Source organism: Mesoplodon mirus (assembly GCF_964341445.2).
Source record: "Mesoplodon mirus genome assembly, chromosome: 15".
Classification (NCBI taxonomy): Eukaryota; Metazoa; Chordata; class Mammalia; order Artiodactyla; family Ziphiidae; genus Mesoplodon; species Mesoplodon mirus.
Genome location: NC_138991.1, coordinates 26584210 through 26694250, shown reverse-complemented (window position 1 = coordinate 26694250; position 110041 = coordinate 26584210). Strand labels below are relative to the sequence as shown.

Here is a 110041-nt window from a genome sequence, read left to right as displayed (position 1 = left end):
AAAAGTAGCCCCCACTCGCTGCAACTAGAGAAAGCCCATATGCAGCAAAGAAGACCCAACGCAGCCAAAAATAAAATAAATAAATTTAGGGCTTCCCTGGTGGCGCAGTGGTTGAGAGTCTGCCTGCCAGTGCAGGGGACATGGGTTCGTGCCCCGGTCCAGGAAGATCCCACATGCCGCAGAGCGGCTAGGCCCGTGAGCCATGGCTGCTGAGCCTGCGTGTCCGGAGCCTGTGCTCTGCAACGGGAGAGGCCACAACAGTGAGAGGCCCGCGTACCGCTAAATAAATAAATAAATAACATATATTTTTAAAAAACCATTATCCACTTTTTTTTTTTTTTTTTTGGCTGCATTGGGTCTTTGTTGCTGCGCACCGGCTTTCTCTAGTTGTGGTGAGCAGGGGCTACTCTTGTTTGCGGTGCGCAGGCTTCTCACTGTGGCGCACGGGCTTCAGTAGTTGTGGTGCCGGGGCTTATCCGTGGCATGTTGGACCTTCCTGGACCAGGGATTGAACCTGTGTCCCCTGCACTGGCAGGCGGATTCTTAATCACTGCACCACCAGGGAAGTCCCCCGTTTTCTACTTTTTAAAAGTGCATACATGTATTTAAGTACATAAACAAAACACATAAGAGCAGAGTCATTATCTTTCTCATCCATGGTCTGTCCCCCTCTTCTGCCCCCCTCCCCCCCAGGACGTTTGGTCATGTCTGGAAACATTTTGGCTGTCACAACTGGGGAAGGGGGTTGCTACTGGCATTCCTGGATGAAATCCAGGAATGCTGTTCAACATTCTACTATGCACAAAACAGACCCCACAACAAAGAATTTCAGGACCTAAATGTCAGTAGTGCTGAGGCCAAGAAGCCAGCCCTGTGTAGTCCAGCACCCAGCACAATCTTGCTGAATGAATGAATGGAGAGATGATGGTGGCCTGAACTGGCTGGTAGCAGTGGGACTACAGAGACACAGTAGGATTCCCGTACATTTTGGAGGTGTGTTCAGCAGAATTTAAGGTGATAGTCCCTCTCTTTCCAGGAGGAGATGTGCCCTGGGCACATCTCACTCATCTGCGGCCTCCAGCCCCACTTGCCGCCCCCTCAATTTTCGAACTCCTCTGAGCTGCCAAGAAACCTGCAAGGAGTAAGCCAGTCTGGTTCCTGCAGGCAAGGAACTTTGCTTGGCGTTTGAATCGCCAGAGGCCTGCGGAGTGGAAACCACAGACCACAGAAGGTCCGGGAAGGCTTGGGACGCGGTGTGGGGAGGGGCCCGGGCTAGGAGGTGGCGATTGGAAGGGTGGGGAATGCTTGGGGGAGGAGGAGTGGATTTAGAATCCTGTGAGAATGACGAGGGTAGGGTTAGGATCCTCCCGAAAAGGTTTAGAATCCTTTGATAGGTGTCATCAGAAACCCTGGAAGGCAGGGATGGAATATTTGGATGGGCCGGGTTAGAATCCTGGGGGGTGGATTAAAATCCTATGGGAACAGGTTGGGATCGCTCAGGAGAGAGATTAGAATCCCTAGGATTAGGGTAATAAATCCTGAGGGCTGGATTAGAATCTTTTCAAGAAAAGGGTTAGGATCCTTCGGTTGGCGAGATTAAAATCCTGGGGGCAGAATTAGAAATCTCGGGTAGGCGAGGTTAAAATTCCTTCAGATGTGAGATTCAAAATCCCTTGGGGCAGAATTAAGATCTCAGGAGGAGGAGATGAGGTGTTGGGGTTCTCGGAAGGGTGGGGTTTAGAATCCTTTAGGGCGATGGGAGGCAGCGTTAGAATACATTGGGGGAGGTGTTAGGTTATTTGGGGGTTAGGACCTTTGAAGGACCGGTTAAAATTCTTGGGGGCGGGGTTATTATCCCTCAGGGACAAGGTTAGGATTCTTGGGGGCAGGGTTAGAAACCTTGGATGGGCGGTGTTTAAAAAACTCTTTAGGAGTCGGGATTAGGATTTTAGGAGGTGGGGACAGAGATTAGAGTCCCTGGGGTGGGGTTAGAATCTTCGGGGGCGGGTTTAAGACACTTGGGGGCGGGGTTAGCATCACTCCGGGCGCGGCTAAGGAGCCCAGATGGCCTGTGGGCGACACCACGTCCCTGGTTCCAGCCCGGGCGCACCGCCGGGGACTAGAAGCAAGTGGGAGGGGACGCGGACAGTCCAGCAAGAGAGGGGCCCCTTAAGACGCGCGGCCCCGAAGCCCCTCGGAGCGCAGCCCCAGCCTCTTCTCGAAAGTCAGTCCATTTTCCCTAGGGCACGAGCGCCCGGGACGCCGGGGCTGCCGAGCTGGGGGGGCGCTCGAGTTGCGAGAATCCGGGCTGCCCACGGGACGAGGAGCGGGCGCCCAGGTGAGCGCAGCGCACACGGGATCGGGGACAGCGGCCCGTAACCCTCGGCCTGAGGGTCTTCGGGCTGCGGAGGGAACCCGGGGTGGTGAGCTTCGTAGGTTGGGCTGCCCGGGAAAGGGACCGTCGTGGGAGCGGCGGACAGGAGGTGGGATGCGGGGGCCGACCCGCGGGGGAGGGTGCCCAGATGAACAGCGGAATTGCCTGGCGGCGAGCCTGGGAAAGCTGTAGGGTGACTTTGGGCCTGAGCCGCCACTTCTCTGGGCAGTCCAGGTTCCCCTTTTGCAAAAGGGGGGGAAAAAAAAAAGGCTTCACGGAGCCCGGGAGGGGAAGGCCCTTACGGTTCCTGGTGGGGGTGGGTGACCGTCACGGTCACGGCGGGTTGGCAGCCATAGTGGGGAAGGGGACAGCTGGCCGTAGGCGTGACGGTGCGAGCCCAGGCAGGGCTGCAGCTGGGTCTGCTCGCTGAGATCCCTCCTCCTCCCAGCTAGGCCCTGATCCCCAGGGGGTCTAGGTCAAACCCCAAAACCTCCTGGACAGACAACAGGATGTGTGGCCCCTCACTTTCCTCCTTGTGAGACCTTGGACAAGTCACTCTCCCTCCCTAAATTCCGATTTCCTCATCTGTCAAAGAGGGCTACTAAGTCTTTCTTCCAAGGCTGCAGTGAGCTAGAGTATGTTAGAGGTCATGTAAGTGACAGTTTAGTGTTGTGGTTAGGTAAAGGGTTTCAGGGAGCAACCTGCCTGTTGGACCTTGGGCAGCGGATTTAGCCTTTCTGTGCCTCCATTTCCGCAACTGTAAGATGCGGATAATTAAAATATGGCTCCTTCATGGGGTTGTTTTGAAGATTAGACTGAGTTACTGAAGAAACGCTCTTAGAGCACTGACAGGTCTAATTGCTTAATATGGGTTAAGTATTGTCATAGCTATTACAGTCTAGCCCGGTGGTTCTCATATTTTAGCGGAACACCAGAATCACCTGGAAGGCTTGTTAAAACACAGACTTCTGGGTCTTGACCCCAGAGTTCATGACTCAGTAAGTCTGGCACAGGACCCCAAGAATTTGCATCCCCAGGTGATGCTGATGCTGCTTGTCCAGAGGACACACTTTGAGGACCACTTTGGCCATCACAGAGAAAGCCCTCAATAGATATTGTTTCTCTTCACTGCTTTATTTTCACTATCCTTTTTTTTTTTTGCGGGGGGTGAGGTTAAAATACAGAAAAATGAAGAGAATAATATACTAAATATCCTAGGAACCCACCACCCAGAACTAACAAATGTTCACATTTTGTCATGTTTGCTTCAGTTTTTTTAAAAATAAAATTACTAAAAGTAACAGTTAAAATTGAAGCCTCCCCACCTTGTATCCCTCTCAGTTCTGTTTCTCTTCCTCCCCAGCGGCAATCTCTGTCATGAATTACAGTGCTTCCTGTCTGTGTCTTTAAAAAATTTATTACATATATATGGGTATATAAACAATACATAAAATTGTTTTTCGTGTTTTAAGGATCTACATAAATGCTATCTAACTGTGCGATTCTTCTGCAATTTCATTTTCCCCTGCCTTCTTATCATTAAGTTGTCAGGGTCTAGCCAGGATAAGAAACAGAGCTCTAGTTTATTCCTTCTAAGTAGAAGATCCCAGCAGGGGACCATCCTGCCTTACTTCTCATTCCCCTCGTGATGAACATACAGGTTATTCCATGGGTTCACGACAACAAACAATACTGCTGGGGCCAGCCTGGATGTGTGGTCTTGGGTGCACGTACAGGTGTTTCTAGGGGAAAACACCAAGAGGCTGGATGGCTCTCCCGAGGGGCAGCTTTTGCGTATGAGGAGGACTGATGCGTGAAAGGGTCACCCAGGGAGTCTGGGGCAGAGAAGAGAGAAGAAAGAATCTGGCTCTGCTGACCTGCCAGCTCTTTCTAGACCCAGGGCCACTGTCGCCTGTTCTCTGCTGCAGGAGGGCAAAGATCTTCATTTGTCTCGTTCACTATGACTGATACTTAGTAGTTGCTGAAGCAGTGGAAGCATGAATCTTTTGTTGTTGTTTGTTTTTTGTTTTTTTGACCACACTTTGCAGCTTGTGGGATCTCAGTTCTCTGACCAGGGATTGAACCCTGGCCACAGCAGTGAAAGCGCTGAGTCAGGGAATTCAGGGAGTCAGGGGCTGTCCACTGGACAGTCAGGGAATTCCTGGAAGCATGAATCTTTTAAAAAAATTTTGGATAACAAACATTTTAGCTTATTTTTATAGTCTTTTTTGTGCACATTTTATTTAACATAATTAGTAAAATGCTGCATATACAATTTTTATCCCACTTGTTTACTTAATATTACATTGTAAGCATTTTTCCATGTCATTAAAACATCCTCGAATTTTGAATGGCTGAATAATATTCCACTGTTTGGAGGCACCATAATTTGTTTAACCATCCTAGCAAAGCACTTTTATGTAGTTTGTAATTTTTTTTTTTTTTTTTTTGTGATACGCGGGCCTCTCACTGTTGTGGCCTCTCTCATTGTAGAGCACAGGCTCCGGACGCGCAGGCTCAGCGGCCAGGGCTCACGGGCCCAGCCGCTCCGCGGCATGTGGGATCCTCCCGGACCGGGGCATGAATCTGTGTCCCTTGCATCGGCAGGCGGACTCTCAACCACTGCGCCACCAGGGAAGCCCTGTAGTTTGTAATTTTTTAAACTATTTTTAGATGAACTTCACATAACTTTATAAAATTAACCATTTTAAAGTGAATGATGCAGTGGCATTTAGCACATTCACAGTGTTGTGCAATCAGCACCTCTGTGTAGTTCCAAAACATTTCATCATCCCAGAAGGAAACGCCGTACACATTAAGCAGTTACTCTGTTCCTCCCTCCTCTCAGCCCTTGGCAACCACCAACCTGCTTTTTTGTATCGCTGGATTAATTTATTCTGGATATTTCATGTAAATGGAATCACACAAAGCCACACCTTTTGTGACTGGCTTCTTTCACTTAACGTGATGTTTTCAAGGTTCATCCAGTTAAATACTAACACATTTAATTCCTTTTATGGCTGAATAGTATTTCATTGTATGTATACGTTACAATTTGTTTATCCATTCATCTGTAGATGGAAATTCAGGTTGTTTCCACATTTTGACTATTGTGAATGGTGCTGCTATGAGCATGCATGTACATATATTTGAGCACCTGTTTTCAATTCCCTTGGGTATATACTTAGGAGTTGAATATCTGGATCATATGGTAATTCCACGTTTAACTTTTGAGGAATCGCCAGACTGTATTCCACTACTTTACATTCCCATCAGCAATGTACAAGAGTTCCAATTTCTCCACATTGTGGCCAACACTTGCTATTTTCCTTTTAAAAAAAATATTAGGGCTTCCCTGGTGGCGCAGTGGTTGAGAGTCTGCCTGCCGATGCAGGGAACACGGGTTCGTGCCCCGGTCCGGGAAGATCCCACATGCCGCAGAGCGGCTGGGCCCGTGAGCCATGGCCACTGAGCCTGCGTGTCCGGAGCCTGTGCTCCGCAACGGGAGAGGCCACAACAGTGAGAGGCCCGCGTACCGCAAAAAAAAAAAAAATTATTATTAGAGCCATCCTAATGGGTGTGGGAAGCATGAATCTTAATCTCATCCCAACCAGGATGTTCTGTGGGGCCCCTTACCCCGGAGGGTGAGGAGAAAGTTGTCTGCATTGAGAGGACTGGTCAGGGCTTGGACTTTAAACTACTTTAGAAGTTAAGTCCCATGAGGGCACAGACATGTTTGTCTCCTAAACTACTGTATCTCTAACACCTGGCACCTGGCACATAGTAGGGCCTCTCAAAAATACGGAATTGAGGGATGTTGAACAGTCCCTCCCTCCCTTGCTTAGGAGGTATTTCAGCAAGTAGGTGTATTTCAATTGACCCCACAAAGTGATTCTTTTTAAATTAGTTGCTAACATTTAAAGTCAAGAAAGCTCACATAAATCTGGATTTCTGTCTTCTCTTGAAAAACTGGAAGAGCTGACAGTCCTGGGACTAGAACCTTGGTCTCCTGTACTCCCCTGCTATTGACTCATGGCAGCGTTGGTGATGCTGAATGGGGCTGCCCTGTAGACAGCCCCTGAGCTGTCTGGTTTGCAGCACCCTTGCCTGGACCACCTTCCTCATGTGGATGGCCCTGTGGGCCCCTATAGCCACTTGACTTTTCAAGCCCAGCCCTCCAATCATGACAAGGCCTCCCTTTAAATAGAAAAGAAATGTCAGGCACAGAGAGGGTAAGTAACTTTCCCAAAGTTACACAGAAAGTTAGTAGTACAATCTCTCTTAGCCTCTGTCTTTCTAAGCAAACCCTCACAGCACTTTTTTTTTAAGTCTTTATTGAATTTGTTACAATCTTTGCTTCTGTTTTATGTTTCCGATTTTTGGCTGCGAGGCATGTGGGGGCTTAGCTCCCCGCAGGGATAGAACCCGCACCCCCTGCATTGGAAGGCGAAGTCTTAACCACTGGACCGTCAGGGAAGTCCCCCCTCACAGCACTTTGATCCCCATCCCATTTCTCCAGTTTCCTCCACCCCAGGACTGGGAGTTTTAGTGTACTTTCAGAGGCATGGGTAATGATACAGAAGAAACGCTTGCTTGAATGTAAAATGTGCCCTGTTCTTGGCAGTGGCTGTGGCCACACATGCTGCACCCTCTGGATGGCACTGCACTAATCCTAATCCTGCCCTATGACACCTGCCCCAGCTCCCACCATCACCATGAAATCCTTTGGTCCAGGAGACTTAGGTGCAACCAAGAGAATAGGAGACCCTCCCTCAACTCTGTCAGAGAAATGAAGCACAGTAGACAGAGCACAGGAGACCTGAGTTTGAGTGCTGACATTGCCTCATACAAGTTGTGATGCATCAGGCAAATTCCTTCACTCTCTGAGTCTCAATTTCCTCATCTAAAAAATGGGAATAAGAATACTGCCTCATGATGCACGCAGAACAGTATTCCTTTGATGTTAACACGCCAAAAAAATGATACTCCATATTTTCTATGGGTATATATGTCTCAGATTGAGTTGCCCCAGAAGCAGACCATAGAAAAGATTTCAAATGCATTTACTATTTAGTTTATTTGGGAGCAGATCCTAGAAAACCCTGGTAGGAGAGTGGGGAAGCAAAACAGAGGAGAGAAGGCAGCCAATCAAGGTGTGTTATCAAGCCAGTCCCACTGTGGGCACCTGGAGCTCATTTCCACTGGGAGCTGATGACTGCGCTTGAGAGGCAAAGGAACTGGGGTATTTATCCACCTGCTCCTGTCAGCCACTGGTCGAGGGCTGCTCCTGAGGGATGGTGATTTTCTAGCACTTCCACTTGCCAAGCTCAAGGGCAGAGCAGGCACCAAGGGCCACAGAGAAATCTCTTAGGCAAAGAGATGCAGGTGCTAGCAGTTGGACGTCCAGCGAGTGTTCGGAAATGGTGAAGTGCTGAGCTATGAGGCAGAACGCCGACAGCATCTTCTTTGATATAGTACATGTATGCAAACGCACGTGCAGAGGCTACCTGGAGCGGGGAGAGGTGGCCGTGGAGAGCCTGTAAAGGGTACCTTACAAGCCTTACTCCTAGGGTGCCTTAGATTTAGCTGTATTGTTTTCAATTTTTCTTTTTAAAAAATTTTTGGCCACCCCGCGAAGGCATGCAGGATCTCAGTTCCCTACTAGGGATCAAACCTGGGTCCCCTGCAGTGGAAGTGTGAAGTCTTAACCATTGGACCACCAGGGAAGTCCTTGTTTTCATTTTTAACACGGACGATGTATTGTTTTACTAGGTGATGAAAGGTAATTTTAAAAACAAAAACACATACCCACCAAAACAGAAGAGAATAGGCTCTGTCAACTATAAAAAAATAAGTGTAAAAGGGTCAGAGGATGTGTTTTTTGGCTTTGAAGTTTCCATTTGCTGAGGACAGATTTGGGGGCAGCTGACCTTGGAGCATGTTGGGAGGTTGAAGTGAAAAGTTGTCCCTGGGGTGAACTAGCCACCATGTCCTTTCTGAAGGGGGCCACCTCCACTCAGCTTCAGTCGAGGAAAGACTTTGTTCCTCTCCAAGCAGAGATAAACAAACATGGAGAGTCCTTCTCAGTTTAAACACACATTTGTAACTATTGTTTAAATGGGGAAATCTAGGGCACCCTGGCAGCTAAAGGACGCTTCATTCAATTAGTCAAGAATTTATTGAGCACATACTGTGTCCTAGTTTTGCACACTAGTATATAGCCATGTACCAAACAATCATTACCCTCATGTATCTTACTTTCTATGGGAAGACAGATGATACATCCACAGGTAACAATAGGTGTGTTAGTTCAGGTCCTTTGAGAAGCAGACTCTCAGAGAGATTAAGTGTGCAAGAAATTGATTAGAGGGAATGCCTGTGGGAGAAGCTAGGAGAGGCTAGGAGAGCCATCGGATAGCAGGCACGTCTGACCCCAAATGAAGGAAGGAGGGAGGAAGGAAGAGAAGAAGCAAGGAAGGGAAGGTGGAAGTGTCTTAGACTGCAGGGCAGTTCTAAGGAAGGTTGGCAAGGCTGTCAAAGAGCCCTTAGCCAAAGTCTCCCGTCAGAGGTCCCCCTGGCACGGGCCTGCCTCAGTCTCCCCGCCACACTCAGTCCCTGGCTGGGAGCAGCCCATGACAACAGTGATGGTCTTCAAAGCACAGCAGCTGGGGCCATTTGTCAATTCTGCTCTCAATAGTTGGAGATCTGAGAGGCCCCTCCTCTTGGCTGCCACATTAGGTGGTGGTTAAAGCCATGAAGAATAGAGCTGGGAAGGGGCCAGAAAGTGATGGGAGTTGGGGGTGGAGTTCCTATCTTAGTCAGGGTGATGAGGGAAGACCCCGCTGAGAAAGTGAGATCTGCAAAGAGACCTGCATGAAGAGAAAGAGGCTTTCTGGGTGACGAACATTCCAGAAAGCAGCATGTGCAATGGTCCTGAGGTGGACACATGGTTGGTGAGTTGAAGAGTAGCAAGAGGCTAGTGTGGCTGAAATGGAAAATTCAAGGGAGGGCTGGAGGAGACAGGACTGTGAGGGTGAGGGGACTCCAGGTCATGGAGCATTGCCAGCCATAGAGGGGAGTTGGGCTTTTACTCCAAGGGAGATGGCAGCCCCAGGAGGTTCTGAGCAGAGGAGTGACATGACTTGACTTATATTTTTATTTATTTTTATTTATTTATTATTATTATTATTATTGCGGTATGAAGGCCTCTCACTGCCGTGGCCTCTCCCGTTGCGGAGCACAGGTTCTGGACACGCAGGCTCGGCGGCCATGGCTCACGGGCCCAGCCGCTCCACGGCATGTGGGATCTTCCCAGACTGGGGCACGAACCCGTGTCCCCTGCATCAGCAGGCAGACTCCCAACCACTGCACCACCAGGGAAGCCCCTTGACTTACATTTTTAAAAGGCTCACGTCTGTAAGAGGCAGAATGGGGATTCAAACCCAGCTCTTTCTGGCTTCAAATACCATCCTATGTTCTCCAAACTTCCCTGCCTCTTGCCTACCTTAAACATAGTATTATTCTAAGGAGGCTCACAAGTGCCCTTGAGTTCTGGAGTTGACCAGGTGACCCAGAGGTAACACTGAACATGCTAAAAACTTACTACATAGTATTATTAAACATAGTATTATTCTAAGTATTAAACATAGTATTAAACATAAACATAGTATTATTAAACATAATATTAAACATAGTATTATTCTAAGGAGGCTCGCAAGTGCCCTTGAGTTCTGGAGTTGACCAGGTGACCCAGAGGTAACATTGAACATGCTAAAAACTTACTACATGTTTGGAACAAGTGGTTGGAACACATACATCTCAGAGCCAACCCTCTGGCCAAGTGAGGCAAATGACCAAAGGCCCAAGTTCCTCTTCAGTGTGTTGCTCTGTCACTTGCTTTTGTGTAAACCAGGGCATGACACCCGCCCTCTCTGGGGCTGCTGCTCCCATCTGTAAAACAAAGGTCTCTCCAGTCCCTTATTGTTTGCAAAGTCAAAGTTTTGAGCTCTTGATCAGAAAGAAGCTGAGGGTCAGAAAAGGGAAGAGATGGGGAGATAGGGGTGACCCCTAAATGTCCATTATGGATAACAGTCACTTGGAGGTTTGGCTGGTTCATTCAGAAGACAGTCAGGGAACTCGAGAAGAGGGAGCTGTAGGGCTCTGCACTCCTGAAAACTCTTCAGGGACTTGGTCCCTCATAGTGGAAGGCTTTCTCCCCCACCCCCATGGCTGAGCTATTCCGAGAAGGGAAGTTTCCTCTAACTGGACAGTCTTGAGCCCTGGGCCTCTGGCGGTCTGCCTTCCTAAGCTTCCTGTTTGTGTTACTCATCCCCCCTCCCCTTTCCCCACTGCAGCTTCTGACCCAGTGGAGGATGAGAGGCAGGAGAGCTGAGTTCTTGTTCTACTTGCCACTGATCACCTGGGGATGCTCTCTGCCATGGGCCTCCATTTCCCCATCTGACAGATGGGTTCATAATTCTGGTCCTGCTGACTTCAGCCAAGTATCGTCAGGCCTAGAGAGGGTTGAACACAATATATTCATTCCACAAATATATATGGAGGGCCTAATACACGCCAGCCCCTTTCTAGGCATGGCTTCAGTGCCGTCATCTTCATGGGGTCCATGCTTCACACACCCTCACCTACTCTAATGGGTCTAGTACTCTCTTTACTTTCTTCTATCAAAACTTCCTATCAAAGCAGTCTTTCCCGTAAGCCATTAACACTTGAGTATGAATTGCAATCCCTTGAGGTTTGAGGTTTAAGGGAGCAGAAATTCAACTCAAACTGGCTCAAAGAGAAGAAGGGGGTTATTGGAAAGTCCACGAGCACATCAACTTCAGGCAGGGCTGAAGAATCTGTATTTCTTCATTTCTTGGCTCTGCTTTGCAACTGCAAGCCTCTTTTCCAGCCAGACGGATGATTCTCACGGGCCAGGATTGAGTCACATGCCCATCTCTGCTTCTATTACTGCAAGTCTGATTGGCCAGACTTGGTCACAGACCCACCCCTACAGCCAGAGGTTGAAGTCAGCTTTACCGCAATCCATGGTTTGAGAATGGGGGAGGGGTGGTTCCCAAAGAAAACAGGGGAGCTGTTGTCAAAAGAAGGAGGAGTAGATGCTACACAGGAAAGAACTATAGCTGTTCCCTTCAGAGAACTTATCATCCAACATCTCAATTCATATTTGGGGAAACTGAGGCCCAGAGAGAGGCTGGGACTTGCCTGAGGTCACACAGTGAGTCTGTGGCAGAGGTGGGACCAAACTCCAGGGCTCCTCACCCCCAGCCCTCACAAGCCTCTGCTTGAGCCTAAAAGCTTCTAGAAAACCATCTCCTGCCCGCTCCACAGGATGCACAGGCAGGACCTGGGCTTGGCTCTGAGAGTTCAGGAGGCGTCTCTGAGGCCTCCATAGCCAGCACGGTGACCATGGGAAGCAGCCAGGCCAAGCAAGCTGAACTTTCTCTTTTCCTTTCCATGCAGCACCTGCATGGATGATGATCCACATAATAAATTCTCTTTTGAGAATGAGAATTCTCTTTTGAAAATTCTCTTTTGAATTTAGTGCTCAAAAAATATTTGTTTCTCTCAGTAAATTGCCATGCTTCCTGGGATTTTATGTTAACAGTGTACAAATTCCCATTTTTATCTTGGCTGCTAGGAAACTCAGAGATAAATCTAGTCCTCAATGGCAGTAGCAGTAGCACCCTAGGCTTCTGGTTCCATAATCTTTCCTTTCTAAATGGTGTAGCATAACCCTTTTTGAGTCTTGAAGTGCTCTGTATATGGTTTAATATTATAAGCTCCCTCAAATCCTTTTTGAAAGTCAGTGCTTCTTTGGAACATTCTTGAGTTTCCCCAAATCTTTATTGAAATCCTTCCCATTCTTCAAAACCCAACTCATTATCCTGCTGCTCAATTATTATAAACAGGTTGTTTTTCCTATGAACAAACTAACATACACATGTTAGTGGCAGAACCCGGATATATATGGGGGAAGAGATGGGGAGTGGCTTGATATTATATATGTTTTGGCTTGATATTATATATGTTTTGCAGTTTGCTTTTCTCACTCAGTAAGGATTTTAGCAGTCTTTGCATGGCTCTGACTGTCCTTGCCAATCCCTAACAGCTTCTTGGGAATGTAGTTCTGTAGTCCAGTCTTCCCATCCCAACTGGAGCAGGAACCAGGTCCTGATGTTTTTACTTTGGCCTGACCACATAAAGCGTGGGCTCTGGGCATGTATTTACTCACTAACGGTGCATTATGCTCCTACTGTGTGCCAGGGAGGCACTGAGCTAAGCGCTGAGGGACACAGACATGAACAAGACCAGCCTCTGCTGTGCTGCAGAGATGGAAACGTTCTGTATCTGCACTGCTGAGTACAGTAGCTTGAGCCACAGACAGCTCTTGAGCACGTGAAACACGGCGAGTCCTATCTGAGATGTACTCTACGTGTAAAACACACCCTGGGATGTGAAGACTCAGCATGAAAAAAATATATATATATATAAAGTATCTCAATGATAATTTTATATTGATTACATGTTAATAATTTTGACATATTGGGAAAAATAAATACATCTTAAAGTTAATTCCCTTATTTCTTTTTACCTTCAAAAAATATGGCTGTAGAAAATTTTTAATTATATACGTGGCTCAGGTTACATTGCTAGGTCTAGTGGTCATGAAAATAAGCATTTCTGAGGCCACTCCAGACCAGGCAGTAGAATGGTTCTCTTGGCTTAGGGAGAAATCACATTTTATGCAAATTTGACTCCTGCCAGTACATCACTTAAAAAAAAAAAAAAAGACTTTATTGTGCAAAAATTGAACTAATGGGAATTCCCTATTTTAAAAAGTTAACTTCTAGAGTACTGTGGTATCTCTACACTTGTAGGCCAAAGGACTTGCAAACAGTGCTTGCCTTATGCTTCAGGGCAGTGCCACATCTGCTAGGGAACGGAAATGGTTATGGTTAACATTTCTGTCGCACTTATTGTGTGGCAGACACCTTTACACTTCTCAACTCATCTGTGATTGCAGCCACCCCAGGAGGTAGAACCCCACCATCCATGGATCATGCATATTCATGCCTTGGGAGACCCGTCCCTCAAGACCCTGTGGCCATGCTGAATATGTAAATTGATGATGTAAGGCATACCAAATAGGTGCTCAGAGAGGTGGAGGGAGCTGCTGTACCTCACACAGCCATGCTCTTCCCAGAACATCCTTAAGTTAATCAAAATACATGAAATGTAATATAATTTTATGTCATACAAAACCACACAATATGCTGTTTTATTTCCCACAACTGTAAACCATATTTATCACAAGTCAGAGAGGTATTGGTTTTTGTTTTCAATGCATACAAGTACATTATAAAGCACTGATTAATTGCAATAATTTTTCAAAGTAATGATCTAGCACTCCAGGAGTCTGGATTAGTTCCTTACTTTATTCGCAAAAGGCAAATGAAGCAAAAACCACTTAAGTCTTGATGTGGTAAACTGTTCCCAGTTCCCACCAGGACAGACAGAAAACATCCTTGTAAATAAAAAGAATCCTTAAAAAAAAAACAAAACTCTCGTAAACCTAGGAATTTGGGGTTATTTCTTAAGCCATAAACACATGTTTATTTTAACAAGATTAAGTATAACTGAGTTCTAACTGCTTTAGAAGAAAATTGTGATTGTGTAGAGATGAGGAAGACAATTACTTCCTTATGCGGCTGCTCACAGCCTATCTTCTCAGCAAATACATGTGCACATTTTGAGAAAAGAAAGAAAAAGTTTCTGCCACTTTAACAATTAAGTTTTGACTCTGATCAGGTAAAAGTGTTTTCTTTAAGTGTCTTTACATTTGATTAACCCACCAGCAAAGTCTGTCAGCTCTACCTCCAAAATGTCCCCCCAATCTGTCCACTTCTTACCCCCTCAATATCCACCACCCCAGGCCAGGCGACCATCATCTCAAGCCTGGACTCCTGCAGTGGACAGGGCTCCCTGCCCTGCTCACTAAAGTCCACACTCCACCGAGCAGCCAGTGGGATTATTTAAAGTACACACTGAACCCCGTCCTTCTGCTTGAAACTTTCCATGGTTTCCCATCATCCTTAGAATCAAATCCAAACTCCTCACAAGATGGGTCATCCTTGTCACATGCTATCCTCTCTCTCTGCCTGTGATCTCCTGTCACACTGGCCTCCTTTCAGTGTCTTCAAGCACATTCCTTTGCACTTGCTGTTCCCTCTGCCTAGAACCCTCAGAGTGTTACATAACTGTTTCCTTTGTGTCAGTCAGGCCCCAGGTCCAATATCACCTTCTGAGAGAAGCCTTCCCCAACCGCCCTGTGTAAAGAGGCCCCGCATAGTTGTTCCTGATCACATCCTCTTTTATCATCCTCACACTTTTCACTAATTGAATTTATCTTGTTATGTATTCGTTACCTGTTTATCGTCTGTGTCCCCCATCTATCTCCAGAGTGAACTTGCTTGTCTTTTTTTTTTTTTTTTTTGCGGTACACGGGCCTCTCACTGCTGTGGCCTCTCCCGTTGTGGAGCACAGGCTACGGACGCGCAGGCCCAGCGGCCATGGCTCACGGGCCCAGCCGCTCCGCGGCATGTGGTATCTTCCCGGACCGGGGCACAAACCCGTGTCCCCTGAATCGGCAGGCGGACTCTCAACCACTGCGCCACCAGGGAAGCCCGAACTTGCTTGTCTTAATCATGGTTTAGAAGAGCGCTCAGTAAATGTTTGCTGAGTAAATGAATGGTTGAATGACCAAATAAATCCATGAAAGAAAGAAGGGAAGGAAGAAAAAAAGAAAAAGGGGTGGGGGGGGAAGGAGGGAAGAAGGAAGGAAGTTGTTAGAAGTCAATTATAAAATGATATGAGGAGGGCTTCCCTTCCCTGGTGGCGCAGTGGTTGAGAGTCCGCTTGCCGATGCAGGGCACACGGGTTCGTGCCCCGGTCCGGGAAGATCCCACATGCCGCGGAGCGGCTGGGCCCGTGAGCCATGGCCGCTGAGCCTGCGCGTCCGGAACCTGTGCTCCGCAACGGGAGAGGCCACAACAGGGAGAGGCCCGCGTACCGCAAAAAAAAAAAAAAAAAAGATATGAGGAATATGGTGGCCTTGATTGTTTGAGCCACATTATGTGACCTGATCTTTATCATTTTATATAAAATCTTCACGTTATATAATGAGAGTATAGTTTTACTTCACCATTTGCTCTGAGCCTGACTCTCTGTTGAGTATTTCCCCACCCACGTGCTTTCTCGTCCTCCCAACGCCCGGCGAGTAGGTCGTATTATTATCCCCACTTCGCTGATGAGGAACTGAGACTGGGGAGCAGGGGGCGTGGTAAGTGAGCTGCTAGTCGGGGAGGGAGGGGTCAAGCGTCAGCTCAGGCTTTCTGACCCCAGAGCTGGCAGCTCCCACGCGCCCCCGACTCTGCTCCGAGCCTCCACCTGTTGAATTTCAATGATCATCACGATTTATTCTCTGAATAAACTCCCCATCGCAGGGGTCCTTGGTAGCATGACTACGACAGCTTGTCTGCTCTGTGTGGGTGCGGGCCAGACGTGGTGTGGGGAAGCCCAGAGATGACAAGGGCAGAGTGAGCTCCACGTAGCCAGGGTGGGGTGAGGGGGGCAGAGAGGGGGAGGGGAGACAGGGAAGATGACGGGGTGCCAGCCTGGGAACACGGGGTCTAGAGCCCAGCATCAAAGACTCCCCGGTGTGGGGCTCAGAGCAAGCGGGGCTCATCTCCCTTCTCTCTACCACAGGATGGGGTGCGTGAAGTCCAGGTTCCTCCGGGATGGAGGCAAGGTCTCAAAAACGGAGCCCAGCACCAGCCCACACAACCCTTTGTATGTGCCGGATCCCACGTCCTCGGGCAAGCGGGTGAGTGGGGGAAGAAAGGGGAGACCGGCGGCAGCCCGGGGGCTGCCCCAAAGTGCCCTCACCTCTTCCTGTTTTCCCAAGGGCGAGCAGGGTGAGTCTGGGGTGAAATGGAGCTTACCGGTCGCCAGCAGCTCCCCGACTCCCCAGGATACACCTGCACCAAGCACCCAGGGCGGGGATGTCACTGCTCCTGGTCCCACTGCCCAGGCCTTGGCCCATCAGCCTGGGTGACCAGGTCCCAGGGGGCATGGCCAGCCTCACACCTAGGAAGTACCATAAGCGGTACTGAGAGTAATGAGTGAGCAGGTTAGTGACAACAGCAGCTGAAGTAATGACAGGAATGATGACAGTATCAGCGTCGCGGCAGTAACTGTAATAACAATGGTGGCAATAACAGAAACAACAATACCAGCGGGAATGTCACAGCAATAGCAGTGGGAACAAAAGCAGGAAGCGTAGGTGAGAGAAGTGGTAAAACCAGCAGAGGTTATTTGCTTACTTCTCTCACACTTCTACAGAGCTTACGATGAACCAAGCCGTACCTTAAGTGCATTACTGTTATTAACACCCTCGGGCTTCCCTGGTGGCGCAGTGGTTAGGAATCTGCCTGCCAATGCAGGGGACATGGGTTCGTGACCCGGTCCGGGAAGATCCCACATGCCGCGGAGCAACTAAGCCCGTGCGCCACAACTACTGAGCCTGCGCTCTAGAGCCCGCGAGCCACAACTACTGAGCCCACGTGCTGCAACTACTGAAGCCCGCATACCCTAGAGCCCGTGCTCTGCAACAAGAGAAGCCACTGCAACGAGAAGCCCGCCCGCCGCAACGAAGAGTAGCCCCTGCTCGCCACAACCAGAGAAAGCCCACGCGCAGCAACAAAGACCCAACGCAGCCTAAATAAATACATTTATTTTAAAAAAACAAAACACCTTTAATCCTCACAGTAGTGCTCTTGTGGGTCACAATTTGTATTATACCCATTTTACAGATGAGACAGAGAGAGATTAAATAACTTGCTGAAGACCACCTGGCTGTAAGGATTCAAACTTGGGCAGTGCAGGTTCCAATGTCCCAGGGGTAGGAGCAAGAGTAACAGAGCCAAATGCTAGTGACAGGAGCAGTAGTCATGGTGGCAGTAGTGGGGGTCCTGGGAGCAGTAGGTGCCATAGAAGTAGCCCCACTCGTAACGGTGGTGGTGACAGTCAGAAGAGCCATGGCGGCAGTAACAGTAGTGATCACAGTCATCGTACTAGTAAAGGGACAACAGTGCTAAGAGCAGCAAGAACGGTTGTAATCATCATTACGTTCTTTGAAAGCCTACTCTGTTCCGGGCACTGGAGCGAGGCATTTCTGTTCATTAATCCGCACCAAAAACTGAGGCTGGAGCTACGCTACTTTACAGCCAGGCTGACTGAGGCTCAGAGAGGTTAAATGGCTCCCTGAGCTCATACCACTGGGAAGCAGCAGAGCTGGGTCTTCCTAAACTCAAGGCTGGGTTCTCTCTCCTATAGGATCCTTTCATCCATCCCCTTACCTGAGGCTGTCCGGGAAGGACAGCCTCTGCTCACTGCCTGCAGAGGCAGGGGTGCACTCCTTTCTGGTGCCCCTTAGAAGGTTCTTCCTTGTATTGAAGGGAGGCGTATTACCCCATAACCCTTACTCCTGGATCACATACCTGCCCCTTAGTCCTGCCCCAAACACTTGGAAATGGGAGAAGAGTGGAATATTCACCTCCCTCCTTCTGACACTTGACATCTATTAATACAGCCTGAGGTTACACGAGATCCTGAGCTGACATCTTAAACCCTAAGTCAAGGTCTGCTTCTCACCTGGCCTGCATGGCCCTGGGCCCTTTCTGTGGCCAGGGCTCCAGGTCCTCAGGTTCTCTGAGGCCTTCTGGCTTGTCAGCAGTGGGAAGCGGAGGATTTTCTCCCACCAGTTTTTGGCTGTCCTCTCTGAGCCTCAGACTTAAGGGACACTATTATCAGCCATTCGTTGTTCCCCTCATGCAGAGCACTGGTTCAGCAGTAAGTTAGTAACTGAGAAAAGGTTCCCAGGTCAAATCAGTTTGCAAAACACTGGGCCAAACACTCCTTCCCTGTAGGACTCAGAGCCCTTATAAATCTTTGTAATGGGCTTTGTGAATCGCCCCCAAAAGGATATACTTCTTAGTGTTTCCCAAACCTATTTCTTTAAATTAATGTTTACTTATGTGTGTAACACACAAATTCATTCTCCTTGAAAATAAAAATCACAGATTTCAGTGAAAGCTACAGTCTCTGCTGACCAATGCCCCCCTCCCTAGAAATACCACACCCTACCTCAGAGGTATCAGCTGTTGTCAGTTTGGTGTGGAACCTTGCAAACCTTTTTCCATGAAGTTACACTCACATGTGTACAGTATGTGTCCACAGAAAGTGTTTAGGATGTTTGAGTATGTGTTTTATACCAATGTATCATATTTACCATTCTGAAGAACTAGCTTTGTTTACTCAACAATATATCTTTGAGGTCTCGTTGTTTCAGGAATGAAGCGGCCTCCCTCTTATAAGGGCTGCTTAGAGCACCACAGTGTAGGCACCAATTCCCCTTTGGACAGACACTTAGGTTGTTTCACATACATAGTGGAGCCTTTATTCATGGGCCACGTTGGTAGACCTAGGGTTTCTTCAAGCATAGCTTGGAAAACACTGATCTGGACCAAGCCCCTCACTGTATGTCGAGGGGAAGGCACAAGTACGTCCCCCAGTACGTCCAAGGCTGAAGGCAGAGCCTACAACCCAAGAGATTTGCATCCTTGTGCTGGCTGTGCCCCTAATGTGCTGTGTTACCTTGGGCACTTCCCAGACCTCTCTGGGCCTCCTCCCATGACTCACGGGGCTGGGATATCCTTTTTGACACAGACCTTCCATGGCTACACACACACTATTGGATTCATCCCCTTCTCCCATTTCTTCCCCACAGTGGCCTGACAGTAGCAACGGCAACCCACCAGGGTCCACAGAGGGTAAGTAGCTGGCAAGCACATGTAGTGGAGTCGTGTTATGTAGCGGATTAGGTTAGGTTCTCAGTCAGAGCTTGAGGCAAAAATCCCAAACAGTCAAAACCACTCTTGAAAATCCCATAAATTGCCCCCAAAGTACTTAGTACAAGCTATTGTTTTTCTATAATGTTGTTTCATAACATGAACAAAACTCCGTTAGCTTTAAACTCAAGAATCGCAGCCGGCATGGCAAGATGCTTACTTATATCACGAGACAGACACATCAAGGGGTCCACGGCTGGGTGCCAGGTGTTGGGGTGGGAAACAGCCAGGACCGTGGGTATGCCCAGATAAAGCCTCACCATCCCACGTCTCTCTTCCCAGCAGGTTCTGAGGAGATCACTGTGGTTGCCTTGTATGATTATGAGGCCATTCACCATGAAGACCTCAGTTTCCAGAAGGGGGACCAGATGGTGGTCCTGGAAGAGTGAGTCCCCATTCCACGCCCCTCTAAGACACACCTATCTTCAATACTCAGTTATGCTCTCTTGTGCTTCAGTAAAGGACCTGATAAACTATATTACACTAGGGTGTAAATGACTGATGAGAACCTGCTCGTAATAAAGGAAGAAGAGTTTGCTGTTAACCTGGCTTACAGCCACAGTAAAGGGGCTTGCATACTTGCTAATGGCACATCCAGGCAAGGATGGACAGTAGAAAGTGCTTTCTCAGGGAAGCCTTCCTTGGGCTCCTATGATTAAGCTGCAGGCTTACCTATGGACCAGACCCTGCTGAGGTGACTTTGCATTCAGAAATCCATGGATCTCTGAGCTTGCTACCTCCGATCTCCTACCATCTTCACCATCCGTGGATGTAGTGTCTAGTATGTCCTGGGGCCCAAGGATGGGAGTGGTTATGCTTGGTCAGACTCCTGAGCCCACTCCTTCTGTCTCTCAGCCCCGACGAGCCACTGTGAGTCTGCCATGGGCATAGGCCCCCACCTTACATATGGCTAATAAGGCCAAGGCCACAAGTCCAGGGAATAAGAGTGAGGCCAAAGACCTAGGACTCTGAATGCAGGGACAGGGCTTGATTCCAGCCCTGGGCGGACCCTCAGAGGCACAGTGGGGATTGTTGTAAAGGTATTTACCTTAACGGGGTGAAGACTGGGAGCTGAGACAGTAGTGGCCCTGCCCTTCACCCTACAAGCTTCCTGGTGTTAGGGGTATTCCAGGCCAAGGCTGGGGGGCCCAAGAGGACCAGGAGTGGTCCTCCTGCCCTCCAACCCCTTTGCTTCCTCCTGTCCCTCAGATCTGGGGAGTGGTGGAGAGCACGATCCCTGGCTACCCGGAAAGAGGGCTACATCCCAAGCAACTACGTTGCCCGAGTCAACTCTCTGGAGACAGAGGAGTGAGTATTCTATTTCCCTGCCCTCCAGAAGGAAGCATGAACAGAGCCAGCCTTGCTCCTGCCTCAGGGCCTTTGCACTCACTGTCTCCCCTGCCTGGCACACTCTTCCTAGGGCTCTTTGCCTGGCTGGCTCCTTCTCATCTTTCCAGTCTCAGAGAGGCCTTCCCGGTCTCAAGCAGGTCCCCTCTGAGACTCTCTCCCTCTCATGGAAACCCGTTTTACTCCTTTCTAGACACTTCTCACTAGCAAAAATGATCTTGTTTCCTTGGTTGTTCACGGGTTCACTGTCTGCCTCCCGCACTAGAATGAGAGTACGTGAGGGCAGGGACCTTTTCTGTCTGCTGCTGCATCCTCGGCACAGGCTGACATGCAGTAGGTGCTCAATGAATATTTGTTGGATGAAGTATACCGCTGTGCCGAGGAGCATCCTCTGAGAGGCAAGCCAGCCCACACCCGGCCGGTCACCCCTCACGTGACTCATCAGCACACATGTGCCTGTGCCTCACCAAGCCCTGTGCCAGGAGGGGGCTGAAGAGTCCATGCGACATCCCCCACTCTCAGGGAGATCCCCGACACCCATCATTCTTGACTGCAGGCTCTTTGTGTCCTACTTGACTCTGAAAACATAGACAGTTAGACTTCATCCATCCATCCGTCCACCCAATCATCCCACAGACACTTGTTGAGCACCTACTGTACCCCCAGCCCTATTCCAGGGATACTGGGTGACTCAGGCAGGCTTCCTCCCTGGAGATGTTCACAGTGTGGGCGGTGAGATCGACAAGTAAAAAGATGGCTACACTACAGGGTGGCGATAGATCCAATTCAGAGTCAGCCAGTCAAAAAGTTGAAACCTGACAGTCCCCATGGTTTTATCTCCTTTGCCTCCTCCCTCTGGCTCGATGGTATTGAGGGTTTGGGATACTTGTCTGTTAAACATTAAAATGTTTGGGCTTTCCCCATCTTAAAGTCACCCCTTTCTTAGTGCCCATGAAACCTCTTTGCCCTTTGAAATCTCCCCTGTGGCCGTAAGGGAGCCCCCACTCCCACTGCTGACCTTCTGTCCTGGAACTCCCCCAGCACACCCACCACGTGCTGCAGGGGGTCTTGGCTGCTTCTCTCTCCTTCTCGGCTTTCTGCTGGGACGTCCGTGCGCCCTCCCCACTCGGGGCTCTGAAAACTTACAGAGCCCCTGCGCCACCCCTCACCTCGCAGCAGCCTTGGAAGAGGCATGGCTGGTATTACTCCTTGAAGGCAACATAATTGCTAAGCAGAAAAGGCTGGGTGCAGAGGACATCTATGGGGTTATCGTTTAGGTGATAACCTAAATGGCTGGTTCTCAAACTTGAATGCATCAGCAGCACCTAGAGGGCTGGTGAAAACCCTGGTTTCTGGGCCCCACTCCCCAGTTATCTGATTCATAACTTGCATTTCTAACAAGTTCTCAGGTGAGACGGATACTGTTGGTCCAGGGTCCCACCTTGAGAACCACTGACCTAAATACCTATGTGAGTCTTACACTCCTGGGTTCTTGTGTCTGCATCAAGAAACTGCTCACAGAGGCTGCCTCTGGGGGTGGGGGGGCAGCTGGGGCACTGGGATCAGCGTGGGATGAGATCTTATTTATTTCCTCATCTGCCTTGAAATAGGCAATATTTTCAAATGTTTCAAAATGCAAATGGTGCAGAAGGACCTAGGATAAAGAGTGAAAAGTGTTCCTCCCACCCTATCCCCACCCAGCTACTTCCCTTCCAGAAGCAACCAGTTTCTTGTACGTCCTCCCAAATGCTTTATACTTGATTAAGAAAATAGATATATCTCCCTCCATTTTACACAAGTGGTAGATTGAACACACACTGTTCTGCTCCTCTTGTTCAGCCCTTCTGTGCAGCAGCTACAGTATACTCCTTTTCACAGCTGCAGTGTCTGTCACGTAGATGCCCCACTATCCCCTGCCAGTGGTCACTTAAGCTGCTTCCAGTCTTGTGCTGCAGAGAATCTCCTTGCGTATATGTCACTTCTTCCTGTGCAAGGTCGGTGGGATAACTTCCTAGGGATGGAATTGCCAGGGAGATAGCTCTTACTCTGTACCCTTTAACATTGCTTGAACATTTTACCATGGCATGAATTACTTTACCAAAGGAGAGCAAAGAAGGCAAGTGGGAGGTGTAGAATGGTGACTAAGACCTTGGGCTCTGGAGTTAGACTGCCTGGCTTTGAATCCTGCCCCCACCCCTTCCTAGCTATATGACGCCAGGCAAGTTACTTGCTTTCTCTGTTCCTCAGTTTCCTCATCTATAAAGTGGGGATAATAAAGGCAATGATTCCACAGAGTTGTTGGGTGGGTAACAAGAACTTGATGAATGTCAGCTGTCTGTCTCCCCAGTTGATAGCAGAGGAAACAGAAGTCCAGAGAGGGAAAGCGACGTGCTCAAAGTCACGCATCAGATTTGTGGCAGGGTCGAGGCCAGCTGACCTCTGGTCTGGGGTTTTTCCATCACAGCACATGAGCTACTCCTCAGGGAATGGATTTGGTTGCTGCTGCTTGAATTGTTCCACCCAAGATCCCAAACATCCAGGGAGTATGAAGAAAAGGTCCGAGGATACGGTCCCAAGTATAAAATCATTTGAAATCTCACATTTTAGCTTAGAAATGCAGGCCGACTTTATATTCACTCTGTGTCCACAGAGGGGGATGAACTGTGGCAGTAACAAGGCTCAGCCCTCACTCACATGGGCCTCCAAGACCCTGACAAGATGGTCAAATGTTCTTGTGAAATTTGCAAAAGTAAGATTTTTGACCATAGTTGGTTAAGACTGCTGTATTTTTCCACCCAATCTTTCTGTTCATCACCTTATCCCTCACATTGGGTGGTGCTGGAATGACCACGAGCATTTTGTATTTGTAACGCTGTGTTACTTTTCTTGAAGAAAGCTCCCCGAATTGCATAAGTTTCAGCCTCAGCAAACTGGATTCACCAGTTTGGTAAAATGTCTGTTTTAATGTTAAAATATTAAAAGAATGGTTGTTTTCCCCGAGAGAATCTGAGTAAAATTGATCCCGCAGGAAGCCAGGCCCTCAGAATCCTGGTGCCGGGCAAGAGCGCTGAGAGCTGGCCAGGATTGTCCACCATGGGTTCACACGCTGCACCCCCCTCCCCTCCAGGTGGTTCTTCAAGGGCATCAGCCGGAAGGATGCAGAGCGCCAACTCCTGGCCCCTGGCAATGTGCTGGGCTCCTTCATGATGCGGGACAGCGAGACCACCAAAGGTGATGCAGACCCTCCCAGCCCTGTGACCCTGCCCACCCCCCCTACCCCACGGGGAATGCCCTGGGGGACGGGGGCCTGAACAACTCACCAGCCCACTGTGGCTTCCAAGCTTCCCCCTGCCCTTTGCCCAAGCCTAGTTTGGGCTTTCTCAGCCCCCAGAGCTGCCGGCTTAGGCCAATGGAAGTAGGAGGCAGTGACCACCCCTAAAAACAACATCCTGCTTGTATTCCTTTAAATATCCATCAAAATATATCTTGTCCCTAGACCTGACTCTTCCCTCTCTCCATACGAAAATGGGTGGCCTCCTCCCAAAGGAGGGCCTTCGCTGGGACCCTGCTTAAAATAGCTCCTTTGAGGTATTTGGAAGTTTTGATGTTGGTGGCCTGCTTCTTGAAATTTCTGTGCTGTGAGGGTGGGTGGCTTTGTGCCGGGTCATTGCACAGGAGGCAAGAGCAGTGCCCCAAAACAGTGCGTAACTCAAACTGACATCAACTGAGGCCAGTTTTCCCAAAGGAATGAATGTAAGTAGGAATGTAAGTAGGAGTGATTTCGGATTTCACACACAGAGTGGACCTTTACTACGGTGTTTAGACTCAAGGCTGCTTGGTTCAAAGAAATCAGTAAATTGCGTAAAGTGTGACCTCACAGTACCCTGGGCAAACAGTTTTGGGGCCATCAATCGAAGGCATCTGTGTGACCTTCTGCTCACTCCCTAGGTATCTGAACTGGGGAAGCCTGAATGTGGCTAGAACACCACTCAAAATCAGTGTTTTGGGTCAGTGAATATTTAGGCTTTATTTCCTCCCACCCAACAAGCCCTTTTTCAGCCCCCAGAGGAAAAGAAATGGACAAAAAGGTAAAGCCGTACACAGCCCTCAGCTTCTCTTCTCCCGCTGGGCCATCCTGCACACAGGGGCAGACCTACGGGGCAGGAAGGTGAGCTTGGGCCGCTGTCACAGCACCCAGAGGTGGGGGCATAGGCGGATTCGCCGAGTTAATAAAACTTGCAGCACAAGTGCCCCAAATCCTATCCTGATGCTTCTTGGATTCTGCTTCTCCCCACCCAGCATCAGCCAAACCAGCCTCACCTTGACTGGGCAGAGTGGCTAAGAGTGGGGTCCCAGAGCCTGCTGCCTGGGTTTGACTCCCAGCTCTGCTACTTACAAGCTGTGTGACTGTGGGTGAGTTACTTCACCTCCCTGGACCTCAGTCTCCTCATCTATAAAACTGTGGTGATATAAAACCTCTACCTTGTGGGGTTATTCATTCACTATAATAAATAATATAATTTATCATAATACATATAACTATATTTCATTATAATGAATATTATTCCTATTCATTCATTTTTTCTTTCATTCACTTTTTATTCAGACAAGGTTCTTAGTGGCTAGCATGTATGATCAACTGTTATTCATGCCACAGTTTAAACCTCCCCCAAATCCTATGACATGGTGCTACTGTGGTAAAGAAAACTGAGAGACAGAGAGGCTAATAACTTGCCCAAGGACACTCAGCTCACAAATGGCAGAACCGTGGCTGTGGACTGAAAGACATATGTGTTTCTGGTCTATGTGATGCCATGTGTATTAGGTTCCTATTGCTGTTGTAACAAATTACCACAAGCTTAGTGGCTTAAAGCAAGATAAATTTATGATGTTACAGTTCTGGGGGTCAAAAGTCTGAAATCAGTCTCACTGGGCTCAAGTTAAAGTGTCCGCAGGACTGGTCCCTTCTGGAGGCTTCCCAAAAGAATCTGTTTCTTTGCCTTTTTCAGCTTCTAGAGGTCACCAGCATTCCTCGGGTCATAGCCCCTTTCTCACATCTTTCCAACCTCAACTTTCCATCTTCATATATCCTACTTTGATCTTCTTACTTCCTCTTATAAGGACCCTTGTGATTACACTGGGCCTACCTGGATAATCCAGGATGATTTCCCTATCTCCAGATCCTTAACTGAATCACATCTGCAAAACCCCTTTTACCATGTAAGGTAATATATGCACAGGTGTCAGGGATTAGAACACGGACATCTTGGGGGCTGTTACTCAGGCTGCCACAGCATTTAATGTTTACACTTACATTTCAATGTTTATACTGTAATAATTGAACTGTGTATAATTGATATTTTTGTGTTTGTTTTATCTTTTTGCTTGTTTGTTTCTAAATAGCGTTTCTACCAAACTGGTGTGATATCTTGGCTTTTTTGATTGATAGATAGATAGATAGATAGATAGATGATAGGAAGAAAAAGAGATAATAATGAAGATGATGACAGCCAACATTTAATGAGCGTTTACATCCTGAGTACAAGCATTACTTCTTTTAACCATCAGGCAATGTGATGGGGTGAGGAGGTATGACCAATCCCATTTTACAGATGAGGAAACTGAGGCACAGAGAAGTGACGTGGTCACTTGTCCAAGGTCTCACAGCTGGTCATGGAGCAGCCTGACAAGCACCCAGGAAGCCTGACTCCACAGCCCACTCCTACCCTGTACTCCACTGAGCAGGTGCCAGGACGGTGCCAGTAGTGGCCTTACAGAGTGTCAGGTTGCTGACACAAGGTGGCAGGCCTCTGAGAGTCCACTCCTGAGGGGTTTCTCTCTGGCCCATGCAGGGAGCTACTCTTTGTCCGTGCGAGACTACGACCCCCAGCACGGGGACACAGTGAAACATTATAAGATCCGGACCCTGGACAACGGGGGCTTCTACATCTCCCCCCGGAGCACCTTCAGCAGCCTGCAGGAGCTGGTGGCCCACTACAAGAGTGAGTACTGGGAGTTCCCTGGCGATCCAGTGGTTAAGACTCTGCGCTTTTAATGCAGGGGGTGCAGGTTCGATCCCTGATCAGGAAACTAAGATCCCACATGCAGTGGGACACAGTCAAACAAACAAACAAAAAAAGAGTAAGTCCTACTGGGGCTGCCTTTCAACTGGGGTCCCAAGTGGGTGGGCCTGTCTCCCAGGAATCCTAGTCAAGTGTGCACTGCAGCCTCTGAGGCCTGCTGATGTTTCCTCCCCAGACAAATAATTGCTTTGGATTCTCCTGAAGGCCTTTTGAGCAGGAGGGCAGAGGTGACATCTCATCATGCTCTGTTCTCTTGGGGATGTCCCTGATAGGGGAGACCCTTTGGAACATGGGCCAGATACAGTGGACCAGGTGGGGCAGCCCCCGAGGGGAAGCCTGTGGCTGGCCTGGAGCTGGCTGCCCTCAGCTGATCAGGGGCTCTGTTCCAGAGGGGAGCGACGGACTCTGCCAGAAGCTGACAGTGCCCTGCATGTCCTCCAAACCCCAGAAGCCTTGGGAGAAAGATGCCTGGGAGATCCCCCGGGAGTCCCTCAGGCTGGAGAAGAAACTTGGAGCTGGGCAGTTTGGGGAAGTCTGGATGGGTAAGGACCCAGGGCCAGAGTGGGGAGGGGAAGGAGGGGAGAGGGAGGTCCTTGCTTTCAGGAACAGCCTGAGGCAAAGTGGGAATGCCACCCAGGGCAGAGGGGAGATTTGAATAATAACCATAAAGGAGAAATTCTTCAGTTCCTCTCTGATAGCAAACCAAATTGTCCTGCCATGCAAACACTGATTTGCCTTTGAGGCCAGGCCTGTTGGGGTCAAACAATTTCTCCTGGGAAGCAGGAGTCCTAGATGAGGAATCTGCTCCCTCATATGTAGCTGGGACAGTCTACCAGTTGGGTGTTGAGATAACCAGAGCATCTCTTAGGATGATGAAAATTAAGAACGGGAAAGAAGGGCTTCCCTGGTGGCGCAGTGGTTGAGAGTCCGCCTGCTGATGCAGGGGACACGGGTTCGTGCCCTGGTCCGGGAAGATCCCACATGTCGCGGAGCGGCTGGGCCCGTGAGCCATGGCCGCTGAGCCTGCACGTCCGGAGCCTGTGCTCCACAATGGGAGAGGTCACAACAGTGAGAGGCCCGCGTACCGCAAAAAAAAAAAAAAAAAAAAAAGAATGGGAAAGAATATAGGACTTCCCTGGTGGTCCAGTGGTTAAGACTCTGTGCTTCCAATGCAGGGGGTATGGGTTTTGATCCCCGGTTGGGGAACTAAGATCCCACATGCCAAGAAGCGTGGCAAAAAAAAAAAAAAAAGAAAGAATGGGAAGGTATAACTGGAGATTTCCAGGTGAGTTCAGTGTTGGCAGCTGATGAACAAGCTGTTCTGAGCACCTGCCGTGTGCCCAGCGCCATGCTAGGGCATTGTGGGGCACCAAAAAGTCATATTCCACCCCTGCTGTCCTGCCTCTAATAACCTAAGAATAGCAAAGCCTGCTTTGCAGAACTGTGGGTTAGACACGATGCCTGGCCCAGTGCCTGGCGCCCCCCATTGTGTTTATACTCCACCACGTTCCAAATGGGAGTGAAGACAACTTACAGATATGCAAACAATTCAGCCAGAAAAAAATAAGTTTAAAATCCACGTATTTTAACTATATTTATTGAGAGCCTACTATGTGCCAGGCACTGAATAAGAGAATGTGGCAGAGAAAGTATGGAGAGGATGGTAAGGCAGATTGGGCTGATGAGGTTGGAAAACAAAATATATTATATGAGGCCTTAGACTCTTACTACAGGAAGACTTCAACTCTGGATTAGAGCTTCCTGGCAGCCAAGGCAAATATGGAAACACAAGCAACAACGAGATTTACAAGATCAACAAGATGAAGCAGGGAAGGAGTAGGGTGAGGTGAGGGAACGGCATGTGCAAAGTCCCTGTGGTGGGAAGGCGAGTTGGCTGCTTGGGGGACTGAATGATACGCAGGCTGACTGGTGCACAAAAGGTAAGGGGGGTGTTGGTGGATGACGAGGCAAGGTGGGCAAGGCCAGATCATGCAGGGCCTTATGGACCATGATGAAACTGGCATTTATTTGGAGAGCAGTGTTAAGACTAAATAAACCATTTTAAGCAAAGATAGTATGTGTATGAACGTCTGACAAAACAAAGGTAGGTGTGTGAGTGAGTGACATAATCTGAGTGATGTTTTAAGGTTATTCTTTAATCCCTGAAAGAGCCTTTGCAGGTGAGGAAACCACAGTTCAGAGAGGTTAAGTGACTTGCCCAAGGGCACACAGCTAGGAAGTGGTAAACCGGCCCTCCAACCCACATCTGTCTGAGGCCAAAGTCCAGGTCTCCCCTTCTCTCTCTAAGGGCTGAGATGGGCAGGGAAGGCGTCCTGGAGGAGGCAGGTCTGCACCCAGGTGTTCCAGAACTGTGGGGAAAGAGCAGTGGGTCCTGACCACCTTTCCTGCTCCCTGTTCCACTCCAGCCACCTACAACAAGCACACCAAGGTGGCCGTGAAGACGATGAAGCCCGGGAGCACGTCTGTGGAGGCATTCCTGGCAGAAGCCAACCTGATGAAAACTCTGCAACACGACAAGCTGGTGAAGCTGTATGCCGTGGTCACGGAGGAGCCCATCTACATCATCACAGAGTTCATGGCCAAAGGTGCCACATGCTGGGAGCTGGGGGTGCAGGCTGTGGCTCCTCCTGGTCAATTGCAGAGTCAAAGGTGACTCTGTCAAGGTTCTTGCCTTCAAGATTTCCCCAGTCTGGCCAGGAGCTCTTCTGACACGAGCTCACTGATCATCTTCATATCCACCCACCCCACCCTCCTGTTTGAGGGGGTGAAATCATGTTAGGGGGATGCCAGGAGAAGGAGAGTACATGGGCCCCTGGGAGAGCGGGTGGGGCCAGAATCCCTCTGGGTGATAGGAGAAGAGGCTTCTAGGGGTTCACTGTGAGCCCTAGAGCCTGGGGTGACTCCCTAAACCACCCCCCACCCCCCACCATCAGCCACCTTCCCTAGCTGGACCAGTGCTCCAGAAAAGAGAGTCAAAGCATTAAGACCTTTGTCGACCTTAAGAGTTAACAAAGGCTCCGTTCCAGGCTGCCCCCACCCTGCCCACACACAATCCAGGACGTCTCAGGGATTGTTTTTTTAGACTACCATTTCCCAATCATTTTCAATCCCTGCCCATTTCTCTATATACAGAAACATCTCACATGACCTCCATTTAGAGTGATTCAAAATCTCAAAGCTTTTATCATTTTTCTAAACACACAATTATGCCAGCCTTATAAAACCATGCCCCCAATCATCCAGGCTCAGAAAGCTGTCTCAGTCAAGGAACCAGTCTGGCAATCACAAAGGCGTTTTCCAAACGCCCAAATTCTGTTTCTCAAACACTAGGAGCGGTAAATACTTTTATTTAAATTCATTACTATGAACGATCTTAACCACACACTAAGGTCCTGAGAGTAGTAAATGTTGCTTCACCCTTCCCGACACAGGCAGCCTGCTGGACTTCCTGAAAAGTGAAGAAGGCAGCAAGCAGCCATTGCCAAAACTCATCGACTTCTCAGCCCAGGTGAGAGTCTAATGGGGAAGTCGGGGGAGGGGGACAGGAAGTCAATTATCTCTTCAACAAATGTTTATTGATCACATACTATAGTAATAACAATAATAATAGCTAACATTTATTGAGTGCTCGGGATTAAAGTATGCTTTTTATATGTGCCTTCTATGTACTAACTCATGTAGTCCTCACATCAACCTTCTAGGGTGAGATTTTTGTTATCTATTCCTTTGTAATCAACCACTCCAAAGCTTAGTAGCTTGAAACAACAACGTATTATTTCCCATGATTCTGTGTGGTTGATGGGGGTTGGCTGGGTGGTTTTTCTGCTCCACGTGGTGAAACTGAGGTTCCTCTTGTGGATGCATTCTGCTGAGAGCTTGCCTGGGGCTAGAATGTCCAAGATGGTGGCTCATCCTCCAAGTCTCTCTCCAGCGGCCCCACGTCACTCAATAGGCCAACCAGAGCTCCTTTACATCCTGGCGGTGAGGTTCCAAGAGGGAATCTTCTAAGGGACCAAGCCATAAGTGAGCAAGCTCTGCTTGCATCATGCTTACTAATGTCCCCTTGGCCAAAGCATGCCCAGCCCTCGGTCAGTGTGGGAGGGACTGCACCATGAGTCCCAGGAGGCATGGTTCACTGGAAGCCACTGATGTAATAGTCCAGCCACAGATAGGTAATTGTCACTCCATTTTACAGAACAGGAAATTGAGGCATAGAGATGAAGTGAAGTACAGATGAGGAAACTAAGGCCCAGTGAGGTGGAGTAGCTTGCCTAAATTACCATGTTACTTTTAGGGGATACAGCAGTGAACAAAATGGAAAGTATTGCTGCCCTCCCAGGGTTTACACTTACTAAACAACTGAATCTCTTAGAGAGCCAGGACCCAAGTGGTCCTGGCTCAGTGCCAAAAGAACGCAGTATCCAGCAAAATTAATAATGTCCATAAATCACAGAAACACTTCTTAAAACCCCATTTTCTTTCTCATCTTCCCTTCACTTTCTACAGCTCTTCTCACCCCCAGCCTGAGTGCTTTTTACTTCTAGCCTCTCATTCTCTCCTATCTGTGGGAAAACAGGGGAGGAAAAGTCTGCTATGGGAGTACACGGCTGGAGCACTTAGCCCAGTCCAGGAGCAATCTGAGAAGGCTTCTCAGAGGAAGCAGTCTCTAGGCTGAGCCCTGAAGGATGAGTAGAAGTTAGGCAGATGAAGAGGAGAGGGAAGGGTATTCTAGGCAGAAGAAGCAGCCTGTGCCAAAGCCCAAAGGGCAAAACAAGAGCTCAACCTGGTCAGTTGGAGCCTGGGCCTGGCAAAAATGAAGGGGATGTGGCTTGCAGCCTGGAAGGTGTTAAGGGAAACGGGCACCTGGGCCTAGGGCTGGGCCTTCTGGAGATGCCTGAGGCAGAGTTCATTTGAGTATGCAAATCCTGGGGGGCTGGGCAGAGGTATAATAAAAGACTTTACCTTTCAGAGCCTGGAATGCCAGAGGCCTATGGAAATCAAGACCTGGCATTTTCCCTTCAGTGGGCGCTGCCCTGGGGAAACAATAGTCTGGCCTGTTGCTAAATTATAACCATCAAACTGGCAGAAACCTTGCTGGGTGGAGGTTCACGGACTGGGGCAAGAACCACTCTCCTCATGGCACAGACAGGAAAACAGAAACCACAGGAGGGAAAGAGGTTCCAGGCCCTTGTGCATCAAGGAGCAGAGGTACGCTCAGAGCCCAGGGACAGGAAGGAGTCAACCTGGTGGCCTGATCTTCACTTCCAGTCTAGAGAGGCAGGTGGGCGCAGTCAGTGGAGGCTGCCAGCCTTGTCACCAACTGGCTGTGGAGCCTCGGATCCACTCTGGGTCTTGGTCTCTCTATTTGTCAAATGAGGGAATTGGACCATCTCTGTGGTTTTCAAGTTTGAAAGCTTTTTCTTTTTTTTTTTAAGCCATAACTCGGTTGGTCTAATGAATCTTATAGAGCAGCTGAATACTTTAAAATAGATCAAAACAGAGCTGCTCTGATTGAAGCAGGTGGCCTTTATTTTGTCCCTCCAACCCCAAGATGACCTTGAGGTATCAACTGAATTCAGTTTGAAGAGCCCTGAGCTGGGATATCCCTACAGGCCCTTCCAGCTGGTTCTGTGATTTCCTGATACTCTGAGAAGCAAACCCAGTAATAATGCCTGACATCATGGCAACCCACTTGGTGGGCATGAAATCTCACCACCTCATTAACCCCCAATTCATAGACCAACCCTGAACCCAGTCAACCTATCCACTATTTGTTCAGTTGACAAACCCTTGAGAAGAAACACTATATACACATGGGCTTAGGAATCACGTAGAGTTTTGCTATTGACCCCAGCTCTGCCTGTGTAGCTTTGAGCAAATTGCTTAACCTTTCTGAGGGCCACTTTCCTCAACAGGGACCATTATAGCCACTGTTGAAGTGAATAATTATATGCCAGACTCTGTTCTAAGCCCTGATGTAGACTTAGAATATTAATCCTCACATGACCCCTTGGAAGAAGGTTCTATTGTCCCCATTTTACAGAGAAGAAAAGTGAGGCACAGAGGGTTAAAGTAGTTTGCTTGGAGATCACAGAGATGTGGGGCTCAAATTGAGCTGGTCCAACCCCAGAGTCACCTAAGCATTCTCATCTGCTGTCTCCTGAGTGGGGTTAGTCCCACCTGCCCCACTGAGCTCATGTGCTCATGTGCAAATCCATAACATGACAGTCTGTCCCTGGGTACTGAAAAATGGTAACAACCAGCATTAGTGCCTGCTCTGTGCCAAACATTCAGGTAGAGTAATGGACACAGACCCTGAGCAGGGCTGTCAGATTTCCAGTCCTGGTCTCCACTTGGGCCAGTTAATTATTTCTCTGGGATTCAGTTTCCTCACCTGTGAAATAGTGCTGATATCAATAGTACCTCCCCCAAAGCAGAGAGTAAATGCTATTTGAGTTTGTTAAATATTATCTTATGATTAATGAATAAGCTACAACGTCCGCCGTTAATGTTACAGCTCTTGTTAACTGTTTGGTCGAGGAACTCCTTATAAATTTTCCACACCCCCAGGTCAGGACTCTGCCTTACCACAAACAAAATCAGAAAGTCTCACGTCTTTGTTGGAAAGCCTGGAGCCTCAGACCTCAGTTCCAATGGCCACAGGTGCTCCCTGCTGGCCACTTTCCACAAGTGCACCATCCACTTGCCTCAGACTTTGAACAGGCTTGTGTCTCGGTTGGGTCTGGTCAGAAGTCCCACCTCCCCAGATAATCTCACCAGATTGCACCCAGCTGCAGTTCTCCAGAGCACTGGAGTTCCAGGTAACTAGAGGCAGCTTGGGGTATGGGGAGTGGAAATCCACAGAAAGGTTTGAGTCAGAATCTCCCTGGTGGTGTGATCTAGAAAATGTGTCCCTCCCCTGTACAACAGAAATGGTGATAACGCCTGCCTCAAGGACATTGAAGGCCAGTTTATGGACTATAAATGCTATGTTCTGAGTTTCTGAGGGTTAGTCATAAGCCTGTTTCTGAGGGTTAATGCACAAACCCTTGTAAGTGGAAAACGTCTCTAAGGAAAAATCCCACATCTTTCTGTCAGGCTTCCAAGGTCCCACTGTGAATAAGAATCCTCCACACGAGGTTGGGATTGACATATATACCTTAATATGTATAAAATGGATAACTAATAAGAACCTGCTGTATAAAAAAAATAAATAAAATAAAATTCAATAATTCAATAAGAGACAAAAAAAGAATCCTCCACACAGTCCATTATGCATTCAGCAGCCATGATGACATTAAAATATATATGAGACCATGTCACTCTCCTGCTCTAAGACTTCTCTCTTCCCTTTATGCTTAGAATACAACCCAACTGCCTCTCCTAACCTACAAGGTTCTTCCCAATCAGCAGCCTCCCTAAGAACCTCAACTCCCCCAACTTTCCCTCTGGCAACTTCTGCTCAGCCACCTGTTCTATGAGTACCCAAGCTCACTCCTACTTCCGGACCTTTGTGCATGATGATGCTCTTATTTGACACGCTTTTATCATCACTCAGATCTTTCCTAAAAGTTCACCTCATCAAAGCAGCCTTCCCTGACCATCCAACCCAAAACAGCCCTCTACACTTCGTGTCCTATTACCTGCTTTATCATTTCTTTATGGTACTTATTACCACCTGCAGGGACTTTGCCTGGCTCCCCACCTGTTCAAGCAATATGTCTGGCACCCATGAGACACTCAGTAGATATTTGTTGAATGAATAAAGGAATTTTCCCTACCCAGGCTTAGGGGTGAAGGAGGCATAAGAGATACAGCAGAATGTTATGTGAGCCTAGGTTGTTCCCAGAAGTGGGGTTGGGGATGAAAGCCCGTCGAAGTATACCGGTTTGTGTGTGTGTATGTCCTTGGAGAAATAACACTTTTTCCTCAAAGTGTTCTTGGGAGGTCTTGGAGCCCTAGAGAAGCCCCAAACTGGCCCAGGCCCTGAGGATCCCCCCAGTCTGGCTGGGGAGACAGAGAAATGCCAACCTGAGCCCAGCACCCTCCCACAAAAAAAGAGGGAGCTGGCGCACATATTTTCCAGCTTTCTCACACTTGGACATTTCTCTTCTGCTTTTGGATGAGACCCACCTTGGGCTGGGCCAGATCTCAGGGTAAGGGTGTCTCTGTTTTGGGTGGAGATTGCAGAAGGCATGGCCTTCATCGAGCACAGGAACTACATCCACCGAGACCTCCGAGCCGCCAACATCTTGGTGTCTGCGTCCCTGGCGTGCAAGATTGCTGACTTCGGCCTGGCGCGGATCATAGAGGACAATGAGTACACAGCTCGGGAAGGTAGGGGATGCTGCCGAGGGCCCCGTGGAGCCCACTTGGGTGGGTTGTGACTGCTGAGGGTTAAGTCCCGTGAAAGTGATTGGTAAAAATGCAAAGGTCTGTCCCAGTATCAGCCGTGAGTTATTAAGCTGGACAGACTCTGTCTGGACATAGTGTCTTGGTCTGCAGAGTCTCCCCCAGTGACTGTGATCAGTTGTAGATTGGGTTAGTCAAATCATGTTGAAATTAAGGCTAAGAGCAATGTTATGTGTAGTCGACAAAGACTGGGAAGAATCTAAATGTCCACAAATAGTAGAATGATATTTAAATTGGGGTATATCCACAGAATATAATATTATGTAACGATGAGAACTTATGAACCAGTGACATATGCAAAAAAATAGATGACTCATGGCATAATATCGAAATAAAAGAAATCAGACAAAAAAGTAGATGCTGGATAGTTCCATTTATATAAAATTCAGAAACAGGCAAACACATATGTGAAGGTTGACAGCGGCATTATTCTTAAAAGCCCAAAGTGGAAGCAACCCAACTGTCCATCAACTGATACACAAAATGGGATACAGACATACAGTGGAATATCATTTGGCCATAAAAAAAGGAATGAAGTACTAATGTACCCTAAACATGGATAAACTTTGAAAACATCGTGTTAAGTGAAAGAAGCCAGACACGAAGACCATATATTATATGATTCCATTTATATGAAATGCCCAGAACAAGCAAATCTACAGACAGAAAGTAGATTAACTCCAGCCTAGGGCTGGAGTGGGGACCTGGCAAGAAATGGGTAGTGACTGCTATGGTTTTGGGGAGTATGATGAAAATATTTTAAAACACAACTTTGTGAATATACTAAGAACCATTGTACTGTATACTTTAGGTGGGTGAATTATATGGTCTGTGAATGTATCTCAAACAAAAAAAAACAGGCAAAACTCATTTATGATGCTAGAGATCAGAATAATAGCTACCTGGATTGGGGGTGGTATTGACAGAGAGGGGGCCGGAGGGAACACTTCTGAGAAAGTGTTCTATATCTTGATCTGAGTGGTGATTACAAAGGGATATACATATATAAAATGCATCGAGTTGTGTATGAAAGATCTGTACATTTTATTTCATGTTTATTATGACACAATAAAAAAAATCTAAACTTAGGGCAACCACTATAAGAATAGAGTGTAGGGCTTCCCTGGTGGCGCAGTGGTTGAGAGTCCGCCTGCCTATGCAGGGGACATGGGTTCGTGCCCCAGTCTGGGAAGATCCCACATGCCGCAGAGCGGCTGGGCCCATGAGCCATGGCCGCTGAGCCTGCGCGTCCGGAGCCTGTGCTCCGCAACGGGAGAGGCCACAACAGTGAGAGGTCTGCGTACCGCAAAAAAAAAAAAAAAAAAGGAATAGAGTGTATAATTTCTAAACCAAGAGAGGATAAGCAGGAATAAAAAAAAACTCTCTCAATCCCAAGGAAGGAAGGGATGGGGGAAGAAAAGAAAAAACATAGAGCATTTTCAAACTTGACTATGTACTAAATCATAAAGCAGTTCTCAACAAACTCCGAAGAACATGTATCCTTTACACCACATTCCCCAACCACAGTGGAATTATGATAGAAATCACTCACCAAAGGTTAACTAAACCCATCCGAGACCAGAGGCAAGGAGGGGAGGACTAGAAGGGGAGACACCCAGTGACGGGGGAAACCTCCAAGGTCAAGAGCCGAAATCTTCCCTTTCCCCATTGCAGGGGGTTAGGGGGCGGAGGCATCAGATGTGACCTGGTCTCAAAGTCCCTTGAAGTTCTTCTGTCCCCAAAGATCCTGTGACCTCTAGGACTCCACTCTTCAGGAGTTGTAGTTCACCAGGACATCAACTGAATCAATGAGGTGGCCCCAGAGAGTGAGTTCCCAGACACACCCCAGGCGCCTCGGCCCACTCCTCCCCACTTTAGCCATCTGTCCTCAGGATGGATATTCCTTGCTTCCATGGAGGCCAGATTGAGGGAAGTCACAGTTCTGCAGGGGGCAGACATTGGCAGCTGTACCGCTGTCCTGTTCCCTTGCACTAGCAGAGACCCAGCCCTGACTGCTCCCCAGACTCAGCCTGACTCTGCTGTGTCCAAACCACAGGGGCCAAGTTCCCCATCAAGTGGACGGCTCCTGAAGCCATCAACTTTGGCTCCTTCACCATCAAGTCAGACGTCTGGTCCTTTGGTATCCTGCTGACGGAGATCGTCACCTACGGCCGGATCCCTTACCCAGGTAGGAGAGGGAACATCAGCTTGGGGCTGCTTCCGGGGCCCAGCCTGGCTCTCTCCTCTTATCAATGCGGCCATTCGGACCGAGTTTCTGTTTGTTATTTTGTTTATTTATTGTTATCAATTTTTTTTTTTTTTGGCTCTTTGAGGCACACGGGATCATTCGTTGCAGAGTGCAAGCCCTTCGTTGTGGTGCGCGGGCTTCTCTCTAATTGTAGCTTGTGGGTTTTCCCTCTCTAGTTGTGGCATGCGGCCTCCAGAGCACGTGGGCTCTGTAGTTTGTGGCACGGGGGCTCTCTGGTTGAGGCACACGAGCTCAGTAGTTGTGGCACACAGGCTTAGTTGCCCCACTGCATGTGAGATCTTAGTTCCCTGACCAGGTATCAAACCCACGTCCCCTGCATTGTAAGGTGGATTCTTTACCACTGGACCACCAGGGAAGTCCTGATTTTTATCAATATTTTTATTGAAGTATAGTTGATTTACAGTGTGTTAATTTCTGCTGTACAGCAAAGTGATTCAGTTACACACATTCTTTTTTTTAATATTCTTTTCCATTATGTTTTATCATAGGATACTGAATATAGTTCTCTGTGCTGTACAGTAGGACCTTGTTGTTTATCCATTCTATATATAAAAGCGTCCATCTGCTAATCCCAACCTCCCACTCCATCCCTCCCCCAACCCCTTCCCCCTTGGCAACCACTAGTCTGTTCTCTATGTCAGACTGAGTTCTTGGCCCTCACCCCCAACTTCCCCTCGCCTGCCCCATCTCAGTTAAAGCCTCCATTATCCATCCAGTTTCTTAAGCCTGATATCTGGGAGCCTGCTTGGCCCTTCCTCTTCTCTCATCCATTACCACATCCAAGAAGTCACAGGGTTCCGGCCATCTGACTCCAAAACATCCCAAGTCGGCCCACTTCTAACTCCACAGCCTCCACCAACACCAGGCCAACATCCTCCCTCACCTCGCTGGTGCAGTAGCCTCCGAATCAGTCTCCCACCTCTCTAACAGGGCTTTCTCCACCTGAGACCAGAGGGATTTTTTTTTCTAAAACTGTGAACCAGATCTTTTCCCTTCTCCACCTCTAACTTTTTAATGGCCTCCCAGCATAATTAGGACAAAATCCCAACTCCTAATTGTGGCCTGCAGGTCCTTCGTGATCCAGCCCCTGCCTACTTCTCCTGCTTCATTTCATGCTGTACCCCACAGCCCAGTCGTCTAAAGCAGCAACCTTTCTGGCACCAGGGACTGGTTTCCCGGAAGACAGTTCTCCCACGGATGGAGGTGGGAGGGTGTTTCAGGTGGTAATGCGAGGAATGGGGAGCGATGGGGGTCCCCAGATGAAGCTTCGCTCGCTCCCCCGCCGCTCACCTCCTGCTGTGTGGCCCAGTTCCTGTACTGGTCCATGCCAGTCCCTGTGATTCTCATTCACAATACCCTATACTGTTTCATTCACAGCATTCATCACCACTGATAACTATATACTCATTTGATATCTTCTCCATCAGACTCTGAGCTCTGTGAGGCCAGAAATCGTTTCTGTATTCCTCACTGGTGCATCTGCACTGCCTACATTTGTGCTTGGATCATAGTGGGTGTCTAGTAACTATTCGTCAAATGGATGAATTTATCCCCATGCCTATGGGCAGCACCCTACACTGAGTAGGCCATAGGGTATACAAAGATATACCCGACCTGTAGATTGCCTGAGACTCAGTAAATAAAGTTGTTCTCTGTTCCTTTTCAGTTGGGATGTATCCTAGGGTATCTGTAGCCAGAACACTGGGGAGAGGAGGCAAGGTGGATATAAAGAGTCCCTGACTTTTTAAGTAAATAGTCCTGAGTTTTAATCATGTCCCCATCAACTATTACACTTTGGGAAATCCACTCGACTTCCACCTTAGTTCTTCATCTGTAAAAATTATAGGTAGTGATGTCAACTACCTTGCAGAAGTGGTTTTGAAGATTAGAAATAAAAGGTGTAGACACTTGGTTCACTCATCAGTATTTATCAGATTCCTACTGTGTGTTAGGCATGAAGGGTACAGTAAGAGACAAGGTCCCTGCTCAGCAGGAGCTCACGTTCTAGCCTCGAGGAACACACACTAAACAGACACACACTCTCAGTGGAGATCACTGCAGAGAAGAAAATGAAGCAGGGGCTTGGGAGAGGGAGTGACATGGGCCTCCTGTGGACAGGGAGCACTGTCAGAGCAGGTCATATTTGAGCGGAAAGCCAGCTGAGTGAAGACCTGGGGAAAGGATTCCAGGTAGAAGGTACTGCCAGCTCTTAGGGCCTGCTGTGTGCCTGAAGAATAGCAAGGAAGCCAGGTAGCTGGAGACAGGAATGAGAGCAGATGGTACATGAGGGGGTTGGCAGGGGCCCAGTCAGGCAGGATCCATTGTCATGGTGAAGCCTATAGGTGTTAGTCTAAGTGTACAGAAGCTATTGGAGGATTCTAGGCAGGGAAGTGGCATCATCTGTTTTCCACATTTAAGTGATGCTTTGGTTTAGTGTGGAGAGTGCATCGGGGCTGGGGAGATGGTGGGAGCTGCAACAATGGCCCAGGCAGTGGTGACAGTCATAACAGATATAAGTTGATGAGTTGGTGCTGTGTTTTATAAGAAGAAAGGATGTGACTTACTGATGTGGAAGGTGAGGGAGAGAGAAGAATCAAGGATGAGTCTCCTTGTTTTGATTGAGCAACTGGGTGCATGACGGTCTGGGAATAGAAATTCAAGAATTCTATTTCAGCCCTGTTAAATTTGAGGTGACTTGTAGACATCCAAGTAAAGATGTTCAAGGAAGCACTTGGATCTATGAATATGTTTGGTGTTCAAGACTGGTAATATAAAATTGGGGATCATAGATGTTTAAAGGGTTGTTCTTGAGGATAACTAACATAAACTTTAATTGCACAAAGAAATGTTCCCGGGGCTTCCCTGGTGGCGCAGTGGTTGAGAATCTGCCTGCTAATGCAGGGGACACGGGTTTGAGCCCTGGTCTGGGAGGATCCCACATGTCGTGGAGCAACTAGGCCCGTGAGCCACAACTACTGAGCCTGCGCGTCTGGAGCCCGTGCTCCACAACAAGAGAGGCCGCGATAGTGAGAGGCCTGCGCACCGCAATGAAGAGTGGCCCCCACTTGCCACGACTAGAGAAAGCCCTCTCACAGAAACGAAGACCCAACATGGCAAAAATAAATAAATAAAGTAATAAATTCCTACCCCCAACATCTTCTAAAAAAAAAAAAGAAAAAAAGAAACGTTCCCACACATAGGGTGACAGAGTCTAGCTACCTGACTGTTTTATCTTGAGGGTACACCAATAAAAACCAGGCAATGGGTGATGGAATGCTGTATCCATTAGGATGCATTAGGCTGCAAGTAACAAATTATCAGACTAAGAGTGGCAGAAACAATAGGTAAGTTATTATTCCCCAGAGCAAGGAGTCTGGCACTGGTGACTGGTCAGTTCAGCTGCTCAAAGGCTCTCAGGACTCTGGGTTGGTTCCTCTGTGACTGTCTTCCCCATGTGGTCAGATGGCTGCTGCAGCTCCAAAGATCATATTGTGTCAGTGTCCAAAGGAAGGAGGAAGGGTGTGTCCTCCAAAGCCTCTTTTCTCATAAGGGAGAAAAACCTTGCCTGAAAGTTTCCTGGGAGTCTCCCCATCAGCTCCATTGGCCAAAACCGGGCACCAGGCCCCTGCCCTCGCTGCAGGGGTGGCTGGGGGAGGGATACCTGGCTTTCACAGTGGGAGGAGCTCAGCTCCCATGGGGAGGTGGGGAGTGATGGTTGTTAGGGAGGCAATGGTGTCTGCCACCCCAACCCCAATCCCTCCCTTTTCAATTCCATGGCTCCTTCTCAGGGATGTCAAACCCCGAGGTGATCCGGGCACTGGAGCGGGGGTACCGGATGCCTCGACCAGAGCACTGCCCCGAGGAGCTCTACAACATCATGACTCGTTGCTGGAAGAACCACCCCGAGGAACGGCCCACCTTCGAATACATCCAGAGTGTGCTGGATGACTTCTACACGGCCACTGAGAGCCAGTACCAACAGCAGCCATGACGAGGGGTGGCCAGGCAGGGCCAGGCACTGAGGCCATGCCTGCGCAGTGGCTCCAGTGCCATCTGCCCAGCACCCGCTCACCTTTCCCACTCCCAGACACCCACCCTCTCTCTAGCCACAATTCCTCATCTGTCAAGTGGGTGGGTTGGACCGGACAATCTCTTTTTGACTCTAGCAACCCACAATCTGCCAATCTCAGGACACCCCTGGTTGATATTTCTATTGCCTGGGACAGCTGGATTCCAGTTACAGCTGTGGTTTGGATGGAGAACTTTAAAAATAATGAAATAAATATTTAAATAAAAGATCTGAATGCTAAAGGTTTTACTAACAGGTTGACTTGTCTTGTCCTGCCAATTTCTGAATATTTGCCTTTTGCTGGATATCAAGTCAAAGGGGGAAGGACTGGCAAAGAGAAGTGGGGTTCAGTGCTCACAGTTTTCTAACTGCCCCCAAAGACTTGCTGGCTGTACTAGTTTCCTATGGCTTCTGTAAAAAATTAGCACAAACTTGATGGCTTAAAACAAAACAAATTCATTGTCTTACAGTTCCATAGGTCAGAGTCTGAGATGCGTTGGCAGGGCTCTGGGGGACAATTGTGTACTTGCCTTTTCCAGCTTCTAGAAGCTGTCCACATTCCTGGTTCCCTTCTGTTCATCACTCCAAATTCTGCTTCTGTCATCACATCTCCTTCTCTGACTCTGAGGCTCCCGCCTCCCTCTGTTACTTGTAAGAACCCCTGTAATTACATTGGACCCACCTGGATAATCCAGACTAATTTTTCCATCTTCAGTTCCTTAATCACATTTGTCACATAAGGTAACATCTTCACAAGCTCCAGGAATTAGGACGTGGACATCTTTTTTTGTTTTTTGTTTTTTGTTTTTGAGGGGGAGCATTATTCACCTATCACAGTGGATGGTTTTTTGTCTCCCAGAAGCTGGGTCGGCCAGGATGACAGGAATGATTTTTCACGATCTGGGACACTGACTCTCCTGTCAAGCCACTTTGCTATGCACGTTGGTTGGTCTGGATCTCCCACAGGGTTGGGGGTTGCCTGTAGCCCCTGCCTTTCCCATGGCCAAGCAGCCATCATGGTTGTTAAGATGGTATCCACCATTGCAGGAGCCCTAGCATCTGGAGCTATGGCTGCTGAGAGGTATCTGGTACCCTGCATTGGAAGCGCTCAGTGGAGGGTGGGGGCTGGGGGCAGATGTGGGAAGGAGGCAGAGAAGATGAGGCAGTGGGGCCTTCCTGCATGTTGTCTCAGTTGAAAGTCACTGGTGGTTAGCTTTGTTGTCGAAGGAGCGATGAAAAGAGGTGGACAGTGGGGTGGGGAGCAAATAACACCTTTCTGTATTATTGTATCTCCTGAAGGATCTATATCCTTCTGTGAAGCACCCGCCAGAGTCCCATGGAATGCTATACTGACTTGATTCTGTAGCCCTGAGTAGCACAGAGTCTAACCTTAGGCACTGGGTATAAGAACAGTGGAAAATAAAGCTAGCAGTGTTTCAACTTACTTAGTTTATAACTGAATTTCTCTCTTGCTTTCTTGTTTGGGAATGTGTCTTTGGATATCTGAAAGCAGAGCCCAGGGTCCTGTGATAGGAATTTGCATATATAATTTGTGGCATATTAGATTGCTGTTCAGTAATCCATAGGAGGAGTATACTTCCCTGCCCCATTGATGTTGAGCTTGGCCATGGACTTGCTTTCACCAGTGGGATGTTAGCAGATATGATGTAAGCAAAGACTAGAAATGTGCTTGTGTGGCTGGGCTTGCCCTCCAGTCTTTTGACCTGAAAAGAACAAGGTCCAAGGAAGATAAGTGACATGTGGAACTGATCTGGACCCAACACGCAGCTTGGATTTAAACCCAGCTGAGCACAGCCTTGATCAACTGAAATCCAGCCAACCCATGGACATGTGAGAGAGAAGTAAATGCTTATTATTATAAGCCCTTGAGTTCTGGGGTTGTTTTGTTATGTAGCATTATTATAGACTTAGATGACTGAGAAATTATCTCAAAAGGTGGAGCCTATATGGACAAGAGCAAAGCGTCAATTCCTGCCCTCCTGCTCTTTCAGTTTACACTGCCCTCTAAACCCCATTAGCCTACACCCTGATTTATCCCTTTGGTCACAGGAAAGACTGATGAAAACTGGGGACAGGTACAACATCAAAAGCATGATCTGTGAAAGAAAAAATTGATAAATTGGAGTTTATTAAAATTAAAACTCTGCTCTAAGACATTTAAGAAAATGAAAAAACAAGCTCCAATCTGGGAGAAAATATTTGCAAAACATGTATCTGACAAAGGACTGATATCCCAAATACACAAAGAAGTCTTAAAACTCAACAATAAGAAAACAATTCACTTTAAAAAATGGGCAAAACACATGGACACCTCAAGAAGAAAATATGCAGATGGAAAATAAGTATATGGAAAGATGCTCAACATCATATGTCATTAGAAAAATGCAAATTAAAATAACAATGCAATACCACCACACTCCTATCAGAATGGTTAAAATTCAGAACACTGATACAACCAAAAGCTGACAAGGATGTGGAGCAACAGGGACTCTCACTCATTGCTGGTGGGAATGCAAAATAGTGCAGGCACTTTAGATGACATTTGGCTGTTTCTTACGAAACAAGCATACTCTTATCATACAGTCCAGCAATTGCACTCCTTGGTATTTACCTGAATGAGCTGAAAACTTATGTCCATACAAAAATCTGCACAGATGTTTGTAGCAGCTTTATTTATAATTGTCAAAACTTGGAAGAAACCAAATTATCCTTCAATAGGTGAACGATGAACAAACTGTGATATACCCATATAATGGAATATTGTTCAGTGATAAAAAGAAATGAGCTATCAAGACATGAAAGAACCTTAAATGCACTAAATGAAAGAAGCCAATCTAAAAAGGCTACATACTGTATGATTCCAACTATATGACACTGTAGAAAAGGTAAAACTATAGAGACAGTGAAAAGCTCAGTGGTTGCCAGGGGTTTGTTGGGGAGGGAGGGAGGGATGAAGAGGTGGAGCATAGGGGACTTTTAGGGCAGTGAACCTATTCCATATGATTCCCTTAATGGTGGATACATATCACTATAAATATGTCAAAACTCATAGAATGTACAACACAAAGAGTGAACCCTAATGTAAAATATGGACTTTGGTTAATAATAGTGTATCACTATTGGCTCATCAATGGTAACATATGTACCACACTGAGGCAAGATACTAATAATAGGGGAAACTGGGGGCTGGATGAGGGAGTATACGGGAACTCTGTACTTCACACTCATTTTTCTGTAAACATGAAACTGCTTTAAAAAATAAAGTCTATAAAATAAATATGGGGATAGATTTGTGCCATCCATTTTATGGGAAAATGGCATGCACTCCTCCCTGGAAGATGGCAAAGAAGGTATGGGTAAAGTGCCCATTCTAAGATGTTAATGACTTGCTCCAATCTTTTCTCTAGTTATAGCTTTGAGTTTAAATATAGGGAAAGCACTTGTTTCATTCTCTTCCCTGTGACTTGTAAAACTGCCTCCTTTTTAACCCCCTGGGCCCTCAATTTTGTCACGTGTCTGTCCTTGTCACAATATGTTCTGACATAAGGCTATAACAGTTTGCATTCTGTTTGCATCCTTCCCTTTGGGGGGTTGGCAGTGACTGCTGGTTGTCCCCATATCTATGTTCCCCCTTCTTCTAGAAGTAGAATTCTGAGAAATGGAATTTTTATTAGGGACACATAACTCCCTGGAATGAAGACTACATTTCCCACTCTTGCAGCAAAGTGTGGCCGTGTGATTAAGTTCTGATCAATGGGTTGTAAGTGGAAGTGTGGTGTAGCATCTTCCAAATTCCTTTCGTAAAAGACAACTGATGTGGTCTCTTCGCCTCTTATTTTTCATCTCTTCCTCTATCTTTCTGCCTAGAATGTGCATGTGAAGGCTAGAGCTTTAGCTGGCAGCTTGGACCCTGAGGAAAATAAATTAATTCTAGGGATGACAAAGCTGGATGAAGCTTGATTCCCTGAAGATATTTGAGGCACAGCTGCCATATCAGCTAGGACAGTCCTCCCCAGACTTTTTACTTTACAGGGTGTGACATGCACTGTTGGTATCCCTTAAAGTGGACTGGATTTTTAGCTGTCATCTGCATCACTGTGCCTGAGAGCTCTTTTTCTAAAACTGCAAAAAGCTTCAGCTACCAGTGTTCCCAGAAGGCCAAAAGTTCTAAGGAATTAACACCCTGTGGGATCAGTCCTCAACTAATGACTTTTGGGAGGTGGTGTATAAATACCCCAGCTCCCTTGCCCCTTGGGTAGGATAACTCTGAGGTGTGTGTTTTGCATTGTTTCCCAGAGTTTCCCCACAGAATTAAGCTTCAGTTAACCATGATGGTAACTTGCTTGACAACATATGCTTCCCAAGTATAGTTCCAACATGAATGTGGGTTGATAGTTTCATGTATATTCACGAATCAGATGAAAATGAAATAAAGAAGGCGTACATCAGAACTTCACTTGTTATTCAATGATATGAGCAACTTCTTTGCTGAATAAAGTAAGAGTTTCAAATACTATCACATTTTTGTGCTAATCACAATATAACAGCTACAGACATGATATTCTTAAAGTTTAGTCTGCATAACTGACACTTTCTCCATCACTTTAAGTCTAGGCTAGGGTTTGGCAAACTACATTTTATTGGAACACAGCCATGCTCATTATTTACTGTTTGTAGCAGCTTTTGTACTACAAGGCGGAGTTGAGTAGTTGTGACACAATCACATGGTCTGCAAAGCCTAAAATATCTACCATCTGTCTCTTTACAGAAAATTTTTGCTAACAAAGCAAAAATTCAAGTCCTGATTTGTAGCATTTGCTGATTTTTGTGGTGTAAATATCCCCACCATGGCCAATTTTAAGCTACCATCCAGAAATGCACTGTGGCTTTCATGGGGCTTAGGCAGTTTTGCCTTTGTAGGACCCTTCCTTCATAAAATATACATTTTATAAATATCAATATAAATATTTTTATTTATAAATATAAATTGTATTAAATATAAATTGCAGCCAACAGCTGCATTGATATAAAAATGAATACACTGGGAATTCCCTGGCAGTCCAGTGATTAGGACTCGGCGCTCTCACTGCTGGGGCCTGGGTTCAATCCCTGGTCAGGGAACTAAGATCCCATAAACTGCGCAGAGTGGCCAATAAATAAATAAATACATACATAAATAAGTAAGTAAGCTCTTTTTTTTAAAAAAATGAATATGCTATTACATATGAAAACTTTTACTTCAACACCAAAGTTCATTTTTGCCTTCTGATTTTAAAAGGCATTAATTTCTTTTAAACATTTCGTGGACCCTAAAAGTATGTTGGGCCTTGGGCACTGTACCTACTGTGTTAATGGATAAACTGGCTCTGCTACCAACCCAAAGTCACTGAATACAGAGCTGGGAAGAGATGTGTAGCAGCACATGAAATAACAGTATCTCTGTCCTACACATAACATAGATGTAAATAAAATCAAGAGCTTAGCAAATAATAAAATCTAGTAAAATTATTAGGAAATGAGTTTTGAATATTTCACACTTTTGTTTTTAATACCATTTATTTAATTTTAAATTTATATAATTTAATTTTCAATAATGCCCATATTCAACAACTGGCTCACAAAATTTCTGAGAATTTAACTATCAGCTCTTGCAAACAGTAGAAGCTGGCTTCTGCAAACCATTGCCTTCTGGCATCCCTTTACCTCCCAGATAAAGTACTTTTGCTTGAATCCTTGTCTCAGAGTCAGCTTCTAGAGAAAACCAAACTAAGACAGAGAAAAGTAAGTGTTCATCTTGTTAAGCCACTGTTATTTTGCAGGGCGGGGGGTCTTCCTTGCAGCCGGATCTATTCCCAGCTGACAGAGTGAGGCCTAAGATTAATTCATGATGCAAGCATTCAGCAAATATTTGAGCACATACTTAATAGGGACACAGTTGGGAACACCATAGACCCAGTGTAGGCTTTCATGGAAGAAGGACAATAAGAAATAACCAAAGTATCTCTCTCTCTCTATGTGTGTGTGTGTGTTCCCAACTGTGTTGGGGGCAGGGAACATCTCTCTGAGGTGACAGTTGAGCTGAGACCTAATCATGAGGAGCTAATCACACAAAATGTTGAGAGAAGAATATTCCAGAGAGAACGAATTGCAAGTACAAAGGCCCTGAGGTAGAGATGAGCTTGGCAAGTTCCAAGTAGGTCTGTGTGGCTGGAGCCTGGTGAGTAAAGGGGACAGTGTAGGAGTCAAGGCCAGATCATGAAGGCCCTTGCAGGCCATGGTGAGGACTTGGGATTTTATGTTACCGCAGTAGGAATCATACGAGAGGTTTTTTTTTTTTTTTTTTTAATTTTTTTGCGGTACACGGGCCTCTCACTGTTGTGGCCTCTCCCGTTGCGGAGCACAGGCTCCGGACGCGCAGGCTCAGCGGCCATGGCTCACGGGCCCAGCCGCTCCGCGGCATGTGGGATCTTCCCAGACCAGGGCACGAACCCGTGTCCCCTGCATCGGCAGGCAGACTCTCAACCACTGCACCACCAGGGAAGCCCCATTTGAGAGTTTTAAACAGGGAAGAACCATTTGATTCTTGTTTTTTAAAAGATGACTTTGACGGTTAAATAGATATTAGAGGTGACAAGAGTGGGTGTAGAAAAACCAGGTAGAAGGCCACCCCAGATGCCCAGAGGAGAGAGGGGAGGGTGGCCTAGGCAAGGATTGCACCCTGGATTGTGACAAAATGACCCCCAATGAATCATGCCTCCTTGAACTCGTGCCTGTGTGTGATCCCCTCCCACTTTGACTCTGGACTGATCTTGTAACTTGTTTTGACCAACAGATTGTGACAGAGCTGATGCTATGGGATTTCTGAAGCTTAGGCCTTAGGAAGAGGCTAGCAGCTTTTGCTCTCACCCTCAGGGACCCCTGAGACCACACTGTGAAGAAGCCTAGGCTGCCCTTGTTGAGGATGAAAGACCATGTGGAGAGAGAGGCCCTTCTGATAGCACCAACCTCCCAAACATATGAGGCCACCTTGGACCCTCCAGCCCCAGTTGAGCTGTCACATGAGAGCATATGAAAGATCCCAGTTGAAACCATCAGAATTTCCCAGATGGCCAACTTACACAATCAAGAGAAATAATAAATCATTGTTGTTTTGAGCCACTAAGTTTTAGGGTAGTGCGATATGTAGCAATAGATAACTGACACCAGTGTGAGAAGGACATAGATTAATACATCCTACCCTTCTCCTTGGAGATATCTAAGGATCGGATTTGCTTCCTCTAAGCCCAGCCCCACCCTCCGATTTTCCTTGGAGAAGCACTTTTGCAGGTGTCTGGAACTACATGCCTCCATGCTCCTATAAGACCCCTCTAGTTTGGGTTTGGTTTTGTCTGTCTGTCTGGATGTACAACGGAGGCATGGACTCGACTCAATGGATTTGAGTCAAGCCTTATCCCCCTTCTGATTTGTTGGGTTATGTTGTCCAAGTTTCTCAACATATCTTTATCTTAATGTTTCCACCATTCCAGAGATAAAAAGGCCAGCCCTACTGACCTCAAAGTAATAATAGCAAACACGTATATAGCACTTACCATGTGACAGGCACTATTCTAATCTTTTGACATATATTAACATATTCAGCCCACATAACCATCCTATGAGGTAAGGTCTTTTATGATCCATGCTCTACAGATGAGGAAGTTGAGGTTTAGAGAGGTTAAAAAACTTGCCCATCTTCACACCCATTAGCATGGTTATTATTAAATATAACAATAACAACAGAAAATAACAAGTGTTGATGAGGATGTGGAGAAATTAGAACCCTTGTGCATAACTGATGGAAATGTAAAATGATACAGCCACTGTGGAAAACAGTATACCAGTTCCTCAAAAAGTTAAACATAGAATTACCATATGATTCAGCAATTCCACTTCTGTGTGTACACCTAAAAGAAGTGAAAGCAGGGATTTGAACAGATATTTCATAGCAGCATTATTTACAATAGCCAAAAGGTAGAAACCACCCAAATATCTTAAGGAATAAAATTCTGATACATGCTACAACATGAATGAAACTTGAAAACATTATGCTAAATGAAATAAGCCAGACACAAAAGGACAAATATTGCATAATTCCATTTATATGAGGTATCTAGAATAGGCAAATTCATAGACACAGAAAGTAGAATAGTGGTTACCAGGGGCTGAGGGGAAGGTATAATGCAGAGTTAGAGTTTAATGGGTACAGAGTTTCAGTTTGGGATGATGAAAAGTTTCCAGAGATGGAGGGTAGTAATGACTGCACAAGATTGTGAATGTACTTGATACCACTGAATTGTACACTTAAAAGTGATTAAAATGGTAAATTTTATGTGATGTATTTTTTACAATAAAAAAAATTAAGGGAGAAACGAAATTTTCCCATACCACAGAGCTGGGGGGTGACAGAGATGGGATCTAAACCCAAGCAGTTTTACTCCAAGATTCTGATGTATGTATGTTACTAAAGGAGACTGGGTCATGAAAGCCCTATGGGAAAAACAGAAAATATGAGGGGAAAAATGGAAATACTGAGGAATATGCCATTCATGGAACTTTGTTCCTTATCAGTCATCCTTCTTCAGGCATCCAGAAATGGTGGGAAACACCCAGGATTCAAGCTCCAGGAGAACTGATTGCAAGTTTGGAACCTATGGCTTACTAGTTATGAAACTCCAGGCAAACTTCCCCCCTTAGTCTCTCAAACTTTTTCCCCCTTGGGGATTTATCTGTTGTGTTCTTCTTCAGGATAGCTGTGTGGGTCACAAGAGTTAATAAGTGTATGTTTCAATTATCTATTGCTGCATGAGAAACCACTCCAAAATCTAAAACAACTGGGCTCAGCTGGGCAGTTTTTTTGTTCCATATAGTGTCAGATAAGGTAATGCATGTGGCTGCATTCAGCTGGCAGTTCAGCTAGGGTTAGAATGTCCATGATGACTCCATTTGTGTGCCTAGTGCTCAACTAGAATTTCCAGAGTAACTTGAGGAGATGGCTGGGCCTCTCTCCCTCTCCATGTGGCTCTCCAGCTGGGTAGCCAGACATCTTTAGACCCAAGATGATGGAAGCAGAAGCTGCCAAGTCTCTTAAGGCTTAGACCCAGAACTGGCAGTGTCATCTGTACCACATTCTATTGGCTAAAGCAAATGATGTGGCCAGCCAGATTCAAAAGAAGGAGAACAAGAGTCTACCTCTCAGAGGGAGAAACAGTATGCTCATGAAAAGATGGGAAGACTTGTTGGCAGCCTTCTTTGTCTGGCAATCCACCATAGTGATGCTTGTAGGTGGGCAACAGAGTTCAACTGCCCCCTGCCAAGAGGTAGGATTAGGTAAGAGTCTTATGAATAGTTTTAGCATAACGCTAAATGCTGCAGCACACAACAAATGTTCAGTAAGTGATTATTATTATTAACCATTATTATTCTTTTGTCTTTTTAAAATTAATGAATTTACTTTTGGCTGTGTTGGGTCTTTGCTGCTGAGCATGGGCTTTCTCTGGTTGCGGCGAGTGGGGGCTGCTCTTCGTTGTGGTGCGCAGGCTTCTCATGTTGCAGAGCACAGGCTCTAGGTGCGCGGGCTTCAGTAGTTGCCACATGCGGGCTCAGTAGTTGTGACACACGGGTTAAGCTGCTCCGTGGCATGTGGGATCTTCCTGGACCAGGGCTCGAACCCGTGTTCCCTGCATTGGCAGGTGGATTCTTAACCACTGAGCCACCAGGGAAGTCCCACCATTATTATTCTTTTACAACTTTTCCTAACAGTTGCAGACAGCACTGGTACTGTATCCACCTTACAGTGATACATGGACCAAAAGAACTTTCAGGTCTCTCCCAATTTTAACACCACAACTCTTTGAGTCTCCTTTTCCAGCTACTGGAAACTGAGGCTTAGGAAGGTTGAGTGACTTGCCTCGAGTCACACACTTAGGTAACTAGCACATGGTTAAGTCCACATTCAAAGATGTTTCCCTCCACTAAAGATGCTGCTTTTCCTTCATTCATTTAATAAGTAGTGTACAGTGTTGGGCACCTAACATATGCCAGAAGGAGTATACATAAGAGTATAATGACAATCATTTATTGAATAATAGTATGTAACATTATGTCATTGGATCCCCATCATAAACCTATGATGAAGGTATTATAATCATCCCCTCCTCATTTCACAGATGAGAATGAGGCAGAGCCAGGTTAAATAAAAGACAGGATCCTACCCACACAGGAATTATATTTTATTGGAGAGGATATAGGATAGTCAAGCAAGTAATTAAATATATAATTACAAATTATTCTGCTAATAGAGCCCTGTTACCCATCCCACTCACCCATATCAGGGGCCTCAGGTAACCCTGGCAACGGGTCTTCCTGCCAATAGTAAAAATGGAGTCCACAGAACAAGTGCGTTTACTCACACCTCTGTTACCCACAATGCAATGTCAAGAGTGGGAGGAGCAGGCTCTGCCAGGAGTTAACATGGCTCCCGTAGTTACACCATTCTCTCTTTTCACCTAATCAGCGACCTGACTCCCCAGACCAAGCTACCGATCAGCAGCTAAGTCTTCTTTACCCCTCCACTCACCGCCACGAAAGGAGCGACTGAAGGCAGGCAGCACCTCGCGGAGTTAAACTCCATAACCAGGGAAACACTACTTCCGCTGACGTCATTACGGCGACACGTGGATCCAAGATGGCGGCTGTGATGGTGAGTGAAGGAGGCTCCGGGAGCCGGAGATGGAGCGGGGCCCTCCGGCGGATCCCAGGACTTTCCGGCGTCCCATGCCTGGCCAGAGCCACCTCAGGGACCCCTAGTGCAGGCCTGAGGGACATCCCTGACAGGGCTCGACTCCCCCAAACTCCCCCTCTCCGGCCTTTGCCCCGCACTCAGTCTTGTCAGGGCCCGAAGTTTTGGGGGAGGCACTGGGTCGGAGGAAAGGTCTCAGCCACCGCCTCCGTCGGTTCCTATTCTGGCTTTGGTCTCCGCGTCCTGTGACTCCCATTTCCCAGTTTTCACTTTCCACCCCTGATCTCTCTGAAGAGCCCCCAGTTATTCCCACCTTCGCTCCTCCCTCTCACGTCCAGACCCTGCTCTCTCCGCCTCCCCACTGTCTTGACCAGTCCGCGGATGCGTCCTCACCTCTCACCAACCTCCCAGCCCAAATCCTGTGTCAGATCTTTTCCAGAGCCCTGTCTTCACCTGTATGTACCCTCAGCTGTTCCCACCGCGCACTTGTCTTGACTGCCGATACCCGGAAGCATGCCTTTGGCCCCCCCATCCTCCATCCCCAGATTCTTCCCTAATCATTTCTCCTGTCTTCTCTCAACTCCCTGCCTCTCTCATAGGGAGCTTTTATCCCACTGGTTTTCAAACTTAACTGTGCATAAGACTCGGGGTGTGGGCTTGGAGGCTTGTTAAAAATGCAGTTTCCAAAGATTCTAATTCCTTAGGGCTAGATGATGCCCAGGGATCTGCACTTTTTTTTAGCACTGTAGTGATTATGATCGAGGTGGTCTGTAACTACGTTTTGAAAAACACTGTACCAGCCCCGCCTGGCCCCTTCCCCTTCCCATGCCCCTACAGGGCCACACAGCTCTTTAGGATGAAGCCGGTGTGTGAATAAGGGTATGTGGATAAGCTGTGCCTGGAAAGTGGGTCAGAACTTGCTGGCTTCTGGTACAGAACGCTGGAAGTAGATCTGTGAAGGACTGGCCCTTTCTTCTTCCAGAAGCTCGGCTCACATTCTACTTGTCAGGAGACCAGAACCAAAATTGAAGTCACTTAGTCCAGAGTGATTGTCTAGGTGTTCCTGTATGTTGCTTCCTCAGCAGGTAATTGCATCCTGGGAGTGCACACAAAGGATGTTTAACTTTAGTAAAGGAAGATTGTTGTTTAAATTCTTTGGTGTTGATTTTCTCCAAACAAGGGTAGGTTATTGGCTGATAACAAATTTCCCTCCTTCTGTTAACCAACTGATAAATTATCCTTTTTGTTTAATAAAGGGATTCCTTGTTTAGAACCTCAGAGGTCAGGTAAAAGTCTTCACAGTCCTGCCTGATTTCTGTGGTCTGAGTCCACAGAAAAAAATCCCAAAAGTGGTATGCTGAAACCCATTTTTTTTCCTGGACCACATTCAGAGCAAGAATGGTGTAAGAACTTAACAGGAAAAGTCACACCCTCTTTTACCATAGGGAAAAGTTCAATAAAGTGGCATTTATTGCATTGCACTGGGAAATTCCTGCCCTGTTCTGAGGTTTTTAAGAGGTGATAAGTTAACATATTTCTGGTACACATTTATTTAATCAACAAATATTTGAGGGCCTGCTCTGTGCCAAGACCTAGGGATGTTCTGGTGTATTAGAGGGTCAAGGTCCCTACCTTCGTGGAGCCTTTCTAGTCTGAGGAGACAGGCAGTGAGTAAGTAAACAAATACATGAACAAGGTAATGTCAGATAGTAGTAAGTGCTGTGAAGACGGCAAGGTGAAACGGTAGTGATTGGGAGTGACAGGGTGATGCACCTGCTTTGCATTAAGTGGTCAAGAGACGTCTTCTCAGGGAAAGTGACATGAGTTGAGACCTGATTGACAAGAAGGAACTAGCAGTGCAAAGAGTGTTCCAGGTAGAGGAGATGGCAAGTGTAAAGGGCCAAGGTGGGAAAGAGTATGTTGGAGGAACACAGAAGGCTGGAGGGACTGAAACATGGTGAGTCAGGGTGTGGTGCAGAGAATGATACAAGATGAAATGGGAGAGAGGCAGGAAGAGCTGTGTTTCTAGAAGCATGCCTATAATTGTGGTGGGCCGTAGTCTACAGTTTGTAGTCTGTGGACTGCATTTTGAAAGACTTCTGTTAGGTGCTCCGCCTTCCCATCCTCTCCAGAACGTTACATTAAGGGAGCCGGCTTGTTCTCAGCCTGCAGAGAAACAATGGAAAGGACTTTGGATTTTATTCTAAGCACAGTGGAAAGCACAGTGATTTCGTGTTTGTTGCATCACCTGGGAGTGTCGTCCTGTGCTTTCATGGTGAATACTGTAACTGATTTCAAGAAACTGAGGATGTAATGTATACAGTGACCCACAGAGGCCATTTTAAAGAGTGCACATGAGAAACTTCACGTTTGATGCAATGGTGAAAAGGCATGGAAGCAAGTTTATTACAGGGGGATATGTGTGACAGGCAGAGTGGGCAGGTGGACTTGAGCTTGGTCTGTGTTAAGCACTTTATTACACGGAAGTCAGAACAGTCCCCACACCCTCGTACACATAGGTTGTTGCACCGCTGTCGGGAATGGAAGTGTGTGGATCTGCTTTGGGGTATCTGGGTTTTGAGGCAAGTCATACAACAAAAGAGGAAGTGAGCTAATAGATTCAGTGACCGTGGGAACATGCTGGGTTTTGGTTTATTCTTTTGTTTTGAAAGTTAGGGTTGTGGACGCAAGTTTCAAGTGGTAGTTATGTGTTTTTCCCCCTTCCCCTCCTTAGTGATTGGTTCTTTTTCCCCAGGGGTTGGCTGCCACCTCCCAGGTCTGTGTTAGCACAATGGGGTTTCCTGAACTTCCTGCAGCATAGGAGTAGATGGCTGGTGTAGACTGAAGTTCTCTCTAGTTTTCCTGCCCTGGATTTAGATGACTCTGTAAAGTTACAGGATACTGAGTTGATCTAGCTGGGTCTGAGGTGAGAAGCAGGCTCATATCTCACTCCTTATGGAACTCTTGATCATATGGAATATGCTTTGGGGAATATTATTTTCGTGGAACTTGGGAAACGTCCATTGAGTGCAATTGTAGGCATCTCAGGAGTCTAGAAACCTCCATTTGGAGAATAAAACTCTGTGTATTTCTCCCACATAATCATTGTTTATACTGTTTTGGGTTTTATCTTTTTCCCTTTTTATTGGATTATAATTCATATACCATAAAATTCACCCTTTTAAAGTTTACAGTTCGGTGGTTTTTAGTATAGTCACAAAGTTGTGCAACCTTCACTGCTATCTACTTCCAGAACATTTTCATCACCCCGTAAAGAAACCCATTAGCAGCCACTTCCCACTTCCCCCTTCCCCCCAGTCCCTGGCAACCACTAATATACTTTCTGTCTGTATAGATTTTTCTTTTCTGGACATTTCATATAAATGGAATCAAACAATATGTGGTGTTTTGTATCTGAGTTTTTTTTTTTTTACATGGCATAATGTTTTCAAACGTCATCCACGTTGTAGCATGTATCAATATTTCATTCCTTTTTATGGTCAAATAATATTCCATTGTATGGATAGACCTCGTTTTGTTTATCCTTTCATCCGTTGATGGACTTTGGGATCGTTTCCACTTTTTGGCTGTTACGAATAACGCTGGTATGAACATTTTGTGTACAAGTTTTTGCGTGAACATAGGTTCTCAGTTTTCTTGGGTATATACCTAGGAGTGGAACTGCTGGGTCAGTTCTCACTGTTTTGAGGTTACTTGGGTTTGATCCAGTCCAGAGGCAGGGGAATGGCCTGAATGACCTCAGGGTTCCTTTGAGCAGATGGAAGCAGTGCTAGCCAGTTCCCCCCCACCCCCCGTCCCGTCCCGCACCCCCCCCCACCCCAGTCAGAAGCACAGGAGCCGTTTTTAGTGATGGAATCTGGATGATAGAGGCCTGGAACAGGAGGCAGGAGGCCTGGACTCTTCTACCAGTCCTGTGTGTGGCAAGTTGCTATCTCCCCTGGGCCTCACATGTGGATGGGCATCGGCCCATTGAGGAAGGAGCACTGGAGCAGGAGCCAGCAGCCGGAGCTTAGTCCCAGCACTGCCACTGATCCACCGTGTAGCCTGGGGCAGATTATTTTGGCTTTATTGGTTTGTTTCAGCACATGTCATATGTGAAATTAAGATTTAGACTCGAGGATTTCTAAAGTGTTGGTTGAAAATTTTGTGGTTTACAGTACTTGTATTTAAGGTGATTTTTGCTAATATGCCTATAAAATCAGATTGATTTTTTTTTTTTTCATGACCATAATCCCTGTGGTCTTCCCAAGCCGCTGTCTGTTGGTTGTGTTGTCTGATCTCTCGAGTTGCTCCACCTGGCACATGTTCTGCAGGAGTCACTGCATCTTTGGAGCTGAGGCGCGGACACCAGGCCTTGGTACAAATGTGTTTCTCTGAGGAATCCCTTTAAAGGAGTGCCCTTAATCCCCTCAGGAAGTCCAGAGAAGGCAGAGATGGCATTAAGTTGCCTCTTGGTTTCTCTTTTACAACTTGGACAAAAGTTCCCCTTTGATCTCAGCATTAAAGAAGCAGGTCACAGAATGTTGGAGAAGGTTGAGTTTTGATCTCTGGGCACTGGCAGGAAGGTGGGAAGGACCCAGGATGAACAGGGCCATCTGGCCGTAGACGAATGGTAGGAGCCACCTACCACCCCAAACCTGCTTTGATCCCTGAACCATTTGCTGACACTGGTATTTCCCAAGTGGGGCACGGCTGGGGACACCCGCGACTTCTTGGTTCCGTCTCATTCCTCTTCATTGCTTCCTTCTCTGCCCCCTACCATGATTTCTCACCTATGCCCAAGCATTAAACTGACAGACCTCCCAGGGTTGGAAGTCTGAAGGTTTTGTATTCAGAGGGTATGCTAAATGCTACTAGCAGTTCTTAAAAAACAAAATCAAATCACAAATTGGAGCTGAATTTGTAAGCCAGTTTGGAAGGGAGTTTGGGTGCCCTGGCAAGTCACTTAACGTCTTTGGGCCTCAGTTTCTAATGAAGTAGATCAGATGCTATAAATAGACAGTTTATGGACCACATCTTCATATGGACTTGATTGGGGTGGTGGGGATGGAGGCCGGAGATTGGCAGGCACAGGACTTTAAATTTTTTCTAATTAGTTGCCAATATTTAATAATTGGGAGATTTCACATTACAAAAGCTCTAAATTTTCATTTTTTCTTGAAAATTTGGGCCCAAGTCCCCCGTCAGGAGCATTCCCCATGCAGGACCCAGTTCGTCATTTTCTCTTCCACTCCCTCATGTCCTGTTCCTCCGCAGCTTCACCATTTAGGTAACTTGCCTGGCCCCTCTAAGTGGTTGAACTTGCAACCCCTGAATGAGGTGGTCTCTATAACATTTTTCCTATTTTGACATTCTGATTCAAAAGCAATATGAAAAGGTGTGGTAATCCCCTATGTTACCTAACTCTGAAGGGGAAATTTCTGCTCACAAGATACATTTCAGTTGATAAACCGTAGGCTTATCTATTATTCCGTCTAATCCTTACAAAAGCCCATTTTACAAATGAAGAAACTAAGGCTTGGTCTAAGGACCTGGGCTAGAATCTGACACTCTGATTGGTTTTATGACTTTGGGCAAAGTATTTGCTTCTTTAAACCTGTTACTTTAAAAACATTTTTTTTTATTGTGGTAAAATAGACATAACATAAAATTTATCATTTTAGCTATTTTAAGTGTACAGTGGCATTAAGTACATTCACATTATTGTGCAACTATCACCACCATCCATCTCTAAAACTTTTTCATCTGAATCGGTTTCCTTATTTTTAAAATGAGGATGATACTCTCCTCAAAGGATTGTTGTGATGATTAAATGAAATATGAGATGAACATGCCTAGTGCAAAGAGAGCTCTCTGTAACTTTCCTACTCCAAGGTTTGAAGTCTTTAGGAGACGAACCATCTAAGCCTATTGCTTGGGCTAACTGAGAGTCCTTTTACAAATACCCAGGGGGAGAGGGAAGGTCAGTGCATTTTTTATGTTTTATTTCTGCACTTGCTAGCCTCAAGGTTTGGGTCTGGTTGTCTTTTGCTTGGTGAGGGTAGTTACTAGTTTCACCTGGACTTCCACAGCCTGCTGTGGGTTGTTCCCTACCCCCAAAGAAAAGTTTTGAGTCTTTTTGTGTGTCTCTGCTCAACAACTATTCTGTGTCTTTGGGCTCTGAAATAAAGGCTACATTTTCAGTCTCCTGTGGCTAATTTGGTTCTGGTTTGGTTTTTTTGCTTGTGTGATTGTTTTGGTTCATTTGTTTGTTTGTTTTTCTTCCTGAAGTCTTTAGCTCCATGGCGGCTGCTTGGTAAGTGGTCTTTGGCTGTCATTAGCTGTCCTTCATGTGTGGTTGAATTCTTAGGGAGCTTTAACTGATTAGGTAACTGATTTCAGTTAACTGTTGGCAAACTGTGCCCCACAGCCTTTTTCTTTTTCTTTTTCTTTTTCTTTGTTCTTCGCAGCCCCGGGGAACAGTTACTGAATGATCTTAAAATGGTGACTGTATCTTTGAAAAGGAAAAAGAAGAATCTAGCTTACTCTTAAGGGAAGGTGCTGCTTTTGCAGCAGGAAAGGCATGGAATAGAAACCAGGAAGGCTGTTCAGATTGGCCAGACTCTATCGCTAGGTGATGCTGTTTATGGGAAAGACGACTGTAAGGCAGAGGGCTCCAGAAAACAAAAGGTTAACTTCTGCCCACAGAGAAATACGAGTGAATGAAATAATTTTCAGTTCTCAGGGGAAACTTCCTATTTTCTTTGGAAGAAGTTAATTGTTCATACCTTTCAAACTGGGTGGTGCAAATTTGGGCGGGGGGTGAGGGGACATTTTCGGTCTTAGTAGTCCTTCATTGGGCTGTTGTTTAGAAGAAAATTTTCTGCGTGCCCAGCCCCCAAGAATAAAGTAGATAGGGAGGGCAAGACCTTGATTCTTAGGCCTCTCGAGCTTTATAACTTTTCAGGTCACCCATATCTTTGCCAGTGATAGGGTGTTGGATTACAGCACAGGGGCTTCTAGATTGCCATCACCTTGTTCCTTGACATGCTGCCTTTGCAGTCTTGTGACTTGGAAACCAAGTAAAGCAAAATAACGTTGAATGGACTGGTTCACCTCTCCTAGGACTCTGCTCCTTTCATGGCTCTGAACGTGCAGCAGATGTTTCCTAAATACTTAATTGGCTTTTCAAACTGAACCTCATGTGAGAGTTCCTGTGGTGATCAATTAAAAATTAAAGGAAGATATAAAGGAATTTCCCAAGAAGCAGGTACTTTGCTTCTCCCTAATTTCCTTACAGAAATGAAATATGGGTCAAACATCCTCTATGAGGCTGTCAGGGCTACAGAGGTAATTAAGGCAGATAATCACAAGAGTTGGAATGGGATCCAGTACAGGGGTCTTTATCAAGGGCCCGTGAACTTCTAGATCCTTTGATCCTCTTGGAATCATACGTCAGATTCTGCATTTCGGAGTGTTTTTTTCTGGGAGCAGCGTCTATAGCTTTTTTAAGCTTCTTAGGGGGATTTGCAACACTTCCCCAAGATTAAGAATTACTGATCTGGTCTGGTTACCCACACACCTGGCTTCAGAACCTCCTCTGCATCATTCTTACCTTGTAGCTCCCATTTTCTGCACATCTTCAGGGGAACTTGCCCAAGTATTTTCAGAGGCAGCCTTCCCCTTCTTAAAGTGTCAATGTATTTATTTTGAATATAGGTAATCCATATACGTGGGAAAAAGTATGAAAGCTATAAGTGAAAAGAAAGTCACTCAGCTACCCCACCGTCCATTCATCAGGTGTAGTCTTTGATTTTTAAAAAAATGTTTCTCCAGAACATCTTTATGCACATAAAACGTCTATTTTTAAAAACCTTTTGTTATAAAAATTTTCCAACATACACAAAAGTAGAAGAAATAGTATAAAGAACCTCTATAACCCGTTACCCAACAATTACTATTATATTGCCAAACTTGTTTTGTCTATACCTCCCCCAGCTGATTTTTTTTCTTCAGGTTTATGAAGGTATCATTTAACACCATAAAATTACCCATTTTAAGTGTACAGTTCAATAATTTTTCATATAGACTTATACAACCATCTTCATAATGACACAAAGTTTTAGACGTTTCTGTCACCCCAACAAGTTCCCTTACAGTCAAGGGATTGACACTTGCAGCCAGTAATCACTGTTCCCACAGCCAGCCAACCACTGATCTGCTTTCTGTCTCTATAGATTTGCCTTTTCTGTCTCTATAGATTTGCCTTTTCTGGGCATTTCATGTAAGTGAAATCATGTAGTACATAGACTTTCACATCTGGCTTCTACCTAGCATAATGTTTTTGAGGTTCATCCTAACATGAATTGGTAGTTTTTATTGCTGAATAGTATTCCATTGTACAGCTATACTACATTTTGTTTATCCATTCACCAATTGATGGGTGTTTGGGTTGTTTCCAATTTTGGACTGTTGTGATCAAAGCTGTTAGGAACGTTCATGTGCAAGTCTTTGTATGGACATATATTTCCTTTTCTTTTGGATTGGAATTACTGGATAGTATGGTAAGTTTATGTTTAACTATTTAAAGATACTGCCAAACTTTATATATTCTGGATGCAAGTCCCCTATCAGATACGTGATTTACAAAGGTTTTTCTCCTAGTCTGTGGCCTGTTTTTCATTTTCTCTTTTTAAATTTTTTTTTTTTTGAGGTACGCGGGCCTCTCACTGTTGTGGCCTCTCCCGTTGCGGAGCACAGGCTCCGGACACGCAGGCTCAGTGGCCATGGCTCACGGGCCCAGCGGCTCCGCGGCATGTGGGATCCTCCCGGACCGGGGCACGAACCCATGTCCCCTGCATCGGCAGGCGGACTCTCAACCACTGCGCCACCAGGGAAGCCCCCCTTTTTAAAAAATTAATTAATTAATTAATTAATTAATTTTTGGCTGCGTTGGGTCTTCGTTGCTGTGCACAGGCTTTCTCTAGTTGTGGTGAGCAGGGGCTACTCTTCGTTGCGGTGCGCAGGTTTCTCATTGCGGTGGCTTCTCTTGTTGCGGAGCACGGGCTCTAGGCACACAGGCTTCAGTAATTGTGGCACGTGGTCTCAGTAGTTGTGGCTTGCAGGCTCTAGAGTGCAGGCTCAGTAGCTGTGACGCATGAGCTTAGTTGCTCCGCAGCATGTGGGATCTTCCCGGACCAGGGCTCGAACCCGTGTCCCCTGCATTGGCAGGTGGTTTCTTAACCACTGCGCCACCAGGGAGGTCCTCATTTTCTTTTTTTCTTTTTTTTTTTTTTTTTTTGCGGTATGTGGGCCTCTCACTGTTGTGGCCTCTCCCGTTGCGGAGCACAGGCTCCAGACGTGCAGACTCAGCGGCCACGGCTCACGGGCCCAGCCACTCCACGGCATGTGGGATCTTCCCGGACCGGGGCACAAACCCGCGTCCCTCGCGTCAGCAGGCGGACTCTCAACCACTGCGCCACCAGGGAAGCCCCCTCATTTTCTTAATGATATCTTTTGAAGTATAAAAGTTCTAAATTTTGATGAAATTCAATTTATCAATTTTTTAAAATATAGATTGTGCTTTTGGTGTTGTATCTAAGACATCTTTGCCTAACCCAGGGGCACAGAGATTTTCTCCTAGAAGTTTCATCATTTTACCTTTTCTATTTAGGTCTATGATCTATTTTTAGTTAATTTTTGTATATGATGTGAGGTTCCTTTTGCACGTGGTTACCCAATGGTCCAAGTACCATTTGTTGAAAAGACTATCCTTTCCCTATTGAATTGCTTTGGCAACTTTGTTGAGAGTCAATTTACTGTAAATGCAAAGATTTATCTCTAGACTTTTAATTTTGTTCCATTGGGGGTTTTTTTTGTTTTTTAAAATTATTTATTTAATTTATTTATTTTATTTTTGGCTGTGTTGGGTATTCGTCGCTGCACACAGGCTTTCTCTAGTTGTGGGGAGCAGGGGCTACTCTTTGTTGCGGTGCATGGGCTTTTCATTGCAGTAGCTTCTCTTGTTGTGGAGCACAGGCTCTAGGCACATGGGCTTCAGTAGTTGTGGCACTCAGGCTCAGTAGTTGTGGCTCACGGGCTCTAGAGCACAGACTCAGTCGTTGTGGCGCACGGGCTTAGTTATTCCGCGCCATGTGGGATCTTCCCGGACCAGGGCTCAAACCTGTGTCCCCTGCATTGGCAGGCGGATTCTTAATCACTGCACCACCAGGGAAGTCCATGTTCCATTGGGTTTTATGCTTATCCTTACCACACTGTCTTGATTACTGTAGCTTTATAATTGCTTAGAAATTGGTAGTATAAATCCTCTAGTTTTGTTCTTTTTTGAAGTTGTTTTGGATATTCTGGGTCCTTTGTGCTTCCAGGTAAAGTTTAGGGTCAACTTGTCAGTTTCAACAAAAAAGCTTAGTGGGATTTTGATAGGGATTGCGCTGAATCTATAGATTAGTCTGGGGAGAATTGCCATCCTAACAATATTGTCTTCCAATCCAGTATGGAATGTCTCTCCAATTGTTTAGATCTTCTTTTGTTTTTCTTAGCAATGTTTTGTAATTTTTAGTGTACAAGTCCTTTTTGAAAACTTATTTCTGAATATTTTATTCTTTTTGAAGTACTGTGGATGGAGCTATTTTCTTTTCTTTTTTTTTCTTTTTTTGGTCACACCGTGCAGCATGCAGGATCTTAGATCCCTGACCAGGGATCAAGCCTGGTCCAGTAGTTAAGACTGCCAGGGAAGTCCCTGGAATATTTCTTAATTTTATTTTTGGATTGTTTGTTGTTAGTGTGTAAAAATACAATTAATTTTTATATATTGATCTTGTAGTCTGTGACCTGGCTCAACTTGTTTATTAGTTCTAGTTGTTGTTTTGTGGATTTCTTAGGATTTTCTAGATACAAGATACGTGATCTGCAGATAAAAGCACTTTTACTTTTTCCTTTTAATCTGGATGACTTTAATTATTAGCTTTAGTGCACATTATTTGCATTTATAGAACAATGTTGAATAGAAATGGCAAAAGTGGACATCCTTGCCTTGTTCCTCTTCTTAGGGGGAAGCATTCAGTCTTTCATCATCAAATGTGATGTTGGCCGTGGGTTTTTCAAAGCTACCATTTATCTGATTGAGGAAGTTCTTTTTTATTCCTAGTTTGTTGAGAGTTTTTATCATGAATGTGTGTTGGATTTTGTCAAGTGCATTTTCTGCATCAGTTGTGATGATTGTATAGTTTTTGTCCTTTATTCTATTTATATGGTGTATTACATTATTTGATTTTCAGATATTAAGCCAACCTTGCATTCCTGGGCTAAACCCCACTTGGCCATGATGTGTAAACCTTTTTATATGTTGCTGGATTCAGTTTGCTAATATTTTGTGAAGGATTTTTCTGTCTGTGTTCCTGAGGAGTATTTGTAGTTTCCTTTTCTTGTGATGTCTTTGGCTTTGGTACATTCTTTTAAAAAATTTATTTAGACAAATGAGATTATGCTATACATACACTGCTGTGCATCTTACTTTTTTTTCCTACTTAATATCTTATGTTGGCAGTCTTTCAATAATAATTCTACCTTCCATTTAAGTATATATTGTGCTAAATTGCCCTCCCCAAATTTACCTATATCTAGTGTATTCAGATTTTTTTAAACTTTGTGACTCTGAAAGGTAAAAAAAGATGTCATTATTTTCATTTACAGTTTTTAGATTATGAATGATGTTAAGCATCTTTTTGTGTCTGACCATTTGAACATTTTTCTTTTAAACTGCCCATTCTTTTTTTTTTTTTAATACTTCTTATTTATTTATTTATTTATTTTTGGCTGTGTTGGGTCTTCATTGCTGCACGTGGGCTTTCTCTAGTTGTGGCGAGCGGGAGCTACTCTTCTCTGCGGTGTGTGGGCCTCTCATTGTGGTGGCCTCTCTTGTTTCGGAGCATGGGCTCTAGGTGCGCGGGCTTCAGTAGTTGTAGCTCACGAGCTCTAGAGCACAGGCCCAGTAGTTGTGGCGCACGGGCCTAGTCGCTCCACGGCACGTGGGATCTTCCCAGACCAGGGCTCGAACCCGTGTCCCCTGCACTGGCAGGCGGATTCCTAACCACTGCACCACCAGGGAAGCCCTTAACTGCCCATTCTTATCCTTATGGGTTATTTGTCCTTTACTGGTTTGGAAGAGCTCTTGGTATATTGAAGAAATTAGTCCTTTGTCAGGTGTGTGGGAAATACTTTTATTCAAATTGTCTTTTTCTTTTTCTATGGTGATTTTTTTTTTCATTTTCTTCCTTCTTCCTTTATATTCTTTTTCTTAATAGCTTCTGGATTTTGTTTTCTTCTTAGAAAACTTTCCATGTCAAGATTGTTTAAAGGTATAGCTATATTTTCTTCTAATACTGCTCTTATTTCAGTTTCTACGTTGAAGTCTTTTCTGTCTTCTCCAATACCAGTTTGGATAGCTCTGTATTTTATTATTTAGTAATACTAGTATGCCTTCATTATTTTTCTTTTCAAAATAATCCTGAAGTAAAGGATAAGTGTGAAACTGACTAGAGTGATTTGTTTATTGGTAGAAAAGCACTGAATTGGGGGAGGGACAAGGAAGACAAAGTATTGGAGAGGAAAAGAATTAGGGAGGGTAAAGGGAGGCAAAAAGCAATTAATCTGTGCCATCAAGTTCTTCTTTGGATACCTCTAATCATGACCTAAAATTATCTCTGAGCATGGCTCCCACAGTGGCGACAAACTTCTGATCACTCAGCTCTGTCAGGTTTGGTATAGCTGGACTTCATTTACTCTGCAGATAATTTGCTGTGTAAACACGTCACTTCCCCTCTCTGGCCTCCTGGATTACTTGACCCTGAGGTTCTTCAAAAGGTGTCTTTTTTTAAAAATAAATAAATTTATTTATTTATTTATTTATTTATTTATAGCTGCGTTGGGTCTTCGTTGCTGCATGGGCTTTCTCTAGTTGTGGTGAGCGGGGGCTACTCTTCGTGGTGGTGCATGGACTTCTCACTGTGGTGGTTTCTCTTGTTGCGGGGCACACACTCTAGGCGCGCAGGCTTCAGTAATTGTGGCACGTGGGCTCAGTCGTTGTGGCTCGCGGGCTCTAGAGCACAGGCTCAGTAGTTGTGGCGCACGGGCTTAGTTGCTCTGCAGCATGTGGGGTCCTCCCGGACTAGGGCTTGAACCCATATCCCCTCCATTGGCAGGCAGATTCTTAACCACTGCGCCACCAGGGAAGTCCCAAAAGATGTCTTTATGGAACCCAACTCTGGGTGGAACTTTGCCTTGTTTTGTTCAACCTTTAGGTTGCTTGGGTTGATGGAATGTCCCATATTTTCAAGGGAATCATGAATTTCTTGAATTTCATGGGAGGTAATAAGGCTTCTGGTTCACTCTCCTCACTAAGGTAGGGATATCCCCTTTCACCTCCTTCCTTGGTCACCTCCTTCTCTCTGATTTGCTCATGGTTATGGCCTTTTCCTTAGCTAGATAACTCTCTTCTTGGAAGTTTCCTTAGATTGAGCATACATCTCCCTCTTTGCAGTGTACTCATTGGTCCTGCCTTCCAGTGCAACCCAGAGCAAAGCCACTCTGCCTTATCAAGCACACACTCTGTGTACTTTACTTAATCCTTACCACCATCATCACTCAACTGCCCTGCCATAAGTTTAGTATTACCATTTTCTTATTACAAATAAGAAACCGGAGACTCAAAGAGTTTAAAAAACTTGCCCAAAGTCACACAGCTAGGAATTGGTGGGTCAGGGCTTTGAATTCATATCTGTATGGCCCCCAAAGCCTGTGCTTTTTCCACTACACCACTGGTTCTCAAAGTGTGATCCCAAGACAAGACCAGCAGTACCAGCATCTCCTGCAGACTTGTTAGAAGTGCAGATTCTCAGTCCCTGCTCCAGAGCTACTGAAAGAGACATTCTGGGGGGTTAGACCCAGGAATCTGTTTTAATAATCCCTCCTGGTGATTTCCTTGCCTGTTCAAGTTTCAGAACCACTGCCTACCATTCTGCTTCCCCACCTGGCTGCTGCTTCTGTTCACATCTGACCAAGAATTTATAGGTAACTTCTCTAGGGCTGGATATTACTGTGTCTCTGGAGCAGAAATGTGCTGCACACACACACCTTTCCCCCGAACACATACCCACGCGTACTCGGTAACCAGAGTCATTTTTAAAACTGCAGATATGATGCATCCCTTTCCTACTTAAAGTTCTTCAGTGTCTCCCCAATGCACTAAGGAGAAAGCCCACACTCCTCAGTGTGGCTTTTGTGTGATGTATCCCTTACCCGTTTTCCAGTCTCCTGTCTACACAGACCTATTCATGCTTGCTACTCACAGGAACTAGAAATGTTGTCATCACCTGGGAGCTTGTTAGAAATACAGAATCTCAGGCCCCACCCCAGACCTGCAGAATCAGACTCTGCATTTTAATAAGCTCTCCAGGTGATCTATATGCACATTGAAGTTTGAGAAGCACCAGCCTACACCTCACCTGCAATAAACTCCTTATGGTTGCCCCCAGGCCTTTGTGCCTGTGTTTTGCTCTTTCTGGAACACTTCTCTCTTCCCTCTCCTTTCCCTTCAGGCCCTGGAGTAGGCTTGAGTTCTTAGATCTGCACCCCATCCCTCTAAGACTGGGCTTGTTGCTGCTCCTGTGTACTTTTTAGCCTCTTAACTGATAGGATAAGAGACTAGGCCCTCCATAGCATCTGGGACCTAGTATTGCCATTGGCTGATGACTTGTCTCTGTCCACCATCTGGCTGAAAGCTCCTCGTGGGTGTGCATTCTGTGAGGCTGGCACAGTGCCTGACATATAGTAGGTGTTCAATGTAGTGAGCTGGTTTCTGTACTGGTTAGAGCATGGGCCTTGGAGTCAGACTGCTTGGGTATAAATCCTGACCCAATTAGTGTTATACCGCCTCTCTGAGCCTCAATTTCCTCATCTCTGAAATGAGAATAGTAAGAGTCTCTATCTCATAGGATTGTTGTCAAGATTAATTGATTAATTGGGTTATTGCATGAAAAGAACCTAGAAGTGTGCCTGGCACATAATCAGTATCCAGTAAATGTTAGCTGCCATTGTTATTGATATCACCATTACATGTTTATCATGTTTTAATGCAACTCACCTGCCTGAAAAGAGCATACCTGTTCCTGTACATTCTGATCTTGGGCAAGTTATATAATCTCAGGGTCTCAGGTTAATTGGCAGTCATCTGGGAAATGGTGATAGAAATCCCCAGGTAGTTGTAGTTGCCAGAATCGTTCAAGTCAGTGTTTGTAAAGTGCTTAGCACAAAGCAGGGACTTGGTAAATGGAAGGAAGGGACTGTTTGTGCCACAGTGCCTTGTACTTACTTTTAGGTGCTCAGTGACTCTGTGGCTTCTTGTTACTTTTTAATGTTGTTTTCCGCTAAGGTGAGTATTTTCTTTGTTGTTATGTCTTTTTGTTTGTTTGTTTTTTGTGTCTACTTGCTCCATTGGTTTGAGACTTTGGAACAAAAGGGTATTAAAGTCTTTCAGGATTTGCTTTTCATTCCTCTGCAACCTGAGCTCTCATGGAGCCCTTGAGTTCCCCAGGGCAGTGTCTCTCTGCTAAGATTGGAGGATTCTGTTTCAAAAGAACTGGAGTAACTTCTTAGATTTAATTGGCTTGATAACCATAAGAGATTGTAATCCTCTGCCCTGGCTTCACATCACATATCGGATAAGGCAAAAAAGTCTGGACTCTGGCTTCCTAGGAAGGGAAATTTAGAACACATATATATTTTTAAAAATTTTATTGAAGTATAGTTGATTTACAATGTTGTGTTAATTTCTTCTGTACAGCAAGGTGATTCAGTTATACATATATATATTCTTTTTCATATTCTTTTCCATTATGGTTTAACACAGGATATTGAATATAGTTTCCTGTGCTATACAATAGGACCTTGTTGTTTATTCATCATATGTATAATACTTTGCACCTACTAATCCCAACCTCCCAATCCTTCCCTCCCCCACCCTGCCTCCCCCTTGGCAACCACAAGTCTGTTCTCTGTATCTGTGAGGAGTCTGTTTCTGTTTTGTAGATATGTTCATTTGTGTTGTATTTTAGATTCCACATATAAGTGATATCATACAGTATATGTCTTTCTCTTTTTGACTTACTTCGCTTAGTATGATAATCTCTAGATCCATCCATGTTGCTGCAAATGGCATTATTTCATTCTTTTTTATAGCTGGGTAATATTCCATTGTGTATATATGTGTGTGTGTGTCTGTGTGTGTATACACAGACACACACACACATATGTATTTACCACATCTTCTTTATCCATTCATCAGTCGATGGACATTTAGGTTGTTTCCATGTCTTGGCTATTGTAAATAGTGCTGCTATGAACGTAGGGGTGCATGGATCTTTTCAAATTATAGTTTTGTCTGGATATGTGCCCAGGAGTGGGATTGATGGATCATATGGCCACTCTATTTTTAGTTTCTTGAGGAACCTCCATACTGTTCTCCATAGTGGCTGCACCAGTTTTCATTCCCACCAGCAGTGTAGGAGGTAGAACACATATATTTCTGATTAGCAAGAAATAATGATGTTAACTGTGGGCTTTTCATTCGTGGCCTTTATTGCATTGAGATAAGTTCCTTTTATACTTTTTTTTTGAGAATTTAAATCATGAATGGATTTTTTTTTTTTTTGCCTGCGTTGGGTCTTCGTTGTGCACAGGCTTTCTCTAGTTGTGGAGAGCGGGGGATACTCTTCGTTGCAGTGTGCGGGCTTCTCATAGCAGCTGCTTCTCTTGTAGAGCACGGGCTCTAGGAGTGCGGGCTTCAGTAGTTGTGGAGCGCGGGCTCAGTAGTTGTGGCTCGCAGGCTGTAGAACGCAGGCTCAGGAGTTGCGGCACATGGGCTTAGTTGCTCCGTGGCATGTGGATCTTCCTGGACCAGTGCTCAAACCCGTGTTCCCTGCATTGGCAGGTGGATTCTTAGTCACTGCTCCACCAGGGAAGTCCATGAATGGATGTTGAACTTTGTTAAATGTTTTTTCTGTATCTATTGAAAAGATTATGTGATTTTTTCTTTCGTTTTGTTAATGTAGTTTATCACATTGATTGATTTGCATTTGTTGAACCATCCTTGTATCCCAGGGATAAATCCCACTTGATCTTGGTGTATGCTTCTTTTAGCAAGATGTTAAATTCAATTTGCTGGTATTTTATTGGGGATTTTTGCATCTGTGTTCATCAAGGATGTTAGCCTATAGTTTTCTTTTCTTGTGGTATCTTTGTCTGATTTTGGTATCAGGGTGATGCTGGCCTCATAAAATGAGTTTGGAAGTGTTCCCTCTTGTATTTCTGGAAGAGTTTAAGGATTGGCATTAACTCTTCTTTGAATGTTTGTTAGAATTTACCTTTAAAGCCATCTAGTCCTGGACTTTTTGTTGGGAGGTTTTTGATTACTGATTCAGTCTCCTTTTTATTCAATTTGTTGACCTATAATTGTTCACAATAGACCCTTATGATCCTTTTTGTTTCTTAGGCATCTGCTGTAATGTCTCCTCTTTTATTTCTGATTTTATTTGAGTCTTTTTCTCCTTAGTGTTGCTAAGGGCTTGTCAGTATTTTCAAAAAACCAACACAGCTCTGATTTTTTTCCCTATTTTTTAACATTCTCTTTGCAAGTTATTTCTGCTCTAATCTTATTATTTCCTTACTTCTGCTAACTTGGGCTTAGTTTGTTCTTTTTCTGGTCCCTTTAGATGTGAAGTTGGGTTGTTTGTTTGAGGGTTTTTTTTTTAATGTAGGCATTTATCACTGTAAACTTCCTTCTTAGTACTGCTTTTGTTGCATTTCGTAAATTTTGGCATTTTTTTTCTTTTGTTTAAGGTACCTTTAAAATTCTTGTTCAACTTCCTCTTTGATCTAAAAGGGTGTTGTTTAGTTTTCACCTATTTGCAGATTTTCCCATTTTCTGCTGTCATTGAGTTCTAGTTTCATTCCTTTGTGGTCAGAAAATATACATGGAATGATTTCACTCTTTTCAAATTTGTTAAGACTTGTTTTGTGACCTAACATGTGGTCTGTCCTGGGGAATGTTTCATGTGCACCTGAGTAGATGTGTATTCTTCTGCTGTTGGGTGGAAGGTTCTATATATGTCTATATATATAAGTCCATTTGGTCTGTAGTGTTGTTCAAGTCAGCTGTTTAACAGTTTTCTATCTGGATGTTCTATCCAGTGTTGTAATTGGGATATTAAAGTCCCCTACTATTATTGCATTGCTGTCAATTTCTCCCTTCAGATCTGTCAATATTTGCTTTATATATTTAGGTGCTCTGATGTTGGGTGCATATATATTTATAATTATTTTATCTTCCTATTGAATTGACCCTTTTGTCATCATATAATGACCTTCTTTGTCTCTAGTCACAGCTTTTTTTTTTTTTTTTTTTTGCGGTACGCGGGCCTCTCACTGTTGTAGCCTCTCCCGTTGCGGAGCACAGGCTCCGGACGCACAGGCTCAGCAGCCATGGCTCACAGGCCCAGCCGCTCTGCGGCATGTGGGATCTTCCCGGACCAGGGCACGAACCCGCGTCCCCTGCATCGGCAGGCAGACTCTCAACCACTGCGCCACCAGGGAAGCCCTCTAGGCACAGCTCTTGACTGAAAGTCTATTTTGTCTGATATTAGTATAGCTACTCCTGCTTTCTTCTGGTTATTGTTTACATGGAACATATTTTTCTGTCCTTTCACTTTCATTGTGTGTGTCTTTAGATGTGTCTCTCGCAGGCGGCACATCACTGGATCTTGTTTTTTTTAATCAATTCAGCCACTCTATATGTCTTTTGATTGGGAATTTAATCCATTTACTCCCCAGGTTATTCTAATGTACATCAGGGTTGAGAACCAGTATCCTAGATGTACAGATAGGGTATAGAGGTAATAGATGTCTCAGGGATTCTCACAGTAGATCCTTGGACAGCTGGAAAGGTGGGAGGTGTCAAGAACTCCTTAAATTTGAGGATTTGAAAAAAATCAGTTATCAAGTGGATACAGCAAAGATTAAGGACCATAGTATTCAACCTGTATGTGAATGGATGATTTTATATTTTTATAGATCAGAGGTTAGTTGATGCTTATTGTTAGCCTGTTTGATAAGGATTTGTTGAGTACTCACATCAACAAAGCCAGACAAGTGATTAGTGCAGGTGGAGAGATGGCAGATACTTAAACCATAATACAACATGAAAAGTGCTATAGTAGGGCCTTAAACAAGTACAGATGTAAATACTTGTCAAATAATTTAAGCAGCAGTCTTTGAACATGTATAGATGTGAAAGTTCACTTGGGTATTGGGTAGTTTCCAATTTCTTGCCTCTAGTGTCATCATAGAGATATTTGCCAAGTGCCTTGAAAAATAAAGAAGAAAGAGGATAATTCCTCCTGTTGGGGTCTGAGGGGTTCTTGAAGGAAGCAACATTTCAACTGGACCTCTCAAGTGTAGGTAGGACTTGAATTAGGTAAGGGCAAGTGTCAGAAACAGCCTGAGCAAAGGCCTTGAAGGCAGTCTCACCTGGGCAAGTCTGCTTGCCAAGGGCAGAGACAAACTTGGCGTCTTCCTGAAGGCTTAGAAAGAAAAGGTGGGAGGTGCTGATGGAAAGGCATCTTGGGGCCAGCAGGTAGAGTTCATTCCATACCAAGCTAGAATTGCTCTAACCTAGGCGTTCAGAACAGTGATGTTTTCTTTTGCCTAATTTATTTTATTATTTTTCTTAAGTGGTATAAATATGTATAATCCCCAAAGAAGAACTGGACAATACAGATATGCAAAAAAGGAAAACATCACCTCATTTTCTCAAACATAACTTTAAAAAAGAGGGGCATATCTTGCTGAGCAGGGTTCTATCCCCTGCTTTTTCTACATAAATCTAAAGCTTGAATATTCCTACTCAAGAAGTATATCATCATGTTTAATGACTACATAAAAGGATAAATGGTTACACCATAATTTAACCCATTCCACTGATATTGGACATTTTACTATTGTAAGTTGTGAACTATCTCACTATTTTAAATAACCCTGTGGTGAACATCCTTTTATGTACATTTTGGCATATTTGTCATATTTTTCTTAACATGTCTAGAATACAATTGCAGGGTCAAAGAGTATGCACTTCTGGGGGACTTTTCTAGGGGGAGGATTTTGATAGCGTCAAATTGCCCCCCAGAAATGTTTCAGTTTATAATCCCTCCAGCCATATGAAAATATTGAAACAGTGACATTTTAATATCTAAAACTAACAGTATCATCTTGGTATAGTCATTAATTCTAAACTGAACTTCTGAATTGCTTTTGGTTGCCAACTTATATTCAAAGATTCTAGCATATTGTGGAAATAATTCTTTGCCATTTTTCATCTGTTGATCCTTCCTCTAAGATAAATTGATTTGTGATTTGTTGATAGTATCTATGTGCGAGGATTGTCTGTTTTCTGTATCATTTTTCAAAAATTTAGAGTTGGGTTTTTATTTTTAAATGACTTTTGGCTGACATTTGATGTCAGTAGTACAGGGTTTGTCTTCCTTGCATTTAGTTAACTGGAATTCAGGTTCAAAGAGGAATTTGAGGAAAACAAAGGACAGGATTTATTTCTCTCACACAAAGCACTCAATCTAAGGACTGCCCAGTGAGGCCTAGCAAAGAGGGAGGGCTAGAATCTTCTGATGACTGGTCAAGTGGAGGAAATCCTCCACTTGATGGAGAGGAAATCAGAAGCTGTAACCAGCCCACAGTGAGTAGGCTTTCTCTCACAGAAAGAAAGAATAAAAATCTGTTTGTTGTTGCTGTATCAAGGCAAACCCATGCTACTAAAGGCTTCTCTTTGTATGTGCATGGAGTATCTCCAGAGGGATTTTCAAGGAACCAGTGCTAGCAGTTGTCTATGGGGAGCTGAAGAGGGAGGAAGATTTATTTTTCATGGTTATACCCGTTTGTACTGTTTGAATTACTGGATTGACCAAAAAGTTTGTTCGGGTTTTTCCATAATCTTCGCAAATATTTACTGTATATGTTTTTCTTTTTCAAAACTTTTTTAACCTAGTTATTTTTTAAAAAGCCTCTCTTACGCATGGTTATGTAATATGTTAACATTAGAGGAAAGTGGGTGAAGAGTATATGGGAACTCTCATAGTATATTCTGTAAATCTAAGTTTATTTAAAAATAAAAAGTTAAAAAAAATGACAGAGGGGGGGAACATACTGACTTCCTATACAGAATCCTACCCCATGAGACATTTTTCCACCTTTTTGTCTTGTCATTTCTTTTAAAGATCTTGCTTTCACCCCTAATTCTGCTGACCTTGTGATTACCAGATTCAATACAACTGTCTTAGCCATTTTTCACTGTTTTTGTTGGGGTCAGACTATTATTTCATATTTCATAATGCACATCAGCTGACAGATACTTATAAACATCACAGCAGATCAGAGAAAAGCACTCTATGAATATATTGCTTTTAAGAGTTTGACCAGGCTTTGTATCTAAACTAGTGCACAAGCTCAGAACCTTTTTTTTTCTTTTTGCATTTTTATTGGAGTATAATTGCGTTACAATGGTGTGCTAGTTTCTGCTTTATAACAAAGTGAATCAGCTATACATATACATATATCCCCATATCTCTTCCCTCTTGGCGTCTCCCTCTCTCCCACCCTCCCTATCCCACCCCTCTAGGTGGTCACAAAGCACCGAGCTGATCTCGAGCTGATCTCCCTGTGCTATGCGGCTGCTTCCCACTAGCTATCTATTTTACATTTGATAGTGTATATATGTCCATGCCACTCTCTCGCTTTGTCACAGCTTACCCTTCCCCCTCCCCATATCCTCAAGTCCATTCTCTAGTAGGTCTGTGTCTTTATTCCTGTCTTACCCCTAGATTCTTCATGACATTTTTTTTTCTTAAATTCCATATATATGTGTTAGCATACGGTATTTGTCTTTCTCTTTCTGACTTACTTCACTCTGTATGACAGACTCTAGGTCCATCCACCTCATTACAAATAGCTCAATTTCATTTCTTTTTATGGCTGAGTAATATTCCATTGTATATATATGCCACATCTTCTTTATCCATTCATCCAGTGATGGACACTTAGGTTGTTTCCATCTCCTGGCTATTGTAAATAGAGCTGCAATGAACATTTTGGTACATGACTCTTTTTGAATTATGGTTTTCTCAGGGTATATGCCCAGTAGTGGGATTGCTGTGTCATATGGTAGCTCTATTTTTAGTTTTTTAAGGAACCTCCATACTCTTCTCCATAGTGGCTGTACCAATTCACATTCCCACCAGCAGTGCAAGAGTGTTCCCTTTTCTCCACACCCTCTCCAGCATTTATTGTTTCTAGATTTTTTGATGATGGTCATTCTGACTGGTGTGAGATGATATCTCATTGTAGTTTTGATTTGCATTTCTCTAATGATTAATGATGTTGAGCATTCTTTCATGTGTTTGTTGGCAGTCTGTATATCTTCTTTGGAGAAATGTCTATTTAGGTCTTCTGCCCATTTTTGGATTGGGTTGTTTGGTTTTTTGTTATTGACAAGCTCAGAACCTTCAACTTTGAAAGCCAGTTTTCCTCAACTTGTGCTCCTGGTAAAAATACAGATGAGTCTACATTTTTGGCAAGCCCCCTGAGTGATTCTGATTCCCTATAACACTGAGTTCCAGAAAGAATCGTCTGAGAGAGAGAGAGAGAGAGAGAGAGAGAGAGAGAGAGAGAGAGAGAGTGTGTGTGTGTGTGTGTGTGTGTGTGTGTGTGTGTATGGTGGTGATGGTGACTTGAAGGATGCCGGGACAAGGTGATCAGGAGGCTGTGGCCAGTGTCCGATGGGAGGAAATGAGGGTCTGAAATGCCACAGTGGTAAAAGGGGTGGAGAGAGAAGGCAGATGCAGCCGCGCAATTGAGTTAGTGATCCAGGTGTGTGGATGACAAAGTTCCTTATTCAAGCCAGGCAGAGGGAAAGAAGCTCTTCTAGTACCTTGAGGGGGCAAAGCATATTAATGAAGGGAAAGAGATGCTTTGATGGGGTACTTCTTGAGGTGGGTAATTGATCTTTCTTGTCTTTGATTTCCAGGTGCCAGGCACTGGGGACACAGTCCCTGCTCCCACAGAGATTACATTCGAGTGAAGGGGGACAGATAATACACAAGTAAACAGATACATATGTCCATGCCAATTAGCTAAGTCCATGAAGAGAAGTGGAGGAAGGGGTTGGAGAATGGGTGGTAGGAGCCCTGAGGAGGCCATTTTAGACGGGCTAGTCAGTGGAGGCTTCTCTGAGGAAGTGACATTTGAGAGAGACCTGAATGAAATAAGGGATGAGACGTGAGCCAGGCAGGCACCTGTGGGAAGGGCATTCTGATGGAGGGAGCAGTGGAGGCAATGGCCCTGAGGGGGTGGAGAAGGACTTGCTGTCAGGAGACACGAAGGCCGGCGTGGACGGAGCTGAGGAGGCAGAGGATGGGAGGGGCGGGGTCAGGACAATTTTGGAGACGGTTTGTAAGAAAATGTATTGGTACCATAGGAGCTTCCTGACAAAGCAAGCCCGTTGCTATGTGGAGAAATGGGAATTAATGGGACACTATGGAGCTTTGTTTCCTGCTGGCCCTACAGGCCAGTGATACATGTGACATGATGAAAGGAACATTGCTCGAGGAGTGGGGAGCCGTGGCTCCTGTATTAGTCTGCCCTTTTGCCCTGCTGTTAATTACTGCACTCAGTTTGTGGCTCATTTCTGGAAGTGCAGGATCAGTGCCTCACAACACCCTTGGGGGCATTTAGAGGGTAGCCCTTGGGGGGCCTCAGGCTTCTCAGAGTGGGGATGAGACTGTGTCAGTTAAGGCAGATGTGACGGTGCCCCGGAGGGTCGTTCCCCTCTTTCCCCCATTCTGACTGTCATCTCTCTTCTTCCAAGCAGGATTGGTTGCCGTGGTCCCTGCTGCTTCTCTCTCTCACGTGTGATACCGGGGCCTTCTATGTTCCTGGGGTCGCACCAATCAACTTCCACCAGAACGACCCTGTAGAAATCAAGGTAAGTGTGTTCCTGGTCTGTGGGAGCCAACTGTTGCCCAGTTGCTGGGCAACCTGGCCAGAAGACTGTGGCGACCTGGTCACGTCCCTGCTGTGGTTGCAGAGAACCCAGACCAGCGCCGCTCAGCCTGGGAGGAAGAGGATTCACTGCACACGGCTGGGGCGGAAGTGGTGTGTCCCCCGGGCCCTGCCGCCTCTCCTCTCTCTCTGCCTCTGGCTGTCTTTGCATCTCTGCCTGTATGAGTGCATTCTCTCTCTCTGTCCCTCTCTCTCTTTCTCTTTGGCTCTGTCTCTGTTTCTGGTTCTTCCTGTGTCTTTGTTTCTCTCTCACTTTCACTCGCTCCTGTGCCCACCTCTTTCCATATCTCTCAACCTGCCTCCTTCTCTGTGACATCTCTGCCTCTCTCCATCCTCCTCTCTGTTACCAGCTTTCTCTGCGTAACTCATATCATCTATGTATACGCAGCCTATTATGGCCTTTTTTTTCTATTTTAGCTTCTGCCAGGATTCTCCAGTTCAGTATTTCCAAACGGTGCACTGCATATCTGAGTGGTGGTATATGAGATGATTTTAAGTGGCTGACACGTATGTTTTATCTTAATAGCTGTTTTCTTTCAGTTGTACTAGAAAATATAGCCGTTACTTCAACTCATGATTTCATGGCTGTTGTTGTTGGTTTTCCTTTTTTTTTTTGCGGTACGCAGGCCTCTCACTGTTGTGGCCTCTCCCGTTGTGGAGCACAGGCTCCGGATGCGCAGGCTCAGCGGCCATGGCTCACGGGCCCAGCCGCTCCGCGGCATGTGGGATCTTCCCAGACTGGGGCATGAACCCACGTCCCCTGCATTGGCAGGTGGACTCTCAACCACTGCACCACCAGAGAAGCCCGGTTTTTCCATTTTTAATAGTGTTAAAATGTTTGCTTCTTAAATAAAGGTATTTACCTAAAAATGAATCATATCCAAGAAAATAGAAGAATAAATGGTAAGTAGATAGGGCAAGTTGGTACATGAGTAATTAGGATTTGAAAGCATTGCCCTAAATCAGAGTCCAGAAGAACAGCCAACTGGGCCACCTCACCTTGTCAACCTACCTGTGGGTCAGCCACCTGTGACAGGGTTATGGGAGAGTCCTTTAAAATATGGTTGATCGGGGCAGTGGGCAGGCTGGCACCTTGGTTAATGTCTCGGACCCTTGGTGGCATTCTCAGAGCCCTAAACACGGCTGAGGGTTGGTGGTGGATCTTTTTGGATCTCATTTCCCAGGAAACAAACTCTAAGGTGGAGATTTGGTACAAGAGATTTATTGACTAGGCGCTCAGGGTCGGCACTCGGGAGGGAGTAAGGGAAGCAGGACTGGGCAGAGGGAGATATTAAGCTGTGATACAACAGAGTCCTATGGAAGGCTCTGGAACTGGAGTGGCCAGCTGCAGAGTTCTCCCAAATTGAGGCGAGAGGACTGGCCACCAGACAAGGGGTGTGACCTTGTTCCAGAGCTCCCAGCTATAGGGACTCCTCTCTACCATCACCGGAATATAACCACTCTTAATACTTTGGGTTATTTTTCTTAGTCTTTTTTTCTGTGCAGTGTTTACAGTGTAGGGTACTCGGCATTCTCACACTTCCATAAACCACCCCCAGCTTCTTGACTACCACATTGGTCCCCCGTAGGCAAAATAACGTATAGTTGAAGTTTTTAAGTAGTCCTTCAAATCCTTAGTGATTCTGTACAAAGGTCTAGCAAAACTTATAAAGTAATGAAAATAAATTCTGCTCCTAAAATGTACATTTCTTGCTGATGGGAACCACATCTTTACTGGTCTGTGCAAAAGCAAAGCAGTGAGATTGTGTGAAAATAAAGTTTTTATCCTGTCCTAAGCATCACAGTGTTCAAAAGGGGGAACAGAAGCCCAGAAAATCACAAAGGGCCATCCACCTGACATGCTGTCATGTACATGTGCCTTTGTTTGCCACCACATTTTGGGCATTTGCAAAATTATAAATTGCTACATGTCCTGCTTATTTGGGGCATTAGATGCAAGCAACTTTTCATTATCCAGGGGGAGTTAACCAGTTTAGAGGTTAAAAATATAATACATTTGTGGAAAAACGAAAACTACCACGAATCAAGTTCTACAAGGGCTGGGATATTATCTTTCTCGGTTACTGCTGTGTCACCAGCTCCTAGTACATAGCCTGGTAGGGTGGATAAATACATATGATCAATGACTATTAGAAAGTGTCTGCATTTAGAACTATGTAGTAGTAACAAGCAAATGCACCATTCCATGTGTTGCATTACTGTGAGCATCCCTCTTCCTTGGAAGTCAGACTTGTAATTTTCGGGAACAATAATTAAAGTCACCTTTATTGAGGATTATTTACATGCCAGGCATTATGCATGGCTTAGCTCAAGATGCCCCCCCAAGAGCCCTCTGAGGCAAATACTGTATGTTTTAGAGATTTACTGAACATTTTACAGTTATGGAAACTGAGGCCCGAGGAAGTGAACCAACTTGCCCAAGGTCACATTGTGAGGGAGACATGGGGTTAGTTCAGAGCCCGGCTCTTAACCGCCGCAGTACCCTTCCTCCCAGTGCCTCTGCCAGGAGCCCCCTCCAGAGCAAAGCTTGTGGCATGGGGAGGACAGGTGGATCTGGCTTCAGTCCTGCCAAGCTGGGCATGTGAGAGCTACACCTTGGGTGGGAAGGGAGAGGGCGGGAGGGGACATAAAGGTGAGACTCAGTTTCTTTGTAATGTGGATTCTTTTTTGATTGTCCAGAAGGAGAGAATGCTAAAAAACACAAAATAACAGGCTGTTATAACAGATAATAACTTTTTGGTCATTTTGCCTCAAGCAGTTCATGAAATGCTTAATAGAGGTCCCCCATCCTTCAATCCAACATCTAAAAAGCTCTGAAACTTACAGTTTTTCTAAACTCATTGTAGGCGAGACCTGACCTGAATTGTTTATTAACTTTATTTTTCCCACTTAGTATGAATATTTTTGTGTTTCCTTGTCATTGAATGTGGGGTACTGCTCCAGACCCAGCTGGGGGGTGTTATAAAACCCATGGTTTTATAATATACCACATTGCTCTTTCAAAATTAGAAAAATTCCTAATTCCAAAGCAAGAATTTTAAGTAAAGATTGTGGACCTGGACTCTAAAAACTATTTATACTTTCAGATGGTGTATGAGGAATGGTTAATAGTTTTTAAATAGCAAAGATAATTTTAGTTGCATTTAAATTAAAATTTGGGACTTCCCTGGCCATCCAGTGGTTAAGACTTCACCTTCCAATGCAGGGGGTTGTGGGTTCAATCCCTGGTCGGGGAGCTAAGATCCCATATGCCTCGCAGCCAAAAAACCAAAACAAAACAGAAGCAATATTGTAACAAATGCAATAAGGACTTTAAATATTGTCCACATCAAAAAAACTTTAAAATAATTAATTGATTAATTAATTAAATTTTATGTTTTTGTAACATTTTGACTGGTTCTATTTTATCCATGTTTTGGGGAGTTGTCTGTGGCTGTCACTGTTTCCAGAGCTGCATTTTGTGTGCTTGCATCACTTCCTAAATGTTCTTCTTCATGGTCTTCTTAAACTTCATCTTTAATGGTTGCATAATATTTAATTGAATGAATATATTGTGGTTTATTGACCAATTTCCCATTATGGGGCTTTTAGCTGTTTTTTTTCTCTCTTTTTCTCTCTTTTTTCATTGTGCAAACATTTTTTTTCCTTTTTCCATTTTTTCTCTCTCTTTTTTCCATTTTTTCCTTTTTTTCTCTCTTTTTTCATTGTGCAAACATTTATTGAGCACCTACTATGTACCTAGATCTCTACACACGGTGGTTACATAGGTAAGCAAGACACATATGGTCCTTGCCCTCATGGAGCTTAATCTTAAATTCTAGTAGGGGAGGCTGATTTCTCTGGGAAAAAAAAACAAAAACATAAAATAATTACATTTTATCAGACGTGCTACAAAGATAATTAGAAGTGTTGAAATACAGAAGATGAGGGAATTCCTTTGATAAGATGATTAGGAAAGGACTCGAAGGTGAGGGGATTTAAGCTGAGACCAAATGTGAGAAGGAGTCAGAGAGGAGCAGGTTCAAAGCCTGAAACAGGAGAGAGCTGATCAGGCTCAAGGAATTAGAGGCAAAAGACCACCATGGTTAGGAATGAGGAGTGAGCTCTTTGTTCCTGAAGTTTTTTCCCTTATTTGGCGTTATTTCCTTAGGAGAGATACCCAGAAGTGAAATTATAGGGTCAAAGGATCTCAGCATGTTAAGGACTCTGAGTGTATATTGGATTTGGTTGGGATTTTAAACAAAATCTATAATGTAATCTAAAACTAGTGGACAGTGAAATAATTGTATAGTATACCAGAGTTGTGTCTGCTGCGGTTAGTTTGCTTATTAGGTAATAATGCCGAGTATACTAAAGATGAGTGGGTACCAGGGAGGATTACTGAAAGTCATCTTGATTTCTGGATTGAGGAATAATGGCCTCCCTTCTCCCACTAGGCTGTGAAGCTCACCAGCTCTCGCACCCAGCTGCCTTATGAATACTACTCACTGCCCTTCTGCCAGCCCAGCAAAATAACCTACAAGGCAGAGAATCTGGGTAAGTCCTTCTCCCACACTGCTGTCATGCTATCCCAAAGAGGAACCCAGATCTTTTCATAACGTTAGTAGCAGTTAACCCTTGTATAGCACCTACCGTGTGCTGGACACCATTCTACATAGTTTATATACAGATTAGCTTATTTAATCCTCATAACATCCCAAAGGAGGTAGTTGTGGTGTTTATTCCCATTTTACAGGGTAAGTGACTTGCCTCTGTTTATATTGTTAATTAATGGGTAAGTGACTTGCCTCTGGTTATTCTGTTAATTAATGGCTAAACTGGGCTTGGAATCCATGTAGTCAGGCCTCAGAGCTGGAGCCCTTGGCTACTGCTCCGACTGGCTCTCCTTGATTTCTAGATACTCCCTTCTGTTTCCTGTGGCTTCTGTAACCTGCTCTGCTTTTAGTTAAAAGAATGAGTGATTATCTCTGGCCCTAATGGAATCAGGGACATCACCATAGTTCTTGCTAAGCTGTGCAGGCCTTGCCTCAAATAATGTGTGAAGCACCCAGTGCAGTGTCTGGCATATGTGTTTATAAATAGCAGCCATTTTATTTTAATTCAAATAATTCTTCATTTGGTGGAATTTCAGGCTTAAAGGAAAAGACATTAGGTGGCCTCTATTGAGGACATGGTTATTAGTACTTACTCTGCCATCTCAGTGTTAAGTCCTGGAGATAAAAACTTGGAAGGATGCCCTCCCTGACTTCAAGGAACTTAAGAGACTTTCCTATTCTCTTATAGCTTAGGGAGAGGAAAGGAGAGAACTGGCTCTTGAGCAGTCCCCTGAAAGGGCTGCCTTCTCCATCAGGGCTACCCACGGCTCAGATGTTTCCAGAACCCCTAGCCAACAGGTGTACCTACTGCCAGGTATTGGATGTCCCAGACCAGCTGGGGCAGGCCTCGACCAAAAGCAGGCAGCACCGCCAGTCCCAAAGCCTCACCTTGTGCAGTTGGACAGAGGTCGGTCTCGGGGCCTGGGCTGCTCCTGCTGCCTGCCGCTTACCCTTCTTTTCTCTCCACACCATGCCGTGCTCCGGCCACCTTGCTGCTGCTGGGAAGCCTGACCTGCTGCGTCCTCCAGACTCCTCACAGCAGCTCCTCCCTCCCCCTGTGAGCTGGTGTGGATTCATCTACAGCCCAAGGCTGAGCATTTGGGCACACCTCAGTGTGATACTGCGTGACCTTAACCTCCGTGAAGCTGGGGAATGTTCCTGCCTCATAGAAATGGAAACTTCCGTGTACAGAAGTTATCCTGCCCCACTGTATCTCATTCCAGCTTTGTGTAGTGCCTCCCTCTGTGGCCTAGGGGCTCTTTGAGCAGCGGGATAATTCCTTACATGTCTCTCTCTCTGCCACTTCTGACCCAGTGTCTGACACATAGTTGTCATTCAGTGAAAGTTACTGTCCTCCCTGAGTGGAGCAGAAACAGCCTTGATTGAGTGCCTGTTGGGTCGCAAGCCTTGTACTCTACGTCCTCATCCTCATCACTGTTAATACTTCAGGGGCTCTAACAGTGAGCCAGGCATTGTTCTAAGCACGTCTGTGCTTACCTTAGTTAATTCTCACAACCGCCCTCTGAGGTAGCTACTCTTACTATCCCCTTATCACAGATAACAGAAGTGAGGCACAGAAGGTGAAGTCACTTGCTACAGGTCACTCGCCGAGTTGGTGGCAGAGCCCAGGAACTCTGGCTTCAGGGTCCATAGCCTTAAGCAGTACACTCTGCACACTGTCTTACTTGGTTCCAACTGTAACTCAGCAAAGCCAGGTATGATGGCCCCCATGCCATAGTAGAGGGCACAGCAGCTTCAGAGGTTTGAAAAACTTGCTTGTGGTCACATGGTCAATGGGTAGAGAAATTGAGATCTTAACCCAGGTTTTTTAACTCTAAAAACAGAATTCTTTCTGTTGTCCAGACTGCCTTTTCCAGAAAGGTTCATTTGGGCTGTCCAAGGGCTGTGCTCCTGATCATCATGTTGGTGGAGATTCATATCGTGGCGGGGGGGTGGGGGCATGTTTGCGGCAGAGGTACTGGAGTATAACATCAGACTCGCTTAGAGGGTCCACTCAGCTTGTTGCTTGTTTAGTGAATACTTCTGTATTAGAAATGAGCTGTTCCAGGCCAGTATGTCCTCTTTCTTGGTTTAAATGTATCAATAATTTCTAAATATCAAGAAGTGATACCCACCTTTCTTGGTCTTCAGCCCTGTTCCTCTCTCTGTATGTTCTTCCTTTCCTCAAGTGAGTTCCTTATTGACCTTACTGTAAAGAAGTGAGTGGTAAGGCATGGTGTAGAGGAAAGAGCCCAGGGGCTTAGCACTACCACAGTCACTGTCATAGGCTAGTCACTATCTGGCTCTGGTTCTCAGCATTGTCATCTGTAAAATGGCAGAGGATGACCCAGATCATTTCAGCAGTGGACCATGCAGATATCTTATCGGTGTTCTTGCCCTCCCACTGGCCAGTCCATCCCTGGGTTTTGCAGACTCACCTGCATAACTAGCCTTCTAGAGGAGGGGGAAAGCGGGGGAGAGGTGTAGAGACCTTCATCCAGGCCCCTTTTTACCCTCCCCCCTCGGGGATGAGTGGCCTCATCCACTCTTGTCAGAGTGCTACTTTGCACAGCTGAGTGGTTCTCCCCACTGTGGTAAAGCTTGTGGCCCTGCCACTTACCGTCTGTATCCCAACAACTCACAGCTTCTATCTATAGCCCTGACCTTTCCTCTGACCCTCAGATTTCGATATCTGACTGCCTGCTTGACATAGCCACTTGACATATCCAAACTGAAAAAATGCCTTCAGTCTAACTTTGCTGTTTTTCCCATTTTCCCCCCACTGGACCTTGGTTGTAGAAGCCTCATAGTCTTCCTGATACACACCGCTCCTCACTCATCCTTTGTGTCAGCCAGCACCAGCCCCGCTAGATTTCACCTCCTCAGTAGCTCCTGAATCTGTGTACTTGTTTCCGCCTTCACTATACCCTCTAATCCAGCCACCATCACCGCCCACTTGCATAGCTGACTGCCATCGCCCCCAGCCAGTCCCGTGCATCTTCGATATTTTCTTCACAAAACAGCCAGAGTGATCTGTAACCAGCATTGGATAATGTCTTCTGCCGCCCCTGTTAGAAACCCTTTATTGGTTTTTGTGGCTCTCTCGATAGAGATCAAACTTCCCGTTGGCCCGCAGGCCCCCTGAGGTCCAGCTCCAGCCCGTCTCTCCAGCGCACCTCAAGTCACCCTTGCTGTGTGCACTGCAGCCGCACAGGCCTCTTACATTTACCGCGTCATCCCCCTGCCTTCCCCCCGCCCCCCAACCAGGCAGGGAGCCTTTGTGCGTACTGTTCCCTTCTGTCTAGAATAGTCTTCCCCTATCTCTTTGCCTAGTTAAGGCTCTCTTCCTTTAGAGCTCACTTCAAGCATTACTTCCTCAGAGAAGCTGTCCTAGACCTACTCCCCCACATCTAGAGCAAGTTCCTCATATTGTACTATATCTTCTCATTATCCTGATTAATCAGTCTGTCTTTCCACTAGACCATAAGCTCCGTATGTCTGTTCAACGTTATTTCTTCAGAGCCCAGCACATAACCAATATCCAGTGGATGTTTGGGAAGGAATGAATGAATGAACGAATGAATGACTAGGCCAAGAGTCCCACATCAAGCGGGTCCACACTGGTAGGCAGCTGTTAGACCAGGCGTGTGTGGGCATTAGTGCCGCCTGTGGGCTTTGGTAGGTTTCCTTCAGCTTGCCCCAGTTCCGCCTCATCCCAGTAGAAGTGTTAGAATGGCTCAGAATGAAAGCACCATTGGGTTTAGTTGACAGGCCCTAACTGCTCGGTGCCTGCTCTTGGGACGTCTGGCAGCAGGTTTCTCTAAGGCAGTAGGCATGCAAGGGGTGTGCCAGTTTGTTAAGTTAAAAAGATGTTTTGGCTGAAAATCTCAGGTGCTGGATTTTACCCTACCTCCCTTCCTCCCTGAACCAGGATCTGAAGATGGAGAAATAAATAGGAAACATTATCTGCCCTTAAAGAGCTCATAATGAGGTATGAGGGCAGAAACTTAACCTATCAACACATTGTGCAAAGTCACATCACTGACATATGAAGAGGTGCAGAAGTGATGCTGGTGATAAAAATAGTATTTGTTGTCTTCCCACTCTGTGCCTGGTACTTTCTTTCTCAGTGTAACCCTGTGAGATGGGTACTATTATCCCCATTTTACAGATGAGGAAATTGAGCCTCATTGAGGTTAAGGCACTTACCAAGACTGCTAAGCTAGTCAGTGGCAGAGCCAGGGTTCAGTAGCCCTCTCTTCACCACTGTACGATGCTGCCTCTGTGCAGAGGGCAATCCGAGGAGGGAGTCACGAACTCAGTCCTAAGGAGGTCAGGAAAGACTTCCCGGAGAGTGGCATAGAAGCTGAGCTTGAAGGGTGAGGAAGAGTTTCCCAGGAACGTGGGGCAGGGAATGGCACTCCAGGCAAAGGAAACGACATGAGGCCCAGAGGCACGGAATGACGTGGCACGTTTGATGTGCTCTGAAGAGTCTGGTGGTGCTAGAGCACAAAGGGAGAGGAGGGACAACAGGGGGGCGTCAGGTGGGCAAGCCTGGCCTGAACAGGCAGGGTAACACATTGAGTGCCAGGCTGCAGGACTGCTGAAGGCCCTGTGTCTCTGTGGCTCTGCTGACCTCAGCAACCTCAGGGCTGAAGCTCTGAGCTCCATCTGTCTCTCTTATGGCAGGAGAGGTGCTGAGAGGGGACCGGATTGTCAACACCCCTTTCCAGGTTCTCATGAACAGCGAAAAGAAGTGTGAGGTTCTGTGCAGCCAGTCCAACAAGCCGGTGACCCTGACCGTGGAACAGAGCCGGCTCGTGGCCGAGCGGATCTCAGAGGACTACTACGTCCACCTGTGAGTTGTCCTCTGCCCCCTGCCAGCCTCGGGTTCCCATAGGGGAGGGCGCTGAGGGAGGGGCGGTCTGAGGGACTGAGCGGGGCCTTGGCTTTCCAGCATTGCAGACAACCTGCCCGTGGCCACCCGGCTGGAACTCTACTCCAGCCGCGACGGCGATGACAAGAAGAAGGAGAAAGACGTGCAGTTTGAACACGGCTACCGGCTCGGCTTCACGGATGTCAACAAGGTAGAGTGTCTTGATGTGCTCAGAGGGCTGGGGGAGCCACTCCCCAAAGTCATGAGCGCTTGGGGCCACAGAGGAAGGGGAAACATGTATCTCTAGGCTTAGCAAAGATGGAGATGGCCAAGACAAGTCCCTCCTGGTGCCCCCAGCCATGGCCTGTCAGAAGTCTGAGTGCTGTGGGCCGGGCTCTGGCGGATGCTACACAGGAGGTGGAAGGCACAGTGCCTAAAAACTCAGATTCCACATAAATATATGATTATATGGATTATAAGATTAACCACCACCACCCCCAAAAAAAGAAAAGGAAGTCTGGAATTTCATCAGTATGTAAGAGAGAGAGCTCAGGAGTGGTCAAGAGCATGCAGGTTCCCTGGGTTTTGAATCCTGCCTTCACCACTTACTAGTTGGTGAGTGACCTTAAGCCTACCTCTTTCATCACCTCTCTAAGCCTTGGGTTCCTTATCTATAAAATGTATGTTATAGCCATACCTGCCTTTTGGGGTTGTCATGCAGAGTAAATCAGATAATCTGTGTAAGCACTTTATAGTGCAGCCACTGAGAAATATGCTAATGGCATTGATTGTAACAGTGATTCTCATATTTGTCATTTTTTAAACTGAACACATATTACTTAGGGAATAAAGAACAGAAGCATCTCCTTTGAGGCACAATCCCTGTCCTCCAAGGGCTTCCTTCATAACTGGGGAGAGAACTGACGGTGTAAGATCCTGGATCTCAAGTCCCAATCCTGACCGTGCCAGTGCTCTGACGGTCAGTGCCAGAGGAGTTCAGAGGGAGCTAATGTGCGTTCAGGTTGTCACGGAGGAGGTGGGCCTTGAAAAATAGGTAGGCTTGTGCTGAATGAAGTTGGGACGGCATTCTAGTGAAGTGAATGCCGTGAACGGAGTTCAGAGTGGAGACTGTTCACGGGGCAGGGAGGGACCCAGGGAGACCAGGCGAACTAACATGTCTGAGAGGGTGACAGCCGCTGGGTATGTTAGGGTGACAGAAGGCCTTGAATACCAGCCTAAGGGGTCTGAACTTGTACCTAGTAAGCCCCACAGAGCCCTGGAGGGTTCATGAGTAGCGGGTTGCTATAAGAGCAGTGTTTCTGGAACACTGGTACAGTTGGGTCTGCTAGATGAGGGAAGGGACCTAATACCTGGCTGGTCACCCTGTGTGATTTTTCTGGTGGTTTCTTGGCTCCTAGCTATGTTGTTCTCTTTGTTGCTCTGTTTTAGATCTACCTGCACAATCACCTCTCGTTCATCCTTTACTACCACCGGGAGGACCTGGAAGAGGACCAGGAGCACACATACCGCGTCGTCCGCTTCGAGGTGATTCCCCAGAGCATCAGGCTGGAGGGTGAGTGGGGAGGTGTGACCAGAGGGGCAGGGCTGGACGGGCCTGGGCTTCACACCCAGGGTCTTTGCACCCTTGATTCCTGAAATGGCTGATAGGCCCCAGTGTGGCATATGGGCCCAGCCAAGGTAGGGTCACTCCATTCCCATTAGAGAAGGTGGGGGGCAATGGGAGAGCTGACATGTTGTCTCCTGGCCTGGCACAGCACCTTACCAGCTTACCACCTCCCAGCCACCCCGGGAGGTAATGTGCTGGTTATGATAGGAACCAGAGGCTCAGAGAGGTCAGTGACTTGGCCAAGACCAAACAGCAGTTTGGGGCTTTGCTGGGCCTATCACAAGAACCAGCCAGCTCAAGAGCAAAGGGTTGAAGAACAAGGGGCAGGGGTACCGACAGAGCTGTTGGGCAGCAGGTTTCAGTGTTTCTGCTCCTCTGCGTGAGTGATTGGCCTAGACTAAACTTGGCCCCAGGTCAACAGTTGTGCAGGAATTTGAGAGCCCAGGCCCAGCCCTGTGGGCCTGACAGGATCTGGTCTGCCTCACCTTGCCTGGCAGCCCTAGCTCACCACAGGGCGCACTTCCATTCAGCGTGCCTGGCCTTTTGTCCACAGTGGTGGTGAGTTTCTGGAGTTTTTTTAAGCTGTGGAACCTCGTAGTCAAACAAAGTCATACACAGAAGTCTTATGTAAAATGTAGACCCTGCACTTTCGGGGCATCATACTGCCTCTCCTCCCGTCTGTGTCATGGTTACAGCTTGACATTTACTGTGTGAGTGTTTGACAGCAGCTGCTCCCCCACTGGCTCTTCGAAGTTAGAGACCCTGTCTCCTTTTCTCACCACTTTCTCTCCAGCACAGTACCTGGCACATAGTAAGTGCTCATTTATTGTATGTTTGTTGGTTGAATGAATGGACAGATAGCAGGATGAACAAATGTGTAAATGAAGGAAGGAAGCATCTGAGTGATTGAATTACTAAAGTGCCAGGACTCTGGGGACTAAATGAGTGAGCGAATGTATGAGAGAGTGAGTCAGTGTCGTTTTTGCCTGTTGAATGGGACTGATTGAATGAGCAAATGAATGTTTGAATTGAGTGAAGGAAGAATTCGTTTGACTAAATAGGGACTCAGTCCCCTCCCCACACACACCTCTCTGCAGCCCCTAAGGCCCTTTGGAAAGTCAAGGCTCTGGGAAGCACAGTTTTTTGTTTATTTTTTGTTTTTGTTTTTTCATCTTTATTAGATTATAATTGCCTTACAATGCTGTGTTAGTTTCTGCTGTACAACGAAGTGAATCAGCTCTATGTATACCTATATCCCCTCCCTCTTGGGGCTCCCTCCCACCCTCCCCACCCCACCCAAGGGAGCACAGTTTTAAAGCTCTAGTTGCCAGCTGTTCTCCCAGCCACTGCTCCGCAGCACACTGCCTCTGAGGGCACCCGCAGAACAGTCCCTGGGTAGTGGCACCAGCCCTTGCAGGAACAGACTGAGTCTCTGTCTCTCACAGACCTCAAAACAGACGAGAAGAGCTCATGCACCCTGCCTGAGGGTACCAACTCCTCGCCCCAAGAAATTGACCCCACCAAGGAGAATCAGCTGTACTTCACCTACTCTGTGCACTGGGAGGTGAGAAGGGGCCGGAGCCCACGGCAGGGGAGGAGGGCTGTGGTCCGAGCAGGAGTTGTCAAGGTGGAGGCCTGACTCTCAAGTGCTTCCTCCCCACCGCCAGGAGAGTGACATCAAATGGGCCTCTCGCTGGGACACTTACCTGACCATGAGTGATGTACAGATCCACTGGTTTTCTATCATAAACTCCGTCGTGGTGGTCTTCTTCCTGTCAGGTGAGAGAGCTGTGGGTTGGAGGGTGGAGAGGACAAGGGGGTGAGGGATGAGGGGCTGAGGTGTCCCCTCACTCCCAGGAGACTTCTAGGGTGTTCTTGGAGCCAAGCATAGGTCAAAAACAGACATTAGGGCTCTGTGCAAGGCATCAGTACACAGAGGTAAACAAGATTCACCCCCTTCTCTGGAGAGCTCCCTAGGGGAAGACTGCGCCGCCTCTTCACACACACCTTCACTGACTCAACAGTGTGTCGTCGTTGCTCATCCTGTTCGGGCCCCATGCGCGTGCTGGATATGGTGTTGAGCAAGCCCAACCCAGTCTCTGCCCTCACGGTCTGTATTCTGGTGGCAGGAGAGAGACAGAAAAGCACAGAAGTAGTGGGGTTCCAGACAGTGCTAAGTGCTGTGAAGCATATGCATGGCTGTTGAGGAAAGGGTGAAGGCTGCTTTAGAGAAGACCTCTCTGAATGAGGAGCCACCATTCAGAGACCTAGGGAAAGACGGTTCCAGCAAGGGTCACGGCCCTGCAGTGAGACAGGCTTGGTGAGAAGCCAGATGGCGAGAGGGCAGTGAGCAGGGTGAGGGTGGTTGTCAGAGGTAGAATGAAACTGATCGTTTCAGTATCAGGAGACGTAAAGATAATGCTGTCTTTATTAAACATTTACCCAGTGGCCAGCTGCTGTGCTAATAAACACTTTACATGCATCCCCATCCTCGCAGCCCCGTGAGCTAAGCCAAAAAGCGTTAAGTTAGCTCAAGGTCCTACAACCCATTGTCTTAACCACTACACTGTGCTGCCTAGATAGGTAAACAGGGTGCTGTGCAAGTACAAACGGGGGTGCCTCTGAACTGTTTGGGGTGTTGAGAAGAGAAGATGTCTTGAAGTGTGAGTAGGAGTCAGGACAGAGTGGGGCATTCGGGTAAAGGGAACAGCCTGGGTTACAGGCACGCAGGTGAGAGAGAGATGGGGCTGTGGCCTGATAACTAAAAGCAACAAATAACCAGAGGCAAGTGAGAGGCTAGCCTGGGAGGAGGTGAGCCTGGAGGGGATGGAAGGACCAAGCCCTGGAGGAGCTGGGATGCTGTTCTCCCTGGAATACAAGCGGTGTCCTGTGACTGCCTCCGCCCATCCCAGCAGCTCATTCTTCCCCTCCTTGGAGGGTGACCCTCTGTTTCCCCTGCCCTGTAGCTGGGGTGGAGCTATGCCCAGGAGAGAACCTGAGGCGGCTGCGTAGCCAGTTCCCACTAGAGGAAGCCACGCGTGCCCGGAGGGCAAGCGGCACAGAAGACTCAGATGGCCGTGCTGACGACTCCTCTTCTTCCCTGCCCCTGTTTGTTTCAGGCATCCTGAGTATGATTATCATTCGGACCCTCCGGAAGGACATCGCCAACTATAATAAGGAGGATGACATTGTACGAGGTCTTGGCTGGGGAGGGATGGACTTGCAGAGGGAGGGCAGTCTAGCAGTGGGGCTGTGGGCCTACCAGACCAGGACGCGCACATGCACGCGGGGTGGGGGGTGTGTGTGGTGTGTGTGTGTGTGTGTGTGTTATCATTCGTAGCATAAACCAAGTATTGAAAAGGAAAACAAAATGTTTAATGACCCAAAGTGATGGGGATAAGGCTTTCTAATTTCTAGGCGTAAAAACAATGGAAGAAATCACAGAAAGAAAACTGGATTAATTTTACCTTAATCCTGCATGTTAAGATATATAAACAACAGAAAAGTGAAATGGCAAAACAATATATGCAATACGTTTTTAAAAAGATGATAGTTAAAAGAACTGGTATAAAATCTCTAAAAGCAAAAACCACTAAAATCCCTAATGTGATAATGAACAAAAAATTTACAGACAAGGAACCATACATGGCCAGTAAACATGTGAAAAACTGTTTTTACCTCAGGGATAAGCCCCCAACGTGCAGTGTCAAACAGTCATGAGAAGACAGTTTTGGACCTTCAAATTAGCACAGATTCATATATATAGTACTAATTGCTGGCAAGGTTAATGTGAGATAAGCACCTTTTCATGCCACCCATGCAAGTGTAAACTGGTAGATTTCTGAAAAGTTATTAATTGGCAGTACATATCATGAACTGCCAAATAGTTAACTTGTTTGTTTGTTTTGTTTTTAACATTTGGCTGCACTTTTAACTTTTGGTGCGGCCTGTGGGATCTTAGTTCCTCAACCAGGTATCGAACCTGCATCCCCTGCAGTGGAAGCACAGAGTCTTAACCACTGGACCACCGGGAAAGTCCTAGTTAACTTGTTTTGATACACTATCTTCTAGAATTTTCCTAAGGAAAGCATTAAAACCACAAAAATTTGGTCTAGAAATATTTATTGCAGCCTTTTTTATCATTTAAATAAACTGGAAATTGCCTGATATTCCATAATAATGGATTGGTTATATTATGGTACAGCCATATAATGAAAAATTGTACAGACATTAAGATAGTAATTGTAGAGAGTGTTTATTGACATAAAGAAATGCTCATGATCATACATCAGCTAAAATAACAAAGTATTGTTACACAGTAAATACAGTATTTTATTGTTAAAAATTATATATACATATGCACATATACATATATAAAGGACTAAAGGAAATATGTCAAAACGGTATTACTAAGTATATAAATCATTTTCTCTATCTTTCTGGTTTATTTTTTAATCTATGAATGTTTATGGGTTTTATATTTTTTGTTCAGTCTTTCTGGATTTTTAAAAAATTGTCTACAATACTCATTTACTACTTTTTGTTCATTTAAATATCATGCCATATATCAAAAATTTTTTTTTACTTATTACACAAGTAAGAGCACATACAGACATACCTCAGAGATATTGCGGGCTCAGTTCCAGACCATCACAATAAAGTGATTATCACAGTAAAGGGAGTCAAACAAATTTTTTGGTTTCCCAGTGCATATAAAAGTTACGCTTATACTATACTGCAGTCTATTAAGTGTGCAGTAGCAGTATGTCTAAAAAAATACCTTAATTTAAAAATACTTTAGTGCTAAAAATGCTAACCATCATCTGAGCCTTCAGCAAGTCCTAATCTTTTTGCTGGTGGAGTGTCTCACCTCACTGTTGATGCTGCTGACTGATCAGGGTGTTGGTTGCTGTAGGTTGGGGTGGCTGTGGTGATTTCTTAAAATAAGACAGCAGTGAAATTTGCCAAATCAATTAACTCTTCCTTTCATGGACAATTTCTCTGTAAACCTGCAATGCTGTTTGATAGCATTTTACCCACAGCAGAATTTCTTTCAAAATTGGATTCAGTCCTCTCAAACCCTGCCTCTGCTTTATCAACCAAGTTTATGTAATATTCTAAATCCTGTGTTGTCATTTCAACTATCTTCACAGTATCTTCACCAGGAGTAGATTCCATCTCAAGAAACCACTTTCTTTGCTTATCCGTAAGAAATAACTCCGTATCTGTTGAAGTTTTATCATGAGATGGCAGCAATTCAGTCCCATCTTTAGGCTTCACTTCTAATTCTAGTTCTCTTGCTATTTCCACTGCATCTGCAATTACTTCTTCTTCTGAGGTCTTGAACCCCACAATTCCATCCATGAGGGTTGGAATCAGCTTCTTCAAAACTCCTATTAATGTTGATATTTTGACCGCTTCCTATGAATCACGAATGTTCTTAATGGCATCTAGAATGGTGAATCCTTTCCAGAAGGTTTTCAGTTTACTTTGCCCAGATCCATCGGAGGAATCACACTCTATGGCAGCTATAGCTTTATGAAATGTATTTCTTAAATAATAAGACTGCAAAGTCAAAATGACTCCTTGATCCATGGGCTGCAGGATGGATGTTGTGTTAGCAAACATGAAAATAACAGTCATCTCATTGTACATCTCCAGCAGAACTCTTGGATGACCAGGTGCATTGTCAATGAGCAGTGATATTTTGAAAGGAATCTTTCTGAGCAGTAGGTCTCAACAGTGGATTTAAAGTATTCAGTAAATCATGTTGTAAACAGATGTGCTATCATCCAGGCTTGTTGTCCCATTTCTAGAGCACAGGCAGAGTAGGTTTAGCATAATTCTTTAGGGCCCCAGGATTTTCGGAATGGTAAATGAGTATTGGCTTCAACTTAAAGTCACCAGCTGCTTTAGCCTCTAATGAGAGTCAGTCAGCCTGTCCTTTGAAGCTTTTAAGCCAGGCATTGACTTCTCCTTTCTGGCTATGGAAGTCCTAGATGGCATCTTCTTCCAATCGAAGGCTGTTTCATCTACATGGAATATCTGATGTTTAGTGTAGCCACCTTCTACATCAGCACTTGCTGCTTTACCTTGCGCTTTTATGTTATGGAGATGGGATTCTCTCCTTAAACCTCATGAACCAACCTCTCCTAGCTTCAGACTTCTCTTCTGCCGCTTCCTCACCTCTCTCAACCTTCATAGAATTGAAGAGGGTTAGGCCTTGCTCTGGATGAGGCTTTGGCTTAAGGGAATGTTGTGGCTGGTTTGATCTTCTATCCAGACCACTCAGACTTTCTCCATAACAGCAATAAGGCTGTTTTGCTTTCTTATCATTCCTGTATTCACTGGAGTAGCACTTTTAATTTCTTTCAAGAACTTTTCTTTTGCATTCACAACTTGGCTAATTATTTGGTGCAAGAGTTCTAGTTTTCAGGAATCTCAGCCTTTGACACATGTTCCTTGCTAAGCTTAATCATTTCTAGCTTTTGATTTAACGTGAGAGACATGCAACTCTTCCTTTCACTTACACACTTAGAGGCCATTGTAGGGTTATTAATTGGCCTGATTTCAATATTGTTATGTCTCAGGGAATAGGGAGGCTGGAGGAGAGGGAGAGAGATGGGGGAACAACTGGTTGGTGGAGCAATCAACACGTTTACTGATGAAGTTTGCCATCTTATATGGGCACAGGTCACGGAACCCCAAAACAATTGCAATAGTAACGTCAAAGATCACTGATAACAGATCACTATAACAGATATAATAATAATGAAAAATTTTGAAATGTGAGAATTACTAAAATGTGACTCAGAGACACAAAATGAGGAAATGCTATTGGAAAAATGGTGCCAATAGACTTGCTTGATGCAGGTTGCCACAGACCTTCAATTTGTAAAAAATACAATATCTGCGAAGTGCTGTAAAATGAAGCACAATAAAATAAGGTGTGCCTATATTACTTTTCTAATCAGTTAAAAAAATAATAAATTGCTTCTAAAGACACCACTCAAAAACTATCACAGTTAATTAACATTTTAGTGTGCTGGTTTACATTATTTTTCCATGCATTTGGTTTGTGGAATGTGGGGAGGAGATTTTCCTTTTATATAGCTGTAAGCCCATGTTTGTGCCCTCCTTTTTCCGTGTGACAGTTCTCTGGGAAATACGTTCTCATGTCACTTATACTCCTGTGTCAGAGTGGAGCTGGTTGACATCTGAGGGACCCTCAGCCCTGGTCAGGGATGTGGGTCCTTGGGGGTGGTCCCTGCAGGAGCTGCCTTCTCTGGAGCCCAAGAAGAGCCTTGCTTTCTGGCCCTTTGCTGCAGGAAGACACGATGGAAGAGTCTGGGTGGAAGCTGGTGCACGGTGACGTCTTCAGGCCCCCCCAGTACCCCATGATCCTCAGCTCCCTGCTGGGCTCAGGCATTCAGCTCTTCTGTATGATCCTCATCGTCATCTGTGAGTAAGCCCGGCAGGGGTGGAGGTTGGGTGGGGGTTTGGGGAGGGGGAGCTGTGCTCACCAGAGCAGCACAGGCCTGAGTCTGAGAAAAGGGTGGGCTTCCCTTCCTGGGGCCTGGGGAGCATGTCAACATCTCTGGGCCAGACAGAGCTGTCCATCCCAGCAAGAGGGCTGGTCCTCTCAGCCACAGGCCCTGGTGATTTGCTCCTCCTCAGATCTTTCCAGCACCATCGATAGCCCCCGACATCCACACCACCAGTGAAGCCATACATCAGCACTCTGAGGTTGGCCTCCTTTTGCAGTCGGGCATTAAGTGACTTACCCATTTCAGCACCAGGATTAGGACTGGAATCAGGTCTTTTTTCTCAGAAAACACCCCCCAAAATGAATATATAGTAGTTACAGGCAGTTCTGAAATCAATCTGCCTAAATTTTTTTTTTTTTTTTTGCTGACATATTACACTGCGTTAGTTTAAGGTATACAAAATAATGATTTGATATTATATGTATATATTGCAAAATGATTACCATAGTGAGTTTAGTTAATATCCATCACCTCGCATAGTTATAAATTTTTTTCTTCTTGTGATGAGAACTTTCAAAATCTAATCTCTTAGCAACTAATCTGCCTAAATTTCTGTCTCAGCCTCATGCCTCCAAGCTTTGTGACCTTGGACAAGTCATTTAACTTCTGTGAGCCTCTCATTTAACCTCATGAGCCACAGTTTCCTCATCTGAGGAATGTGGGAACTAACCTCCACCTCAGAGGGCTGATGAGGTAGATTCAGTGAGCTGGCATTCGTAATGCTCTCACCTCAGTGCCTGGTTGGTTGCAAGTGCTCCGTGGGCTGGCCATTACCATTAAGATGCATGGGGCTTCCCTGGTGGTACAGTGGTTAAGAATACGCCTGCCAACGCAGGGGACACGGGTTCAAGCCCTGGTCCGGGAAATTCCCACATGCCGCGGAGCAGCTAAGTCCATACGCCACAACTACTGAGCCTGCACTCTAGAGCCCTCGAGCCACAACTACTGAAGCTCGCGTGCCTAGAGCCCATGCTGCGCAGCAAGAGAAGCCACCGCAGTGAGAAGCCCGAGCACTGCAATGAAGATGAGCCCCTGCTCGCCGCAACTAGAGAAAGCCTGCACGCAGCAACAAAGACCCAACACAGCCAAAAATAAATAAAAATAAAATAAAAAAAAAAAGATGCAGCCAGCCGTGGCCCAGCAACTGCTGCACCCCTCTGAACCCCAAGTAAGACCCAGTCTTCTCCAGTAGAGTAGGGCGAGGGAGTAGGGAGCCTCATTGAGCCTCACCTGCCCTGGGGCCCTGGGAGCCAGCCCGCGGCGGGGCCTTGGGGCCTGGAGACCCTGACTTTCCCTCTCTTGCCCCTCCCTCCTCAGTTGTGGCCATGCTTGGGATGCTGTCGCCCTCCAGCCGGGGAGCGCTCATGACCACGGCCTGCTTCCTCTTCATGTTCATGGGGTACGTGTGCACGAGTGGGGTCCCAGGGCCGCCGCAGACCGCCTGCACTGCAGCTAACAGGTCCCCTTGGTGTGGATCCCTTCCGTTTCCCCACAGGGTGTTTGGTGGATTTTCTGCCGGCCGTCTGTACCGCACTCTAAAAGGCCATCGGTGGAAGAAAGGAGCCTTCTGTGTAAGTGTCCTAACCCTCCTCCCCATGTTCTTGGGAGGCCAAGAAGCTTCCTCCTGGGCTCCTCAAGAGCAGCATAGGCAGGCTGTGGTGGGGGTTTAGGGCCAGGTGCTGGGCAGCAGCCTGATGGGTGGGAGGAGCACACCCGAGGGCCAGGAGTGCTGGGCTCTCACCCCTGGGTGCTTACCTCTGAGGCCTTAGTAGCTGCATCCATGAAAAGAGGGAATTGAACTTAGATGATTTTTAGCCTACATTGTCCCATGGCTCAAGCACAAGAAGAAATAGGGGATTCAGAATAACAGGATTTAGACACCATCCCAGGTGTCAAAGTTTAAGGTCAAAACCTGATCAGTGGGGCATCTGTGAGAACACCCTACCCAGCAGAGTAAAGAGAGAATTACCTGCCAGGGGCGGGAGAAGCCAGGCCCCACGTCACTGTCAGCCTGTTTTCCAGACTTTGGGGCCTCTGTTCCTCTTCAATAAGGTCAGCTTCTGATGTTCACTGTCCTCCTGGTGGTGAGGAGAGTCCTTGGCAGCGGAAAAGACCACAGAAACCGGAGGACGCCTGGAAGTTGGCCCTGCCTCCTAGGGAGCCCTGAGCCCCTTCTCCCAGAGCAAGTGAGCCTTTAGAGGACCAGGGAAACCCCTGGTGCCAAATTCAGAGAAGCCTCTAGACCCAGGCCTTCTGAAACCATTCTCACAGCTATCAAAAGAGCAGGGGAACTCAGGCTATCCCAGCTCTGGCAAATACCCCTGGCAATTAATAAGCCCTCAGTATAGAAGACCTGTGACAGTGGTGGTTCTGGAAAGATCAAAAAGGGTTTCCTAAATTCTTGACGCATCAGGTGTTTTTCTCAGGCTACTGTGTGCTGAGACCCAGGGATCTTCAGAGCTGTAAAACCCAGCCCTCTCCTCACCTGGTGAGACTTCCCTGATGAGGTCTCCCACCAGATACCCTCCAAGTCTCCCTGTACTGGTCCCATGGCAAACCCCGTCTTTCTGCCCCAAACCTGCTCCCTGCATCCGGTGGCACCATCCACCCGGGCCCCCAAGGCAGTCACCTGGGTGGCTCCTTTTCTTCCTCCTTATTAGCGCCCCTGCCTCCTCTCATACATCAAGTGTGGACGGTTCTCCTGCCAGATAGTCCACGACTTCCTTCCCATTTCCATCCCCAGGACTCCTGCCCAGGTTCAGGCATCTTTCCCTCCTGCCTGGGCCCTTGGCCGTCCTAGGCCGCCTCAGTTTCCGTGCAAGATTCTGACCCTTCCTTGGTGTGGAGCTCTGCCTTGCTCCACAGGCGGGCCTCTGCTGCAGCCGCAGCCGTGCAGGTGTACAACTGCTCTTTTCTCCTCTGGCCTCTGCATGGGCAGCTAAGTCTTAGCTCCGGGGTCACTCTTCCTCCCCGACCGATTCTAACTTCAGGGTCCTCCTTGGCACCCCAGACGGGCCTGGGCAGAGCCTTGTGCCTATGAGTGCCACTTATGTTGTTCTCCATTTATGGGTCTGGACATTTTTCCTGTTCTTCCTGGTATCTAGCACAGTGCTCAGTCCATAAATTTCAGCCAGGAGGACAGGCGAGGAATCCTCTGCTACACAGCAGAGTAAAGCAGGAACACACAGGAAGGGGGGAAATGACATACGAGCTGGGCCTCGGAGAGGAGGGTTTCAACTGGATGGAAGCAGCCAGCGAGGAGGCCTCAGGTTCTGGAATCTCCTGGATCCCAGTCCTGGCTCTGTTATTTCCTTGGTTGGTAACCTTGACCAGCCCTCTGAGCCTTGGTTTCCCCATCTCTCCAGTGGGGGCTGGTTGCACCTAGGTCTCAGGTCGTTGTGTGGTTGTGAGGAGACTATACAGAAGAAGGCCACTGTTTCAGCACTGGCACTCAGACGGCAGATACCTGAGATGCTGGTGACTCTACCTTATGAAGGCCCGGGGGCAGGGACGTGGAGAGAGCAGTGGCCAGTTAGTGGGTGTGGGAGGCTCCAGGCTAAAGGTAAATAAAACTGGCTGTGAAGCTGAGCACCAGATTGCAGGGAGCCTCAGGCATCATGGGCAGACCCTCTTGGATGCTCAGGCAGCCGCAGTAGTAAAGGAGGCTCCACTGTAGGTCTAGGGCTTTGGTTCCCAGTACCTGATCCCCAGCCCCAGAGGTCCTGACTGGATGGAATACACCACAGGGCGCCAGGAGCAGGGCCTCTGCAGTCAGACTGCCTGGGTTTGAACCTCTGCTCCACCCTTAGCTGACTGTGTGAAGTTGGGGTGTGGGGTATTTAACGTTACTGGGCCTCAGTGTCCTCTTCTTGAAAAGGGATGGTGACAGTCCTTCCCATCTAGGCCTGTAGTGAGGATTGGGTGAGATGATTGATTCATGTGGCGGCAAGCACCCACTGCCCCTAAGACTCAGTTAAAGCTTACCCACCACTCTGGACAGTTGGGGTTGAGGCCCAGACCTACGTGTTAGTAAAACTTTTATTTGGTCATTCCTATTCAACAAATGCTTATTGAACAACACTGTGCTCTGAGTGCTGGGAGCACATCAGTGAGCAGGACGTGATTTCCCAAGAGCTTCTGTCTGTGAGGGTAACAACAGCACGTGATTATGAACTTGGGTGAGGGTGAGGACGGTGCAGTTCAGGGATCTAAAAGGACAGAGAGCAGGAGGCTTGCCTAGTCTGGAGGTCAGGGAATGCTTTCTGGAAGGGTTTATCCTTGAGCTGAGTCCTACAGAACGGGGGAGGGCTTGAGAACCTCTAGTCGGGGAGCCCTGATGGGCAGGTGGGAGCTCTCCCTAGATGCAGCTCCCCAGCCTGGTCTCTCTTGCTTCCAGACGGCGACATTGTACCCTGGCGTGGTTTTTGGCATCTGCTTCGTATTGAATTGCTTCATCTGGGGAAAGCACTCATCAGGGGCGGTAAGTGCCCTCCCCAGCAAGGGAGGGCCAGTTGTGCTCAGGCCCATTCCTGCAGGTCACTCCCTGCTGCTTCCTTCCCTTTTCTAAGTCCCCAGGGGGCTCTTCCCAGCCCTGGGGGCTGAGGGCTGGCCAGGGTTTCTCCAGCCCTATGCATCCATCTGTCCTGCCCTTCCTGTGGGCTCTTTCAGACAGCTGACCAAAGCTCACTTCTCTAAAGAAAGATTTCCACAGTCCAGGGGCCAACTGGGGAATTTCCCTCGTCTCAACCAAGGGAAGGCTGCTTGGTATGACTTGATGAGGTCAGTCTCCCAAAACAAGGCTCTCCTCCTAGTGTCCCCGCCCTGAGCTCAGCACCAGCCCTGCTACAAGGATTGTGGACTCAGTTGGGGGTGGGGAGATGGTCTTGATGGATTAGCTGCGGGAGAGGTGGGGCAGGTGTTTGCCATCCCAGCCTCAGCGGAGAGAGCCGCCTCCCCTCCACTGGCAGGTGCCCACAGAAGGTCCTTGGGTGAGGCTTGCAGTCCGGGCTGCCGGAGGACTGGGTCCTTCCCAGCGGTCCAGGGAGCTGCCCTCAGGAAAGACAGGGTCATGCTCTTCCTCTCACTTCCTCTTTTTTACACCTGTCTCCCATCTCTCTCTCAACATTTTTCTCCCAGTTACCAGCTTCTCACTATAAACAATCATTGCAGAAATTTTAGAAAGGAAAGTACAGAAAAGTTAATGTAGATCTGTAGTATGTTTTTGCAATCATTTTTTTTTTTTTTTTTGGCTGGGCTGCACCACGCAGCTTGCAGGATCTTAGTTCCCCGACCAGGGATCGAACCCGTGCCCCCTGCAATGGAAGAGCAGAGTCCTAACCACTGGACTGCCAGGGAATTCCCTGTTTTTGCAGTCTTTTAACCTCTTTTTAGATATATTTAAAATGGAATAATGTAATCTTAAAATTATAAAATAATAGCAAACATTTTCATAGTTCTTACTTTGGAATAAGTATTGTTCTGAACACTTTACAAATATTAATTCATTTCTTCCATTTTGTGTGAGTTGTAAAAACCTCAGACTGCAGAGGGGAATTTAAAAAAAAAAAAAGAAAAATCAATTCCAAAGCCCCATACCCCATCTGAGGAAGTGCTGTTAACTTTCTGATGTAGGCCTCTCCAGGCACGTATGCATATAAGTATTGGGGTGTTTTTATTAAAATGGAGTTCTCGACATACAGTTTTATATCCTGCTTCTTTCACTTCGTGGTATATTGTGGTGTTTTCACTGAGCGAGATTGGGAACACACGACTTGTGCACTCCTGTTTTTTCCCTTCGTTTGCACTTAACAGACCACACGTAATCTCCCTTCATTCCGGCCCTTCCTCTCCCCTTTGTGCTCTCAATCCCTCCTTCCTTGTTCTTTCCCCACGTCCTCCCTGGTGATAAGCTCCTGTAGGATGCCGTGGTTCCTTCACTTCATGGCTCAACTGGCCCTCCATCTGCCCTCTGCTTTTCCCAGGGCTGGGGTCAGCCCCAGGACAGTCTGGCCAGGAGCCCTGTGGAGGGCCGTGTCTGCAGGAGCTTCCCCACCATGGTGGTCCTGCTGTGCCCTACCTGCCCTGGGACCCAGAAGGTCCCCCTCCCCCTGCACGGCCCCAGCCTGGGCTTCAGGGCTTGTGGAGCCTCACAGTGCTGTGCCCACAGGTGCCCTTCCCCACCATGGTGGCCCTGCTATGCATGTGGTTCGGGATCTCCCTGCCCCTTGTCTACCTGGGTTACTACTTCGGCTTCCGCAAGCAGCCATATGACAACCCTGTGCGCACCAACCAGATTCCCCGGCAGATCCCTGAGCAGCGGTGGTACATGAACCGATTTGTGGGGTGAGTCTCCGGCAAGGGCCAGGCGGGGGCTTCTGGAGTAGGCAAGGCCAACGTTCCCCTGAGCCATCTCCTTGGAAAGACATGGACGGGGTACCCTCCCCCTGTGGGGGCTATGACAGGTGCTCCTGCAGCCCCGGCTGGCTCTAGTAGACTTCCTGAAAGCTTAGCTTCACTCCAAGATAGAGAGGACCAAGTTGTAGCCAGACTCGGTGTTGGCCAGGGAAGGGGTGGAGTGGAAAGGTGCAGGGTGACAGGTAAAGACTACCTTGGACCTTGGGCAAGTCACACCACCTCTCTGTACTTCAGTTTTCCCATCTATAAAATGGGGAGAATGATGCCCACCTCTTGAGAGGCTATAATGGTACAAAAGCATGCCGAAAGATTTAGACCCCCCACACAGTGTAAGCATTCTCATTCTTGCTGGCTCAGGAGGGAGCCCGAAGCTTCCAGTGGCCCAGGTCTCCCAGCAGTGTTAACCCTCCCATTCTCTGCAGCATTCTCATGGCTGGGATCCTGCCCTTTGGCGCCATGTTCATCGAGCTTTTCTTCATCTTCAGTGTGAGTACTGCTCCCTGCTCCCCACCCTCCCCTTCGCCCACGCTAGCCTAGTCCCTGCCCCTCCACTTAGATGCTCTGCCTCTCACCGCCTATGACGTTCCAGACAGACCTTTAGCCTCTCGGAGCCCCCATTCTTTGCCCTAAAATAGAGTAACAGTCCTGCCTCTCGGGACAGCTTGGAAGGTTATGTGAGATGTGCCATATGTACGGGGTCTGGTGTGGGAAGGGCTCAGTAAATAGAAGCTGCTTTGGCTGCTTTAGCAATATTGCGGTCAGTCACCACCATTATTAATATCATTGTTGCGTCTGCTTTGATTTCTGGGTCCCTACGTGTCTTTACCTAAGTTACTGAAAACTCCTAGGAAAGTGGGGGGATGATGCCTAATTTTCAGGATCTTCATGAGGCTGGAATGTGATAATGTCTATAAAAGGCACAGTGCCTGGCGTTCAGGAAATGCTTGTTAACTTGTAGCTGCTGTTGTAATGATGATTACTCCTCTCCCAGGCATGCCAAGATGAAAGTTGGCAGAACGGTTCTTCAGAGCCATCTAAGTCCAGCTGACCCAGCTCAGTGCCTAGCATGGAGAGAGGGTCTTGCACTAAGTCAGTGCTGGAGAAGCATCCACTCCTCTGGAGTGGCCTAGCCCGTCCCTGCTGAGACCCCCTCGCCCACCCAGCCCTGCCTAGGACGGGTTGGCTGCCTGGCCAGGGAGGCTGCATCTATTGTGTTTGTGTGACACTGGGCCGATCACCAGCCTCTCTGAACCTTGACTTCTTTGACTGTAAAATGCCATGCTTTCATAGGCTGACACTTGGTGTTGTACGTAAAGCACGTGGCACTATGCCTGGCACATGGTGAGCTGCCCCAGGCAGTGGTGGCAGCTGTGTAATTTTGATTGGGGTGGGATTCATTATTTTCCGCAAGCTGCTGAGTTCAGGCGGGGGCCACCCATCTCAGGATCAGCCATGCCCCAGCCCCTCCCTAAGAACCCTTTGCTCCAGGGAGGAGAGACCAGTCAGCCACGAGCCAGGCCCACAGGCCCCAGTGGTGTCATGATGGTGTCTCCATTCCTGCCAGTCCTGACTAAGGGATGGAGTTCCTGAGCACAAGCAGGGAATGCCAGGGGAGTGGGGGCAGGCTAGCTGAAGGCCGGCTCTGGTATATCCGCAGGCAATCTGGGAGAATCAGTTCTATTACCTTTTCGGCTTCCTGTTCCTCGTCTTCATCATCCTGGTGGTGTCCTGTTCACAAATCAGCATCGTCATGGTATACTTCCAGCTGTGTGCAGAGGTGAGGGGAATGGGGCCAGCAGTTTGGGGTGGGGGCAGCTGGGTCCAGTATTGAATTGGGTCAGTGAGGCTGTCTGGGTTTCTCATGTGGTCCTGCCTCTTCTGGCCATGAGGTCTTGGGCAAGTACATCACTTCCCCTTGCCGAGCCTCCATTTGTTCATCTGTAGACTAGAGTTAATGATCCCTACCTCACTGCATAGTCTTGCGGGGAAGTCACCACGACCTAATGACAGTAGACTCGTCAGTACTGAGTCCACTCCAGTAGTGGTTTCTTCAACAGCTGATGCAGTTTGGGTGACCTGCCCTCCATCTGGGGACTGGCTCTTGGTGGGCCAAACAAGGGCTCTGGGACAGACAGCCTGAGCTGAAACCCTGGCTCCTCTGTTAGTAGCTCTGGATCTTGGGCAGTTGTTTAACCTCCGTGTGCCTTCCGGGCCTCACTCACAGGGCTGCTGCAAAGACTCAATGAGCTGATTCACATAGAGCACTTAGAACAATATGTGGCATATGGTGAGCGTTTGCTCAAGAAATGCTAATGTTGTTAATAATGTTCTTTTGTTGTTGCTGATTTTTTTAAATGGGATATAATTTATAAACAGTAAAGTTTACCCTTTTTAATCTACAGTTCTGTACGTTTTTAGAAATGCATACAGTTGTGTAACCACCATCACAGTCAAGGTATAAAAAGCTTCGCCTCACCCCAAATATTACAGTTCTTACCCAGGGTCTTTAGTTCCTCAGGCAGCTCTGAAACTTGGGGAAGAGGTTCTGCCTGGAGACAGCGATGACCCTTCTCTGTTTCCTCCTCAGGATTACCGCTGGTGGTGGAGGAATTTCCTAGTCTCCGGGGGATCTGCATTCTATGTCCTGGTCTATGCCATCTTTTATTTTGTTAACAAGGTACCACCCTGCATGAGGGAGCCCCCTAGCCCTTTCAGGGCACGATTGTTGGGGGGAGGGTGCTGGGGAAAAAACCCAAGTGTCTAAGTCTTACTTTTCTGCCAAGAATGAGGAGGACCAAAGTCGTCCTAGAACTGTTCCTGCCCTTAGAACATAATCTTTTTAGGAAAGAGAGTATGTTTGGGTGACAAAAGCCTTCAGGATAAATGACAATGAGAATGTTGTATGCAAAACCCGTGAGGTACAACCAAAGCAGAACTTAAAGGGAGTGTATCACCTTACAGTGCTTTTAAGAGGAAGTAAGAGAGACTGTTACAGTGTTCACCTCAAGAAGACAGAAAAAAAAAAAAAAAAAGAACAGTAACTTGAAAGAATGAAAGTAATGAGAAGAGTTAATAAAGGTAAAAGCAGAAACTGCTGAATTAGCCTTTAGCACTCAGATTTAGGAACTCGGCTATACTCACAGAGCTCAGTGTCCCCAAAGAGTGGCATAAGAGTACAAACAGATCCCCACAGCAGGTTTATTAGATTTGTGTGTAACACATAAACCAGATGGGCCATTGAGAGGAGTCTGGGGTCACTCTGGTGGACCCCATGTTACCTCTGGAGCTTACGCTGAAGACAGTTTTACCCGCTCTACTTTGGGTATCCAGAACCCCAAACCGAGAAGTCCTCTGCTTATAACCAGGTATATTCCCAAACTAGAGGCATAGGTCAGCTGGGTGAAGCTTGGAATTCCCTTTCCCAAAAATGTCAGGTTGGAAAGGACTGTCCAGATACTTGAGTGCGGTGCTCCACCCCTGCTTCCAGTTTGCTGATTGCCCTCTTCTCCAGCGATTCCAGCAAGTGATCATCTAGCTCAGGGGTCGGCCAACTGTAGCCCATGGGCCAGCAGGCCTGCTTCTGTAAACAAAGTTTTATTGGCACACAGCCATGCTTGTTCATTTACATATTGTCAAGGCTGTTTTTACCCTACAGTGGCAGAGTGGAGTAGTTTTGACAGAGGCCACGTGGCCTAAACTATTTATATTCTGGTCCTTTAAGAAAAAGCTTGCTGACCCCTGCTCTGGCACATCCAGCAACAGAAGACACTCCCTCCCGATGCTCCCATTCTCTTTGGATAGCTCCTGTCATTATCAAGGCCTTCCTTAAGTCACACTGAAATCTGCCTCCCTGTAAATTCCATCTTCAGACCATAGTCTTGTTCCTGGAATCCTGCAGAACAAATCTAATTTCCCTTCTCTACAGCCCATATTAATCAGTACTATTTTGAATGGAAAATGACCAAAACCAGTCCCAACTGGCTTAAGCAAAAAAGAGAATGTTTTGGCTGATGTAAGTTTAATAAGAAGTTGGAGTTCTAGCCTCAGGCTTGGTTAGATCCAGCAGCTCAAATGGTATCAGGGCTCTGTGTTTATTCCTCAGCTCTGTGTGTGTTTTCTTGGCTTCAATCTGCAGGCAGGATCTTTCCACACAGTAGAAGGATGACCAATAGCAGCCCTAGAGTCTCCTTTTCTCAGCTTTGCAGCTCTAGAACTAAAAGAATATCTTTCCTCTATCATTATGTTATAAATCCCAGGGAAGACACTCATTGGCCCAGGCTACCTGCCATCCCTCACTGTTCCTCATGTCCAGTAGGATGGCATACTCTGATTGACTAGCTTAGGTTTTGTATTAGGACCGACAGCCCCAATAGGACCACAAAGTAGGGAGTGGGTACCCAAGACACCAGGAAGCAGGAAGACAGGAGCCAGCGTTGGGCAAGCAAAACCTGGTTCCGTAGCCGCCTACACGAGGGTCACGTCTCAGCCTCCTGCCCTTCCTGCCTCTGGCCCAGGCTTTCTTCTCTGCTCTAAAAACCTCCTCCAGTCCCAGAGCCCTGTCTGTAAAATGGTGGCCTTAGCCTGTCTGAACTCTAAGGAACTTTCCAGTGCTGCCTTTTTGCCTCATCCCTTTCCTGGTTTTACCACTGGATTTACCACTGCCCTGTTTCCCCCCTCACCTTCACCCCATCTTCAGCCGTAAGGAAGCTCATAAAAGGAGACATAGGCAGTTGAGCTGGAAAACATGGCCTTCACCCCTAGTTTGAGGACATTTGATTTCAGGGAGACGGTCTCAAACAGTGACCCTTATTGTTTTCTTCTGGGCTCCTGGCATTTTGTGGCCATGTGTCTGCTCATGAGCCCTAGAACAGGCCCCACTCAGGCCCTGGTGGGCTGGGCAGGTCTTGATACCAAGGTCCTAGATTAGTTCTACTTGGCCCAGCAAACCCCACCACACTCCAGATTCCCTAGCATCCCTGCCCAGGCCTCAGAACTCTGCAAAGGAGTTCAAATGCTCCAAGATAAAAATCCCCATGAGAGGGTAGCAAAAGTGACAGAGCGTGCTCAGGTGGAGAGGACTGTAGGCTGAGACAGGCTCGGGGTGGCTTTCTGTTCCTAAAGCCAGGAGCCCTGGACGCCTCTCTCCTGCCCCCACTTCCTGTGCTCCAGCACCCAGGAGTCTCACTGTACTGTTCTGGGGACTATGGAGAGTGAAGAAGTGACGGCTATGGCCATTGCTGCCTTTGTCATTCTGGCACTGGCCCCTGAGGTCAGCCCCATCTCCCAGTGAGCTCCCAGGCCCTTCCCCAGGAAGACTCTCACTCCCTCCTACCCCCACAGGAAATGGCCTGAGTCAATGGATTTGGGCCTTGGGCTCTTAGCCCTCTAGCCCCAGGTTCAAATCCCAGCTCCTTCTGTTTCCCGGCTGTGTAACTGTGCGCCATCTGTAAAGTGGGTTAATAACCTACCATAGTGGTTGTGAGCATCCAAGGCGGTGCACGGGCCCTGGTACTGATGAAGGTCCACCGTGACTGTGAGACCCACCTGCCCCTCGCTGCCCACCTGGGGCAGGCCCCTTCCCCTTGCCAGTCTTCAGCTTCACCACAAGATCAGTGAGAAGGTAGGGGGACACCCAGTTGGCCATGGCAGGCTGGCACTAAGCGTGTCCCCTCTCTTCTCTCCCCGCTCGTGCCCCAGCTGGACATCGTCGAGTTCATTCCCTCTCTCCTCTACTTTGGCTACACGGCCCTCATGGTCCTGTCCTTCTGGCTTCTCACGGGCACCATCGGCTTCTATGCAGCCTACATGTTTGTCCGCAAGATCTACGCTGCTGTGAAGATAGACTGATGGGGGTGGACCGTGGCCTGGCCCACTCCATCCACGGACAGGAAGCCACCCCGCGTGGGGAACTGCAGGCACGTAAAATAAAATAACTCCTGCTCGTTTGGAATGTAACTCCTGGCACAGTGTTCCTGGATCCTGGGGCTGCATAGGGGGCGGGAGGGCCTATAGATAAATCTTGCATTTTTCTTCATCATCTTATTCCAGTTCTGTGGGGGATGAGTTTTTTGTGGGTTGTTTTTCTTCAGTGCTAAGAAAGATCCCTCCAGCAGGAACTCTCAGACCTGTTTATTCAGGTTTATTTTTGGTTTGGAGTTTTTTCCTTAGTTTTTTTAACAAATGGATCCAGGATGGATAAACCCATCAAGACACTGGGTTCTGGTCACTGTCTCCACCTCAGTTCCTCAGGGCTGTTGGCCACCCCACGACTAACTGGAAGAGGAAACGCCGGGCCTTCCAGGGCTTCAGCGAGATTTCTGAGCCTCTCGCTGCCCGTCCTCGCCATTGATGCCGCGACAAAGCACAGCTCAGCCTGGACACGCATCCTCGGTGCCAACCAGCCTCTTCCAGCCCCTTTTCCTCCCTCTTCTCTCCTCCCCAGCCTCCTCCCAGGGCTGCTCGAGGCGGGGCTTCCCGCCAGGCCTCCGGTCATCTTGTCACTGGGAGCAAGCCCAGGTCTTGGTTGCTACAAGGAAATCCCCTGGAAGTACTGGGCACCAAATGCCCCAGGACAGCAGGAGTTGTCCCTGCTCAGAGCAGTGAGAGTTTGCTGGACCGGAGGAGAGACTTGCAATGAACCGTCTTCGTGCCAAGAAACCCTGGATCCAGGGCCAAGTGTTTCCAGAGCCAAACCAAGCATCCATGTGTGTGTGTCTGGGCTGAGGGTCCTCACCGCACAGGATGCTCCTCAGCCCCTACCTTGTGGGGGTTGCTGCTCTTTGCAGAGTGTGCTAGGGTGGGCCTTCTCCTCCATTTCCAGGGCAGGACAAGGCCTGGAGACCGCAGATCCCCTCCATTAGGTGGCTGGGAAGAGGCACTCTCCCTGACCTCCCCCAGCCTTCGTGCCCATACACAGCTCTTTTAGCCAGACCCCTCCCCTCCGCCTCCTGTCTGAGTTCCTGCCTCCTTTGAGGAACACCCAGAACACTGGTTGCGAGAAGGAAGATGGAAATTAAGTTCTGTCATTCCTTCCCCGAGTCCCAGGAATAGGCAAGGAGCCTAAGTTAGAAAGAGGAGCTGACGTTCAGGCCTGGGTCCCCTGTCAGCGCCCACTCCTCCTAACCCACACCCCGCCCCCGTGCGTGTCACACACGTCTGCTCTTAAGCTGCAAGAGACCAAACCCACCCTGGGGTTAGGGTTCAAGTAGCAGCCACTCTCCCATGCTACAGCCCCTTGAGGAAGCCCACCACAGGACAAAGCTCAGGATGCTGGCTGAGCTAGGAACACACCACCCTCCCCGCTGCCCCTCCCCCCCATACTCTCCCAGCAGCCCTCACCAGCTCCACCAGTCAAACCGGTGATCTTCTCAACCTTGCCTCACAGCGACTCCGCGGTGCCAAGCGGCGTCCACCAAGAATCAGGTTGGAGGAAAGGGAACCCAAGCAGTAGAGTATGATAATGGAGTCTTGTTCATTCGAATCTTGGAGTTTTTCCCTAAAAGATTCTCTTTTGGGGGGAGTGGGGAAACGGACTCCTAATAAAGGGTTCAAACAGCATCGATTTTTCTGACTTTTTAAATCATCATCATCATTATTTTTAATTAAAATATACCTGTATGCCTTTTTTTGGTCCAGTTGTAAATAAATATGTCATTGTCCTGTTGTCATGTCTCTTGAATCTCTTCAAGGATTACGGGTCTGAGGTGAGACAAATTCCCCAAATGTGTTGAGCTGAGTGGTTTCCCTCAAAGCTCAGTCTCATGTCAGGCTTTCTAGGGCCCAGGCCACTGCTCTTCCCCTGCCTGGTGCTTCTTCATAGCCTCTGCCATCTGCTTAGCCCCTCGATACTGACTCGCTAAGCATGCCTCTCCAGTCCCACAAGTAGGAGATGGTAATCATGTGTGAGCTTTGGTAGCAGTGAGACCTGGTTTTTAAATGATGCCCAGCTCCAATATTTTGCTGCTAACTCACCTCACCTCTCTGTCATGTAAGACACCTACACCTACCATAATTTGTTTATCTACTTATCTATTGACAGACATTTGTGTCTCAAGTTTTTGGCTATTACAGATAAAATTGCTGTGGGCTTCCCTGGTGGCGCAGTGGTTGAGAGTCCGCCTGCCGATGCAGGGGACGTGGGTTCGTGCCCCGGTCCGGGAAGATCCCACATTCCGCGGAGCGGCTGGGCTCGTGAGCCATGGCCGCTGAGCCTGCGCGTCCAGAGCCTGTGCTCCGCAATGGGAGAGGCCACAACAGTGAGAGGCCCGCGTACCGCAAAAAAAAAAAAAAAAAAAAAAATTGCTGTGAATAAGTGAAGCATTGAAATGGCTGGATCATGTGATCGTGGTAATGTTTAAGCTAAACTGCCAAGCTCTTTTCCAAGGTGGTTGTATCTATAATTT

General features: G+C 46.6%; 2 protein-coding genes across 4 annotated transcripts; both read left to right on the top strand.

Moving 5' to 3' along the window:
* The first annotated feature begins 2115 nt into the window (after positions 1-2115).
* On the top strand, positions 2116-41781 carry HCK (HCK proto-oncogene, Src family tyrosine kinase). 3 transcript variants are annotated; one of them, XM_082644004.1, is made up of 13 exons: positions 2116-2338; positions 16163-16280; positions 19245-19287; positions 19651-19750; positions 20575-20673; positions 23840-23943; positions 26565-26714; positions 27185-27337; positions 29222-29401; positions 30248-30324; positions 35000-35153; positions 37285-37416; positions 41286-41781. In XM_082644004.1, exons 2-13 carry the CDS (start codon positions 16164-16166, stop codon positions 41486-41488), a joined length of 1512 nt encoding a protein of 503 aa, XP_082500130.1. In that variant the 5' UTR covers positions 2116-2338; position 16163; the 3' UTR covers positions 41489-41781. The 3 variants fall into 3 exon arrangements, 2 of the variants coding, with proteins under 2 accessions (XP_082500130.1, XP_082500129.1); XM_082644003.1 differs by having other exon boundaries at positions 19648-19750; XR_014296027.1 differs by lacking the exons at positions 37285-37416; positions 41286-41781 and adding an exon at positions 33387-33637 and having other exon boundaries at positions 19648-19750; positions 35000-35081.
* Positions 41782-52104: 10323 nt separating this feature from the next.
* Positions 52105-109301, top strand: TM9SF4 (transmembrane 9 superfamily member 4). The gene is made up of 18 exons (XM_082644002.1): positions 52105-52325; positions 76369-76482; positions 81017-81116; positions 85865-86033; positions 86133-86262; positions 87501-87624; positions 89124-89242; positions 89346-89457; positions 90798-90868; positions 95007-95139; positions 96543-96624; positions 96721-96796; positions 99622-99705; positions 101392-101567; positions 102062-102125; positions 103297-103416; positions 104227-104316; positions 107337-109301. The coding sequence occupies exons 1-18, from the start codon at positions 52311-52313 to the stop codon at positions 107484-107486; spliced, it is 1929 nt and encodes a 642-aa protein (XP_082500128.1). The 5' UTR covers positions 52105-52310; the 3' UTR covers positions 107487-109301.
* The last annotated feature ends 740 nt before the right edge of the window (positions 109302-110041 follow it).

What these genes read in the sequence shown, in the direction of transcription:
- HCK (XM_082644003.1), top strand. Translation starts at nt 16,164, where the DNA reads ATGGGGTGCGTGAAGTCCAGGTTCCTCCGGGATGGAGGCAAGGTCTCA. An exon ending in CCCACCAGGGTCCACAGAGG is followed by an intron (nt 19,288 to 19,647) that starts GTAAGTAGCTGG and finishes CTCTCTTCCCAG; the next exon opens with CAGGTTCTGAGGAGATCACT. An exon ending in TGAGTACACAGCTCGGGAAG is followed by an intron (nt 35,154 to 37,284) that starts GTAGGGGATGCT and finishes TCCAAACCACAG; the next exon opens with GGGCCAAGTTCCCCATCAAG.
- TM9SF4 (XM_082644002.1), top strand. An exon ending in ATAATAAGGAGGATGACATT is followed by an intron (nt 90,869 to 95,006) that starts GTACGAGGTCTT and finishes CCTTTGCTGCAG; the next exon opens with GAAGACACGATGGAAGAGTC. An exon ending in AGCTTTTCTTCATCTTCAGT is followed by an intron (nt 102,126 to 103,296) that starts GTGAGTACTGCT and finishes GTATATCCGCAG; the next exon opens with GCAATCTGGGAGAATCAGTT.